The sequence below is a fragment of the Carica papaya genome, chromosome 9 (genome assembly GCF_054855325.1).
Source record: "Carica papaya isolate Zhongbai chromosome 9, ASM5485532v1, whole genome shotgun sequence".
Lineage (NCBI taxonomy): Eukaryota > Viridiplantae > Streptophyta > Magnoliopsida > Brassicales > Caricaceae > Carica > Carica papaya.
The window spans coordinates 32,383,124-32,527,302 of NC_142317.1; the positions used below are offsets into that span (position 1 = coordinate 32,383,124).

Here is a 144,179-nt window from a genome sequence, read left to right on the forward strand (position 1 = left end):
TTGATTTGGGTCATCCGATCGCGCGCACGCGGATCGCCCACGTGGCCCGTTCCGTGTCAGCATTCCTTGCCACGTGGCATGTCTTGGTTGGGCGGGACTGCTGATTGGATTGCTGACGTAGCACAACTTTTTTAAATTGTATTTTGACCCCCGGTTTCCGATTTTCTTTTCAAAAACATCCCCATAATCTAAATTTTCACCCCTTTTTCTCAAAATCAATTTCAATTAAATTTAGAAAATAATTTTACCTTATTTTATCACTATTATTATTTTTATTTTCATTAAATTAAATTAAATTAAATTAAATTGAATTAAAATCTTATAAATTAAATATATAAAAAATTAAACTAAAATTCAAATATGAAAATAAAAATAATAATTTGGGTGTTACATAGTACAACATCATTTTGGTTGCAAAGTATGAATAGTGATAAAAGATTTTAGTTAGAATTAGAGTAGTAAAATTAAGTTCATAATGTATATAATAACTTGACTGTAATCGCTCCAATTTTCATTTCCAGCTCGCTGCTTGTTGAGTTGAGTTTCGTTTTAGCTTTGGTTAGTTTCTTTGATCTGTTTCTTGTCCCCTTTTGTTTTGTATATTTTGTTGCTGTTCTTATCGTAAAGTATACAAACCAAACTGAACAAAAGACTGTGCATGCAGCAAAGGAAACAATGTCTGAGAATATTTTGCATGGTTGTTAGCATGCAACTGTGAATTTTTGCAGGTATTCACACAACGTTGTAGTTTAAATTATTATCAATTAGAGAGCAAACAAAGAGACAGCATAAAGAATCAGCTTTGTGGTTTATTGATTTTCTCAACAATTTTTTTAGCTTTTAGAAACTTCAACTACTAAAACCCTAAAAACAAACACATTCTCATGCGAAATAATTTTATTACGTTCATAATATATTTGTTTATGAAATATAATGTAGAATATCTATAAAAATTTAATATAACATTTTAAATGCATACAAACGTTGTAACTCTAAATCTATTCAAGATTGTTAAAAGTGAATAAATTTCGGATGAACCCAAAACATGTTTTTGGTTCCATTAGAAAGCTTGTTCGAAGAGTTACAAAACTTGCAGATTTTAAGTGAATGAATATGTGCTACAAAAGAGTCTTGATTCATCAAAGATACCAGATGAGGATAAGGTAAGGAGTATTGTTCTATGACTATGAGTTAATCCATATGGGTAAGTATTAGCAAATTCATACTCTATTCTTCCATAATTTTCATATTAGCCTATTGTATTGTTCTAGAGTCTCCTGATGGTTTCAGTTATGATTGTAAGAGTGACCCAAAAAAGTCTTTCCAAGTTCCCATCAAACCCTTCGGGGGTAAACTAGGATTGGATTCAGAGAACCCAGAAATTGAACCAGAAACTGAAGATCAGAAGGTTCCCGTGAAGTGGGGTTGACGTTGTCCTGAGAAGCATGTTATGATTATTGGATTAGTAGCAGCTTTTCTTGGGATTTGAAGCAATTAATTAAAAAACAAGGGATAGAAAGTGGAAACAATGTACGTTTTACGTACAGGCTGGATCACAAGTCAGATGATGTACTACAAGTTTGAATCATCTTCATATATATATATATATATATATATATATAACCACTGCATGCATCTATCTCTCTCTAATTCCTATCATCTGGTGATAACATATAAAATTCTTCAGTATAGATGCTGGCAAAAGATCCCAAGAACCCCATGATTCAGAAGTACCAATTTTCTATAACGATCACATGAAGTTTGGCTTTCTTTCACGAGAGTTTATAACAAGCTAAAATTTTAAATTACATAACTGAAAATATATTTGTTTTACAGAGTAACTTGAATAAAACTCAATTTTATAAATTTTTAATAGGAGAAAAGATTTGTACATGCATTGCGTTAGTACATATTGTAATTCAGAAGGAGTTCCAGATCTTATATAAAATTTAGCTAAATTTACAAAACCTAATTCAAAGAAAATAGATGAAAATTAGTTTCCAACACATTGATCTGGTAATCTCGTTGTGAGTTTCCTTACTATGATTCAGTGTCAGGTGGCTGCCTTGTAAATTATAGCTCAAATCTGATCAAATTTCACATTAATGGGCCAACAATTTCCGACAAAAAAAGCCTAGATGTTCAAGTATCAGAGTCGTTTCATGGTAAATTACAGCGTCAACATTTGATTAAAGAGAATGTAGTAGATCAAACTTATAAGCAGGTCAGTAAACTTAAGACAGTTAAAACTTGAGGAAAGCGTAGTCCCGATCAATGTTTCGAGATTGTTGTGTTAAAGCAAAATTGGGATACACATCGATAAAATAATTATATTTATAAGTTAGTTAATAGAATATATATAACATTCAAAATTGATAAAATAATTCTATTTACGATTTAGTTAATAGTATAAATATAACAATCAAAATTTTGTGCAATAGGCACTAGATATGAAGAAAATCCATACACTAACAGGGAAGAAAAAAGTCTATCAAGAGCTCTAGTATAGATATTGCACATAGAACATTGTTGGCATAGGTGAAAACTGTTTACCAATCGATGCATTCTATTTGCACGATCCAACCCGTCGTTGGCATAATAAATATCTTTTACCAACGAGTTTTGTCATTTATATAGATCCAAATATCTATACTGACGATATCATATACAAGATTTCTTATTGTTATTCATAGGTCATTTCCACTACAAGGGAGATAAACAAATTATGATTAGTAATTTTTTATAGTCAATTTTTTGTTTATTCCTTCTATACTTCTTATATACTAGATTTGTAATATTTGTCATGCATTGAACATTATTTTAGAAGATCTTTATTATTATATAAAAGTAGTACGAATATTATTTTATATAAATAAAAAATTATGCATAATTAAAAAGTTCTTTAATTAAAATATTAAAGAATTATTACTTTTAAATCTAATGAAATCAGCTCAACACTTTTTCGTTTGAAATGGATTAGAAAAATTTAGTGCATATAATAATCAAATAACTCGAACATGTATAATTATGTCATTTGTTGAGCTAATTTCGTTAATAAATCAAGTTTTAGTGTCATTATTTACAATAAACTAATATATTTATTAAAAAAGTGTCATCAAAGATTGTCATTCCTAAAGGAAAGAGTTTTTTTATGGGATAAATGAATTAAGCAAGAAAATTTTATGGGAGAAGTTGATAAGAGTGAGGTTAGAACCCCAGAACGATAGCAAATACTTTATAATAATATTAGGAGATATGATTTCATTATTTGACCATAATTTATAGTAGTACAACACAATATAATCTTTTTTATTTTCAGCTTCTCATAATAATCCACCAGCAATAGTTTAGGAAGATTATTAACCTACTCGTAAAATGAAACTCATGAAATTACATTGATCTAAATGGTAAGCAACATTATTGAGGAAGTCCGTAGACTATAATATCGATGCTTTAAATCGTCTATCTGATGTATTAGTATAATTCACATAATTTAACCCAAATCGTACTGTAAATTCATGAACAAATTTATAGTTATCTAACAATGATCGTGCAAAATATCCTGAAACATTACCTTCCTCACTGTACAAATACAAATAAATGAATAAAATCATATTTATTATATAATAAACTTAATTTAAATGTTGTATATATGTGGAAAAACATATTTTTGTGCCTTAGAGAGAGTTTTTATTTATGTTTCTTAGAGTAATTAAAGAGACTTATTCAATAGCTTTTTTAAGGGCTGAAAGATGGGTTTGGTAATAATAAATTCGTCTCATATCAATTAAAATTTTATTAAATGATATTGTGTTACTATTAGCGTATCCTGAAATTAAGAAAGTCTTGTTTATTATTTACTTAAAAGAATACTCATATATTCATGAATACAAATGTATCAATTAAGTGTTAAAGAAGTAAACTATACTATTTTCTGTAATATACGTGAGAGGATTGTTGTTCTTGTTTCTCAAATAAGTCAAAAAATCATAAAATTTTGTTGCATTGTAGTAAAATAATATTAACTGCAAAGTTTCAATTTGAAGTTAAATCATTGTCAAAATAGTATTAATGTGGAAGTTAACCAATTGTCAAAATAGTGTTAATGTACATATATATGTGTGTGTCGTCTATACCACACACGTATTCAATTAGTTTAATTAATATATTATTATATTTTTTACATTTACCAATTGGAACATCGTCACAAACATCTATAACAAGAAGATTTATACAAAGTTCAGTTAATACATGATTGCACCATCATGAATACCTCATATCAAATTTTAACTCTTAAAAAACTTAAATTTTTACAAGTTTTAATAAACTATATATATATATATATAAAAGGTCATAATGTTATTGTTATTTATACTTATAGTTTCAAATCAGTCATCTGTTAAAATACTTGGTTTAGTGGGATTAGATGAACCCGTATTAAATATATATAGTAGAAAATAATAATTTAGACTAAGAAAGTCAATTGATCCTTTAAGGAGTTTAGATTCCCATAGTTTAAATTGTGGTAATCTTTTACCAACTAACTCCATAGATATTGGGTAGTCACCAAACATTATTGGATCCAAAAATCTACCAAATATTAGGAAGAGAAAAATTAGGATTACTATCCATCTTCTAGTAATATTATATCATGAACATACATATACACATAGAAGTTTAATTTATTTCTAGCATCCTTTGGCATATACATTACTTCTTTCTGCTAATCTGATCATGGCCTAATTACTTTAGGAGGATGTTAATAGAAATTAAAAAATAAGTTTAATTAATTACCATCCAAGCTTGAAATCTTAAGTACGTTGAACAGCATCAATATCAACAGATGTGTTCCTCAATGGATAATACCAATTAGCTACTAATGTGATGCCTATATTTTCTCTTTGAGTTTTCTGCAACGTTATTATTTTTTTGTTTAAAAAATTAATAAGTTATACAGAAATATCATAGCACACATTATAAATCTATGTCAATCATCAATAAATACACAATAACTATCGCTCTTTTTACCAACCTGCTGGTATCCATGGGGGTTCATAGGGATGTTCCCACTACACGTGAACCTTTTCATTCAACATTTTTAATCACGAGATGTCCTTATACACCGTCCGGTATGAGCGCCAATTTACCAAATCTCAATACTTTATCCAGTATGAGGGTGAAGCGGGTCGTCCCCATACCCCGTCCGGTATGAACGTCATATTATCAAGTCTCCATATCTCATCCGGTATGAGACAACGTTCATGGTAGGATTTTCTATGTACTCGGTCCATCCACCATCTCCTAGGATATCCAGTAAGATTGTCATTTCATCTATTCATTTTATCACACAATTTTTACCGTTTAATCTTCATTTTTTCTGATTCAGCAGTAAATACATAGAATAAACTATACATGCATTCAAAGCCATAAAATCAATTAATAAGATACCATCATGCATATAAATTGTAAAAATAATCAACAAACAACAGTAGATAATTTCTGAATCTGGCTCCATTAGCAATCCATAATTAATTATGCACATTTCCTAAATTCACACAAAATATCATATTATCATTTATTTAGACTTCAATTCTATGATAAGGAATAGAATGAGGGATCCTTAATCAATTTGATGCCTAAAAAACTAAACTGTTCGACTGCGCCTACGGACAATTCTCGGATTCCCTAAATTTTTCTTCGGGAATTAAAATGTGCTAATAGTACCTACAAGTGTCTCAAACAAACCTAAAATCAGTCCCGGGGCCCACTTGGCAAATTTTAGAAATTCGGCACGGCGGCTCCGCCGTGCTCCGGTGACAGCGACGCCGCCCGCAGCGGCGGTCCACCTCGGGTCGGCTGTTTTTGGCCGTTTTCGACCGAATTTGGCCAATTCTGCATCGATCCCTGCGAGAAAACACGTTAAAGGGCCTCAGTTAGCCAGAAAAATATAAAAAACTGAAACTCACCGACGGCGAGGCTCTCCGGTGCGATGGCTCCTCCGGTTCACGTTGCGGTTGGGTGTTTTGCTCCGGTCAACTATTTTTTACGGTCGAAAAAAACTCCGGTGCGGCGGCAGGTGGCGACGGAGTCCTTCCCGGCGACCGGGTTTTCTTCTCCGACGAGGGGTTCTGGCGGCTAGGGTTAGGATTTGGTGTGAATGGGAGTTACTTATATCCATCCACTTTTGATCTAGATCGTCCATCGCGTTTGATCTGGATCGTCCGATCGTGATTAAATAGAGAGTAAATATGGACCGTTCATCGCGATCCAATCTGGAACGTCCATCGCGATCTAATCTGGACCGTCCGATCGTGTTCAAATCTGGCCATCCAATCGCATTTGGGGAAAGAACGCATCTGGGCCGTCCGTGCATACGAAAACGAATCTAGGCTGTTCAATCACGGGCACGTGGATCACCCGCATGGCACCGCGCCAGCGTTCGCTGCCACACGACGCATCCTAATTGATTGGAGCTACTAACCGGGCGTCTCACGTGGCAGAACTTATCTAAATTATATTTTGACCTCTATTTTTCAATTTTTCTTTTAAAAATACCCCAAGAACCAAAATTTTCACTCTTTTTCCCCAAAATTATTTTCAATTTAATTCTCCATCAATTTTACTTCATTTTTATTCTAAATTAAAATTAAAAAATTGAAAAAATTTAAGAATTTACATTTATAATTAAACTCTAAATTAAAAAAAAATTAATTTAGGGTGTTACAACTCTCCCTCCCTTAAAAGAAATTTTGTCCCTCAAATTTGTCTCTCCGACTCTCAATCAAACAGGTAGGGATATTGAACTCTAAAATCTAATTCTAGCTCACATATAGCATCTCTCGTTGTGTGATTCTGCCATATGACTTTTACAAAGAAAATTTCTCAGTTGCGGAGTAATCTGCTCTTTCAATCCACAATGCCGACTGATATTTTCTCGTATGACAGATCCTCCTAGAGTGGAAGAGGCTTATGGGCCAAGACATGAGAGGAGTTCAGGTTGTACTTGCGTAGCATGGACACATAAAATACATTATAGACCTTAGAAAGTTCTGGAGGCAGTGCTAGTGTGTAGGCAGTGGTACCAATTCTGTCTAAGATTTTAAATGGTCCAATAAATTAGGGGTTCAGTTTTCTCCTCTTGTCGAACCTACTGATTTCCTTGAAATGAGTGACATTAAGGAACATCCAATCGCCTTTCTCAAATTCCAAATCCCCCCTCCTGGTGTCCGCATAACTCTTCTGCCTGTTTTGAGCCATCTAGATGTTCTTCCTGATCTTAACTATTTTGGATGTAGTCTCATCTACCATATCTGGGCCGAACAGGTTTGTATCACCCACTTCTTTCCAACAAATCGGTGATCTGCATGGCACCTATAACGCCTCATACAGAGCCATGTCAATACTCGCTTGGTAGCTATTGTTGTAGACGAACTCTATCAAGGGTAGATGGTCATCCCAATGGCCCCCGAAGTCAAGGACACAAGCTCGGAGCATATTCTCAAGTGTACAGATTGTCCTTTCTGATTCTCCATTGGTCTGAGGGTGGAATATAGTACAAAGGGACAGTTTCGTTCTTATGGCTTGCTGAAAGCTATACCAAAATCGAGAAGTGAACCTGAGGTCCTTATCGGACACTACTATCACTGGTACTTCATGTAATCTGACTATTTTTTGGATATACATTCTTGCTAATTTGTCAAAGGGATCGGTCATCCTGATGGCCAAAAAGTGGAAAGACTTGGTGAGTCAGTCAAAAATTACCCAGATGGCATCATGTATTGAGCATACCTTAGGTAATCCTGTCACAAAGTCCATGGTGATATGTTTCCACTTCCACTCCGAGATTGGTAATGGCTGAAATAGACCACCTGTGCGTTGATGCTCTGCCTTGACCTGCTGACATACCAAACACTTAGAAACAAAGTCAGCTATATCTATTTTCATCTCGTTCCACCAAAATTGGGGTCGCATACTTTGGTAAATTTTAGTGCTTCTGGGATGCATAGCGAACTTTGAGCTGTGGGTCTTTGTCATAATGTCCCTCTTTAACTCACTGTCACGTGGAACACACACTCTGTCCTGTAATCTGAGCAATCCATTGGCAGAGACTCGAAATTCTTAGTTAACTCCCTGTTCTGCATATTTCTTGAGGGCTACTACGGTGGAATTGGCGGACTGAGCTCCCCTTATTCTCTGGATTAACTCGGGCTGAATAGTCAGGTGGTCTAAACATGTGACTCAACTCAGATCCTGAAGCTATACCTGTTGTGCGGCCCCTACCTGCCTACATTATGAAACCATCAAATGAGCTAATGTACCTATATTTTTCTTGTTGAGTGCGTCGGCTACCAAGTTGCCCTTGGTCGGATGATACAAGATGTCACAATCATAATCCTTGAGAAGTTCTATCCACCTTCTCTAATGCATGTTGAGTTCCTTTTGAGTGAATATGTGTTTCAAACTCTTGTGATCGGTATAGATCTGAAAGGTCTCTCCATACAAATAATGGCACTAAGTTTTCAAGGCGTGTATGATTTCAGTAAGCTCTAAGTCAATGGTGGGATAGTTTTTCTCATGACTCTTCAACTATCTGGACCCATAGGCAATGACATTTCCATGCTGCATCAAAACACAACCCAGATCTAGGTAGGAGGCATCACTTTAAATTGTATATCCACCAGATCTGCTCGGCAAGGCCAACACAGATGCAGTAATTAGTCGTCTTTTAGTTCTGAAAAACTTCTTTCATTTTTCTCATTCCACTCAAACTTAAGATTCTTTTTCATGAGCCGAGTCAGAGGAGCAGTTAGACTAGAAAATCATTTCAAAACCTGCAGTAATAACCTGTCATTCTCAGAAAACTACGGATCTCCTTAACTGATGTTAATTTTTCCCAACCGAGCACTACTTCAACCTTTTTGGGGTTCACTGACACTCCATCTCAACACGGCTCATGCGGTAAGGAGCAACCGAAATGGATTGGGTGTATGGCTGAAGGTCTATGGTGAATTCGACTTCTCTGTCCACTTGTAGTTAGGGTAATTCATCCAAAATACATCTGGAAAGTCTCGGACTACCAGAATCTCTTGAATACAAATCTCTTTCTTAGGTTTACCTAGTTAGAGAAAACAGAAGGGGTAAAGTACTCGATAATAAAAAAATTTGTCGTGAGAGAATAAATGTTAAATAATTTTATTAATTTATAAATGGCTCATCATTAGGAGGATTGAATACAACTTTCTTGCTAAAACAATCTACGGTAGCGTGATACGCCACTAGCCAGTTCATTCCTAGAATTACATCAAAGTCTCCCGTGTCTAATTCTATTAGCTCTACACTCAATTTCCTATCTACTATATTTATGACACAGACTTGTATACAACTTCTCCCAATAGTGTTATACTCCCAACAATAGACACAAACAACACAGAAACAAGTTTATCAGGTAATACATTAAATTTTGATGGAATAATAGGTGAAATAAATAAATGTGATACACCAATATCAATCAAAACATGAGCAAGATGGTTACAGATAGTGTACATAACATGCACTACGTCTGGGTTGGCTTTTGCATCCTGCTGGGTGAGATTGTAAGCTCTGCCCTGGATATGAGGTTTGGACTGGTTCTGGTTCTTTGGGCACTCCCTCGCATAATGTTGGGCACTTTCACATATACGACAGGTGATGTTGAGGTGATAGCAGGGTCGGTCTCCATGATCCCTCCCACAATACTGACAGATTTTACCATGTCCTGCCACAGGAGCCTGGATCATCGGCCTGGGCCTCTTGTTCTATTGAATAGACGCATTAGGTGCTGGTCTACGGAGTGGAGCTGAGGGTCTAAAGTTCCCTGCTACCTGAGAGAAGGTGCAGAAGCTCATCTCCACTAGTTGTGCCTTGGCCAGAACAGCCGAATAAGTCCTGAGCTCCAACACAAACAACTGTTGTTTGATCTCTGGTCGAAGACCCACTCGAACCTTCTAGCCTTCATCCAACAATGTCTCAAGAGAATATCGGCCCAACTCTAGAAACTTACGAGCATATTCTGACACAGTCATATTTTCCTGTACCAACTGTACAAATTTAATCTCCTTCAAATGTCGAAGATGTTCTAGAAGGTACTCTGCATCAAAGACCGTCCGGAACTGTTCCCAAGTAACTAGGACAGACATGGTGGTCTGTTTGAGTTTCCACCAATGGTCTGCTTCTCCCACTAGTATATAGGTGGTAAGGATGACTTTCTGCCCGAGAGTCACTTCTAGGGTCTTGAAGGCCTTCTCTGTCTCTGCTAACCAATACTCGGTATCTTCTAAAGAGGATCCCCCCTGCAAAAGTATATGGGTTTAATCTATTATACCTCTCTATATAGCATGGGTCCATCATGGGAGGAGCTGGGTCCTGTGGAAGAGGGACTGGGTCATGCTGAGGATGGACTGGGTGGCCTTGCGGTGGTACTTGTTGATACGGTAGGGGCACCGAATTGTACTATGGTGGTGCCGGGTGGTATTGTGGCTGGTACACTGGATCAAACTGTGGTGGTGCCAGGTGGTACTGTGGAGGAGCAAGGTCGCACCGGGGTGGCTCGAGATCCTCTCGTTGCAGGGGTGGCTCAACTTGTGGTAGTGGGAGAGGGTCAGGTAGCTCCCTCCTTTCCTCCCGGCCCTGCTGGGCAGCAATGAGTCTCTCTAACATCTCAAATATCCAGTCAATATCTTCTCTAAGTGAACCATCCTAGGCTGCTCGGTTTTGTGGGGATCTTCCTCTCCTCATCTATCTGCACCTGTATTTCACAAGGAACGGTTGAGTGATAATCCATTATTTTGGTTCTCCCTAGGGATTTTGTGTAAGGAATGGGTCCGAGGAACACGGCTCTGATACAAACTATAACAATCCCAAAAATATCCAAATGAAATAAAAGATAATTAAAGTGCAGAAGCGTAATAAATATTCAAGATTTATATTCTTTACACAAATAACTTAAAGTACCAAACAGCGTTACGAAATTCACTCTTTTGAAAGAAACACAAGAATAAGGAAATAAATAGTAAAGAAATCTAGCATCTACTCACAATCCTTCTGCGGATCGGGTTCTAGAACCTAGTCATCTTGATCTGAAATGGTTAAATAAGGGATGAGCTACACTAGCCCAGTAAGGATATCACACTATATCACCGACACAAAATTAAAGATTTATATAAAATCAAAACACTAATGGAGCACTTAATTTAAACCAATACATTTATTAAAAATAAAACCATTTACTGTTTATTTACCGTAGTGGGATTCATAAAAACAATCTATACAGATAATAATATTATACAGATCATGATTCCATGTATAATCAACAATCATAGCACACATTATAAATCTATGTTCATCATCAATAAATACACAATAATTATCGCTATTTTTACCAGTCTGCTGGTATCCATAGGGATTTATAGGGATGTCCCTACTACACATGAACCCTTTTATTTAACATTCTCAATCACGAGCCGTCCCCATACCCCGTCCAGTATGAGAGTGAAGTGGGTCGTCCCCATACCCCATCCGGTATGAGCGCCATATCATCAAGTCTCTATACCCCGTCCGGTATGAGACAACGTTCACGGTAAGGTTTCTTATGTACCCGGTTTGTCCACCATCTCTCAGGATATCCAGTAAGGATGTTGTTTCATCTATTCATTTCCTCACACAATTTTTACCGTTTAACCTTCATTTTTTCTAATTCAGCAATAAACAAATAAAATAAACCATACATGCATTTAAAGCCATAAAATCAATTAATAAGATACCATCATACATATAAACTGTAAAAAAATCAACAAACAACAGTAGATAATTTTCGGTTCTGGCTCCATTAGCAATCCGTAATTAATTATGTACATTTTCTAAATTCACACAAAATATCGTATTATTATTTATTTAAATTTCAATTCTATGATAGAGAATAGGGTGAGGGATCCTTACTGGACTAGTATAGTTCATCCCTTATTCAACCATTTTAGATCAAGAGGATCAGGTTCCAAAGACCGATCCGCATGAGGATTGCGAGTAGATGCTAAATTTTTTTATTTTTCGGTTATTTCCTTATCATTGTGTTTCTTTCAAAAGAGTAAATTATGTAACGTTGTTTGGTACTTTAAGTTATTTGTGTAAGGAATGTAAACCTTGAACATTTATTACGCTTCTGCACTTTAATTATCTTTTATTTCCTTTCGATATTTCTGGGGTTGTTATAGAGCTTGCCTATATGAGATACACTGCACACAAATTTTCACAACATGACATATTCCTTTTGCACTCATGACATATTCTAAAAAAATGATGTGATCAATGCAAAATGTATATTTCTTCATGTTAGCATATATTTAAAATTTGCGCAATGTGTCAAACACTTGCCTCAAATGCATGACATGCTTATCAATAGATTTGCTATACACAAGAATATCATCGAAGTAGACAACCACAAACTTTCCAATAAATTCATGTAAAACATGGTTCATTAAATGCATGAAAGTACTTGGCGCATTAGTTAAGCCAAATGGTATAACCAATCATTCATATAACCCTTGTTTTATTTTAAAAGCAGTTTTCCATTTATCTCCTGGTTTCATTCTTATTTGGTGATAACCACTTTTAAGATCAATTTTAGAAAATACATAACCACCATGTAACTCATCTAACATATCATCAAGTTGAGGTATTGGGTATCAATATTTTACCGTAATTTTGTTAACGGCTCTACAATCAACACACATACGCCAACTACCATCTTTTTTGGGTACTAATAAGACAAGCACTGAGCATGGGCTTAAACTTTCTTGAATGTGCCCCTTCTATAAGAGCTCCTCCACTTGCTTTTGAAGCTCTTTAGTCTCTTCGGGATTGTTCCTATAGGCTGGTCTATTTGGTATGGCAGCCTCGAGATGAAGTCAATTTTATGCTCAATTCCTCTCAAAGGTGGTAAACCTTGAGGTAGATCATCGGGAAAGACATTACTAAATTCCTGCAAAACTTCAACCACAACACTTAGTAAAGAAGGGTCAAGTTCGTTAGTTGAGAAATAAGCTTCCTTGTACATGAGTACAATCATTGGCTTGTTAGAAAATAAAGCTTTTCTCACATCTCTCATTTTAGCATAAAAACTCATTTTCTTTCCCTCATTCTTTTCTATGGTCGAATGCACCTCCCTTTCTTTTTCCTTTTGAGCTTTATTTTTCAACTCTAATTTTCTCTCACTCTCTTTTCGTTTCTCTTTTTCTTTTTCTTTTCTTTTTCTCTCGGCGCCTCTTTGTGTGAATTCATCATGGGATTTTTCAAGTTGCATTTGGTCTTCAAAAATGTGTTTAAGGATTAGAGGAAGAAGAGTATATGTTTTGCCCTTTTTTTCTACCATGTACCTATTGAGATACCCATCATGCATCACTCTCCTATCCCATTGCCATGGTCTACCCAACAAAATATGACTAGGTTGCATAGGAACTACATCACATGTCATCTCATCACTATATTTCCCAATAGTAAAAGGCACCCTCACTTGCTTATTAACTCTCACCTCCCCACTATTGTTAAGCCATTGCAGTTTATAAGGTTTAGGATGTTTTGTAGTTTTCAAACTCAGTTTATCAACAAACAAGGTACTAGCCATATTTATACAACTACCCCTATCAATAATCATGCTACATAATTTTTCATTCACTAGACATCTATAATGAAAAATGTTCTCTCTTTGCAACTTAACCCCCTCACCATCATTCCTTACTTGCGTATTTAAAGCACGCCTAGAAACCAACAATCTACCTTCCATAGGCATTTCTCCATCACTACAATCCTCCAAATGAGGCATTTCATCATCCACAACACTCTCATCATCCATTTCAACACCATCACCACACATCACCATTACCCTTTTATTTAGGCATTGAGATGCAATATGACCCAAACACAAGCATCTAAAACACTTGATATCTCTATTCCTAGGAGTTTAAGAGTTAGAAATACCTTTGTTTTTATTATCATTAGCATCTTTTGGCTTGGTTTTGTCATCTCTTTTGAATTGGACAGCCTTGTTATCTCTCCTCCAATTCGACCTCCAATTAGAATTTTGGGCCGAATAAGTGTTGGCTTCCCTTGTGTTCCCCTTTTGCTTTAATTGTCTTTCAATATTTATAGTCATGTGCAACATATCATCAATCTCCACATAATATTGAAGCTCTACAATGTTGGCTATGTCTTTGTTAAGGCCATTTAAGAACCTTGTCATAGTAACTTCCCTATCCTCTTCAATATTAGCCCTTATCATGGCTATCTTCATCTCTTTGTAGTAGTCTTCTACACTCTTGTTCCCTTGTATAAGGTCTTACAATTTTTGATGTAAGTCCCTATAGTAGTGAGTAGAAACAAAGTGCATTCTCATGATAGCCTTCATTTCGGTCCAAGTGGAAATAGGTCTCTCTCCATTTCTCCTTTTACTTGTGATGAGTTGATCCCACCATACAATGGCATACTCTCTAAACTCCACGGCCGCAAGCTTTATCTTTTTCTCTTCCGAATAATTATGGCACTCAAAAATAAGCTACACCTTACGCTCTCATTCAAGATAAGTATTCGGATCATTCTTGCCTAGAAACGATGGAATTTTCATTTTGATGCTCCCAATGTTTTTATCAAGATCATTTCGACCCCTACCATAATTTCGACCTTCATTGACCAAAGTAGCTTGGTCATCAAATTCTTCCTCCACTTTCTCATCAAAAGGTGGTGTTGGAAGTTTTCTTACCCTTGGATTGGTTTGGGAAGCTTCCCCTCTCATGGAATTTAACTCACTTTTCTTAAGTTCTAATTTATGTTGCCAATAGCTAGTTGAATCCTCTCAAATTGTTGTTGCATTGCTTTGAGGATAAATTCTTGATCTTTTGATGTTCTTTCACTCCCTTGTGGCTCCATCTTCAAATCTGAAATTTTAATAACAAACAAAATATATTACAACCTCACAAATCACTCCCTCACGTGTTTACTCTCGTAGCATGGGCACTCTGTTTTACTCAATTTTGGCTTTTACCCTCTTTTGAGCTTACACTCTCTTGTTTTTTTACCACTCAAGCAATCTTTTATAACTTTATACAAAAAGGACAATTCAAACAACAATTAATTATCACTATGCACTCAATTTTAATTAGAGATAATAAAGAATTCCTAAAGAAACAAGATACACGAATTCAACTCTAGAAGCAAACTAGAACAATCTAAGCAATGAAGACCACACACTTGATATAGAAATAAGTGTATAATGGTTTTTATGTTAATTAGGCAACAACGAATCAATATTATTACCTCAAAATCTAATAAGAAGTAAATTAGCAGAAATATTAAATGAAAACTAAATATGCAAGAAAAAAATGGTTAATCTAAAATTTAATGCACGAAACTTGTAATTCTCTAATAGAACCAAAAGTTATCACCCAAAACACTCAAATTAAGTGAAACAAATAGTTTTAGATGAAAACAAACTCAATTGATGTGAGTTGTTTCCAAACAGCCCCAAAAATTACACAAACAATCTCAACTAAATAAACAGCCTTGAAACGAATTTTTCTTTTAAATTTAAAATGTATTTGAATGTTATATGAGATAAATAAAAGGGAAATAACAGCAGGTGTTTCAATTACACAAGGTAGAATTGGTTGAAGTGTGTTTTGCAAAATTAAGAAAATTAGACTAATCTGATTTTTTTTTTTTTTTTTGCGCTGAATGCAAAGTTGTCTCTTTTTTTTTAAGAAAAAAAATAATAAAAATAAAGACAATAAAATAAGGACAAAATAATTTACTTGGTGAACCTGGCTCTGATATCAAATGATGCGGAACTCTAAGACCCTTACTTAAACCTTAGAACTCTTCAACCAGTTTAGAACAGAATTTAGATCACAAGTAAAAAGGAATCAAATTTGTTCGATCAACCAAATAGTAGAAGTTAAATAGAACCCAAGAAAAATAAATGATATCTCTTGAACCCAATCCAAACAAGCACCAAGAAAAATTGAAATAGAAAATCAAAATTGAAATACAGGTAATAACAATTGTATTCCAAATCAACACCTTGTGCATAAAGTGAAAAGAAAGCCAAAACACTCTTAAGTCAATTCTAAAATATTTGATTACAACTCTTGATGTCCACAAAGAAAAGTTTCTTTGGTATTTATAGCCAAAGAAATTAATGATAAGTTACAACACAATAACTACAATTGTAACTCCCACAATAACTAGGCTAATAATGTAATAATTACAATTGTAACTCCAACAATAACTATGTTAATTATAGGTATGTAATTGTTATGTAACTCCTTGTAACTCCAATCTTTTTAACCAACACCACTAATTGTTTGTGACACCATATATTTATGGGCTTATTCTTGTAATAACACTAAGACAAGACTTAAGCTCAAATGAGTTATACTTGACTATATAGGCTTACTTAACTTAAACTAAAATAAAACAATCCAAAATACTTAAAAACAACTCAACTAATTCAGCCTATACACAAGACTTATTCACCCATTACCATTAAGACTCAAACAAACCCAAATTATCTCAAATCATTTAAACTCAATTAAAGTTACGAATTTAGGCTGTTCAAAAAGCTCATATTTGAACTTTCCACAATTGGCCAACCCATCATCCACATGTTTTTGAGTAAAAACTTAGAGAAACTCTGTAAGCTTTTTTGCCTTTGATCTTGTTACTGGTCCGCTTAAACATTCTAGGTTGGAACTCTATTTATGTTCATGTTATTTGAAATTTGCTCCAAGTCACCTTTTGATGCTCTTTGAATATCTTGAGTGTTTTTAGTCTTATGTGCATCACAGTTATTCTCTCATATTATTAATTTTAACCATCACGAGCATACACATCCTTCTTCACTTGTTGGTCTCTAAGTTATTTTTTTAGTTTGTTCTCTTCCTTAACTTTGCATCAAATTAGTCCTATACTTCCAAAAAAAGTTCAAATCAGTCTCTTTCTATCAATAATCTCTGGCATTGTTAATGATTATATCATGTGTCATTAAGGTTGACACATGACATCTTTTTATTATGCATTTTTTACCATCGAATGTTATATGTCGTTTGACATATCATCTAATATTAAAAACTTATTATTTTTTATTGTTCTGAATTAATTTAAAATAAAGAAAATCGAACTACTCCGAACACTTCAAATATTTAAATCCCCAATCTCCCCCAGCTATTACCTTCTTTTTCTTATTCCTCTCATTCCCCCTTCCCCTCCCCCCATAAGCATTCTCATTACAAGTTTCCTTATTATGACCAGGTGACAAGTGGTGACTGTGTAAATTTTAGCTCTAATCTAGTCAGAGTCCATATTATTGGGCCAACCAGTTTCGGCGAGGAAAACCCAAATGTTCGAGTATTGGAGTCGTTTCATGGCGAAACTTAAACCGTCAACATTTGGTTAAAGAGATTGTGGTATATCAAACTATAACCAAGTTGGTGAACGTAATGCATGTAAACTTGAGAAAAGCATAGTTCATACCAATGTTTTGAGGTTTTTATATTGTAGCAAAATAAGGGTATATATCAATAAAGAAAAGCGATTTGGCCTAATTTAAAAATTGTAGCATCAGCTTCATTATTTGAGGTATAACATCAAATTCAAATGTCTCATTTGATAGTAGAAATGATTATATAAGGACATCCATGGTCACGATGGTGATTATTTCCACCTTATGGATTCCACTCGTTTTCAAGGAATTCTTGATCTTACATACAACAAGTATGAGATTAGATCTCAATTTCAGCCCAGAAACTTTGAAGATTTTGTTGCTGACAAGTGGGTATCAAATCTCGGTCTCTATATAGTGACAGAAAACATTAGTATAAATTCAATTAAAACAATAAATTTGACTCGTGTAACTTTTAACAATTTAATTAGTTATATTGATCGTATAAGACAAGATTGGGAGAAAGAATAGAAAAATGGTTGCAACCAGGGGAAGATCGAGAATTTAAGAATTTAAAATGTTTGAACCAGTTTTTTTTATATATATATACTAATTTAAACCAGCAAAATAAGTTTGTCATTTCATATGACAAATGCCATCTAAAGTGAAAAGTTATTTATTACGAAGATGCCCATGTATCAAGTTCAATAATATTGGCACAATTTTTAATGTTGTCAGAGGCAACTAATAGAGAGAGATTTATTCAAATATTTTCTAATTGTACAAGGACTAATTTGACATGAAATCAAAATAGGGACCAGATCGTACAAAAAAAACAGTACGAGGATCAAATTATATTTAGGCTCGAACTTAAACTTGGTAACATTAGTGGAAACAAGTGAGTTAATAAATTAAGAAGAAACTAGATCGGAGTACTGATATGTTTAAAGCACAGCTAGTTGCCAAATTTTTAAATCGATTCCTTCTAGTATGCTACTCTCACCAATCTTGTAAAGCATAGCTTTCTTGTAAACAAGATATGTCAATTCTTGCATGCTTTCACTAGTGATTATTCAGTTGCAGAAAAAAGTGCTAATATACATTAAAGATACATCTGTCTCTTGGATTATCTTTATAATATGTCCTAATTTTTACCCGTATTCTTATTTTTTATTTTAAAAGTTAGAAGTATTATTATTATTATTATTATTATGTGAGTTAAAAAAGAATGAAAAGATAGGAATAGAAGGAAAATTCAAGAATATAATATAACAAATATATTTAATATAATTATATTAATTATATATTTTAACAAATAAAAAATGGTAGTGTGTGTGGAGAAACAAGATAAAATAATAACATCATTAATCAACATTCCAATTGACATCACAAAAATAATTAATCACATACTCAATTTTATTATTTTATTATTTTAAAAAAAATTAAAACAAAATATATTGAATATAATCACATTAATTATATATTTGAACAAAGAAAATGGAGGAGAAAAAACATGTTTGATAGCAGCAGGAGGCATGAATCTATTTGACTATCAATACGACATCGTTTGGTGATCCAGACACTGTAAAAATAAACCAAGAGAAAAACCATATAAACCAAGTCATGGAAGAAGCGATTGAAAAAAGAAAAGAAATATTTAGGGTTTGGTTGAAACCAGAGGCTGTGGTCTATACTGATACCGCTTAGCGACGATCAAGTAGACACAGAAATTAACCAGACTCAAAATGGAAAGCAGCAAGAAGAAGAGATTCAAATGGTTCTTGTTGATATTATTGCCGGCTAACCATCCTCCAGATCTGGTAATGTTCTTGGTAGCAGCGTTGACTACCTGAACAAGTATGGTGCTGAGGAAATAACCAACCGCCATGGATGTCCATAGGAAGCAAGTGGAAATAGACTTGAGTGGTTTAGGTGCTTCTGAGTAGAAAAATTCAAGAAGACCCACGTAGGTAAACATGTCTGCTATCCCAAAAACAAAGTACTGAATGGATAACCAGAACGTTGAAATGGGAAGTGGTTGGAGAACTGGTTTAGCATCCAGCATGTCGTAATGTCGTGCAACAGATTTTCTTTTAACTTCGATTAGAGCTGCAATAGCCATGGATATGGCGGAGAGAAGGAGGCCAACGCCTATTCGTTGGAGGTGAGTGATGCCGGTGGGGATTCCGGTGAGTTTTCGGAGGAAGGGAACGATGATTTGGTCGTAAAAAGGGATGATGATGATGAGGAATCCGACGGGGATGATGGGGAGAGAAGCTGGTGGAATGTGGAAGGAAGCAATGGATGTGTCCATGGTTAGACCTTGTTGGATTGAGAAAGTTTGAAGTTGAGCCAGACAAAGTGTCATGATGATGGTGCAACAGAAGATTGGGAGCATGCTTAGTATGATCTTTGCGTTTTCTACTTGAGTAACTCTGCAGAGTTTCCATGGATTGATTTGAGAGCTTGAATCTTTCTCAATCTGCTCATTACCTGATTCCTTTCTGATAATGGCTGCTTTGTCCAAGAACCTGCATGTCATCACATACATATATATGTAAAGAGAAAACTCTACTAAGAATGTAATTTTCAAATTAAAAATAATGATTTATAAATTAACGAGACTTTTTATTTTATAAAGAATTAATGTTATAGATATGTTTTTTTGTTTTTGTTTTTTTTATGGGGTTATAATTTCTAAATTATTTTTTAATGTGATTATAATTTATGAATTAGAGTTAATTGTGATTTATGTATTTAGAATTTTAAGTTGTGTTTGTATCTATATATACTAATATACTTAGAATATTTTTTTGCAGTAATCACAAATAAAAACTTTATAATTTCTCTATCAGTCTCTCTCTATTCTTAAGATTTTTCCAACATCTTGAACAATTATAAAGCATTGTAAGCAAGAGTATTTACTAAATTATTATAATATTTTGGTATCCATTTATGTAAGAAAATTAAGAAAACATAGTCCCAAAATGAAAAACATATATTATTGGATGTTGGGTAATTAGAATAATCTACATATATAGATATATATATATATATGTATATATAAACCTGAGAACATCTCTATGAGGCAGAAATTCTGTGTCCAGAGCAGCTTCCTTGTCCTGATCAATCTCATAAAACTCCAGAGGATCGTCAGGAAGTTTAAGATTCCTGTTACGTATGGCTGCAACATATACCTGTAAGTTCATGTAAAATAAAAAACCCATTTTAACAATATAAAATCATGCTTATATATACAGAAAAAAAAAAAAACATAACTACATTGCAAATTAACCTGAATGATTTCAGTGAGAGCACTAGATCCTGTAACAGGTTGGATTCTGTACATAGGCCATCCAGTGAAAAAGATTATGATAGCCAAGAAAATACCAACAGTTGATAGACTAAATCCCCAGTCCCATCCTTTATTATCTTGAACCCAAACAAAAAGTGTTAAGCTCACTGCACCACCTATGCACAGAGCTAGCAACAGCAAGTTGAAGAAGGTTGACATCTGCTTAGTCTCGGCCGGATCTTTCTCGTCGAACTGATCCGCACCATGGGTCGGTAAAGCAGCTTTGATTCCTCCAGCACCAAAAGCAAGCAAGTATAAGCCGATGAAGAGAAGTGCAGAATTACCACCTTCAACTTTCTTACAAGTTTGGTTGTATATATCACATGTTGGAGGTCTTAGCTTGGGGTAATGAGCTTGCACTGTTAGTAATCCCAGTCCCTTCAAAATTCACGAGAATAAATCATTGTTTAGTTGAATAATTGATATATCTTTTCTTTAAAAGAAATTATGAATTTGAATCAAATTATGTTCTTATATATGTTCTTGTTTAAAAATTATTTCTACTGTATTACAATTAATGAATGATGCATAAGTTAACCAATAAATATATGCATACCAAGAGCTCTAGAAGTGCAGAGATAATTACAGCCTTAAATCTGCCAATATAAGTGTCTGCAAGTACAGCCACCAAAATTGAAAGGATGTAGCCGGTACCCATATAATTGGTTAGCTCATTAGCTGCATCAGCTAGTTCAAAATGCATCACCCCAGTGAAGTATGTCACTAGATTGACCGCTAATGATAGAGTAGCCATGCTCTCAAACCCAAAAGTGGCTGCAACCAAATAACCGATTCGAGAGTTAGTCATGTTATTCAAACTCGAGAATTATTGGTACAATAACTTTTTGATTCCAATCACTTGTTTCGAACACGTAAATTGGTGGCAGATTCGATTTGAGTTTTTGTATAAGTTCATATGCTTTATTAGTTCTATTGCACTTACATACTAATAATAATACAATTTTTTAATAATAATATATATAACATATAAAACAAATAATTTATAACTCGTAACTCATAATTTTATTAAAAAATATTGAGTTCTTATATAAAGTTCAAGAATTATATTCATTTCAATGGATATACATATAGAATTAGAGTGTAACACAAGTAACAAACCTAATATGAGCAAAGATGATGTAGTTCCTCCATGCTTATACTTGATAGCTCTTCTTCCTTTCCAATCCTCCTTTCCTTCAACAAACTCCTTATCCTCCTGCAATCAAATTGGAAAGCAAATTAAATTACATAGAAATGAACATTTTGTAAGCTAGATTAGGTTTTGATTTTTATACGACGAAATTCCAAAACTTTTCTCGTAAATTTTCTGATTCTAGCATTAGCACGAGCATAACAAAACCACTAAAGAGTACTTACCATATTTACCGTTTACTGCTGGTATTCAAATTAAAAACAAGTGTCTCTATATATAACAAAAATCAAAGGCTCTTGGGATTATGACCACCCCAATAATTTTGATAATGTCATTACAAGCACTGGTATAATTATATGATCTTGTCTATATCACTAAACTATTTATGAGTAAGCTACAAATAGAAGTAAACAACAATATGGAAAAGGAAAATAAAGACTGCAGATATCAGAAATAGGAAAGTAATGATATTATTATTGGTAAGAAAATTAGAGAAGTAAGGAAGATAAAGAATCTGAGATTATTACAAAAAGAATCCCAGAGGTTTTGTCGCAGCTCCAATGGAAACTTCCCTCTGCCACTTTCTTCAATCACTTATCCATGCAATCTCAGCACCTGAATTAATTTAGTATTTCTGGTAACGTCAAATAATAATTCATTCATTAAATAACACTTTGTAATCCGGCTCATATATATATATACATATATATATATATGAATAGATATACACATCTGGTGATTGATATTGTGACTGTTAAACCAAAGCGTCATGTTGTCTCTATTCCTGACTTTGTCAACCAGGCCATATGCAATTTTCAATATCTATTTCACTGCCATGCATGATATTCTTTTTAGAAATGGAAAATTTAGTACTAATGAATTTACTTTACATCAATATAATTTGACATATACAAAATATTATGAATATAATATTTGAAACTGAATGATCAATCATCTACTGTTTTATTGGAAAAAAAAAAAAAGTGATTTAAAATTAATTTTCAGTTAAAACTTTAGAAGAAAAAATAAAATAATGTTTGGTAAAACTTGTTTTACAAGTGACTTTCTGCATAAATTATGGCATTTATTTAATTAATTAATTTATAAAATTAACAATAAATATTGAAATAACAAAAAGTTACATTTATAATAAAATATTAATTACTAAATTTATCTAAAAGCATTGTTTTTTAAAAAAATTATTTTTATTTATTTATTTTATTCAATATAACTATTAATTTTATAGTATTATTATTTAATTTTAAATAAATATTATTTCAATAATATGCTAATTTTTTTTAATATATTATTAATTAAGTAAGATATTTCAATTGAAAATATTATTTATTTTCTTACAACATAATTCATTTCTTAAATTTATCTATTTTATTATAATTTTTTTTTATTTCATCTTCATAAGAACCAAATATAGCACTTAATCTAAGGGTAAAAAATGGGTCCAAACAGGTACTAAGAAAATTTACCAAGAAAGTTTAATTGCCATTTTTCAAACTCTATATATGTAAACATATATATATATATATATATCACACCAATAATAATATAACCTAATTTAATAACTAAAATTTTGGGGCATATATCCTCTAGGTTCTGATTCTCCCCCAAGTTCTTGTCCCAATCTTTGTATTAATTTGTTTGTTTGATTTTCCAATTGACAAGTGAAGACTTGTTCAATTGTTTGGGTTAGTGGGTAGGACATGTTTTTTAATTCCCAGTTGTTTCAACATACGTAAATATATTACTCTTGGCACTACCATAATATTTAATAAGCAAATGAAAGGAAAAACAAAAAAAAAAATAAATCCTGGCCGTCTATTAATCGGCCCGAACACGTGTCGAGATCTCATTCAATGTTAACCAATCACTTCCTCTTCTATCTTCTTCGTTCAATGAATATAAAGATTTTCTCTACTAACTATTTAACTCTCACGTAAGATTGATTATTTGTTCGTACGTACATTTTTACTTTGTATGTAAATCATATATCTTTACATACGTAATGAATGAATCAATCAACCGAAAAAAATATTTTGAATATATTATAATTATCTCGTTCAAATTTTTATACATATCTCTCTCTCGATATCTATCTTTTCTCTCGAATTTTCTATCTTCTTCTCTTGGTATTCTCACTCTTATCTTTTTCAAATCCCTCTATTTCTCCTCTTACTTTCGTATACATATTATCTTCTTAAATCAGAATCATGTATCCAGGTCCTGCCATATATAAATTATTTGAAATTAGATTCTTAAATAAGCTTTTTAAAGACACAACTTCAAGTGACCTAGACAGAACAAATAGAAAAGCGATTAACAGGAAGCAGATTTCACTATTGACGACTGGAAATAATATTTCTTAAAAAGAAGTAAAAGAAGAGTCCAATAATCCATATTAGCACACTGTGTTTCCTACGTTAATATAACCAGACCATAGATATTTAGAATACAACCTCATGGTAGAGGGCAGTAGCCAGCCAAGATCTCTTCAGACCATCAGCAATTATGTAAATTATTAAACCTCAGAAATGCTTTTGATTGGCCACTTTCCAACTCACTACAACACCCTGAAAAACCAGGAGGAGATGAGGATTAGTAGCTGTTTTGCCATATCTGTTGGGTCTGCTTGGATGCTTGGCCCTGGGCACCACCACCGATGGACCCATCTCTAGGGTTTTGCTGCTGATGATCCAGTGACATTCCCGTCTGAGACTGGTAGAAGTTTGGGTATCCAAGTGCCCCAAAATGCTGCGAAGGCTGTTGACCTTGCCGGAATCCACCAGGCTGTTGACTCTGCCCCTGGAAGTTGTAATACGTGCTTGCTGGAACAGCAGACATTGTTCTAGAACCAGGGCCATGAACCCACATTGCTGAGTTTTCGTTCTGAAAACATGAAAACGTTCATCAAGCCTCAAAAAAGAGTTATCAAATAAATAGGAACATAATGTCTATGGTGCACTACCAAATAGCCTGCAAATTTGTTCAGTCAGCTGAACATGCTAACACATGTATCTGCGTGTTTATAAAATGTTGTCACGCTTTCTCTGTTTAAAATTGATATTACTTGTGGCTGACACACTTAATTCATGTTATAGGATTTAACGCGAGGGACTGACTAAGGTTTTCCACCTTAATTCCAAACCTACATCAAACCAAACCCAACCCAACCTGCTCATATATGAGTTAACTCATTCCAACCTGTTAATATTTTATTTAATTTAAATGAATTAATACTATAATAATTACACAATTATAGGTAGTTACTAGAAATGAAATGCCAACCATGAAATCAATCAATAAATTATTGACATTACTATTCGTCCTCTATTGAGAAATAACTACAGAGAAGTTGCTATTATCGAATGATCTGTTTCTTACATTTCATGTACCTCAGGGTAAAGCTTTAATCACGTCCAAACCAGTTAGGCATTTTTATCTATTTAGATATGATTTTTACCTCAATTGTTTTATTGACCCATTTATGACCTAAATCCATTTACAAGATATCACAATTAATTAAATTGCTGCTAAAACCTGCAACAGTTACTTTATTTGCATTAAGCTCAACAGTGGTTGGTAGGGCAATTACCTGCTGAAGCGACACCAAGTGACTGCTGTCCTTGTAGTGGGAACTTAAGACATCATCATAGCTGATGGTAGTGCCTGCAGGAGCAGTTGGTGGATTCAGAGGAAAGTTTCCTCCAGGAATGCTGCTTGAACTTCCAAATCCGTAGCCAGAGGCAATGGCTGCAGACTGAGGCAAACTGCTAACAGAAACACTGTTTTTGTACTGTGGGAGCACAGCTGCTAGAGACTGATGGTATGTGCTGTTACCAGCAAATGCTTGCTGAAAAGCTGAGGGCATGTACGTGTAACTCTGAGGCAAGAATGGATAGCCAATCATGTTGGCAAAATGTCCTAGTGGAAGTGTAGGTTGAGAATAGGCGTGCATGGCAAGATGTTGTGGAAGAGCAGGTCCTGTAGCAACACTGGCAGCAGGCAATGTCTGTGGAGTTGGCAGAGGTGTAGAAATGCCTCCAGCTCTCAGTGCCTGCACATATAAAATGTTAATTCCATAAAATAAGGAAGTGAATCTGGTAGAAATAGATAAGGTTAGACTGAAAACAGTTTTTTATTTCATTTCCAATCTAAGGGAAATGATTTTCTAATTCCTTCTTGGCAAGTAAGAATCACAAAATCCATCTACAAGTAAGTTGAAGTAGGGAGAAACTGGATAAACAGGGAATCCAACATGAAGATTATGATCTAGTTCCAAATCAAGAACATTAAAACATCAAAGAATATGTGCGACACAAACTGAACCAAACAAAATCTAGGAACACTTTAAAAATGAATACACTAAATTTTTTGGGATAAAAGAAGAAAATACACACCTTCCTGCAGCTACGCCAAGACTAGGAAACAGAAACAAGAGAAAAAGAAGAACAAAAACAAAGGAAAATTAAAGCAAGATTGCATCCTAGTCCCTTCGCAAAATAGTTAGAGCACCCACTGCATCAACATCCCCCCTTCCCAAGAAAAAGAACGAAAAAGAAGAGAAATACCATGAAGAGAAAGACAGCAACAAAAGGGATTCTAATTGGTCTTTGAAAAACTTGAGCACTTTTTTAACACCACAAAACCTACAAACAAAAAAAATAGCCCCAAAACAACATTTCCTTATCCTCATCCCTACAAGATCGTAGAGGAAGAAATAAAGATTTAAAGGAATTGAGGACAAACCCAACTCACTAAAAAGGTTTCAATAAAGCCTGTCCCATTCTACAAATTCAAATAGAAGTCCTCTGCAAAATAAGAGAGAAGAAAAATGGAACCAAACAAGAATCACAATCAATTCAATTGCACAGAAGATTCAGTAAAAAGATTACAACACTATTATAGACTTCTAACAAAATCTTTCTGGGAATACTTTATATGGCACAACTACAATGTATACATTTAAGGTTTAGATACAGAAAAAATGCCACAACAATGAATAGCAACTTAGGGTCCACTTTTTGTGCAAGTCAGTCAAAATCTTTTTGAAAGATAAAGTGTAAACTATAATATTAATAACAGCGCCAAGGAGGAGTCACACCATGTACAAAGAATTTATATATCTATCAATGTGTCAATCCTCTCTATCATATGAGGGTGACACAATATCGAAACTAAGGATCTGAAACCATCTGTTCCTAAGTAAATCAAAACCATTCACATCATCGACCCCATCAAAATTCTTTTTGTTCCTCTCTTTCCAAACTGCCTAAAAAATAGTCGGGCAGTATTAAGTCCACTTGTTTCCTCCTCCTGATGCCTTTCCATGCCCAAATTCCATCTCATCCGATTCTACCATCACCCAGCTTATGTCTAAAAGCCCAAAAACTATGGTTCAAAGGCTGTACACCACCGGACAGTAAAGCAATGCACGTTTGCAAGTCTTCTCTATCCTCTTGCAAAGATAACATGGATTCACCAAAATCGTATTCTGTCTTCTCAGTTTGTCAATTTTCAAAATGCACTCCTTCCAATCTCCCACGCAGACAATGATACACGAGGTAAACCTGTTGCCTTCCAAATTTGTCTCAACAGAAATCTGGTACCATTGACTTCGTGTTTGAATAACTGCTTATAGAAAGTCTTAACTGTGAAAGACTCATTCTTAGTAAGGCACCACCGAGGCTTGTCATTGCTTTCGTCCAAAATCACAAGAGAGAAAGTGCTTAACAATCTCTCATATACATCAATCTCCCAGTCACTCAAATTTCTCAATACAAAAATCTGTTCCTTCATCCACTACCCCCCCACCCACACGAAAGAGTCATAGATTTTTACATCCTTCTACTGGGCTATGGCAAAACCCTGAGGATATTGGTCCCTGAGGGTACCACCTTCCAGCCACTAATCCTCCCGTAGTCTAACTCAGTCTTTGCCAACCTTCTACCCGATGCACTCCTGAAACTTATCTCCACCTACACCAATCTTTTTCCACATGCTTTTCCCATGAGATCTCGTCCCCACTTTGGTGAACCACAATCTCTCATCAGTGCCAAATTTAGCTGCTATTGTCATTCTCCAAACCACTCCTTCCTCTTTCATAAACCTCCACAACTACTTAGGAATGAGATCCATAAAAAGAATAATAGCCAAAATCTCCTCGTTGTTAGGGGCCAAAGAATGTCGAGTAATATCATCATGTGGGGCCTCGTTTCTCATGGAGTTTAAACCAACAAGAGTATGTTGCCTAGTCAATATGAGCAATGTCACTGCTTGCTACTAAATCAGAAGATCCATCACTAGAAAACTCAACTTCATCAACAGAAATAACAATCTTATTGACAATATTTTCCACTATCTCAATTACCTCATTTGTGCGAATACTTTCAATATCGTTAGTTAATTTTTGATCACTAGGTTGCAGCACTTCCATAAGATTTTGCTTAGTAACCAAATCATTTCACTCTTCCATTCGTTTGTTATTCTTCACGCTCTATTGAAGTTTGAGATATATTAGGTTCTTGTGTAACTAAAGATCCAAGAGTTTCTCTATATTGTCTTCATCTTCATTTCATACATATCAATCTTATCTTTTAAATCCTAGATAACTATTTTTTTTATCCTTCAACATTTATAAGAATAAGAACTGTCATGGTCCTCTTGTGATTTCTTGCTTCTTACGAGGGAAACACTTGTTTTCACTATTTTTTATATCGGGAAATAATTTTATATTTCTATTTGACAAAACATATCCATAGTTCACAAAAGTTTGCTACTTTACAGAATTCCCATTAATTTTAATTTTCTCTATATTGATCAAGCATTTCGTATAAAGCATATGATAAATCATCATTTGTAACTGAACCATCTACTTGATAGAATGTAACTAAAAGAACTTCCCTCTTGTTTAAATCTATTCGACGCTCCTCTGACATAAAACAAACTTTGTCTGATATCAACTAGCAAAAATGAATAACGAACAAAATTTGAGCCAACTAAACTTAAAAAGCGAAAGAACACGTCCAAAAGAAAAAACTCAATGATCATTTTTAGAGTACCTAAAATAGGTCTGGAGGTGGCTGAGCCAAGCAAGGTGAATTGACTCAGGTCAAACCAGTTTGAACAGGTCAAAATTATGCTTCAGAACACCAAAAGTCCCGTGCATTGGCCAGCCGTGAGAATCATGCGTTGGCTTCCAGTAAGCCTCTGGAGACAATCTTCTGACAGAGGACTCAGCTGGATGCACTGATCTTGGATAGGAGTAGACGTTACTCACCAAGGCTGGGAAAGATTGGCTTTGATAAAGTAGTGCCAAGGGCAACTTTAAGTGGAGAGGTGTGGTTCTCGGCATTGGGAGGCACCGCAGGACCCCTCTAAAGTGAACAAAAGCGGCAGTGTTGGCCACCTCCTACGGGGCTGGAAACCACGTTGGCCAACATTTGTCCTCTCTCTATTATTGCTCTTGGCAACTATGTTAGTATTTTAGGGTTTTCTTTATTTTTTTGGGAGCCAAGAGGTTGGGTTGAGGAAACTCGGGACCGCATGATATGTCAATTTTACTCTAATACCAACTGATGCAGGCCAAAGAGAGCTTAAAACAAAACTTATAGAAAATTTATTAAGAATCAAACTTGGAGATCTTGAATCTCAATATTCTAATCAATATACCAGTATTTGAATAATAATCATCAGTACTCTAACTAATACTTAACTAGGTACCTTATTTATATGCACCAAATACATCAGAAATAAAAATCTAGAAACTTAGTAAATAGGAACATAAGTTAAATATGAAGGAATTAGGGAAACAGGAAATTTAGGAATTAGGAAAATAGATCTTATTTTTCTTTACTGCAAAACTATTCAAAACTTGGAAAAGGAAATTAAATTTTCCTATTTCTTTTAGTTAACTTCCCAAAATGTTTATGTTCCTTTATTGATTCTGCTTTATATTTCCTATTATTGAAATATGAACATTTTCAGCGCTCTCTATTCTACATCAGACCGCACCCTCCTAGTCCCCAGTGCTTGCTCAAGTTAAGCTAAACGTCTTGAGGGAGAAGCAGTATGAAGGTTCCAAAAAGTATAGATTATTGTTCTTCCTTCTATCATAAATGTTATCCTTGGGTTCAGCCCATAACCTGATATTTTAATTGTCAACTTTTCCAGTTATATTTTCATGATAGGTGACAAACAAAAATACACAGATTATACCATTCCATTTTGTAATTTTCCTGGAACGAATATACTACTGGTTAAGAAAAGAAAAGAAGCAGCAATAAACAAGAGACAATTGTGTCAGTTTCACCCTAGTCAGTAAGCTAAAGCAAGGGATCACCTCTGACATGGAAATGGTTGGACCACTAATTGACGAAGCAGCGGAGTTGTACTTTGTGGGCAACGTTTGTGTCACAGGAAAGGGTGAATATTGAAGATCAGGCTCCCTCACATTCTGAGTCGACACAAGCAACGTGCTTGTTAAAGAATTTGTATACCCTGGCTGCACTTGGAACATGTAAATTTATAAGTAAAATTAGTTCATTCACAAAGGATAAATAGCAAATAATACTGATAAATAGAATCTATAACTCAAGTATATAAATACAAATGAAATAGACATATAACTGTGTCTTGCAAGGATAAAATATGCCTTCCACAATATATGACAGTTTTCCATCAACATTGCACTGAATGTTTACCACATCTATTGTGCTCATTCCTTTAGAATTGTCAGGATTTTGTAAGAATCAAAACTTTGTAGGGATATGCCTTTGACAAGGAATTTAAAAAGATGACCATGTTGCTGGTTATGTTTGGAAACCTGCAGATCGAAACCAACCAGGGAGTGCTAAACCTTCAGCTGAGTTGTTGAAAAAGGATAGTGCTTTCACTGTGGAGTCTTCCTATTTATCACCCTGCCACTCCCAATCAGTGTTAAAAAGTTTTCTTGGAAAAGAATTTGCAAGTAATGTTGACACCAAGGCAAACCTGCTAATAAATAGTTTGATCTCAGCTTGAGCTCAATTTGACCCAGCTTTTAATTAAATTTGAGCTCGTTTATAGGAATCTGTTACAAGTTCTAATAAGTCAAGGGTGGGTGAAGAAGAAACAGTCAAGTGGCTCCTTTTAGGAAAAGTTTACAAGTGTTTTACGCATAGGAAAAAGAGTGATCAAGTCAAATAGGAAAAAGAGTGATCAAGTCAAAAGGGTTAAAAACAATCAAGAGGCTTCTCTGTAATAACTCTAATCTCTTTTTTTATTTTGTTCTCGTTTTATGTCATTCTTAGTTTACTTTATGTCTAATAGTTTATTTCAGTTTCATTTCCCATTTATTTAACGGTAGGAAAACAGCTTAGTTGGCATTTAACTCTTTAATTGACAATAAAAAGATCCTTCTAGACATGATAAAAGGAAAATTTGTTCAACAAAGTTTGGGCTTTTTTCTAAACTCTGAGACCTTAGGATCCTCTTTTAGGAGACCTGAATTTTCTGTCACAATACAGAAAGAAAGAAGAAAAGTTACTAAAAAAACTTTAATCTCAATTAAAGTATCCCGTTTCTAGACCCACAACCTGATCCTTAAGGAGGGAAACTAACTGAGTGTCATTATTTCAGCAAAGGCAAGGCCATAAGTATTCAACCCGAAAACTTGAAGATATTTTTGATTAAATTTATTTTACAATGTAATTATTTTTTTATAGATAAATGTAATTTTAACATTTATAATGAAAATTTATTTTATAATGAAAATTAATATTTTACAAATTTAATTTACATATGTTTATTTATATATTATAGTATACAGACTTTAATATTTAAATATTAAATATACATAAATATGTAAAAGCATATTAATACACTTTCTTCTATTTAAATCATTTTTTAAAATAAAAGTATGAAATTGTATTGAAGTAAAGGTGCCAAGAGGGAACCGCCCATTTACAAAAAATTTACAAATCAATTAAACAATCGACTATAGAGCTGAGATTATCAAAACATTCAATGTTATGTTCTAAAATAGTGGACCGAAGTAATATAATATATAAACTTAAATCATATAATATAAAAACTTTAATTAATTTTGTGAAAAGATACCTGAATTTCTATTTTTTAATAATTCAAACCCGAGCTTACTCAAGCTCCGGACCAAGCTTGGATTGGCTCAGTTTTATTTAATTGGGCCAAACTCGAACCTTTACAAAAATAAAAATTCCAGTCTTAAGAAAAGCTCAGATTTCACTTCAAGCCAAATTTGAACTCTGTTGTGAAACATTAAGTGTCAAGCAAAATTTGAACTTTGAAGTATTTCCCCGAATTGAGTTTAAATTGTTATCATTGATTTTGCCTAAGGTTCTTTTTAAAAAAATCCTAACAAGAAAACCTCATATCAATTTCTTTTAAAGGAAAAGAGGATGATATTCACAAAGCATCAGCTCATCTAGGATAAGGTACCAAAGGAGAGGAGTGTTTCTTTGTTTTGACAAAAACAATATAGAGAAAATGAATATAGTAAATGGAGGATTACATATCCTCCCAGGCAAAAGGAAAAGAAATAAAAAAAAAGGAGAAAGACCAGCAACTCTCGAAAAAGTACAGCGGGTAATCACACTCTCATCACTCATTAGCAAAGAAAATAGCCAATTTTCATGATACCTCTTTTTATCATATTCTCAACAGGGAGGAAACTGTCATACATAACTTCCAAAGGGGGAAAAGAAAAGGCCACCCGAACAGAAACCACTCTTTTCCATATTTGCTTCTGGGAACTCGACAAAATGACTTTATGTCCAAAGTTGGAGACAAAAAGAACTTAGTGAGAAACTGTTCTTTAGAGAACTTCCATTCTGGCCCGCCTCCAACATTTGAACCACTTCAGAAGAAGAAAAGGAGGCCATCAAAGAGATCAACTCCTCCACTCCCCAGTCATTCAAATTTCGACTCACAAAAGGATGTTCCACTTAAAAATACCATTGTGCTCCACAAAACATTCACTCACCTGGGCACCTCTTGAACCTGGCAATACTCAATATGCTGATATTGGGACTTCAATGATAACCACATCACACATCCTCCCAATAACTAAAAGAAATGCATATCCCACCCTGAAACACATACAGTCAATCATATCACCCCACCCTTCATAAATCTAACTCCAGCGGCTAGAACCATACAGCATCTTTAATGAATTTGATATCCAACCACCATGAGGGAGACCATATTTAGCACGGATAAGCTTCCACCAGAATATACCCCCAAGAAATCAAGAATCTCTAAAGCCACTTGGTTGGTAAGGCTTTGTTAAGGCGTTGCAAAGGTCTAATGCACATCCCTCTATAGACAAATGGCTGATTAACATAATTCAAATGAACCAAATGATATCTCTTTTGCACTTCAAAATCTCTCCCTAATGATATGCATCGGATGGCAAACTAGAAAGGGTGCTTTTAATGAGGTGAGCCTCCCCCCCACCAAACAGATATCTCCTCTTCCAGCCAAAACTCTTTTCCATTTTGGTAACTATAGGATCCTACACTCTCTTTATCTTTGAACTTAATTCTCAGAGGCAGACCTATCTACTCGATGATGAAAGAAGCAACACTAAACCCCAATATTTGGGCTAGATCCTCCACAGCTACAATGTCCCACAAGGCAACCATTTCCAATTTCACAATATTGATCCTCAAACTCAAAACTTACATCTTTACCAATAGGGATTTTCTATTTTCCATATAATCAGCCTCTTTTCGATCACATATATATATATATATATATATATATATCAGCCTCCTGACAAATTTTCCTTTGGGGTGGCAAAAGCTAACTGCATCAATGATTTACTAATATATGTTTTTGGTGCTTCATTTCTAGCTGAATGGTGGGTATGGATAATCTCCAAATGAATAGCAAAAAAAAAAAAAAGATAGCTACCAAGAAGGACAACTTGGACATCATTATAATTAAGAGAAAGAATAGAAGAGCTTTGAGGGGCATTTGCTCTCTTTGTACGACTACAGACTTGTAACTCCAATCCCCAAGGCATTATAAGAACATGAAAACAATTTTAAATTTTTATTTTCCATAAATACGCCTTTATAGATAAAAACGTGTTGGTGTGAGTATAATGGTAGTCAAGTATAAACAAACTGCAGTTTCTAGAAAACACCAAAAACTTGTTATCACTCTCAAACTCATCATAGTTCTATTTTATTTGCCAAATGTTGTTTTCTATTTCTTACTACCATATGTATTTGTATGCATGAACATATATGATATAGAAAATAAACGCAAAATATTTATTTTCATGAAGCAAAGAGTGCTTAAATACTTTGTTCAAAAGTCATCCGCTCTCTACTTCGACAGACCTCACATTTCTACGTCAGGAACATGGCTGTGTAACAGCAGCTGGGAAGCAGGCTTTGGTTCAGTTCTTGAGCAGTTTTAGGGCAGGATGAGGTAGAAAAAGGGAGATCAGTAGAGGGAGAAGAGATAGTAAAAAGAAGAGAGCTGTGAGGACAGAAGAAGAATAATGTTAGGAAGATAAGAAAATTTTACCGATATTTTCTTCGTGATTCTTCTACAAATACGGGTACTGTATATTTGTATCCTTCAATAAATACACCTGGAATTCTGTTTGTCTTTGTACAGGGCATTCTTTTTACAGCTGAATTAATAACAGAACCCTAGCACTCCCAGGTCCTGACAACCTAATAGATATTATGGAAAATAACCCCCTTGTTCATTTTCCTTCAGAGAAGGGAGGCAACCCCTTGGTGGCTTGTCAATGTCAGTTGTTTTTTCTTTTCAAAAAATAAAAAAACGTGCCTCTAAAAATAATCCCACGTTTTACCAGCATAATGCTTCAAAGAAAAAAAAAAGGCCCAAACACACAAAATTTTACCAAGGAAAACTTTTCCCTAAACATATTTAGCTTTTATCATTAGTTTCCAAATCCAAAATAATAAGTTTCACATACCAAAAGAAATACTTGGAAAGTTAGTGACATTACCATTACACTTGAAAATGGAGCAAGATTCTGCATTTGAGAACTTGTTTGTGGAGGAACAAAAGCAGCATTCATTTGTTGGCTGTTTTCATAAGTATAACCGGGTGCAGATGAGGGAAATGGATACTGATTTCCATGAGCAGTTTCAGGAGTTTCCTGTTTCAACACTTCTGCCTGAGAATCGGAAGGAGAATCGTAATTCCCAGCATTTGCATTGGCTATATGCACCATATTTCCTTCTTGAGCATTTCTGAGATGCTCATCCTCATAATACTCCGGATTCCTGCATGGATGTAGATTCTTCTTACATAGTTATAGTGATTATGAAGACCCACTTATAAGAAAAAGAAAGATCTAACCTATTGCTTACCTTGTATCCGAGTGTCCTACTGATGAAACATCTGGAGCTTCAGATCTATCTTCCAAGTCATTGTTCAAAGGCCTAGAGACAAAAGGTCCAGAAAAGACAGAACCAATACCAGATCCAAAACTCCCAAAGCTTAAATGTGAGCAATCAGGAGTATGGACTTGCAGATGATTTGGGATTATGACACCAGGCCTATCCTCTTCAGAGTGTGCTCCTTGTTCGTCATTCTGTATGCTTAATTGCCGCAAATTTGCAGTAATAGAAGATGCACCATCTTCAGCTGAAACAAAACATGAATTAAATGTAAGTCGCCAGAAACAATATTCAACATAAAACAAAATAGCATGAACCAGGAAAAGGTTATGAAATAAAATTACGCATCACCAAGATGAACAACACAAGACACCAGCAAAAAAGGAAGTTAGCTGTTATTCAAATTCTCTATTCAAGGGATCTCATTACAAATAGCATAGAACATCAAACAAAGCTCCTTGCATAGAATTTACATACAAACTTCAATATTAAAATCAACCACAATTAACAACCATACTGAACGATTATACTACCATACCAATTCTCCGAAATTAAGGCCAGCATTCACAACCCTTCCCACCTAAAAGCTTTCTATGGATTTAAGAAACATTACATTAAGACAACCCCCAAAAGATCAAAAGAACATGCAACATTCAAATTGACTGAAGATTAAACCAACAAAACTCACCTTCCTTATTCTCAAAAGAATGAGTTTGGTAGGAACTCATGCTGTTATACAAGTTATTCTCAAAAAGTGATGAACCTCCAGAAGCATCCTCCTGTACATTTCTATTGGACACAGAAGCAGACCCTGCACAGTTAGCACCAAGAGTTTCGATTGAATTATCTTCTGCTTCCTCGACCTCATTCAAATACGGTTTAAGATGTTGATTAGTTCCATCCGTGGGCAAGTTAGATGCATCAGCATATAATTCGGAGTCTGCTGGTGCCTCTAGCACAGATGAGAAATTAGCAGCCGCTGGGTTCTCAATTGAGGGCCACTCTTCATTAGATGGAACATGCTGCCTCAAAGAAAGTTCAGACTCATTACCTATTTCTGACACATTTAAGGTATGACCTTGGGATGAATGCAAATCATGATGCGGTGCAACAGAAGGAGGTGCAACAGCAGCTTGGCAATTATTAACATTGTGATGAGGTGAGTTACTAACAGCAGAAGCCTTGCTGTTCGGCCTACCCATCTTAACAATATCAGCCATAGATACTTGACCAGGGGATCCAAACCAAGCAGATTGAAGACCAGATGTTGGCTGTGATGAGGAAGAAATTCCATCAGCTAATCCAACTAAAGACATTTTATTTTCTGTAGCCACGGATTCACTGCAAAAGATGTGACAAGTACATAAGTAACAAGTAACCTGTAATACAAAGATCACCATTGGTGAACATATCAGGGCAAGGCAAGCCATAAAAAATCTACTTCACACTTTTTATCTCAGAAAAAATAGCCATCAAAAATCAACTTACAAGGCAAGATAAATGCAAGGCTAAAGAAAATAAAAGGCTAAAGAGACTTTTGTGTTTATCGAATATCATATTTACATTTTTTAAAAAATAAAAACATAATATTTACATTAAAATGCATTAGATTTCCAAGCCCCCATCTCTGAGTCCTTCATAGCATTTCTTTTCTTTTGATAAGGAATCATGTAGGATGGCATAAGATACGAATATCATCTCCTTGGGTATTTCCAAGAACCACAATCTAAGCAATTAAGAGCTCATAGTTAACCACAACTCAAAAGCCATAGATTTCAAGGAATCTCAAACTGCATATGCAAAGATTCTGACACAATGATCAAGTCAATACTGATTTGAAAGAAAATACAACACCAATAATGCCTGTGGTTTGAGTTTATTTTATTCTCGTTCAATTCCTAGATCTTAGTTATTTGATTAGCTCTTTAATTATTTGATATATAAAATATAGTAGTAATTTACATATTTACTACATAATTGAACCAATTATATTCATATTTTTACTTCCACAATGATAGATCTGTATTTCCATTATCAAGGAATAACAAACGGAAACTAACTTGAATTGAATATAAAATTGATTTATAATTTACGCATATTTTTGTTCAAATTTTTATCTCCTTTTATCTATTCTCAATCTTATTTCATACATTTTAAGTTTAAAACTCAATATAAAAGGTCTCTAGCATGATAAAATTCAAACTAACTGTAATACAGATGAAAGCATTAGTAAATACAGTGACATCATCATGATAGCACTAATCATTTAGTACCCCACCTTGGTTAGGAAAAGAATAAGATCCCAAACTTTCTTCCATATAAGTCGAGAACTCACAAGATACACTCAATTCTCAGAGTATAGGTCTATTTCAAAAAAAAAATTCTCAGAGTATAGGTCAAATTATATCTCAGGAAGTAAGACAGTTCTTCATAGAAGGGAAAACCCTTTCTTTGAGTTAACAGCTCATAATAGTCTTTACACACAAAAATCAAAACAGTCATAATAGGTTCAGACACATATTAAAGAAAAGCATGTTTTTATACTATATCTTCTTTCAAAGCATTTTTGTTGAGCAGCAAAAGGACCAAGTAACCAAAATATTCCCTTGATGTTGCTGAGACCACACTTATTGAGGACTTAAAAGTAACTTCTATGTTTAAGATGGACGCTCTCCACATAAGCCAAAAAACCAACCACAGTACAATGTAGGTAAAGATGATTATGTGTATACATTTGTTTGAATTTGCACCTAAAATTCTCAATAAATAAAAAATAAAAAAAAAAGAAAATAAATCTGCATCAAGAAAATTAGAATAATATATCTTTGGAAGCCTTGGAAAAAATTAACCTGTGCAATGGAGGAGGCCAGTTTGGATGATTCATTGTGACACCAGAAATAGAAGATGATGAGCCTGGAAAACCATGTGCTCCATTTTCCTTCTTGGATGCAGGTCTACCATGCAAGAGACCAGGCTCTGAACCAAAATTACAGTAATACGAAAGCAGGCGTCAATGAAAAGGCCAAAACAAATTCAAACTAAATAATACTGGTCTAGGTACATTTCCACATTACAGGATGTTCATACCATTCGAGGTAAACTGAGTAACACCACCACGTCCAGCATACCGGTCAGAACCACCCCTACCTCCACGGCTCAAAGTGTTACTAGCAACACGTGACCTGGGATCCGCTGTATCCCTATTCTGAAGAAACAGTAGAAAAAAAATTACCATTTGACAATATCATAAACAGTTAAACAAGTCAAAGAAAGCACCACAGAGTGCAAGGATAACAAGCACATCAATCATAAACTAAGATAAATAAATGGCAGAAATAGTTTAAATAGTATCAACATCCTAGCTATGCCTTTTGCTTCCGGCAGCAAGAAATTTAAGATAAATAATCATTTAAGACTACAAATGCGAAATCCAAAACTTAAAATAATGCAAACAACATAGTTAGCATATCTCCACATGCACTCACCTCTTTTTTCTTGTCTCGTTTGCTTTTCACCTCATGAAAAGGATCTATACAAGAAATAAGCCTCATGTTAGAAACGAATTTTAATAGGAATGTTTTTCCCTGTGTGTGTATGGGCAAAACCTACGTAACACCCCACAACTTCCCAACACATTGTACAAAAGATTCTGAGTTGAATAAAATTTAGCACTATCAATTCTAGCAAATGAAATGAAACATACTGTACCTGGAACCAAAACCTCAAATAGTAAGAGAAACTGAAATGAGAATGAATTGTCTTTTACCAAGACAGTCACTAGCACACGCCACTAGCAAACAATCAACAAAATACACAAAGTAAAAGACAATAACAAATAAACATTCCAGATTAAAAATTTTAATTACATAACAAAAATCAAAAACAAGATCCTATTGAACATCGGCAAGCTCAAAATTGATGATATGTAAAGGAAACATTGGATACAACCACATTTAATAACACACAAGAAAATATTAAATCATTTTTATTCCAGAGAAAGACTTCTACATTCCAAAAAGAAAAACAAAAAGGTAGGCTTCTTACCACTTTAGATATTACACTACTAATTGCCAGAGAGCTCCAACCTTAGATGTTACAGTGAGGGGAAATCAAGCACCATGTAATCTTATTTCATTTCTGGGTTATCAGCCAAATAAAACATCATATACAGCAAATTCCTTTCTAACCTAAAGCATAGCAAGGATTCACTTTTTATGGGAACCACACAAGAACTTGCTTTAGTGATATAAAAAAAGTTGAATGATGGCAAGCCTAGAGAATGTAATGCATGCATTTATATCTAAAAACTTGTGCAAACATGTGAAATTGTATACAACACAGCTTTCAGCATATCTGAGACGCCTCACCTCCATCTTCATGACAAAATTAAGTATTCTCATAGGGCAGGGTTGCATTTTCAGTTGGTCTAACATAATCAACCTCAAACAACACTGAAAATGAGTTGCTTTCCCACAAGGCCCCTAGTTTATGGCTTCGCACAATTTCCATTCAATTTTAAGTTTAACATCAAACAATAAGTGTGAAGTTTCATTAAAAACTCTCAAAAAACAGAAATAAGAATTCTGACTATAACAGTTGAAGAAACGCCATTTGCAAGGATAAACATAAAGAACAACGAGAACGAACAACTGAGACTTTCCCTTCATTTGGGCAGACACAGGCTGAAGCAAATATACTTAAGTGACAAAAACGAAGAGGATAGAAAGAAAATACAATACTACTTTAAGTAACATTATCAATCACCATAACGTGGCCAAAAACAAAAAAAAGCCTACCACATAACCACTTCAACGAAAAAAAAAATCAACCATTTTCTCTTAAATGAAGGAGAAAATCTGAAATTTTGAGAATTCAGGTTCATAGAATACCAGATTATTAAACAACTTTGAAAGCCTAATGAAATACCGAGTCAGTGCACACTTCCTTATTTCAGGATAAAAACATAAAAGTCATCCATTAGTCACCTGAAGTTTCTTTTTTTTAACTTCTCTGAAAAGGAAAGAAAACTTCGTCTTCCTTCAGTTTCCCTCCATTTTCCAAGCAACCAAACAGAACGTATAGCAAAAAGAAAAAAAATATAGTAACCTGATTTTAGTAGAATATGAAGAGGACAAGGAAACAAAAAACCTTGAGAAAGAAGGCGATTGACGGCCTCGTTAGGGTCCATGTTACACTCTTTGAGCATAGCATAGATCTCAGGCTCAGGACAGTTCACAATCTCCTTCAAGCTCTGTACCATCTTCCTTGACCCCGGCGGAATCCCGGAAATTCCACCGCTACCTTTCCCTATTCCATTATTTCCCCCACCTCCTCCTCCCTTCCCGCTCATTTTCCTTCCGCCTCCTCTCTCCTTCCCACTCCCTTCCTCTCTTCCCTCCCTCTCTCTACAACAAAACTGAAAAGACACCAATCACTCAGATCTGACCAGAAATAAGTCTTTTATGTCGGCCGCGTCTCTCAACCCCGTACACGCCGCGATGAGCAGTATAACAAGGAGTAGAAAGGAGGAACTATCTGCAAAACGCTCTCTCTCTCTCTCTCTCTCTCTCTCTCTCCCCTTTACGACAATCGACCCCGAAAACCCTCTTTCTTTCTCTGTGTGCATATGCGAGTGTCTCTGCAAATTTTTTATTGTTTTCTGCTTTTCTGATGAATTTTAATATTTAAATATATGAATTAAAATATAAAAAATTATATGTTTTATGAGTTAGAAATAAATGTTATTTAAAAATTAAATAAATAAATAAATTTAATTTTAATAAATTATAGCTTCATATCCACAAAGTGCAAGTCCCAGGATATTGAGAAAACTATAATACATTATATATTTTGCAAGTTTGAAACAAATACAATAAATTCTATTTTTAAAATGAGTAAATATGATGTTATAAGTACGTATGATTAAATAATTTGACGTGATTTATAATAAATAAATAATAAATAATCTCTCAGTTACTTTTATTGAACTATTTTAATCAATTTTAATAGGTAATAAAATTTAATATTGTATTAATATTTATTAAATGTAATATTACAAATCGAAGTACAGCTAAAACGGAAAAAGAGAGTTTGTCGATTTCATTTAAAAAAATTGAGAGAGAAAGCAAAAGTAAATGATAGCAAAATTAAGCATGAGGATCTAATAGAACAAATATTAAGAGAGAAAGTAAATGGAAGATTTGATGTGTACAAAAAAGTAAATAAACGAATAAACTTCTAAGTAGGTCGTTCTAATTTGATAGCTTAAGAATTAAGTTTCATTTATAAAAAAAAAAAAAAAGTTTGTTTTGAAACGATTTGTTTCTGAAAATTATTATTGATTATTTTGATTCTAAAAATACTAAAATCAATGTTTTATACAATTATCAAAAGATTACAATATTTTAGAAATGAATTTATCAAAATAGTAATTTGTATAATGACATAACGTGATATATGTTGATCACATAATCTCTTATTAATTATGAATCTCTACACTGGTTTAACGTATTATATGATATTGTGCATCACATATTATGACATATTAACACGTGATCGAGCACGTGAAATAATTTTAGGGATTGCATAATGCCTCACATGAAGAACATTTATAATATAGTACATTGTGTATTGCAATTAGCCAAGAGATTTGTCAAATATGCGTTATAATTGTAAATATTGTAATACATTGTATAGATTCTTTTCACATACATTTTTAAACAAATGTGAATGCACGATATGATGTATTGCATCATATAATAAGTGTTATAATTGAAATGTTAAAAAATACATCGTTTTGAACTAATTGATATATATGACATATATATAAAGTCTAAACACTATTTTCCTTCACGCATTTAGAGATCTTATATTCTTTATATTTCAACAACTTTTTGATGGAATTAATTTAAGAAAGCAAACAAAAACTTTTATATTTTTCTTCAGCTATTTTTAAATATCTAAGTATTTTTCTCCATGCATATGAGCTCTAATAGATAGATTTTCTAAGATAATTTTTTAAAATTTTTAATGATCAAAATACGATTACAAACAAGAGTATGAATTGACTTTTATAATATTTTGACTAATTTTTACTTCAAATTAAAACTATTACAATAAGTGCATAAGTAGAGTAATTCAATAAATAATAAATGATATATGAAATAAATTGAATGATACTCAATCTCTTAAGTAAATATCGTTAGTCGTGATAAGATTAATTAATATTATACGCTTTCAACAACTATAGATACTAAAATAATTAACTCAAGATTATCACATAAGCAAATATTAATTAAGAAATTGTATTGGAATACATGCATTTATTTTAGTGAAACGACAACTATTTAATTTATACTAATACTGTTTTAAATGAACTTTTTAAAAAAATATTTTTAGTAAATTTAAAAGAATTGAGTAAAGTTTGAAAATCTCTTAAATATAGAAAAAAAAAACAGAACTATATGTTATATTTCGAAATTATATAGATACATTTAAAAGAGAATAAATTAAAAATGTACGTATCTAGATATAGTATGATTTAATGTAAGTAGGTGATTTCACTTTTTCCCTTTATGATTCTTTTGAAAAATATGAAAAAATCCAATTTAAAGTTTTTAAATTTTTTACCTGAGGTTCTCTATTTTTAAAACTTTATAAAAATTAGATAAATTTTTAAATATTTTTTTAGAAAATTGATTTATGTTATAAAATATAAAATATATATTTAAGTCAATTTTCATAAATGTTTATGTAAAAAAATATATTAAAAAAGAAAATTACAAAAAAAATTGAATAAAATTTTATTTAAAAATAATTAAAGCAGTATAACCACGGTAAGAAATCATATGAATAGTACAATACTCACTCTAAAAAATATATGAGAATGTGAGGATCACATATAAATAATATGTGCTATGCATATATACATTTTTATATATTATGTACACATTTAATACTCAAAATTTATTTTTATATATGTAGGTATATATATATCTATATATATAGGTATACATCTAGTTTTTTTTTTTATAATCCAATGTACTTATTGTTAGCTAACCATCTAAATAAATTGATATGTGTCCAATGTTAAGAATAATAAAATTATATTTGATAAAAGTTCATTTAATTTATTTTCACTCTCAAATACGATATATAAATAATTTAAGAGAACGTTTTCTATTTACATAATGAGTAAAACTTAAGAAAATATTTTAATTTTTATAAATTTAAAATAATTAAAAAATAACATGCATATATAAATGAAGAACTTATATTTATAATCCATATGTGTATGGCGCACCCGACCATCCATTCATTTCTTTAGACAAATTTTCGAGAACACTTCGATCATTTCTTTTGTTTTTCGAAACAAATTTTAGCTTCTTTTTAATTTTGTCGTTAAAAACCAAACAACGTAAATAATTTGAAACAATGTTGAAAGTTCGGAAAATAATTTATAATAAAGAATTTATTTGAGACTAAATTATAGCATTAATAAAATTTAGGGGGCTGATTTGGATTATTTATTTATTTATTTTTTTCAAAAATTATTCTAATAGCTTAAATGATTTGAAATTTATTTTATTTTATATATTAGTTTATTCTATTCAATAAATATTAATTTCAAATTCTTATTATTTAATTAAATAATCATTTAATTAATTATTAATAAATATAAAGTTTTTAATAATAAATTAATATTATATTTTTGATACCCAGCCCTGTTTCTTCAGCCCTAAACCCACTAAGCGTGAAACCCAAATCCATTCGACCCATTCTTCTTCCAGCTCAACCCAATTTCTCTTTGAAACCCTAGAAACACTGACGCTTCCTCTCCCGCTTCCTCTTCCTCACTCTCGTTCAGGAATCCAAGCTACACGGAGCTTCAACTGCTCTTTTTCTCGGAGTGATTTTTTCTGTCTGAATATTGCCTCGTTTCTCTCTCAACACGTATTGAGAGAGAATCTGGTAGAGAAGGTTGAAAACATGGCGGATGTAATGTTGATGAATGAGATAGAGGCGACAGCAGCGCGGCTGGGAATCAATCTCGCCCATGTGGATTGCGATTCAATCCGTCTTCCCCCTGGTGATGACTTCGGCATCGTTAGGTAAATTTTTAAGCATTTTTGTTGGTTGCCTAGAAAAACTAAGAAAGGGCCCTGGTCTCCATTTGCCAGTTCCTTATATTTTTCAATTTAATTATTTATTTATTTTTAGTTTTGGTTTGTATACTGTTTTGTAGAATAAGAACATGTTGAATTAGTAGTTACTGATAAGTATAGGAAATAAGGAAAAGGGGGTAATTATGCCCTCCGTCTGTTTGGTTGTCAGTGGGGAAAAAAAGAAAAATTGTGAACATAAAGAGTATTTTTAACCATCTTTGTGTAGCAAAGCCGAAGCACAACGGTTATTAGTTGAAACAATATAGCATGTCTCTGGTGGTCTGCTTGATGTTTAGTTTTTTCTTTTTCGTTATTTTCATTTTGAAAAGAAAGTACTAATTTTTCAATGCAAAACTGGAAGTTATGGATAGGTTAATTTCTTGTTTTGCTGGGATTTGTATATGTACTTCTGTTGACAATACCTTTGTTGCATAATTTATTATGATAGAGAAAGTACCTGTTTCTTTTTTGTTTGCTTTCATGGAAGTTGAAGCAGCAAAACCAGTTAACTGTGGTAAACTTTGACACCCGGATATGCAATCTAAGGGAAAAACATGTCACCTTCAATTTCTAATTTTTCCTTAACCATTCGGATCTGTGTGTTCTGATTATAGTTTCAACTCTCTGGTGTTCTTTTATTTTGATGTTTTTCTTCTGTTTTGTAGTGATGACGAGGATGTTTACCAAGATGAGCAGCTGGAGTTTGAATCTGGGTTTGGAAACATTATTGTTGTTGATAATCTTCCAGTTGTTCCGAAGGAAAAGTTTGAGAAGCTTGAAGGTGTTATTCGTAAAATTTATAGTCAGATTGGCCTCATTAAAGACGATGGCCTTTGGATGCCTGTTGATCCCGAAACTCAGAAAACTTTGGGTTACTGTTTCATTGAGTATAATACTCCTCAGGTTTCTCTCACGTCCCCCTCCTAGACAGTAAAAGCATAGATCAATTATTTTACCATCAAGCAGGACATGGTGTGCCATATAACCTAGATTTTTTTTTTGATATCACTGGACAGTTGTCATTGGTTCCTGTTCATGTGTGAGCTATTACTCTCTATGGTTGTGCTTCCTGTTTTCTATTTCAAGGCACTAGTTATTGATGCCTGGCGGTTTTATGACTTGATAACTCAGAAATTATGTACTTCTTATGGAAGATTTGATTCATTTTTGGTTGTTATGTAGGAAGCTGAACTCGCGAGGGAGAAGACAAATGGCTACAAATTGGACAGATCACATATTTTTGCTGTTAACATGTTTGATGATTTTGACAAGTTCATGAAAGTTCCGGATGAGTGGGCTCCCCCTGAAATTAGACCATATACTCCTGGGGTATTTACTTACTAGGTTCAGTTTGTATTTTTTGTCTTCTATTTCCTGTTTCTATCTGTTGTTTCAGCGAGTATGATAATATAAGCTTCCATGAATTAGTAATTTATTTTGGTTATTTATTTTTAAAATGCTGCTTCCATCCATCTTGACGTGCTGCTAAAGCACATTTGATTTGACATTATTGTGACTTCTAGGCCTATTTGATTACACATATTTCTTCTTTCAAATTTTCTTATTTCTGCCAAATGCTTTTCCAAAACATGCCCATTGTTTCCTGGTAAGAGAGTCAAGCTAGCAAGGACAACTGTTAGGGTTGAATAATTAGTCTTTTGCGTTATAGTCAAATGATTGCACTTTAATGGGACAGTCATGACTCATTTGGTTCAAATTTTTTCTCTCTGATAATGTAGCTAGCAACAATTGTTTATCCTGGTCCAGGCATCAAATTTTGTTTTCTACTTCTTTTAGGCATTTTTTGTGTGTGTTTGTATGTAGTTTTATCATCTGTTGAAGCTATTGTTATTTTTTTTAACATCAGTTTGCAATTTGTTATATCTCATTTCTTGCATGTACTTGTTGCGTAAACTACTTGATTAGTTGATTATTAACTGTGGATTATTATTTTTTTTTAATTCTATGGAGTAGAGAATTGTATATAACTTTCCTATCTACTTGAAGAAATTTTTTTCTTTGAGCTCTGAGCTTGTTGTTCCCCACTTGATTGCTATTACAGGAAAATCTGCAAAAGTGGTTGACTGATGAAAAGGCTCGAGACCAGTTTGTGATTCGTTCTGGTTCAGATACTGAGGTTCTATGGAATGATGCAAGACATTTGAAGCCTGAGCCTGTTTACAAGCGTTCTGTGAGTTTACCACTTTCACCAGTGTGCTTTTGATAAGCTGATTTTTTATTTGCAATGATTCTTTCTTTGCAATTATTATCTATACAATGCTGCTGTCATGATCGGTGGTGATGTTTTGCTCGTTTTTATAGTACTGGACAGAGAGCTTTGTGCAGTGGTCCCCTCTAGGGACCTATTTGGCAACAGTTCATAGACAAGGTGCTGCTGTTTGGGGTGGTGCTACGACCTTCAATCGCTTGATGCGATATGCTCATCCTCAGGTGAGATTAATTTTCTGGTTCATAGTCAACTCTTTTCAACTTTGTTTATGGCTTTTTGCTTCAGTTCTAATGATACCAAATACAGGTTAAACTCATTGATTTTTCTCCTGGTGAGAAATACTTGGTGACCTACAGCAGCCATGAACCAAGTAATCCTCGAGATGCAAATGTACGCAGTTTTGTCCTTAAATTGCATTTGAATATTTATGTCAATTGTTCTATTGAATCAATTCCTAACGTGGGGCTTAATTTTCAGAAAGTTGTCATTAATATCTTTGATGTGAGAACTGGAAAAGTGATGAGAGATTTTCGTGGAAGTGCTGATGAGTTTGCCATTGGAGGAGCTGGAGGTGTTGCAGGCGTGTCTTGGCCTGTTTTCAGGTATTTAGCCTTGCAAGTGTCCGAGCTGCTTTCATCTTTTTTCTCCATATTCTCCTGATGATTGGTTGGTGACTTATTTATTTTTCCTTAGATGGGGTGGTGGGAAAGAGGACAAGTATTTTGCGAAAATTGGAAAAAACATGATCTCAGTCTATGACACTGAGACCTTTGGCCTTATTGAAAAGAAATCTTTGAAGGTTGAAAATGTTATGGATTTTAGCTGGTCGCCAACTGATCCCATTTTTGCACTTTTTGTACCCGAACTTGGTGGTGGTAACCAGCCTGCAAGGGTAAGTACTCATAATTTATGGTGAGGCCTTTTATATATTTTATTTCTCTTTTAATAAGCCCGGTTAACATATTCATACATCTTGCAGGTGAGTCTTGTTCAAGTCCCTGGCAAAGAGGAACTAAGGCAGAAAAATCTTTTTAGTGTTAGCGATTGCAAAATGTATTGGCAGAGCAATGGAGAATATCTTGCTGTGAAGGTGGATCGCTATACAAAAACAAAGAAGAGTACATACACAGGATTTGAACTTTTCCGGATTAAAGAAAGGGACATACCGATTGAAGTGTTGGAGCTTGACAATAAGAATGATAAGATAATTGCTTTTGCTTGGGAGCCCAAGGGTCACAGATTTGCTGTTATTCATGGTGATAGTCCAAGGCCTGATGTAAGTTTCTACACTATGCGAAGTGGTAACAATATGGTTCGGGTCTCGAAACTCACTACCCTAAAAGGCAAACAAGCAAATGCTCTCTTCTGGTCACCTGCTGGTCGTTTCATAATCCTGGCAGGATTGAAGGGCTTCAATGGCCAGCTGGAATTTTATAACGTTGATGAGCTGGAGACAATGGCAACTGCCGAACATTTTATGGCAACAGATATCGAATGGGATCCGACTGGCAGGTAACTTGAGTGATCTTTTTCCTGATTGCTTTTTGTATATTCTCTCATGCTTCTGGTCATGCGCTTTGTGTTTGCATATGTAGGTATGTAGCAACTTCAGTGACATCAGTTCATGAAATGGAAAATGGTTTCAACATTTGGTCCTTCAATGGCAAACTACTGTACAGGATACTGAAGGATCATTTCTTCCAGGTAACTTGAAGTAGTCTGATAATTGTGTTAGCTGATGTTGATAGTTTTGAGGTCAGTTGAATATGGGTTAACAGTACTAAGTTTCATACTCATAACTAACTAGACTTAAATATTTACGTCTGTTTTGCAATAGTTTCTGTGGCGGCCTAGGCCTCCATCTTTCTTGAGTGCAGAGAAAGAAGAAGAGATTGCGAAGAACTTGAAGAAATATAGTAAGAAGTATGAGGCAGAGGATCAGGATGTGTCGTTGCTTTTGAGCGAGCAGGATCATGAGAAGAGGAGATTGTTGAAGGAAGAATGGGACAAGTGGGTGAACGAGTGGAAACGGTTGCACGAAGAAGAAAAGCTAGAGAGGCAGAAATTGAGGGATGGAGAAGCGAGCGATGAAGAAGAGGAGTACGAAGCAAAAGAAATCGAGGTTGAGGAATTATTGGATGTCTCTGAGGAGATCCTTTCTTTCGAGTAGGGAAGAGTGAGTTTCGAGGAATTTCATTACCCAGGAAACATTTGTTCAGTCTGATAACTTAGTATTTTGTTTGTAGGAAGCTTAATCTTTTTACATGTCCCATCTTAAAGTTAATAACTCTGATCGTGGTGGATCAAATGTTCAATTTTGTAATGGTTGTATTCTTTCTCTTTTCTTTCTTCTTTTCAATTACAATTCTAGATTCAACATCCAAAACATTTTTGGAGCTTTCTTTATTGGCTTATACAATATTAGGTTATGCTTGTAAAAAAATTCAAATTTTATGAAATTTATATTTCATTAGACTATGAAAGTTTTATCAATTTATTTTACATTTATATTAATTCAGGAAGGGGAATAAAAATATTGATTAAGAAAGCTGCTCCATAGTTGGAAAGTTTAGCCATTACAAAGTAATCTTGTTCTTAATCAATCCACAAACTCACTCTGTCCAGTAACATTTTGTCTAAAGGATCTCTCATTCTCTTTCACCCAATTATCCCACACCATAACAAAGAACAAAAGATCTTTACCACTCTTCCCATCTTACTCACTCCAGAGAATATATATATATATATATATATATATATATATGAAAATCTGAAAGTAAACTCTCCAATTCCAAAAACTCTTATAAACTCTGAAAACCTGCAAGTATGAAAATCACAATGGGGGAAGTATCTTTAACATGACATTTACAACTGTTTGGTTCTTGTCAATCACTGGCCTAAAGAGTCCAAGTATTTTATCAGAGGCAAAAGCATTAGCTGTTTACATTTGATTTCCAAATGATGCCAGGGGGAAGACTAAAACAAGAACAATTAATCAGACTAATCATACAAAGTAATGACACAAGTACATAACTAGTGGATCAACAGTGTTGAGATCAAGAGATAGTGGCATAAATCATATGGCAAATCGTAGTTCGACTAGTTATAGAACTTTGGATTCTCTCTCGAGACTTCACTTATAAACGTTACAGTTTCAATAATGTTAGAAATACTTATTTGCGTTACTGTTATCTGCATAACTAAAAAATGCAGTAGGAAGTAAACTTTATATATACATCAAAAGAAATACTAAACACGAAAACTAGTTCATCCATTTGCAACACAAACACACACATAGTCATAACTGCAGCACCAAAGCCCGTTAGATCACTGTTGCTGCTACATAAACTTACAATCCAGACCAGACCACACAAGCTAGCTGTGAAAAGAAACACACAAACAAAGAGGCCCTGGAAAAATTAGCAATTAATATCGAAGACAATAAACAACAAAACAATTATATAAAGAGAGTTATCACCAATCAGGACTCCATCCATGGGGATTCCCTCAATTCATCCCCAAGAAAATTTTTTCATTCCACAAATTGTTGCTATGTACATTAGATGCCTAGAAGAACAATCCATAAAGGAAAATAGAAGCAGAGAAGCACAGAATGAAAATTTTCAAATCAGCAAAATGTTCATCTCATTACATTGAATTTTTCAGAGAGGCTCAAGGAGCCATATTCATTTACATCAAATTTCAACAGGACTCAAACGGTGCTACTCACCTATTACGTCAAATTTCTTTCCAATGAAGCAATACAGGATATTACTTCTTTTCCAAAGGTCTAAACAAATCAATATACAGCATTACATTCAGATAATTGATGTATCAAAGACTCTTCCCTAAGCGCAGCCCTCTTTCTTATTTCACTCATCTCAAGCTTAAGTTGATTGCTTGCCATCTCCTCACTTTTCATCTTGATCAGCTCAGCAGGTTTGATATCTCCACAAAGAACCTTTCTCCTCAAGTCTGGATTTTTTGCATCCCTCAGGTTGAACAGAATGGACCTGTACTTCATCTTTTGATTACCAAGGCAAGTACCCATCTGAGTAAACATCTCAGACTCCAACATTGCAGCAACCTCAACAGGATCCCTCGAACACATATTCTTTCCAATCTTTCCCCTCGATTCTGATGCTACCTTTGAGAAGGCTTCTTCAAGCATGGCCCTGACTTTTTTTCTTGATGCATCTTCCTCTTTCTGAGATGAAGGCTGAACAGGAGTTTGCAATGGCATCTTGAGGCGAATGATGAGCCCTTTGTTCGAAGCTTTGGTGGACTCTTCCATCTTCAAAGGTGAGGGTTGAAGAGGAGACAACTTTGAAACATTGTCAGAACTCAGTTGAGCAGTAGGCGCAGGCCGCAACTTGATGCGAATGACACCGGGCCGCGTCGAACGTTTTGAGAGTTCGATCTCTCTCTTCTTCCACACATCGATAAGCCGAGAAGCTGCAGAGCAGATCTTTCGGCTCTTGTGCTTGCAGAGATTTAGAAGCTTCTTGTAGATTTTGTGGGTGTTGATGATTTCAGCGTTGAAGGGACAGGTTTCAAGCTTCTTCAAACAATCAACACATCTGGAAATGTCAGATGAACCGCGAAGAATACCCTTTATGTTTGCAGAATCAGCGGCTTTCTTGGCAGCTGCAAGAATTTCCAATGTTTCATCCATCTTGAAATCTATCTCGCAGGCAATAGAGAATCTGAAGAAGGAAAGGTTTCAACGGTTTGTTTGGAAGAGAGAAACGCAGAAAGAAAACAGAGACTGAATCTCTCCTCTTCTTATCACAAAAGCAAGGAAAGGGAAGCGATTTGCAGAAGAATGAAAACAACAGAAGGAAACCCAGAGAATGTCTTCTATTTCGAAACAAGAAGGGAGACAAACTGTAAATCCCTTCTATCGATTTGGAACAGAGAAGGCCTAAAAGAAAACACAGAGGTTGAATCTCTCTCTTTCTTACCACAGAAGCGATTTGCAGAAGAATGAAAAATATGGAAGGAAACCCAGAGAGTCTCTTCTTCTTATTCTTGAAAACAAGAATGGAAACAAACAGTGAATGTCTTGTTTGGATTTCCGCTTCTTATCCTTCTTTTTTCTTAGAAACAGAGACTCATCTTCTCCTCGTCGGATCAGGAAAACAGAGTTTAAATTTTGAAGTGAATTTCCTATTATGCCCTCAACTTACCGTTGATTGTGTTGCAATCTCGGGTCGGGTCTTAGCTGCTGCACCCTCGCGCCATTTACAGAGAATAAATATATTACATTAAGCATTTCCCCATGTCCATGCCTAGACCCAGGCCCAGGACCATGTCCAGACCGAGACAAAGGCCCAAACTATGATCCAAGCCTAGACACAGACCCAGACGCAGGCCCAGACCCAGACCCAGGGCCATACTTGTCTTCCATTTACTAACTTATACATACATATATATATATATATATGTATATATTCCTCTTAAGCTGAAAAAATAATCAATGTTAGAATAAATTAAATATGTAAAAATCTAAATCATGTTTTAAATGAAAATTTTAATTTATTTTTGTTAACCCAATTTTTTTATTTTCGCAATTTAAGAGGGATATGAATTAAATTATCTGAATTTTTAATATTTAGGGTAAAATTAAATTATTATTTACTTACTCTTAAATATAGGGTTTAGCGTGCGTGGGTTACATTGTGGGATGATGCGAAGGATTCTTATTCAAGATTTGCTCTTTAAACATTTTACTATCAATTTATTTGTCTTCTCAGATTGATGAAATGGATTCGAAAAAATTCTATTCATTAATCAAATTATTTGTTTCAATAATATAGTTCATTTGAATTGTAAAACATATATATAAGCTAGAATTTTCGTACTGTTAGCTTGTGACATTTTTTAAATTTTATCTCATTTATAAAATAACTCTACTCTAAAATTTGAACTAACTCGAAGAAAATTTTAAATTTGTAAAAGAATTCAACAAAATTCTTAATCTGTTATAACTCTAACTTAAAGTATCGACTAAAATAACTCAGCTTTGAGTTCTATACCATTTTACCTATAGAGCTCGCAGCAAATTTATATTTGAGAAAATTCATATCAAATTTTGTGCTTTGTCCAATAATTTTATGATACAATCTCTTAACATGTTAACCTATCATCTATTCACACCACTGTACCTAAGAGGTTAAGAAATTGTCCCACGAACTTCTTTTGTGACACACATATTCTTCTTCTCTTATGGATTTAGATCTAGAAAATTATCTAATATATATCATCATGTCCATCAAGAGACAAAAATTCTAACAAACTATACCATTTTTTTAGGTTATCTGCAATTTTTGTTTAAACCTATAAATATTATTCATCTATAATTTTAAGGTCGAATTTAGAGTTACACTAAGAGCTCGTGAAGAAACAACAACGTCAAATACTTGGCTTACACACCCTATTTCATTTTGGTGCCTTAGGCTCATCCAAAACACCTACTAAGGCTTTAGTAAAGCCAAGGCTCCTTCATTCAGCCCAAAGTAAAAATCAGCCACCAGTGTGGCTAATTTAAAATTGAAGTGTTTAATGTAACGGCCCCGGAAATTTAAATGAAATATATGTATAAAAAATGTCAAATGCGGAAGTGTAATAAAAATTTTGATTAACATCCTTTACACAATCACCAAAATGTATTCAAAACATGAAAAAACAAACTAACTAAAAGAGATACTCGAGATAAGAACTATAAATATAACTATGGAGTCTTTAGGCGTCCCCTTCGCCGTCTTCCTGCAGAACGGGCTCGGGAACAATGTCTTCCTGATCTGAAATGGTTAAATAAGGAATGAGCTACACCAGCCCAGTAAAGACATCACACTATCTCACCGCCACGGAAGTAAAGGTGGGTAGAAAACAAAAATGAGCAATGGAGCATAATTTATAACGAACTCGTTTATTAATATAAAAATCTTTACTGTTCACTTACCTTGGTGAGATCCATGAAAACGACATATGAAAGCAATAACATTATCATCATCATGAAATCATATAAACTGTATAAGATAACACTTACCACACCTTTGCATTTCAATCATTAAACAACAGATTTTTCTCTTTTACCAGCCTACTAGTATCCACGGGGATCCATAAGGGGTCCCCGCTACTCGTGAGCAATTAGCATTACAACCTGATTCCAGGGCCGTCCCCATACCCCGTCCGGTATGGGCGCCAAAACCATGAACCTCAATACCCCATCCGGTATGAGGGTGAAACGGGCTATCCCCATACCCCGTCCGGTATAGGCGCCAAAACACATAAGGTCTCCCTACTCCGTCCGGTATGAGAGACCACGTTCCCGGTAGGGTTCTCTATGGACCTGGTCCGTCCACCATCTCCCAGGATATCTAGTCAAGCTGTTCACATTTTTCACTTATCAATTCACATAACCTTTTTGCCTTTTTCCTTAATCTCAATCATCCAATCATACACGACATGTAAACCAGTAATTGACACCAAACAAAATAACACAGTATCGGGTTCACCATAATACAAACCATAATAAAAAAAACCATGATTCATGCATACGAGATCACAACATAATTACATCAAACATCATGCTGCATTTAATACTGAAAATTAGACCAAACAATAACAGACCAATACTATATCAGACTCGGGCTCCATTGACAACCTTAATCAATTATACATCTATAAAGTCACACAGTACAGTTTAATTATTTATTTAGCTTTAATACCGTGATAGGAAATAAGGTGAGGGGTCCTTACCTGTTTTGGGGTCTGAATTTGATTCTACAGTGTGCCTACAGGCTGTCCCTAATTTTCTTGAATTTTTTCTGAAAAACTGAAACGCATTACCGGTACCTGCACGTGTCCCAAAAAATCCCAAATCAGACCTAAGGCCCCTTTCGGCCAATATCAGAATTTCGGCACGGTGGCTCCGCCGTGCTCCGGCGACAGCGCCGCCGCAAACAGTGGCGATTCGCCTCGGGTTGGCCATTTTCGGCCGAATTCAGCCACACTTGCATCGGTCCCTGAGATAAAACAACCCTAAGGCCCTCGGTGGACCAAAAAATCACGAAAAACCGAGACTTATCGGCGGCGGCTCCTCCGGCGTGAGTCGTGTTTTGATGTTTGGCTCCAATCAACCTATAAAGAAAAGAACGGTGATCACAGTAGTATAAAATTTGCATCGAACGGAGGCCGGGAAGGGCCTCATCGGAGGCAAAAACAGAGGAGGGGCGCGGCGGCGCCGCTGGGCTTCGGCTAGGTTTTTCGGCCGTTTGGCCGGTGATTTGCCTATAGGCGGATTCAACATCGAAAAACGAGCCAGGGGGAGAAAATTTACCTCAATCGACGGTCGGAAACTTCTCCGGTGCTGCGGCGGGTGGCGGCGGCCAGCTCCTCCGGCGTCTGGTTCTTCTTCTCTGGCGAAGCACTGACGGCTAGGGTTTTTGTGGTCAGGTGTGGGTGGGGTTATTTATACCATTTGCCTTTTAATCTCAACCGTCCATCAAGATTAAATCTGAACCGTTCGATCGCGATTTAATTGGGATTAAATCTGGACCGTCCATCGCGATGCAATCTGGGCCGTCCGTGCCTGATTAAATCTTGGCCATCCGTGCGCGTGAATCTGGGCCGTTCGTGCGCACGTTTGATCTAGGCCGTCCGTGCGCGCGGGAACGGATCTGGGCTGTCCGATAGCGCACACGTGGATCGCCTACGTGGCCCGTCCCCTGGTCAGCGTTTCCTTACCACGCAGCGTGTCCTAGTTGGCCGGGGCTGCTGACCGGGCCGCTGACATGGCTGCTGACATGGGTGCTGACGTGACACAACTTTTCTAAATTGTATTTTGACCCCTGGTTTCCGATTTTCTTTTCAAAACCACCCCTAGAATCCAAATTTTCACCAATTTTTCTTAAAATCAATTTCAATTAAATCCAAATAATATTTTTACCCAATTTTATCATTATTATTATTTTTATTTTCATGAAATTAAATTAAATTAAATCAAATTAAATTAATTAAAAATCTAAAAAACTCAAATAATTAAAAAATAAAAATAATAACACTTAGGTGTTACAACTCTCCCTCCCTTAAGAAATTTGGTCCCCCAAATTTGCCTCCTACTCTTGGACGAACAAATGGGGATATTGGGCTCTAAATTCTTATTCTAGCTCCCAAGTAGCTTCCCTGGGCGTGTGGTTCTGAACGTGCCTTGGGTAATCCCGTCACGAAGTCCATGGTGATGTGTTCCCACTTCCACTCCGGGATCGGTAAAGGCTGAAGTAGCCCACCTGGGCGCTGATGCTCTACTTCGACCTGCTGACATACCAAATATTTTGATACAAAGTCAGCTATGTCTCTCTTCATCCCATTCCACCAAAACCGGGGTCGCATGCTTTGGTACATTTTAGTGCTTCCGAGATGCATGACAAACTTCAAGCTGTGGGACTCTGTCATGATGTCTCTCTGTAACTCGCTGTCGTCTGGAACACACTCTGTCTTGGAACCGGAGTAACCCATCGACAGATACTCGAAATTCTGGGCTTGTTCCCTGTTCTGTATCGATCTTGCAGGCTACTAGGGCAGGGTCGACTGACTGAGCTTCTCTTATTCTCTGGATTAACTCAGGCTGGACTGTCAGGCAGCCCAAACATGTGACTCTCCTCAGGTCCTGAAGTCGAACTTGTTGTGTGGCCCCAATTTGCCTGCATTCTGAAACCATCAAATGGGCTAAGATACCTGCACTTTTCCTGCTGAGAGCATATGCTACCACGTTGCCCTTACCCGGATGGTATAAGATATCACAATTATAGTCTTTAAGGAGTTCCATCCACCTTCTCTGACGCATGTTGAGATACTTCTGAGTGAATATGTGTTTCAAACTCTTATGATCGGTATAGATCTGAAAGGTTTCTCCGTATAAGTAGTGGCGCAAGGTTTTCAAGACGTGTATGATTGCGGTAAGCTCCAAGTCATGGGTGGGATAATTCTTCTCATGATTCTTTAACTGTCTGGACCCATATATTATGACCTTCCCATGCTGCATCAGGACACAACCCAGGCCTAGATAGGAGGTATCACTATAAATTGTATACCCCCCCGATCCACTCGGTAAAGCCACCACGGGTGCAGTAGTCAGCCGCTTCTTTAATTTTGAAAAACTTCTTTCGCAGTCCTCATTCCACTCAAACTTGACATTCTTCTTTGTGAGTCGGGTTAGAGGAGCTCCTAGACTAGAGAATCCTTCAACGAACCTGCGGTAATAACCTTCCATCCCCAGGAAGCTCCAGATTTCCTTAACTGATGTCAACTTCTCCCAGCCAAGTACCGCTTCAACCTTTTCAGGATTTACTGATACTTCTTCCTTCGATATGATGTGTCCTAGGAAGGCGGTCTGCTCAAGCCAGAATCTACACTTACTCAACTTTGCATATAACTTCTTTTTTCTGAGGACCTGCAAAACTTGGGCAAGATGGTGAGCATGTTCTTCTCCCAGCCAAGTACCGCTTCAACCTTTTCAGGATTTACTGATACTTCTTCCTTCGATATGATGTGTCCTAGGAAGGTGGTCTGCTCAAGCCAGAATCTACACTTACTCAACTTTGCATATAACTTTTTTTTTCTGAGGACCTGCAAAACTTGGGCAAGATGGTGAGCATGTTCTTCTCTGCTTTTTGAGTAGACTAAGATATCATCGATGAAACACAATAACAAATTGATCCAAGAATTCTCTGAAGACCCTGTTCATCAGATCCATAAAGATTGCCGGGGCGTTGGTTAGCTCAAATGGCATGACCAGAAACTCATAGTGTCCGTACCTGGTTCGAAAGGCCGTCTTGGGGATGTCTTCTGTTCTTATCTTGTAACTGTGCCAGAAAGATATGAAGCTACCATTACCACCTTGGAAAATACAAAGGAATTGTCCAAGATCACTTTGACAGAGCTGCTAAATGCCTTGCGAGCTCAAGATCAGAGGAGGCTAATGAGGCAAGAAAGTGTTGTCGAAGGAGCTCTGCCAGCCAAGCACCTGGTGGCTGAAAAAACCAAGAAAAATACTGACAAAAAAACACAAGCGACATCTTCTGAAGATTCTGCAAACAACCAGAATCGCAGCAATGGTAGAAATTCGAAAAAGAACTACCCACCTTGTCAACACTGCGGTAAAATAGGTCATCCACCTTTCAAATGTGGGAGAAGGCCAGATGCCAAATGTAGCAAATGTGGTCAGGATGGACATGAAGTTGTGATTTGCAATAATAAATTCCAGAACCAAGATGAAGTTGCTCAAGTTGCTGATGACGAAGAAGATAGGATGTTTGTGGCGACATATTTTTCAACCAAAAGTTCTTCAGAAGGTTGGCTGATTGACAGTAGTTGTACAAACTACATGACTTTTGATAACACTCTCTTCAAAGATTTAAGGCCCTAAAAAATCAAGAAGATCAGAATAGGTAACGGAGGCTATCTACCTGCAAAAGGGATTGGAACTGTTGCAACTACAACCAGCTCAGGTACAAAAATAATTTCTGATGTCCTTTACATATCTGAAATTGATCAAAATCTATTGAGTGTTGGTCAGTTGTTAGAGAAAGGATTTAAGGTATCCTTTGAAGATTTCCATTGCCTTATTTTTTATGCATCTGGGAAAGAAATTTTAAGGGTTAAAATGAGAGGTAAAAGCTTCTCATATGAACCTATGGAGGTGCAGATAGCTTATTTCACCAAAGCCAGCAGCACAGAAATTTGGCATAAGAGGCTTGGCCATTGTCATCTTCAAAGCATATTAAGATTGCAGAAAAGTGACTTGACAAGAGGACTACTGGAGCTTGACAATTATTTGCCAGATTGTACTGCCTGCCAATTTGGTAAATAGAACAGGTTGCCATTTTCAAAATCAACTTGGAGAGCTTCCAAAAAATTACAACTTATTCATACGGATGCTGCTGGACCTCAAAAAACACCATCGTTACAAGGTAGTCTTTACTACATTCTTTTCATTGATGATTTCACAAGAATGTGTTGGATCTTTTTCTTGAAATTCAAATCAGAAGTTGTCAGTGTATTTTTGAAGTTCAAGAAAATGGTAGAAAATCAAAGTGGCTGTAAGATTCAAGTGTTGAGGTCATATAATGGAAAGGAATATGCTTCAGCAGAGTTTAATTTATTTTACGAAAAAGATGGCATTGAACATCAGCTTACTGTCCCATACACTCCAGAACAGAATGGAATTAGTGAAAGAAGGAACAGATTGGTAATGGAGATGGCCAGATGTATGTTGCATGAGAAAGAGTTACCAAAAAAGTTTTGGGCAGAGGCAGCCAATACAGCAGTTTTTTTGCAAAATCGACTTCCAACCAAAGCTTTGGAAGATAAAACTCCGTTTGAAGCTTGGTATGGGTATAAGTCTTCATTAAATTTTCTTAAAGTATTTGGCTGTGTATGTTTTTCACGTGCCACAGGTAAAACGTGACAAGCTTGACCAAAAAGAAATTTCAGGCATCTTTATGGGTTATAGTTCAGTTTCTAAAGCTTACAAGGCGTATCATCCCCAAACAGAAAAAATGACAATCAGTAGGGATGCACACTTTAAAGAGGATGAACAACGGGATTGGAAAAATTTGTAGAAGCAAAATAGTTATTTAAAAGAACCAGGAAGTGTTGTTACTAAAGAGAACCTAGCAGATCATGGCAAGAAGAACTGGAAGATGATCTTCTACTTAGAGGTACAAGGTCAATTTCAGACATCTATGCAAGATGTAATGTGGCAATTTGTGATCCTGGTGATCCTGAAGAAGCATCACAGGATTCAAAGTGGAAGAAAGCAATGGAGGAGGAGCTGTTTATGATTACAAAAAATAAAACTTGGGAGTTGGTTAAGAGACCTGAAGGAAGAAAGGTCATTGGCATCAAGTGGGTGTTCAGAACAAAGCTGAATACAGACAGCTCTATCAACAAACATAAGGCCAGACTCGTCGTTAAAAGGTATACTCAAATATACGGTGTTGATTATTCTGATACCTTTGCTCCTGTGGCAAAGTTAGATACAATCAGGTTGCTGCTTGCATTATCAGCACAAATGGGATGAAAAGTATTTCAGCTGGATGTCAAATCAGCCTTTCTAAATGGCTTCTTGTCGGAGGAGATATATGTAGAGCAGCCTGAAGGATTTGTGAAGCAAGGTGAAGAAGACAAGGTCTACCTGCTTAAAAAGGCTCTTTATGGTTTGAAACAAGCACCAAGAGCTTGGTATAGCAGGATAGATGTGCACTTGATAGGTTTTGGTTTTGTTAAAAACTTATCTGAGGCCACTCTTTATGTGAAACATAAAGATAATGACACACTCATTGTGTCCTTATATGTTGATGATCTTCTGGTGACAGGAAATAATACAAAACTGGATGAAGAATTCAAAAAGGAAATGATGCAGACTTTTGAAATGACAGATCTTGGTCTCATGACCTATTTTCTTGGAATGATGATCAGACAAGGAGAAAATAAAGTGTTCATTGGTAAAAAAAAAATATGTAAAGGAAATTCTAAAGAAGTTTAAGATGAAAGAATGCAAGGCAGTAAGCACACCAATGAATCAAAAGGAGAAACTAAGTAATGAAGATGGAGCTGATAAAGTTGAGGAAGGTTATTACAGGAGTTTGATTGGATGTCTGATGTACCTCACTGCAACAAGGCCTGACATTCTATTTGTTGTAAGTCTTTTATCACGATTTATGCATTGCCCTAGTAAAATGCATTTAATTGCACCAAAAAGAATATTAAGGTATGTCAAGGTACTGTTGATAATGGAGTTAAGTTTAAAAGATGTAAAAATTTCAAGTTGTGTGATTTTTCGGATAGTGATTGGGCTGGATCAGTTGATGATATGAAAAACACTTCAGAATATTGTTTCAATCTAGGCTCAAGGGTTTTCTCATGGTGTTTCAAGAAGCAGGAGATTATAACATAATCTACTGCAGAAGCTGAATTTATAGCAGCAACAGCCGCTGCAAATGAAGTTTTATGGTTAAAAAAAATCTTGTGTGATTTAAACATAAAGCAGAAAGAAAGCACTAAAATTTTTGTTGACAACCAAGCAGCCATTGCAATCTCAAACAATCCAGTGTTTCATGGGAAAACCAAGCATTTCAACATCAAGCTCTATTTTTTGAGGGAGGTGCATCAAAATGGAGAAGTGACACTAATTTACTGTAGGTTGGAGATCAACTAGCAGACTTGTTCACAAAGCCTCTTCCCATAAGCAAGTTCGAGCTTCTAAGGCAAAGAATTGGTGTTTGCAGTTCCAAAAGGAAGGAGGAGTGTCAAAACGTGTTTTTGAACTGCACGTGATTTTTTTTTTTGTTGGACTCAGTCAATAAGGCAGACCTAGTCTTTAGAATGTTGATAATATGGTTCCTGGTTTGTAACTTTATCCTAGGAACACGTTTTTATCCTCTATTTTTGCTATTTAAATGTACTACTGCTGATCAAATGAATAGTTTTTCATCAACATAAAGTTTAAGCTCTGCATCTTCTTCTTCCTTTGTTTCTGTCAACTTCAAATAAAACAACAACTACTAGTTTTTCTCCAATGGTCTAAACAACTTTAAAGTCGAGTTTAGAGTTACGCTAAGGAGCTCATAATGTCAAATACTTAGCCTACACACTCTCTTTTATTTTGGTGCCAGAGGCTCATCCAAAACCCCTACAAAGGCTTTAGCAAAGCCAAGGTGTCCTCCATTAAGCCCGAAGCAGAAATCTACCTCCAGTCAAGCAACATTAGTTATTTCTCTCAATTTTTGTGACTGTGTGATCCAAACTTTCCAAAAGGGATTAAATTTAAGGGATCAAAAGGGATTACTCACACCAACATTGATTCTTGCTGGTGGAGCTGCAAATCATGAATATAATCAGACATGCCTAAAATATTTCTCCCAAATGCCCTCATAATTTCTTGAAGAACTATATCTTGCTTTCTCATCTTTAACAATATTACATAATTACTCTCAAGACTCCATCAAAGACAATAAACAACTAACGACCATAAAATTCCTCTGCAGAGTCACCACCAATCAAGACTCCATCAAAGACAATAAACAACTAACAACCATAAAATTCCTCTGCAGAGTCATCGCCAATCAAGACTCCATCCATGGGGATTCTCTCAATTCATCCCCTTGAAAAATTCTTCATTCCACAAATTGTTCCTATGTACATTAGATGCCTAGAAGAACAATCCATAAAGGAAAATAGAAGCAGAGAAGCACAAAATGAAAAATTTCAAATCAGCAAAATGTTCATCTCATTACATTGAATTTTTCATAGAGGCTCAAAGAGCCATATTCACTTACATCAAATTTTAACAGGACTCTAACAGTGGTACTCACCTATTACATCAAATTTCTTTCCAACGAAGCAATACAGGATATTACTTCCTTTCCAATGGTCTAAACAAATCAATATACAGCATTACATTCAGCTAATTGACGTATCAAAGACTCTTCCCTAAGTGCAGCCCTGTTTCTTATCTCACTCATCTCAAGCTTAAGTTGATTGCTTGCCATCTCCTCACTTTTCATCTTGATCAGCTCAGCAGGTTTGATATCTCCACAAAGAACCTTTCTCCTCAAGTCTGGATTTTTTGCATCCCTCAGGTTGAACAGAACGGACCTGTACTTCGTCTTTTGATTTCCAAGGCAAGTACCCATCTGAGCAAACATCTCAGACTCAACCATTGCAGCAACCTCAACAGGATCCCCAAAACGCATATTCTTTCCAATCTTTCCCCTGGATTCTGATGCTACCTTTGAGAAGGCTTCCTCAAGCATGGCCCTGACTTTTTTTCTTGATGCATCTTCCACTTTCTGAGATGAAGGTTGAACAGGAGTTTGCAATGGCATCTTGAGGCGAATGATGAGCCCTTTGTTCGAAGCTTTGGTGGACTCTTCCATCTTCAGAGATGAGGGTTGAAGAGGGGACAAGTTTGAAACATTTTCAGAACTAGGATGAGGAGGAGGCGCTGGACGCAACTTGATGCGAATGATACCTGGCCGCGTCAAACGTTTTGAGACTTCGATTTCTCTCTTCGTCCACACATCGATAAGCCGGGAAGATGCAGAGCAGATCTTTCGGCTCTTGTGCTTGCAGAGATTTTGCAGCTTCTTGTAGATGTTGTGGGTTTTGATGAGTTCAGTGTTGGAGGGACAAGTTTCAAGCTCCTTCAAACAATCAACACATCTGGAAATATCAGATGAACCCCGAAGAATACCCTTTATGTTTGCAGAATCGGCGGCTTTCTTGGCAGCTGCAAGAATCTCCAATGTTTCATCCATCTTGAAATCTTTCTCGCAGGCAATAGAGAATCTGAAGAAGGAAAGGTTTCAACGGTTTGTTTGGAAGAGAGAAACGCAGAAAGAAAACAGAGACTGAATCTCTCCTCTTCTTATCACAGAAGCAAGGAAAGGGAAGCGATTTGCAGAAGAATGAAAACAACCGAAGGAAACCCAGAGAATGTCTTCTATTTCGAAACAAGAACGGAGACAAACTGTAAATCCCTTCTATCGATTTGGAACAGAGAAGGCCTAAAAGAAAACACAGAGATTGAATCTCTTTTTTTCTTACCACAGAAGCAATTTGCAGAAGAATGAAAACAATGGAAGGAAATCCAGAGAGTCTCTGCTTCTTAATCTTGAAAACAAGAATGGAAAAAAACAGTTAATGTCTTCTTTGGATTTCCGCTTCTTATCCTTCTTCTTTCTTAGAAACAGAGACTCATCTTCTCCTCGTCGGATCAGGAAAACAGAGTTTAAATTTTGAAGTGAATTTCCTATTATGCCCTCAACTTACCGTTGATTGTGTTGCAATCTCGGGTCGGGTCTTAGCTGTTGCCAAATTTTTTTGGCAATATAAAGATGGCAAAATGAAAACATATAAGAATAAATTAATCAAAATATGGGATGATCACGAAGAAAGTATTATTTACGTGCTCTCAACTGTAGGATTTGGGGTTACGGGGGTTATATTTCATCCATCATTCTCATATGGATCCCAAAAAACTTGAGTTCTATACCATTTTATCTTTAGAGCCTGCAGCAGATTTATATTCAAGAAAATGCATATCAGATTTTATTTTAACCAAATCTGTCATCTTCTGTGTTACACATATTCTTCTTCTCTTATGGATTTAAACCCAGAAAATTATCCAATATATATCATCATGTTCATCAAGAGGCAAAAATCCTAACAATCTGCATTATTTTTCAGGTTATCTGCAATTTGTATCTAAACCCACAAATGTTATTCATCTACAATTTTAAAGTCGAGTTTAGAGTTACACTAACGAGCTCATGAAGAAACAACAATGTCAGATACTTGGCCTACACACACTCTTTCATTTTAGTGTCATAGGTTCATCCAAAACACCTACTAAGGCTTTATCAAAGATAAGGTCTCCTCCATTCAGCCCAAAGCAGAAATCAGCCATCAGTGTGGCTGATTTAAATTGGAAGTATTTAAAGTGTTCAAGAGATTTATTGCGATAGTTTAAAGTTAGTATTAAGAGAAGATTAAGATGTAAGATCCGATTACAGCACCAGGTACACCAACAACAGTTTCAACAACTTTTATGAGCAGTATGGGGTTCAACATCATCTCAAATTTTCTTATTCCCCTTAACAAAATGGTGTAAGTGAAAGAAAAGTAAAATAATTACTGAGATTGCTATGTGTCTCACGTTTGGAAAAAAAAAATATTGTCAAAAGGTTTTTGGTGGGAGGCTGTGAATGTGGTTGTTTATTTGCAAAGCAGGTCACCAGAAAAGCTTTGAGAGACAAGACACTTTATGAGGCTTGGCATGGAACTATACTAACAGTGGAGCACTTGAAAATATTCGGAAACATTTACTACATCAACATTCTAGAGACCATGGGAGATAAGCTAGAAGAGAAGACAAGAGTTGGCATCATGTCAGGTGGTAGCAATGTTGCCAAGGGATATAGAATTTTCTATCTTCAATTCAAAAAAGTGATTGTTGCATGAAATGTCAAAGTGGACGAAAATTCACACTGGAATTGGGATAAAACTAAGGTGGAGGTCTCAAGAAATCAGTTTGTGGCTAGGGATGATGAAGAAACTTCCTTTAAACCTGCTGAAGAAGAGATAGCAGATTCTGATGATGATTCTGATCCAGATTTTGCTGTGAAAGGAATTAAAAGCTTGCAAAAATTCATGAGGTGCAATGCTGTTTCAATGACCTAATGGTTGGTTATTGTACTTGACATGAACTATGGCAGGCATCATGTGCGCAGCTAGTTTACTCTCAAGCAATCTCTGGGTGGATTACATTTCAAGGCTGGGAAGAGGTTGTTGAGGTATATAGGAGGATCCCTTGACTATAAAATTTATTATGAAAGAAATCTTGAAGTAAATTGATGGGTTCACTAATAGTGATTAGGGAGGTTCTGTCGATGACATGAACAGCATTTATGGGTGTGGATAAGCTAGAACTCAAAGAAACAAGAATAGAGGCACAATCTACAGCAAGGGCGGAGTATGTGGCTGCAGCTAGCGTAGTGAATTAGACCATCTGGCTCAGGAAGTACTTAATAACCTTGATCAGAAGCAAAATGAACCTACAGCCATGTTTTGTAACAACACATCAGCTGTGTCTATTACCAAGAATCCTGCATTTCAAAAAAAGATCAAACACATCAAGATTAAATATCATTGTGGGAGAAAAGTAGAGGACGAAGAAGCTTGTTTGCAGCATTGCAAGTCTGAAGAGAAACTGGCTGCTGCCTTACCAAACCACTTCCCAAGCACTTTGAAGCCGCAAGAAAATGATTGGCATTGCTAGCAAAGTTAGTGTTGGAGGGTTAACAATTTGTTTTTAAGTTGCAGAAAGCTTGGGTTAGTGTATAACCTTGTTTTTCTTAATTGACCCATATGACCTACAAGAACAAACACAACCAGCTTACAAAATAGCATAAACAAGAAAATTATACATCAAAGTGAAAAAAAAAAATTGATACAGAAGCAAAATGCCGAATTTCATTAACGAGATCGATAAGCAATCAGCTTCATAAGTCAAAAACAAAAGGCAAGGAAAGTAGAAGTTACCTCAGGATTTTAATAACCTCGGTGTGAGCTTCCAAAATCTATGAATGGAAAAAGGAGAAACACTAAATACAAGCTTAATCCAATTAACTAAGAAGATTTAATTCTTTGTCAAGAAATGTGAAACCAGGCCACCATGATTGTATAAATGAGTTGCAAAGACATACACACAGCTATAACACCTGCATCAGGTTTTAGCAGCACCAAGACAAGCACAAACAGGAAAAACAGGCACATACACATTAAATCCTACAGGCACATATACATTTTATCACAGGCACCCAGAGAAGCAAAAGCCTTAGCTGTGTTCAACAAGCAGAACATAATAAAGAGAGAAAATATAATACTATGTTAAAGAGGTCCATAAAGAAAAAACTCAGAGGTTAATCTTTGATCCAGAATGTTTTGTCGCACTGACGAGACCGTGAATAAACAACAAAATGTTGAATGCTTGGCCTATACAACCTCATTCATACTGGTGCCATATGCTCATTAAAAACATCTACTTAACCAAAAAAAAATCTAATCTTTGATAATCTAATTTAAGTCATCATGACTATGTACACGAGAATGTCCCAAAAATTTATATATTAAAAAAGATTTAAATATTTATAGGAAAACCATGATAGCCAGTTCGAAAGCACGATCACAGCTAAACACATGGATTAAATTTTAGCAAGAGAAGCACAAATAGAAAGCTTTCATCTTAAACAATTTTATTAGTTCTCTAACTTATGATAATGTTCTAGTCTGTTCTCCTAAATTCCAATCAAATGGAAGAATATTGCATTTGATTTACAAGTTCGTTTTTGGTTTGAGCTCTAATTTAATTTGATACCTTGTCTAGATTTGTTTACGTAAAAGAATTAAAATATACCAGCAATTAAGCAAGAACAAGAACAATTAATCAGGCTAGTCATACAAAGCAATGGCACAAGTTGCTACTAGTGGATTGGCCATGTTGAAATCAAGAGATAGTGCATCTTGAAATCTTTCTCAAAGGCAATAGAGAATCTGAAGAAGGAAAGGTTTCAACGGTTTGTTTGGAAGAGAGAAAGGCTGAAAGAAAACAGAGACTGAGATCTCTCCTCTTCTTATCACAGGAGCAAGGAAAGGGAAGCGATTTGCAGAAGAATGAAAACAATGGAAGGAAACCCAGAGAATGTCTTCTATTTCGAAACAAGAACGGAGACAAACTGGTAAATCCCTTCTATCGATTTGGAACAGAGAAGGCCTAAAAGAAAACACAGAGGTTGAATCTCTCTTTTTCTTACCACAGAAGCGATTTGCAGAAGAATGAAAACAATGGAAGGAAATCCAGAGAGTCTCTTCTTCTTAATCTTGAAAACAAGAATGGAAACAAACAGTGAATGTCTTGTTTGGATTTCCGCTTCTTATCCTTCTTCTTTCTTAGAAACAGAGACTCATCTTCTCCTCGTCGGATCAGGAAAACAGAGTTTAAATTTTGAAGTGAATTTCCTATTATGCCCTCAACTTACCGTTATTTTACTTGTGTTGCCCGCCGCGCCATTGACAGAGAATAAATATATCACATTAAGATTTTCCATATGTCCAGGCTCAGGCGTCCATGTCTAGACCGAGACCAAGGCCCAAACTATCATCCAAGCCTAGACACAGACACAGACCCAGGGCCATACTTGTCCTTCCACTTACTAACTTATACATATATATATATATATGTATATATTCCTCTTAAGCTGAAAAAAGAATCAGTGCTGCTAGAATAAATTAAATATGACAAAATACAAATTATGTTTGAGATGAAAATTTTAATTAATTAAAACTTATTATTATTAATCCAAATCTTTTTCGCAATTTAAGATGGCAAAATGAAAACATATAAAAATAAATCAATCAAATAAACGAAATTAAATAATACCTTGTAATAGTTTGAAATTTTTTTTAATTCTCTATTGGATGATTACGAAGAAAGTATTATTTACGTGCTCTCAACTATAGGGTTTGACGTACAAGGGTTACATTATAGGATAACGATAATGCAACAGGTTATCGTCTAAGATTTGCTCTATATATCTTACTAGTTAACACGTTATATTTAAGATGCGAGATAGTCATACTTAAATCATTAAATATTATATTATTTAACTAGACCAATACTTATAAATAAGTTAATCAAACTCTTTCGTTTTCGTTTGGATTAAATAGTTTAATATGCATAAAAAATTAAATCACAGATCATTTATTCATTATCCATAGATAATAAGGTGGTTAGGTTTATGGGATTTAATAGAGATATCATCATCTCTTGCACTATCAATTTATTTGCCTAGTAGTTTGAAACTGATGTATAAATTCATCTATTAATTTTTTAAAAATAAATATAATATAAAAGATAGTATCATTTAGAGCAAGCAACATACTTATTTAGTTTTACAGATTTATAAATATGCATCTCAATTGATGTCATGAACCACTAATTAGAAATGATTAGTTCTTCTTGATCTTTTCGAGTAAATTAGTAATCATCAAGTCCTGCTTTCATGAAATCTTGTTTCTTTTCTTTGCGATCTTTAGAAGTTACGCCAACAATCATGTTATTCACTCTCATTGCTCGTAGTTTCATTGTTGCCAATGAAGTAATAAGAAATATAAGGTATATTTTAAGGACAGTATTTATTAAATCTAAATTCTATAGAAAATGGTTATATATACAATTATGAAGTCTTTATATAAACCGTAATATTTAGTATATTTGACACAATTATTGTTTTAATTATATATATATTTTTTGTTCAAAGAGTAAAACAACAAAATATAAATATTTATATTTTTTCATTATCATTTAATCTTAAGAGTAAAATTAATGCACCAATTATAATTTGCTTATGCATATATTTTTAGTTAAATTCGAGTAATTACATTATATAAAAGCACAGAATTTTTTGGTGGTTGAATTCCATTTTACTAAATAGTAATATTATAAAGAATGTGATGTTTATTCAATATATGTATATAAATAAAATATGAGATATTGCACATAATATATATAAATTATTAAAGATAAAAATAAGAAAATACCGTAGGTCCATTCATGATATACATCTTATTATATTTGAAAACAAGATCGAAAGAAGCCCCTGAAAGAAAAAGATTAATAGCTTCCTATTCGTTCTTCGCTACAAAGGATTTTACACCTGCTTTGCGAAGAAGTGAGGTATGCATCATGTGAATCATAATATCATTTTCAATAGTTAGTGCTATTATATTCTTAGCATCGTTTAAATTAGGAGCTACATCAACTTTTTTATTTTCAAAAAATTAGGAGCTATTGACAAAATCTATGTTTCGATACTCAACTCTCCTGCAAACACAAGCAAAAAAAGATCTCATATTAGTAGACAACCAAAATTAAAATACAATCAGTGTTTATGCTGCATTGTTTATTAGTATATAAAACATTATGTAAGAAACATCAACTGAATATTTTTATTGATTAGAAGCATATCAATAATTATTAAAAAATGTATTGAGAACTTAAAACTAGTACTGAAATACAGTATAGTTTAAAGTACCTCACCACTAATTCTTCAATGAGTTTAAGAACGAATTTTGGTACTAACAATATCTACAACCTCAATAGTTGTCTTTAAATAATGAATGAAAGCAAGAATATTAAGTATTTGATTTAGAAAGAAAGCTATGAAGATTGCCAAATGTTCGTGAAATAGCATTTACCGACAAATGTGAAAATTATTTTTTTTCTTAATGACATTTCGAAGTAGATAAACATATTAACAATCAACTTCATATATATAACTAGTAAAAATTAAGATATTTCCCAAAAATCAGCCCAAAAAACTTCATTGAAATAAAAAAGAAACACTTTTATTGTAGAAAAAAAAAAACCAACAAAGCACAAAAAAGTTAAACTGTGATTATATATAAAATAGATTTGTTAATAAAATAGAACATAAATTTATTTTATTTTTCTTTTATATTTGTTAACATAAATTTACTGTTTATTATTTTTTTGTTGAAGTAAAATAATATATTTTATTCTGAAAGAAAAAAATTGATATTCTTTTTCTTTGAAAAATTGAAGTAGTATAAATTATATTTAATTATTCTCTTAATTTTTTAATTATAAAACAAAATTATTAATTATTTAATTTTATATTATTAGTAAATAACGCCGTACTATGAACCATTAAATATTTTGTTAATGTAATTAATTATTTATAATTAATATTATTAGTATTTTTTTATAAGTTAAACAAAATGACCGAAATACTTCTAATCAATATATTTATCGTATTACTTAAATAATCGGTATGTCTCTTCCTCTACAAGAAGTCATAGCTTTGAGTCGGATTATATTTACATATATGTTCTAATTTAAATTTTATTTATGTTGCAGTTAATTATTTATATGAATTAATTTATAAATATAGGAATGTACTAAAAAAAAGTATTCATATAATTATAAAGTTAATGAAATTATTAAATAATACACATATATCCATTACTATTTTAATTTAATTTAGTTTTTTCATATATTTATTTCTACCTTACTACTTTTGTTTTTTCTGTAACATAATTAATCTTAGTTTTTCCTTCCTTTAATTTTCTTCAGACTATTCATTATATATCAATGGTTATATATAAATTACTAATATAAATTATTAGTTATATAATATTAAATTATTGATTAAAAATAAAAATAAAACTTAATACTGTCTAATTTTGTGACCAATAAATACTCTTAAAAATTTAAGTTTTATAAAATATTAATATAATACAAATTAAGAATTAACTTTAATTAATTTATATTAGTGAAGTTTTTGAATTTTTGAATAATTCAAATACATTGATATAATGCCAAAACTAGAGATTGAGGAAACTTTAATACCTCGAGATATTTTTCTTCTTTTAGATTTTACAGTAAATAAAATTTTAGAAAAAAATGATTCATATAATATAACCTAATCGTTGATATATAAATAAAAAACTTTCTATATATATATATATAAGATATCTCAATTCCTAGTTCGCTTAATTTTACTCAGAATATTCGTTATATATAAATGGTTATATATTATTTATCCAATATCAAATTACGAATATAAATTACTATTGATATAATATTAAATTATTGATTAAAAACAAATATAAACCTTAACTTTGTCTAATTTTAAAACCAATAAATACTCTTAAAAACTTAAGTTTTATAAAATATTAATATAATACAAATTAAGAATTAACTCTAATTAATTTATATCGGTCAAGTTTTTGAAGTTTTGAATAATTCAAATACATTGAGATATTTGCCAAAACTAAAGATTGAGGAGACATTTAAATATTATTTTTTTATATATTTTATATTTAAGATTTTACAGTAAATGAAATTCTAACAAAAAAAGAAGATTCATGAACTATAACCTAACCATTGATATATACATACAAAACTTTCCATATATATACATGTAACATTCCTTGTTATATATATATATATGCATATGTTAATCCATTGAGTAGTCAAAGATGACATTAGCTCATAAGTCTTGGATAGAAGACATAACAGTTTCTCTCCTGCTAAAATGTCCAGCCAAAAGTTTGATCAGATTCAAATGCGTTTGCAAGTCATGGTCGACTCTGATACATAATCCAGAGGCCATTGGCAAAAGCATTCTCTTCAACGCCAAAAACAAGAACACCAACAGTACCACCTCCCAACTCCTCATCAGTCGTATCAACAAGAACCCTAACCCTGATGACACAGAGGAGCCTGCTGTGTTTTCTCTCTGTTCTTATAACAACCTTCACGAAATGTCTACAAACCAATACCTCCCTTCCATCAACTCACCTGATCATGGGTCAGCGACAATTAACGTGGTGGGTTCATGTAACGGGATAGTATGTTTACATGATCATTATAGGGATGATTTTTTCCTATGGAATCCTGCTACTGGCGAGTTAAAAATCCTTCCACCACCCCAATTTCAATATTTTAATCGCGAGAGGAGAAACGTCATTGCTGATGTAATTCTTTCTGGGTTTGAATACCTTGCAGAGAGGAAAGATTACAAGGTGATAAAACTCATAAGAATTCCTACAGAAGAATATTATATAGAACTTTACAACCTAGAAGAAGATTATTGGAAGAGAATCGATATTCAAGGAACGGGTATAGTTGATTTTTTAAAAAATTCAAGCATGGTGGTGAACGGAACCTTATCTTGGTTTACAATAAATTGTGCCAATAATGAAGGAAGAATCACTACATTTGATATAGGAAAGGAGGTTTTTATGAACACAAGGCTTCCTGGTAATAGCAATAGATTTTTTACGTTTATGTGGTTCTACCCATTAGGTGAATGTTTAACGATTTGTGTTAGTCAATGGTACAGTCGAAGAATGGAGGACGGTTGGTGGTTTGATGTATGGGTTTTACATGAAATTGGTGTAGAAGAGTCTTGGAGTAAATTGTATAGAATTGATCCCAATCCTGGGTTGTATTGGTGTTGGTATCCATTGGGTTTTTGGAAGGATGGCAAGGTGTTTCTTGATAATGGCAAGGGAGAGATGGTCTTATATGACATAGACACCAAACAAGTCACTGACCTCGGAATTGAAGGAGTATATAGAACCTTACAGATTGTTGTTTATGAAGAAAGTAAGGAAAAGATTATGAAAGAGTCTTCCCATTGATATTTCTCTGTTTAATTTCTCTTCTAAACCAACTTTTCTCTATGAAGTAGTGGGTTCAAATCGAGCTTTGTATTTTATATTTTGCTCTCTTCTAAATCTTTTACTCTCTTCTAAACCATCTTTTGGATAGATGGTTTGTATTTTACATTGTTTTTATAAAGTTATGGGTTCAAGTCGAGTTTTGTTATGTGTGTTCTTAATAAGAGATCATAAAATTATTAGTTATATTATTATTAATGTACTGGCTCTGGCTAGTTATTGAAATGCACGATTTCTCTTTTAACATGTAGTTATTGATATTGTTAGAATTAATCATTTCAACAAAGCTATCATGTTTGAGTAGTGAAAAATAATTATCTTAAAAAATGACTTATTAGTAATTAATTATTGATTAGCTCTATCCAAGATGCGAAGTAATCCTAGTAAAATTAGTAAGTAATATATTGTTTAAATATATCAATATCTTATAAATAAATCAATTCTGTTCTTTCGTTTTTATTTGAATGAAATTGTTCAATATGTGCAAAAAATAAAACCGCAGATCGTTAATTCAATTATCCGTAGATAATAAGGTGGTTAGGTTCACATGATTCATGTATGAAGTTGAGATAGTTATCGTCTTTTACACTATCAATTTATTTGCCTTCATAGATGGATGAAATGTATCCTAAAAAATTTTATTGGTTAATAAAATTATTTGTTTCAATAATATAGTTCATTTGAATTGCAAAACATATATATAAGTTGGAATTTTCATATTGTTACTATACAATGTTTTCAAAAATTTATCTCATTCATAATGTAACTCTACCCTAAAATTTTAATTAATTCAAAGAAAACTGTAAATTTCGAAATGAAATGAACAAAATTTAATTCGTTTCAAAACTAACTTAAGGTATCAGCTAAAATAATTCAGTCTTGAATTCTATACCAATTTGCCTTTAGAGCCTGCAATAGATTTACATTTGAGGAACTTCAATCATATGCATGTTCATGAAGAGACGAACGTTCATAATTTTGAAAACTAATGGCAAATTCTTTACGAGAGTCTGTACCATTTTTCAGGTTATCTGTAATTCATGTGTAATGACACAAATATTATTCATCTTCAATTTTAAGTTCGAGTTTAGAGTTACAGTATCGAGCTCATAAAGAAACAACAATGTCAAATATTTAGCTTACATACCCTCTTTTATTTTAGTACAATAGGCTAATCGAAAACACTGACTAAGGCTTTAACAAAGCGAAGGTCTCCTCCGTTCAGCCCAAAGCAGAATTCAGCCACCAGTCAAGCAATGTTAGTTATTTCTCTAAATCTTTGTAGCCTTGTGATCCGAACTTTCCAAATGTCTTGAACAAGCTTAATCTAATTAACCAAGAAAATTTAATACTTTGTTAATTTTCACCAAAGCTAAATACTAAGGCCTATCATAAAGCAAAACATGCTCTACAATATATCCTAGTGGGTACGAATTATTTTCGCTTGAAATGAAAAATATAAGTTTTTCTTTACATTAGAATCATGCTTATGCTAATGTGGGTATAATATATGATGCCAATTTATGGTACAAGAGATTTGAGCACTGCAATGTGCAATTTTTTAAGAGTTTAAATAAAAAATTTTTGTAGAAAACGTGCCTTTTTTAGTGACTTACCCAGAGTCTGTAATGTATGTGAAATTGGGAAGCGAAGTGATTGGAGCTGATCGATACATATATGTGTCCTGTTACGAGTAATTCCTCTTTACTTGAAAATAAATACTTCTATTTTTGTTGATAACTTTTCAAAGGTTTCATTGTATACCTCTTAAAGCTTAAAATTGAAGTGTTTAAATTGTTTAAGAGATTTAGTACGATAGCTGAAAGTTAGTATGAAGAGAAAATTAAGATATAAGATCCGATAATAGCACTAGGTATACCAACAACAGCTTCAACAACTTTTATGAGCAGTACGGGATTCAACATCAGCTCAAATTTTCTTATTCCCCATAACAAAATTATACGAGTGAAAGAAAAGTAAAATAATTACGGAGATGGCTATGTGACTCATGTTTGGAAAACAAAATATTGCCGAAGGGTTTTTGGTGGGAGGCTGTGAATGTGGTTGTTTCTTTGCAAAACAGATCATGTTATGAGGCTTGGCATGGAACTAAACCAACGGTGGAGCACTTGAAAATACTCGGAAGCATCTACTGCGTCCACATTCTAGAGACCAGGGAGATAAGCTAGAAGAGAAGACAAGAATTGGCATCATTTTAAATAGAAGCAAAATTACAAGGGATTGTTGGTAAATGTCAAAGTAGGTGAGAAATCACACTGGAAATGGGATAAAACTCAGGTGGAGGTCTCAAGAAATTGGTTTGTTGTTAGGGATAATGAAGAAACTTCCTTTGAACCTGCTAAAGAAAGGATACCAGATTTTGTTGTGAGAGGAACTAGACGCTTGCAAGATATTTACAGAAGGTGCAATGTTGTTTCAATGACCTAATGGTTGGTTATTATACTTGACATCCACTAGGCCAAACATCACTAATGCAGCTAGTTTACTCTCAAGACTCACACAATCTCTAGGTGAACTACATTTCAAGGCCGGGAGAAGATTGTTGAGGTATATAAGAGGATTCCTTTACTATAAAATTTATTATGAACCTGAAGTTAAATCGAAGGGGTTCACTAATAGTGATTAGGGAGGTTCCGTGGATGACATGAACAGCACTTAGGAGCATGTTTTTCACCTTGGATCATGTATGATAAGCTAGAACTCAACGAAACAAGAATAGTGGCACTATCTACAGCAAAGGCAGAGTATGTGGCTGCAGCAAGTGTAGTGAATTAGACCATCTGGCTTAAGAAGGTACTTAATAACCTTGATCAGCTGTGTCTATTACCAAGAATTCTGCGTTTCATGGCAAGACCAAATACATCAAGATTAAATGTTACTTTGTGAGGAAAGTAGAGGAGGAAGAAGTCCATTTGCAGCATTGCAAGTTCGAAGAGCAGCTGGCTAATGTCCTAACCAAATCACATCCCAAGCACAGGTTTAAAGCTTTTAGAAAGATGATCGGCATTGTTAATGAAGTTAGTATTGAAGGGTTTGCAATTCGGCTGTCGACCAAAGAAGTTTTATTTTATCCAAGTTTATGTGTTATAATCTTGTTTTGCTATGTCAAGAAAATATTCTCAGCAGAAATGAAGACTGAGTTAAGGATATTATCATTTGAATACATATATGTAATGAAAGCTAACTCCCACTCGCTACAAACTTCGAAAGCCATATATCATAAACACAAGCAAGAATTAAATAGAAGATATAAAACATAAGATTCGAAATGTTAGAAATTAAATAAACTAAAGGAACCAATTGACAACTGCTTAGCTGATATATAACTTAGTGACTAGTGTGGGAAATAAGCTGTAGCTTATTGCAAATCATTTCAAATTTTAACTATTCTTATTCAATAAGATTCAATTTAATAAGTTTACCACTAGAAGATTATAAATATTTCAGACATCTCTACTATTATGTAAGCAAACATAAATCCAAGATTAATCACAATTTTACACACTAGAAACTTGAGAATCAAATTCTAACTCACCCATTACATGATCATAACTACTCTGTCTCTTCTGCACTTTAAAATGGAATGACTTTATATTAACTATCTAGACCTCTCTCTTTGTGTATATACCCTTAGGAAGTCATCATTTTCCTATCAAAATCCACAATAAACTAATTATATTAAGAATACATGTAAAACTGGATTTGAACCTAACCGTTAGAAGTTTCATTTCAAGTTTTTTATATAAAGTTTGATCAAAAGTAGATTCACCAAATTCAAAAAGTTGGAAATGCAGAGGAGAACCAGAAAAGCTTCCTTGATTGTTCAAACCCTTAAATAATGTTGTTGATCCCTATAAAAGCCTTGCAAGTGTAGAGAATTTAACAAAATTTCTTAACTTGTCATAAGCATAACCTATGATATCCGCTAAATAACCCTCGAGTTCTAGGCCATTCGATGTTTGAAGACTGCAGAAGACTTATGTAAGGGAATTCAATTATATTCAAGTCAGACTTTGTTTTAACCAAACCCTCAGAAATCCTCTCTGCCATACTTTTCTTCTTGTCGAAGAAATTTGATGACACGAGAATATATCTCCTCCATTCTCTGCATCAATATGTTAGTATATCAACATCTCTCCTTCATCTTTTCGGCTAATACATCTATTCTTTGTTTTTCTCAATTTACTTTCATTTAGTGTTGGACAATGCGTACAAATTATGTGAATCACAGATCCCTAATAGTACTAAGTGAAGTTTGGTAGAATTTAGTTGTGTGATGTTTACTATCACCATGGTGACAGTAAAAATCCAAAAGGTAAGTGAACAAAAAATTGAAAGTTGCGATTCACCAAGGTCTATTCTCTCCAAATTCAGAGAAATTGAAAACTCAAACCCTCTGTGAACGTCAAATACATAAATGTTATAAGTGAAAGAAGAGTAAAATAATAACAGAGATGACTATATGTCTCATGTTTGGAAAAAAGTATTGCCAAAAATTTTTTGGTGGGAGGCTGTAAATGTGGTTGTTTACTTGCAAAACAGGTTGCCAACAAAAAGTTTGAGAGAGAAGACACGTTATGAGGCTTGGCATGGAACTAAACCAACAGTGGAGCACTTGAAAATGCGTGGAAGCCTTTGCCATGTCCACATTCTAGAGATCAATGAAGATAAGCTGGAAGAGAAGACAAGAGTTGGCATCATGTTAGGTGGCAGCAACATTGCCGAGGGTATAGAATTTTTTATCTTCAATCCAAAAATGTGATTGTTTCAAGAAATATCAAAGTGGATGAAAAATCACACTGGAATTGGGATAAAACTAAGGTGGAGGTTTCAAGAAATCAGTTTGTTGTTAGGGATAATGAAGAAACTTCCTTTGAACCTGCTGAAGAAGAGATATCAGATCTGATGATAATTCTGGTCCAGATTTTGCTGTGAAAGGAATTAAAAGCTTGCAAGAATTCATGAGGTGCAATGTTGTTTCAATGACCTAATGGTTGGTATGTACTTGACATCAACTATGCCAGACATCATGTGTGCAGCTAGTTTATTCTCAAGATCTCTGGGTTGATTACATTTCAAGGCTGGGAAGAGGTTGTTGAGGTATATAGGAGGATCCCTTGACTATAAAATTTATTGTGAAAGAAATCCTGAAGTAAATTGATGGGGTTCACTAATAGTGATTAGGGAGATTCTGGGGATGACATGAACAGCATTTATGGGCGTGGATAAGCTAGAACTTAAAGAAACAAGAATAGATACACAATCTACAGCAAGGGCGGAGTATGTGGCTGCAGCTAGCGTAGTGAATTAGACCATCTGACTCAGGAAGGTACTTAATAACCTTGATCAGCAGCAAAATGAACCTACATGTTTTGTAACAACACATCAGCTGTGTCTATTACCAAGAGTCCTGCATTTCAGGAAAAGATCAAACACATCAAGATTAAATATCATTGTGGGAGAAAAGTAGAGGAGGAAGAAGCTTGTTTGCAGCATTGCAAGTCTGAAGAGCAACTGGCTGCTGCCTTACCAAACCACTTCCCAAGCACTTTGAAGCCTCAAGAAAATGATTTGCATTGTTAGCAAAGTCAGTGTCGGAGGGTTAACAATTTGTTTTTAAGTTGTGGAAAGCTTGTGTTAGTGTATAACCTTGTTTTTCTTAACTGATCCATATTACCTAGAAGAGCAAACACAACCAACTTACCAAATAGCATAAACAAGAAAATTCGACATCAAAATGAAAAAAAAAAATGATATAGAAGCAAAATCTGGAATTTTAATAACCAGATCATTAAGCAAACAGCTTCATAAGTCAAACACATAAAGCAAGGAAAGTAGAAGTTACCTCAGAATTTTAATAACCTCAGTGTGAGCTTCGAAATTCTATGAATGGAAAAAGTAGAAACACTAACTACAACTCTTCTAAAATACTAAATACAAGTTTAATCTAATTAACCAAGAAGATTTAATGCTTTGTCAAGAAAAGTGAAACCAGGCCACCATGATTGTATAAATGAGTTGCAAAGACATACACACAGCTATAACACCTGCATCAGGTTTTGGCAGCACCAAGACAAGCACAAACAGGAAAAACAGGCACATACACATTTAAATCCTACAGGCACAGTTACATTTTAGCAGAGGCACCCAGCCAAGCAAAAGGCTTAGCTGTGTTCAACAAGCAGGACATAATGTTTTGTCGCACTGACAAGATCGTGAATAAACAACAAAATGTTGAATGCTTGGCCTATACAACCTCATTCATGCTGGTGCCATATGCTCATTAAAAACATCTACTAAGGCTTTAACAAACCCAAGGTTTCCCTCCAGGTAAGCCCAAAGCAGAATTTAGTCACTAGTTGAGCGATGCGAGTTATTCCTATCACTTTTTGTGAATGTACAATTCAAGCTTTTCAAACTAATTAACCAAGAAAAAAATCTAATTTTTGACAATCTAAATTAAGCCATCACGACTATGTACACGAAAACGTCCTAAAAATTTATATATTAGAAAAAATTTAAGTATTTATAGGAAAACTATGATAGCCAGTTCGAAAGCATGATCACAGCTTAACACTTGGATCAGATTTTAGCAAGATAAGCACAAATAGAAAGCTTTCACCTTAAACAATTTTATTAGTTCTCTAACTTATGATAATATCCTAGTCTATTCTCTTAAACTCCAATCAAGTGGAAGAATATTGCATTTGATTTACAAGTTAGTTTTTAGTTTGAGCTCTAATTTAATTTAATACCTTATCTAGATTTTTTTACATAAATGAATTAAAATATGCCAGCAATTAAGTTACAACAAAGACAATTAATCAGGCTAGTCGTACAAAGCAATGGCACAAATAGGGAACTAGTGGATCGGCAATGCTGAAATCAAGAGATAGTGGAATAGATCATATGACAAATTTTAGTTCGACTAGTTATAGAGTTTTGGATTTCTCTCTTGGGATTCCCCTTATAAATGGTACAGTTTCAATAATGTCATAAACACTTGCCTGGGTTACTGTTATCTGCATAACGAAAAATTCCAGTAAGAAGTAAACTTTATGTATACATAAAGGAGATATTAAACACCAAATTAGTACACCCATTTGCATACAAACACACAATAGTCCTAATTGGAGCACCTATGCCAGTTAGATCACTGTTGCTGCTGCAGAAGTCTAAGGAGAAAAACACACTCATAATCATAATTCCCTCATTTCATCCCCTAAAAGAATTCTTCATTCCAGAAATTGTTGCTGTGTAGACAGATGCCTAGAAGAACAATCCATAAAGGAAAATAGAAGCGGAGAAACACAAAATGAAAAATTTCAAATCAGTTAAATCTTCATACCCTTTCATTGAATTTTTCAAAGAGGCTCAAAGAACCATATTCACTATTGCATTAAATTTCTAAGCAAAAAAGTAAAGGCAGAGCACGTGGCTGCAGCAAGCGTAGTGAATTAGACCATCTGGCTTAGGAAGGTGCATAATGACCTCGATCAGAAGCAAAATGACCCTGCAGCTGCATTTTGTAACAGCTCACAGTCAAAACCACGCCACAGAAGCTAGCTGCAAAATGAAAACACACAAGCACAAATAATATACTGGCAGAAACACATTAAAAAAGTTAGCTATTAGATATCCACAAAAAGCTTTTCATTAGTCTTTGCAATGATATACCAATTTTTGGGTCCATGTCTTTCCACGATTGTTGGACACAGATGCAATAAGAAGTAAGCTCTCAAATCTCAACAACTGAAAACCTGCAAGTACAAAACCAATTCAACCTATCGAATAAACAACTAAACAAGACGAAAAGAAGTAAACAAACCAATTGGCCACTTCTCAGCTGATATATAAGGTCATGACTAGTGTGGTCAATAAGCTGCAGTGTTTTTCAAATCATTTCAAACTTTAACAAGCAAATCATTTCAAATTTTGACGATTTTTATTCAATAAGATTCAATCTAACAAGTTTACCACTAAAAGAATATAAAAAATTCTAAGAGCACATCTCAAATCTATTTCATAATCTTTCGATATACATGAATCTCAACTATATCTTACAACATATATGTATATATATATATAAATATATATGCAGATACATTTACCGTAAACACACATGAAATTACAATAAATCATAAAGGCCTATATTAAACAAAAGAAGCATAAATGAAAATTGCAGAGAAAGAAACAGAGATATCCAGGCATCTCTACTACCATGTAAGAAAACATAAATCCAAGATTAACATAATTTAACCCACTACAAGATCATAACTACTTTCTATCTTCTGGGGATTAAAATAGAAGGATTTTTTCTCTACTATCTAGAACTCTAACTCTGTGTATATACCCTAAGTCATCCTTTTCCCATCAAAATTCACAATAAACTAATTATATTAAGTCTACATGCAAAACTGGGTTTGAACCTAACTGTTAAAAGTTTCATTTCAACTTCTTCTTATAAGGTCTGATCAAGATTAGATTCACCAAATTCAGAAAGTTGGAAATGCAGAGGAGAACCAGAAAAGGTCCTTTGACTGTTCCAACTCTTAGATAATGCTCTCGATCCCTATAAAAGCACTTTGTTAGGAGAGTTTGACAGACAACTAAGCTTAAAATTTGTAAGAGAACTTAAAAAAATTTCCGAACTTGTTATAAACATAACCTACAGCATCCACTAAATAAGCCTCGAGTTCTAGACCATTCTATGTTTGAGCAGTGCTCAAATCTAATGTACCATAAATTGGCATCATCTATTATACCCACATTAGCATAAGCATGATTCTAATGTAAAGAAAAACTTATATTTTTCATGTCAAGTGAAAATAGTTCGTACCCACTAGGATATATTGTAGAGCATGTTTTGCTTTATGATACGCCTTAGTATTTAGCTTTGGTGAAAATTAACAAAGTATTAAATTTTCTTGATTAATTAGATTAAGCTTGTTCAAGACATTTGGAAAGTTCGGATCACAAGGCTACAAAGATTTAGAGAAATAATTAACATTGCTTGACTGGTGGCTGAATTTTGCTTTGGGCTGAACGGAGGAGACCTTCGCTTTGTTAAAGCCTTAGTCGGTGTTTTCGATGAGCCTATTGTACTAAAACGAAAGAGGGTATGTAAGCCAAATATTTGACATTATTGTTTCTTTATGAGCTCGATACTGTAACTCTAAACTCGAGCTTAAAATTGTAGATGAATAATATTTGTATCATTACACATGAATTACAGATAACCTGAAAAATGGAACAGACTGTCGTAAAGAATTTGCCATTAGTTTTCAAAATTATGAACGTTCGTCTCTTGATGAACATGCATATGATTGAAGTTCCTCAAATGTAAATCTATTGCTGGCTCTAAAGGCAAATTGGTATAGAATTCAAGACTGAGTTATTTTAGCGGATACCTTAAGTTAGTTTTGAAACGAATTAAATTTTGTTCATTTCATTTCCAAATTTACAGTTTTCTTTGAATTAATTAAAATTTTAGAGTAGAGTTACATTATAAATGAGATAAATTTTTGAAAATATTGTATAGTAACAATATGAAAATTCCAACTTATATATATGTTTTGCAATTCAAATGAACTATATTATTGAAAAAAATAATTTTATTAACAAATAAAATTTTTTAGGATCCATTTCATCCATCTATGAAGGCAAATAAATTGATAGTGTAAAAGATGATAACTATCTCAACTTCATACATGAATCCTGTGAATCTAACCACCTTATTATCTACGGATAATTGAATTAACAATCTGCAGTTTTATTTTTTGCACATATTGAACAATTTTATTCAAACAAAAACAAAAGAACAGAATCGATTTATTTTGTAAGATATTGATCTATTTAAACAATATATTACTTACTAATTTTACTAGGATTACTTCGCATCTTGGATAGAACTAATCAATAATTAACTACTAATAAATCATTTTTAAGATAATTATTTTTTACTACTCAAACATGATAGCTTTGTTGAGATGATTAATTCTAACAATATCAATAACTACATGTTAAAAGAGAAATCGTGCATTTCAATAACTAGCCAAAGCCAGTACATTAATAATAATATAACTAATAATTTTACGATCTCTTATTAAGAACACACATAACAAAACTCGATTTGAACCCATAACTTTATAAAAACAATGTAAAATACAAACCATCTATCCAAAAGATGGTTTAGAAGAGAGTAAAAGATTTAGAAGTGTAGCGCCCGGGAAATTGAAAAGGAAGAGAAAAAAAAAAAGGGGGCCATGTCAGCAGCCACGTCAGCAGACCCAGTCAGCAGTCCCGGCCAACCGGAACCTGCCACGTGGCAAGACCACGTCGATCCGAGACGGGCCACGTTGGCGATCCGCGTATGCGCGATCGGACGGCCCAGATCAAACGTGCGATCGGACGGCCCAGATACAATCGCACGGACGGCCCAGATTCAATCAAAAAACGGACGGCCCAGATTAAATCAAAATGGACGGCTGAGATCAAAAGGCAAAAGGGTATAAATAAAACCCCCACACCAGACCACAAAACCCTAGCCGCCTGCCCTCGCTGGAGAAGACGAACCAGAAGCTGGCCGCCGCACCGGAGGGATTTCCGACCGCCGATCGAGGTAAATTTCATACCCCCGACTCGTTTTTCCATGCTGATTTCCCCTGTGGCCAAATCTGAGCCAAAATCCCGGCCAAACGGCCAGAAAACACGGCCGAAGCCCAGCGGCGTTGCCGCGCTCCTCCTCGGTTTTTTGCCTCCGATGAGGCCCTTCCCGGCCTTCGTTTAATGCAATTTTTATATCACCGTGATCACCATTCTTTTCTCTACAGGTTGATCAGAGCCGAATCACCAAAACACGAACTTCACCGGAGAGCCGCCGCACCCGAGAGCACTGCCGCCGGTAAGCTTCGGTTTTCCGTAATTTTTTGGCCCCCCGAGGGCCCTAGAGTTGTTTAATCGCAAGTATCAATGCAAGTGTGGCCGAATTCGGCCGGAAACGGTCGAAAACGGCCAAACCGAGGCGAATCACCGCCGCAAGCGGCGGCGCCGTCGCCGGAGCACGGCGGAGCCGCCCTGCCGGAAATGCGATATTGGCCGAAAGGGGCCCTGGGCCTAATTTGGGATTTTTTGGAACACGTGCAGGTACCAGTAGTGCGTTTCAGTTCCCCGGGAAAAATTCAGGGAAAATTAGGGACAGCCTGTAGGCACACTGTGATGCCGTGTTCGGACCCCGAAACGTGTAAGGACCCCTCACCCTATTTCCTATCACGGTATTAAAGTTCAATAAATGATAAAACGGTATTTCATGAATCAATAGATGTGTGAAATTGCTTAAGGTCGCTAATGGAGCCCGAGTCTAGTGTGTTTGTCGGTTAATTGTTATTTGGCCTATTTTACAGTTTTAAATGCAGTATGAGGTTTGATGTTTTCATTTTATAGTGTCGTGTGCATATTTTACTGTTTTATTGATTATGGATTGAATGACCGGGATATTGATGCTGTATGTTGTCTGTTTGGCATAAATTATTGTTTTGCTTGTTTGTATGTGGATTGATGATGCTGACTGAGGGAAAAGAGAATGATAGATTATGTAAATGGGTAATTGTATAATGTGGTCAGCCTGACTAGATATCCTGGGAGATGGTGGACGGACCGGGTTCGTAGGGAACCCTACCGGGATTGTGGTCTCCCATACCGGACGGGGTATGGAGATCTTATTTGTTTTGACGCCCATACCGGACGGAGTATGGGGACGGTCCTGGAAAAATGATTTCAAGTGTTAAGGGTTAACGGGTAGCGGGATCCCTATGGATCCCCATGGATACTAGTGGGCTGGTAAATGAGGAAAATATGTTGTGTAACGATTGAATTACGAAAGGCTTGATAAGTATTATGTTATACAGTTTATATATGATTTCATGATGATGATGATGTTATTGCTTTCGTACACTGTTTTATGAATTCTATTGAGGTAAGTGAATGGTAAAGGTTTTATTATTGATAAAAGGATTTGTTGTAAATTATGCTCCATTGGTCTTTTTGTGTTTTCTACCCACCTTTACCTCCGTGACGGTGAGATATCGTGATGTCTTTACTGGGTTAGTGTAGCTCATTCCTTATTTAATCATTTCAGATCAAGAGGACATCGTTCCCGAGCCGGTTTCGCAGGAGGACGACGAAGGGGACGCCTAAAGACTCCATAGTCATATTCGTAGCTTTTACTTTCAAGTTTCTCCTTTAGGTAGTTTGATTTTTTATATTTTGTGAGCACATTTTTGGTTTTAGTGTAAGGGATGTTATTCAAATTTTAACTTTGCTTCCACATTTGATATTTTTAATATACATTTCATTTTAAATTTCCGGGGCCGTTATAAGAAGAGAGCAAAATATAAAATACTAAGCTCGATTTGAACCCACTACTTCATAGAGAAAAGTTGGTTTAGAAGAGAAATTAAACAGAGAAATATCAATGGGAAGACTCTTTCATAATCTTTTCCTTACTCTCTTCATAAACAACAATCTGTAAGGTTCTATATACTCCTTCAATTCCGAGGTCAGTGACTTGTTTGGTGTCTATGTCATATAAGACCATCTCTCCCTTGCCATTATCAAGAAACACCTTGCCATCCTTCCAAAAACCCAATGGATACCAACACCAATACAACCCAGGATTGGGATCAATTCTATACAATTTACTCCAAGACTCTTCTACACCAATTTCATGTAAAACCCATACGTCAAACCACCAACCGTCCTCCATCCTTCGACTGTACCATTGACTAACACAAATCGTTAAACATTCACCTAATGGGTAAAACCACATAAACGTAAAAAATCTATTGCTATTACCAGGAAGCCTTGTGTTCATAAAAACCTCCTTGCCTATATCAAATGTAGTGATTCTTCCTTCATTGTTGGCACAATTTATTGTAAACCAAGATAAGGTTCCGTTCACCACCATGCTTGAATTTTTGAAAAAATCAACTATATCCGTTCCTTGAATATCGATTCTCTTCCAAGAATCTTCTTCTAGGTTGTAAAGTTCTATATAATATTCTTCTGTAGGAATTCTTATGAGTTTTATCACCTTGTAATCTTTACTCTCTGCAAGGTATTCAAACCCAGAAAGAATTACATCAGCAATGACGTTTCTCCTCTCGCGATTAAAATATTGAAATTGGGGTGGTGGGAGGATTTTTAACTCGCCAGTAGCAGGATTCCATAGGAAAAAATCATCCCTATAATGATCATGTAAACATACTATCCCGTTACATGAACCCACCACGTTGACTGTCGCTGACCCGTGATCAGGTGAGTTGATGGAAGGGAGGTATTGGGTTGTAGACATTTCGTGAAGGCTGTTATAAGAACAGAGAGAAAACACAGCAGGCTCCTCTGTGTCATAAGGGTTAGGGTTCTTGTTGATATGACTGATGAGGAGTTGGGAGGTGGTACTGTTGGTATTCTTGTTTTTGGCGTTGAAGAGAATGCTTTTGCCAATGGCCTCTGGATTATGTATCAGAGTCGATCATGACTTGCAAACGCATTTGAATCTGATCAAACTTTTAGCTGGACATTTTAGCAGGAGAGAAACTGTTATGTCTTCTATCCAAGACTTATGAGCTAATGTCATCTTTTCCTACTCAATGGATTAACATATGCATATATGTATATATATATAACAAGGAATGTTACATGTATATATATGGAAAGTTTTGTATGTACATATCAATGGTTAGGTTATAGTGCATGAATCTTTTTTTTTTTTTAGAATTTCATTTACTGTAAAATCTTATGTAACGGTCCCGGAAATTTAAAATGAAATATGTGTATTAAAAAGGTCAAATGCGGAAGCGAAATAAAAATTTTGATTAAACATCCCTTACACTAAAACCAAAAACGTGCTCAAAGTATAAAAGAACAAACTAACTAAAAGGGAAACTCGAAAATAAAAGCTATAAATATAACTACGGAGTCTTCAGGCATCCCCTTCGCCGTCTTCCTGCGGAACGGGCTCGGGAACAATGTCTTCATGATCTAAAATGATTAAATAAGGAATGAGCTACACCAGCCCAGTAAAGACATCACACTATCTCACCGTCACGGAGGTAAAGGTGGGTAGAAAACACAAAAAGACCAATGAAGCATAATTTACAACAAATTTTTTTATCAATAATAAAATCCTTTACTATCCACTTACCTCAGTGAAATTCATAAAACAATATACGAAAGCAGTAACATTATCATTATCATGAAATCATATGAGCTGTATAACATAATACTTATCACACCTTTGCAATTCAATCATTACACAACATATTCTTCCTCATTTATCAGCCTACTAGTATCCGTGGGGATCCATAGGGGTCCCGCTACTCGTGAACCCTTAACACTTGTAATCAGATTCCAGGGCTGTCCCCATACCCCGTCCGGTATGGGCGCCAAAACTATAAACCTCAATACCCCGTCCGATATGGGCGCCAAAACACATAAGGTCTCCATACCCCGTCCGGTATGAGAGACCACAATCCCGGTAGGGTTCCCTACGGACCCGGTCCGTCCACCATCTCCCAGGATATCTAGTCAGGCTGACCACATTATACAATTATCAATTTATATAACCTTTCATTCCCCTTTTCCTCAGTCAGCATCATCAATTCACACACAAACAAGCAAACCAGTAATTTATGCCAAACAAGACGACATACAACATCGGGTTCTCAGTCATTCAACCTATAATCAATAAAACAGTGATATATGCACACGAAACTATGAAATAAAAATATCAGACCTCATACTGCATTTAAAGCCGTAAAATAGGCCAAACAACAGCTAACAGACAAACACACCAGACTCGGGCTTCATTAGCGACCTTAAACAATTTCACACATCTGTTGATTCATGAAATACTGTTTTATCATTTATTGAACTTTAATACCGTGATAGGAAATAGGGTGAGGGGTCTTTACTTATTTCGGGGTCCGAATACGGCTCTACAGTACGCCTGCAGGCTGTCCCTAATTTTTCCTGAATTTTTCCCGGGGAACTGAAACACACTACTGGTACCTGCACGTGTCCCAAAAAATCCCAAATTAGACCCAGGGCCCCTTTCGGCCAATATCGCAATTCCGTCAAGCGGTGGCGATTCGCCTCGAGTTGGCCGTTTTCGGCCGTTTTCGGTCGAATTCGGCCACACTTGCATCGGTCCTTGTGATAAAATAACCCTAGGGCCCTCGGGGGGCCAAAAAATTACGAAAAACCGAAGCTTACCGGCGGCGATGCTCTCGGGTGCGGCGGCTCTCCGGCGAGGTTCGTGTTTTGGTGATTTGGCTCCGATCAACCTGTAGAGAAAAGAATGGTGATCACGGTGATATAAAAATTGTATCAAACGGAGGCCAGGAAGGGCCTCATCGGAGGCAAAAACTGAGGAGGGGCATGGCGGCGCCGCTGGGTTTCGACCGTATTTTTCGGCCGTTTGGCCGGAATTTTGGCTCCGATTTGGCCACAGGGGAACTCAGCGTGGAAAAACGAACCGGTGGTATGAAATTTACCTCGATCGGCGGTCGAAAAACTCCTCGGTGCGGCGGCGGGTGGCGGCGGCCGGCTCCTCTGGCGTCTGGTTCGTCTTCTCCGGCGAGGGCAGGCGGCTAGGGTTTTTGTGGTCAGGTGTGGGGGTTCTATTTATACCCTTTTGCCTTTTGATCACAGCCGTCCATTTTGATTAAATCTGGGCCGTCCGTGCGCGATTGAATCTGGGCCGTTTGTGCGCTTGCATCTGGGCTGTCCGTGCGCGCGGGGACGCATCTGGGCCGTCCGATCGCGCGCACGCGGATCGCCCACGTGGCCCGTTCCCGGGTCGACGTGGTCTTGCCACGCAGCAGATCCTGGTTGGCCAGGGCTGCTGACTGGACCGCTGACATGGCTGCTGACGTGGCGCTGACGGGGCACAATTTTTCTAAATTGTATTTTGACCCCTGATTTTCAATTTTCTTTTCAAAAATACCCCCAGAATCCTAATTTTCACTCTTTTTTTCCAAAATCAATTTCAATTAAATCCAGATAATATTTTTACCCAATTTTATATTTATTTTATTTTATTAGGTTTATTTTAATTTAATTCAATAAAAATAAAATAAAATAAATAACTGTAACAGCCCCGAAAATTCAGAATGAAATGTGTATTAAAAATATCAAATGCGGAAGCGAAGTCAAAATTTGAATAACATCCCTTACACTAAAACCAAAAACGTGCTCACAAAATATAAAAGATCAAACTACCTAAAGGAGAAACTTGAAAGTAAAAGCTACGAATATGACTATGGAGTCTTTAGGCGTCCCCTTCGTCGTCCTCCTGCAGAACCGACTCGGGAACGATGTCCTCTTGATCTGAAATGATTAAATAAGGAATGAGCTACACTAACCCAGTAAAGAGATCACGATATCTCACCGTCACGGAGGTAAAGGTGGGTAGAAAACACAAAAAGACCAATGGAGCATAATTTACAACAAATCCTTTTATTAATAATAAAACCTTTACCATTCACTTACCTCGGTGAAATTCATAAAACAATATACGAAAGCAATAACATCATCATCATCATGAAACTATATATATAAACTGTATAACATAATACCTATCAAGCCTTTCGTAATTCAATCGTTACACAATATATTTTCCTCATTTACCAGCCCACTAGTATCCATGGAGATCCATAGGGGTCCCGCTACCCGTTAACCCTTAACACTTGAAATCATATTCCAGGGCCGTCCCCATACCCCGTCCGGTATGGGCGCCAAACCATAGACCTCATTACTCCGTCCGGTATGAGGGTGAAACGAGCCGTCCCCATACCCCATCCGGTATGGGCGCCAAAACACATAAGATCTCCATACCCCGTTCGGTATGGGAGACCACAATCCTGGTAGGGTTCCCTACGGACCCGGTCCGTCCACCATCTCCCAGGATATCTAGTCAGACTAAACACATTATACAATTTCCATTTACATAATCTTTCATTCTCCTTTTCCCTGTCAGCATTATCAATCACATACAAACAAGCAAAACGATAATTTATGCCAAACAGACAACATACAGCATCAATATCCCGGTCATTCAATCCATAATCAATAAAACAGTAAAATATGCACACGACACTATAAAATGAAAACATCGAACCTCATGCTGCATTTAAAACTGTAAAACAGGCCAAATAACAGTTAACCGACAAACACACTAGACTCGGGCTCCATTAGCGACCTTAAGCAATTTCACACATTCGTTGATTCATGAAATACCGTTTTATCATTTATTGAACTTTAAAACCGTGATAGGAAATAAGGTGAGGGGTCCTTACTCGTTTCGGGGTCCGAACACGGCTTCACAGTACGCTTGCAGGCTGTCCCTAATTTTCCCTGAATTTTTTATCGGGGAACTGAAACGCACTACTGGTACCTGCACGTGTTCCAAAAAAATCCCAAATTAGGCCCAGGGCCCCTTTCGGCCAATATCGCAACTCCGGCACGGCGGCTCCGCCGTGCTCCGGCAACGGCGCCGCCGCTTGCAGCGGTGGTTTGCCTCGGGTTGGCCGTTTTCGGCCGTTTCCGGCCGAATTCAGCCACACTCTCATTGGTTCCTGCGATAAAACAAACCTACGGCCCTCGGGGGGCCGAAAATTTACGGAAAACCGAAGCTTACCGGCGGCGGTGCTCTCGGGTGCGGCGGCTCTCCGGTGAAGTTCGTGTTTTGGTGATTCAGCTCTGATCAACCTATAGAGAAAAGAATGGTGATCACGGTGATATAAAAATTGTATTAAACGGAGGCCGGGAAGGGCCTCATCGGAGGCAAAAACCGAGAAGGGGCGCGGCGGCGCCGCTGGCTTTCGACCGTGTTTTTCAGCCGTTTGGCCGGGATTTTGGCTCCGATTTGGCCACTGGAGAAATCAGCGTGGAAAAACGAGTCGGGGGTATGAAATTTACCTCGATCAGCGGTCGCAAATCCCTCCGGTGCGGCGGCGGGTGGCGGCGGCCGGCTTCTGGTTCGTCTTCTCCGGCGAGGGCAGGCGGCTAGGGTTTGGGGTCTGGTGTGGGGGTCTTATTTATACCATTTTGCCTTTTGATCTCAGCCGTCCATTTTGTTTTAATCTGGGCCGTCCGTTTTTGATTAAATCTGGGCCGTCCTTGCGATTAAATCTGGGCCGTCCGTGCGCGCGATTGATCTGGGCCGTCCGATCGCGTGCACACGGATCGCCAACGTGGCCCGTCCCCGGTCGACGTGGTTTTGCCACGTGGCAGGTCCTGGTTGGCCAGGACTGCTGACTGAGTCTGCTGACGCGGCTGCTGACGTGGCACGCGCGTTTTTTTTTTTCCTTCAATTTCTCCAATTTCCCCGGGCGCTACAACAAATAAATTAATAAAAATAATAATAATAATAAATTAAAATTTATTGGGCGTTACATCTTAAATATAAAATATATAAAAATAATATTTAAATGTCTCCTCAATCTCTAGGTTTGTCAAATATCTCAATGTATTTGAATTATTCAAAACTTCAAAAACTTGACCGATATAAATTAATTAGAGTTAATTCTTAATTTGTATTATATTAATATTTTATAAAACTTAAGTTTTTAAAAGTATTTATTGGTTTCAAAATTAGACAAAGTTAAGGTTTATATGTGTTTTTAATCAATAATTTAATATTATATCAGTAGTAATTTATATTCGTAATTTGGTATTGGATAGATAATATATAACCATTTATATATAACGAATATTCTGAGTAAAATTAAGCGAACTAAAAATTGAGATATCTTATATATATATAGAATGTTTTTTATGTATATACCAACGATTAGTTTATATTATATGAATAATTTTTTTCTAAAATTTTATTTACTGTAAAATCTAAAAGAAGAAAAATATCTTGAGGTATTAAAGTTTCCTCAATCTCTAGTTTTGACAAATATCTCAATGTATTTGGATTATTCAAAAATTCAAAAACTTGACTAATATAAATTAATTAAAGTTAATTCTTAATTTGTATTATATTAATATTTTATAAAACTTAAATTTTTAAGAGTATTTATTGGTCACAAAATTAGACAATATTAAGTTTTATTTTTATTTTTAATCAATAATTTAATATTATATCACTAATAATTTATATTAGTAATTTATATATAACCGTTGATATATAATGAATAGTCTGAAGAAAATTAAAGGAAGGAAAAACTAAGATTAATTATGTTATAGAAAAAACAAAAGTAGTAAGGTAGAAATAAATATATGAAAAAACTAAATTAAATTAAAATAGTCATGGATATATGTGTATTATTTAATAATTTTATTAATTTTTAATTATATGAATACTTTTTTTAGTACATTCCTATATTTATAAATTAATTCATATAAATAATTAACTGCAACATAAATAAAATTTAAATTAGAACATATATGTAAATATAATCCGACTCAAAGCTCTGACTTCTCGTAGAGGAAGAGACATACCGATTATTTAACTAATGCGATAAATATATTGATTAGAAGTATTTCGATCATTTTGTTTAACTTGTAAAAAAATACTAATAATATTAATTATAAATAATTAATTACATTAACAAAATATTTAATGGTTCATAGTACGGCCTTATTTACTAATGATATAAAAGTAAATAATTAATAATTTTGTTTTATAATTAAAAACTTAGAAGAATAATTAAATATAATTTATACTACTACAATTTTTCAAAGAAAAAGAATATCAATTTTTTTCTTTTAGAATAAAATATATTATTTTGCTTCAAAAAAAATAATAAACAATAAATTTATGTTAACAAGTATAAAAGAAAAATAAAATAAATTTAAGTTTTATTTTATTAACAAATCTATTTTATACATAATCACAGTTTAACTTTTTTGTGCTTTGTTGTTTTTTTTTTCTACAATAAGAGTGTTTCTTTTTTATTTCAATGAAGTTTTTTGGGCTGATTTTTGGAAAATATCTTAATTTTTACTAGTTATATATATGATGTTGATTGTTAATATGTTTATCTACTTCGAAATGTCATTAGAAAAAAAGATAATTTTCACATTTGTCGGTAAATGCTATTTCACGAACATTTGGCAATCTTCATAGCTTTCTTTCTAAATCAAATACTTAATATTCTTGCTTTCATTCATCATTTAAAGACAAATATTGAGGTTGTAGATATTGTCAGTACCAAAATTCGTTCTTAAACTCATAGAAGAATTAGTAGTAAGGTACTTTAAACTATATTGTATTTTGGTACTAGTTTTAAGTTCTCATTACATTTTTTAATAATTATTGATATGCTTCTAATCAATAAAAATATTCAGTTGATGTTTCTTACATAATGTTATATATACTAATAAACAATACAGCAGAAACACTGATTGTATTTTAATTTTGGTTGTCTACTAATATGAGATCTTTTTTTGCTTGTGTTTGCAGGAGAGTTGAGTATTGAAACATGGATTTTGTCAATAGCTCCTAATTTGTTGAAAATAAAAAAGTTGATTTAGCTCCTAATTTAAACGATGCTAAGAATATAACAGCACTAACTATTGAAAATAATATTATGATTCACATGATGCATACCTCAGTTCTTCGCAAGTCAGGTGTAAAATCTTTTGTAGCTAAGAACGAATGGGAAGTTATTAATCTTTTTCTTTCAAGTGCTTCTTTCGATCTTGTTTTCAAATATAATAAGATGTATATCATGAATGAACCTACAGTATTTTTTTATTTTTATCTTTAATAATTTATATATATTATGTGCAATATCTCATATTTTATTTATATACATATATTGAATAAGCATCAACTACCAAAAAATTCTATGCTTTTATATAATGTAATTACTTGAATTTAACTAAAAATATATGCGTAAGCAAATTATAATTGGTGCATTAATTTTACTCTTAAGATTAAATGATAACGAAAAAATATAAATATTTATATTTTTTTGTTTTACTCTTTGAACAAAAAATATATATAATTAAAACAATAATTGTGTCAAATATACTAAATATTACGGTTAGTAAAACTATCTTTTATGTTATATTTATTTTTTTTTTAAATTTAATAAATGAACTTATACATCAGTTTTAAACTACTAGGCAAAGACATTGATAGTGCAAAAGATGATGATACCTCTATTGAATCTCATAAACCTAATTACCTTATTGTCTATGGAAAATAAATAAATAATCTGTGATTTAATTTTTTATGTATATTAAACTACTTAATCCAAACGAAAACGAAAGAGTTTGATTAACTTATTTATAAGTATTGGTCTATTTAAATAATATAATATTTAATAATTTAAGTATGACTACCTTGCATCTTAAATATAACGTGTTAACTAGTAAGATATATAGAACAAATTTCAGACGACAATCCGTTGCATCATCGTTATCCCATAATGTAACCCTTGTACGCCAAACCCTATAGTTGAATCCCATAATGTAACCATTGTACGCCAAACCCTATAGTTGAGAGCACGTAAATAATACTTTCTTCGTAATCATCCAATAGAAAAAAAAAAAAATTTCAAACTATTATAAACAAGGTATTATTTAATTTCGTTTATTTGATTGATTTATTTTTATATGTTTTCATTTTGCCATCTTAAATTGCGAAAAAGATTTGGGTTAATAATAATAATTTTTAATTAATTAAAATTTTCATCTCAAACATAATTTGTATTTTGTCATATTTAATTTATTCTAGCAGCACTGATTCTTTTTTCAGCTTAAGAGGAATATATACATATATATATATATATGTATAAGTTAGTAAGTGGATGGACAAGTATGGCCCTGGGTCTGGGTCTGTGTCTAGGCTTGGATGATAGTTTGAGCCTTGGTCTCGGTCTAGACATGGGCCTGAGCCTGGACATATGGAGAATCTTAATGTGATATTTATTCTCTGTCAATGGCGCGGCGAGCAACAGCTAGGACCCGACCCGAGATTCCAACACAAGAAAAGTAACGGTAAGTTGAGGGCAGAATAGGAAATTCACTTCAAAATTTAAACTCTGTTTTCCTGATCCGACGAGGAGAAGATGAGTCTCTGTTTCTAAGAAAGAAGAAGGATAAGAAGCGGAAATCCAAACAAAACATTCACTGTTTGTTTCCATTCTTGTTTTCAAGATTAAGAAGAAGAGACTCTCTGGGTTTCCTTCCATTTTTTCCATTCTTCTGCAAATCGCTTCTGTGGTAAGAAAAAGAGAGATTCAACCTCTGTGTTTTCTTTTAGGCCTTCTCTGTTCCAAATCGAGAGAAGGGATTTACAGTTTGTCTCCCTTCTTGTTTCGAAATAGAAGAAATTCTCTGGGTTTCCTTCCGTTGTTTTCATTCTTCTGCAAATCGCTTCCCTTTCCTTGCTTCTGTGATAAGAAGAAGAGAGATCTCAGTCTCTGTTTTCTTTCTGCGTTTCTCTCTTCCAAACAAACCGTTGAAACCTTTCCTTCTTCAGATTCTCTATTGCCTGCGAGAAAGATTTCAAGATGGATGAAACATTGGAGATTCTTGCAGCTGCCAAGAAAGCCGCTGATTCTGCAAACATAAAGGGTATTCTTCGCGGTTCATCTGACATTTCCAGATGTGTTGATTGTTTGAAGAAGCTTGAAACCTGTCCCTTCAACGCTGAAATCATCAACACCCACAACATCTACAAGAAGCTGCAAAATCTCTGTAAGCACAAGAGCAGAAAGATCTGCTCTGCAGCTTCCCGGCTTATCGATGTGTGGAAGAAGAGAGAGATCGAGGTCTCAAAACGTTTGATGCGGCCTGGTATCATTCGCATCAAGTTGCGTCCAGCGCCTCCTCCTCATCCTAGTTCTGACAATGTTTCAAACTCGCCCCCTCTTCAACCCTCATCTCTGAAGATGGAAGAGTCAACCAAAGCTTCGAACAAAGGGCTCATCATTCGCCTCAAGATGCCATTGCAAACTCCTGTTCAACCTTCGTCTCAGAAAGTGGAAGATGCACCAAGGAAAAAAGTCAGGGCCATGCTTGAAGAAGCCTTCTCAAAGGTAGCATCAGAATCCAGGGGAAAGATTGAAAAGAATATGTGTTTGGGGGATCCTGTTGAGGTTGCTGCAATGGTTGAGTCTGAGATGTTTGCTCAGATGGGTACTTGCCTTGGTAATCAAAAGATGAAGTACAGGTCCATTCTGTTCAACCTGAGGGATGTAAAAAATCCAGACTTGAGGAGAAAGGTTCTTTGTGGAGATATCAAACCTGCTGAGCTGATCAAGATGAAAAGTGAGGAGATGGCAAGCAATCAACTTAAGCTTGAGATGAGTGAGATAAGAAACAGGGCTGCACTTAGGGAAGAGTCTTTGATACATCAATTATCTGAATGTAATGCTGTATATTGATTAGTTTAGACCATTGGAAAAGAAGTAATATCCTGTACTGCTTCGTTAGAAAGAAATTTGATGTAATAGGTGAGTGCCACTGTTAGAGTCCTGTTGAAATTTGATGTAAATGAATATGGCTCTTTGAGTCTCTTTGAAAAATTCAATGTAATGAGATGAACATTTTGCTGATTTGAAATTTTTCATTTTGTGCTTCTCTGTTTCTATTTTCCTTTATGGATTGTTCTTCTAAGCATCTAATGTACATAGCAACAATTTGTGGAATGAAAAAATTTTCTTGGGGATGAATTGAGGGAATCCCCATGGATGGAGTCTTGATTGGTGGTGACTCTGCAGAGGAATTTTATAGTTGTTAGTTGTTTATTGTCTTCGATGGAGTCTTGAGAGTAATTATGTAATATTTTTAAAGATGAGAAAGCAAGATATAGTTGTTCAAGAAATTATGAAAGCATTTGGCAGAAATATTTAAGGCATGTTTGATGATATTCATGATTTGCAGCTCCACCAGCAAGAATCAATGTTGGTCCCTTAAATTTATATACAGTCATCACTCACATTTTTACCTTCTTCATGACAATGAAAAATCCTTTTAAATGTTTCTTTCATTATTATTTTTAATGTGTACATGCCAGTTTTCTCTTTGTGCTTAAGGAGGACACCTTTCCTTTGTAGGTGTTTTGGATGATCCTCTGGCCCCAAAATAAAAGAGTGTGTAGGCCAAGTATTTGATTATACATATATATATATATATTTTTGCTGATTATCTTTTGGATTCAAATGGTTATGGAGGTGTTTTCTCTTGCAAAATTTAGTTTTGAGTTCCTTCTTATTTTTAAAAGAGAAAATATAATACCGATCTTCTGAGTTTCAATAACTTTTGTTTCATGTCTTATTTTTTGTAGGTTGCATATGAAGTGTTGAATTCTGCAAATCTTTTTTAAGTATTTATTATGATGATATTTATTTTACATGAATATGATTGAATTTCTGAATACAAGTCTGCTGCAGCCTTCAATCATAGAATGGTCTAGAACTCGAGGCTTATTTAGTGGATACTGTAGGTTATGTTTATAACAAATTCGGAAATTTTTTTAAGTTCTCTTACAAATTTTATGCTTAGTTGTTTGTCAAACTCTCTTAACAAAGTGCTTTTATAGGGATCAAGAGCATTATCTAAGAGTTGTGAGGGTTTGGTTAAAATAATTCACTACACTTTTTGCAGCCACATACTCTGCCTTAAGCTTTAGATTGAGCCACTATACTTGTTTCTTCGAGTTCTAGCTTATCATGCATGATCCAAGGTGAAAAATATGCTCGTAAGTGCTGTGATGGAAAAAGATAAAAGCAAAAAAAAACCAGAGCAGAAAAAGCAAACGTAGCAGAACCTGTAAACCTTTTCTTCTGATTCCAGTCTGTGTAAAACAAGCAAAAAGAGCCTCTATATATAGGCTTACATAAAACAAACAGAGCTAAAAAAATCGTCATCAAATCTCACAACTAATCCCACTACTCTGTTACCTATTTGCAACTGTAAAAGAAACTTGCTTAAATTTAGGAAACTAACAGATAAGAGAAAGACTCATTCAAACTTTAAATTACATTTCAACACTCCCCCTTGATTCAAAGTTACTAACTCCCATAATTTTTCTGAAATTCTCATGCTTTTCCAATGGAAGCGCCTTTGTCAGTATATCAGCAACTTGTTCCTTTGTATTATAAGATTTTAACATGATTTCTTCACTTGTAACAAGCCTCCGAATGAAGTGATAAGGAACGTCAATATGTTTTGTTCTGCTGTGATAAGCTTGATTCTTCGTCATTGCAATAGCTGACATGCTATCACAAAAGATCTCTGTTGCTCCAGCTTGCTTCTGATCAAAATCGGCAAGAAGTCTCCTTAGCCAAACTGCTTGACTGGCTGATACTGTTGCTGCAATATATTCAGCCTCTGATGATGATAATGCTACCACCTCCTACTTCTTTAAACTCCATGAAATTGCTCCTGATCCAAGATTGAACAGAAATCCAGACGTACTTTTTCTATCATTGATACAACCTGCATGATCACTATCAGTGAAACCTGTTAGTTTAAAAGTTGATACCTTGGAGTACCAAATTCCCAACTCTGCAGTTCTTGCTATATATCTTAAAATTCTCTTTGCAACTCCAAGATGCAGCTTGCTTGGATTATGCATAAATCTGGACACAACTCCAACAGAGAAAGCAATATCCGGTTTAGTATGAGACAAATAATTCAAGCCTCCAACAATACTTCTGAAATATGTTGCATTCACACTTCCAGCACCATCATCTTGACTTAATTTTTCATTTATATTTATGGGTGTGACTTCTTTTTTGCAGTTTAGCATATTGAACTTCTTCAAAAGATCCATTGCATATTTTCTTTGTGAAATAAAGATTCCATCCACAACTTGCATTACTTCAATACCAAGAAAATAATGTAACAAGTTTAAGTCTGTCATTTCAAATTTTTTCATCATGCAGGCCTTAAACTCAGCAATTATAAACTCACTAGAACCCATATAAATCATATTATCAACATAGAGACATACTACCAGAAATTCATCTTTATCATATTACCAGAAATTCATCTTTACCATTTTTCTTTAAATAAAACGTACGCTCATTTTCACTTCTTTCAAATCCATTCTCCTGAAAATAAGAATCAATTTTGAAATACCATGCCCGTGGTGCTTGCTTTAAGCCATAAAGCGCCTTTTTTAACTTGTAAACTTTATCTTCATTACCATTTGCTACAAAACCTTCAGGCTGTGAGACGTACACTTTTTCCAAATCACCATTTAAAAAAACAGATTTAGCATCAAATTAGTATACTGGCCAATTTAATTGAGCAGCTAAGGCTAGAAAAATTCTCACCGTTTCAAAGCGTGCAACAGGAGAAAAGGTTTCATAAAAGTCAATACCTTGTTGTTGAGAATAGCCTTTTACAACCAGCCTCGCCTTGTGTTTTTGGATGCTCCCCTCTGCATGATACTTAGTTCTGAACACCCATTTGAGCCCAATAGCATTCTTTCCTTTCGGTAAGTCAAGCAAATCCCAGGTTTGATTTTTCTTAATAGCTGACAGCTCATTTTCCATAGCTTTATACCATTCCTTGCTTTTTACAGTTTCTTCAAAGTGAATAGGATCTGAGACGAGCAGAGCAAAAGTACAAGAATTATAAATTTCTTACAAGGATCTACATTTCTTTGGAGGAGTTTCACTTGATGAACTTGAAGATGATGATTCATTGCTTGTAGGAACAAATGAATTGCTACTTCCAGGAGTGCCGGAGCTAGAAATTGTTGGTGTTGAATTCAGCGACGATGCAACATTATCTTTTAACACTTGAACATGCTGCTCTTTGTTTTCTTCATTCCAAATCCATTTTGCATCTTCATTAAAAACTACATCTCTATTAATTGTGATCTTGCCACTAGTGGGGTTATCGAGCTTAAATGCTTTGGATTGTGAGCAATAACCAACAAAAATGTACTTTTCAGATTTTTCATCAAATTTTCTAGAATGGGTTTTAACCAAAAACTTTTAAGTGGCTTATCGTTGGTTTTCTACCTGTCTAAGCCTCAACAGGTGTTTGATTACGAATAGTTTTTGTAGGAGACAAATTGAGAATATACACCGCTGTTGCAACAGCTTCTGCCCAAAAATAAATAGGAAGACCTTTTGCTTGCATCATACTTCTGGCTATCTCCACTACTGTTTTGTTCTTTCTTTCAGCTATACTGTTTTGTTGTGGTGTGTATGGCGCTGCAAGCTCCCTGCGAATTCCATTTTCCTCACAAAAAGTATTAAAATCAGTTGAAACAAATTCACCTCCTCTATCTGTTCGCAATGTCTTTATTAAAAGATCTTTGTTTTTTCTATAAGTGCTTTAAACTTCTTAAATCTGTCAAAAGCTTCAGACTTGCTTTCTAAAAAATAAACCCAACTCATGTGGCTATAATCGTCTATAAACAGTAGAAAATATCGACTACCACCAAGAGATTTTGTATTCATAGGCCCACACAAGTCTGCATGCACTAACTCAAGGCAATTAAAGGCTCTCCAGGCCTTTCCTATGGGAAAAGACTTTTTACTTTGTTTTCCATAAACACAACCTTTACAAAAACTAAGATTCTCAAGTTTTGGCAATCCAAAAAACCATTTCCTTTTGACTCAACAATTTTAATCCATTAATATTTAAGTGTCCATACCGTAAATGGCACAATCGAGTCTCACTATCACCACTAGCAACCATAGTACAATTCTCGATCATTGAAACTTCTAGCGGAAACATTTTATTTTTAGCCATCGGAACTTTAGCGGTGATTTGCTCAGATTTCTTATCTCTAATAGTGCAACAATTAGTGTCAAACAGAATTGAGTATCCACTAATCATTAATTGCCCAATGTTAAGCAGATTATGAGATAAATCAGGAACAAGCATCACATCTTGTAAAATCTTAGCATTCCCTTGACTAGTTTTAATGCTTATGATACCTTTGCCTTCAACTCAAATCTTCTTGCTGTCTCCTAGCGTCACATCTATTTTATCGGACTCATCAGGTTCCTTAAATAATAATTTTGTTCCACACATATAGTTAAAACAACCGCTGTCCAAAAACCAAACATTGTTAGACTGTTCTCTCTCACAAAAAAGAGCCATGAACAACTTTCTTTCTTCATCTGGTTCCTCTGCAAAACTTGCTTGGTTGTTCTCATCTTTTTGTTTTTTCCAACAATAAGCCTCTCTATGACCTGGTTTATTACCGTAGTAACATTTAAAGATCTTCCTTTGCCTCTCTTCATTAGATACTCTTCTACCTGCACCTTTTCCTCGGCCTCTTTCATGAAAGCCACCTCTGCCACTGCCACTGCCACTGCCACATCCAGCAGCATTTTCATGCATCTCCCCCTTCACCTGAAAGGCTTTTTCTTCATTCTTTTCATATGACCTGAGCAATCTGTCTTCATGAGCCTGTAAGGAATTCATTAGCTCATCAAATGAATAATTTGTGAATCATGGGCTTCCTCAATAGCTGCAACAATATGTTCAAATTTAGGAGTAAGACTCCTTAATATTTTAGCAACAACCGTTTCTTTAGAAATCACTTCACCATACGACTTTATTTGATTAACTAGAGAAGAAACTCTAGACAAATAAACTTGAACAGATTCATCATTTTTTATAGACAGAGTTTCAAATTCACGACGGTATGTTTGCAAATTTACTGTGATTACCTTCGAGGAGCCTTGGAACTCCTTCTTCAAAATTTACCAGGCCTCCAAAGATGTTGCTGCTGTTGCAATTCTTTGAGAAAATTGTTTCATGGACAGCTTGTTGAATTAGGAATAAAGCTTTGGCATCCTTCTTTTTGGTTTCTTCCAATCTTTCTTCTGCCTCTTCATCTGGGTCTTCTAAATCCATGAAACCATATTCGACCAAATTCTAAAGATCCTGAGACTTTAAAAGAGTCTTCATCTTAATACTCCAAAACTCATCCTTTTCACCTGTGAAAATCAGTATGAGCGGTTGTGAGGATGATAAAAAAACGTTTGCTGCCATTCTCTGCACTTTCTCTAGTGTTTCCCTACACTCCCCAAAACCTTTTACTCAATTGCCCAAAGGACCAGAGCCTGGCTCTGATACCAGATTTGATGGAAAACGATAAAAGCAAAAAAAAACCAGAGCAGGAAAAGCAAACATAGCAGAACCTGTAAACATTTTCTTCTGATTCCAGTCTGTGTAAAACAAGCAAAAAAAGCTCTATGCCACTATTTCTTTATTTTGACATTGTTGATCCACTAGTTATGTACTTATGCCATTGCTTTGTAAGACTAGCCTGGTTAATTGTTTTTGTTGTAACTTAATCGGTGATATTTTTTAATTTCTTCACGCAAGCAAATGTAAACAAGGTATCAGATTAAATTATAATAGATTAAGATATTATTATAAGTCAAGAGAACTAAGAGAATTGTTTAAGATAAAAACTTTAGGAGATAGTTCTTAACGAATTATGAGGTCATATGATTTGTAGCTCCACCAGCTAGAACAGTTGATTTGTGTGAGTGTTTTTTTTTCAAGTCTCTTAAATTAATACATGTTCATCACTCACATATTTACCTCTTTGATGACAAGGAAACATGCTTTCTAAGATTAGTGTCTCTTTTATGTGTATGTGTGAGCTTTCTATTTGTGGTTCTCCTAGTGCAGCCATTGCTCAAATTTGATCCAGGTGCTGTAGCTGTGTGCGGGTTTTCGAACTGACTATCATGGTTTTTCTCTAAATACTCAAATTTTTTTTAAGACAAATTTTTGGGATGGTCTCGTGTACATAGTCGTGATGACTTAATTTGGATTTTCATATATTATATTTTTTCTTGATTAATTATATTAAGTTAGTTAAAGACATTTGGAAACTTTGAATCATACATCCACAAAAATTCATAGGAGAAGAAGAATTTGTATAACACGTTAAAAGGAATCATCTATATAGAAAAGAACTTTTTTTAATAGAAATCATGTATTTCAATAATTAGGCAGCGCCAATACATTAATAATAATATAACTAATAGTATTACAATCTTTTATTAAGAACACACATATAACAAAACTCGACTCGAACCTACTACTGCATAAAGAAATGTAAAGTACAAACCATTTTACCAAAAGTTAGTTTAGAAGAAAAATTAAATAGAGAAATATCAATCGGAAGAGTCTTTGATAATCTTATCCATACTCTCTTCGTAAGCAACAATCTGTAAGGTTCTATATACTCCTTCAATTTCGAGGTCAATGACTTGTTGGATATCTATGTCATATAAGACCATCTCTCCCTTGCCATTATCAAGAAACACCTTGTCATCCTTCCAAAAACCCATTGGATAGCAACACCAATACAACCCAGGAATGGGATCAATTTTATACAATTTACTCCAAGACTCCTCTACACCAATTTGATGTAAAACCCACACGTCAAACCACCAACCGTGCTCCATCCTTCGGCTATACCATTAACTAACACAAACCGTTAAACATTCACCTAATTGGTAGAACCACATGAATGTAAAAAACTTATTAGTATTACAAGGCAGCCTTGTGTTCACAAAAACCTCCTTGCCCACATCAAATGTAGTGATTCTTCCTTCATTGTTGGCAAAATTTACAGTAAACCAAGACAAGGTTTCGTTCACCCCCATGCTTAAATTTTTGAAAAAATCAACTACACCCGTTCCTTGAACATCAATTCTCTTCCAAGAATCTTCTTCTATGCTGTAAAGTTCTATACAACAAGCTCTTGTCGGAATTCTCATGAGTTTTATCACCTTGTAATCCTCACTCTCTGTAAGATATTCAAACCCAGAAAGAATTACATCAACAACGACATTTCTTCTCTCGCGATTAAAATGCTGAAATTGGGGTTCTATAGGAGAAATTTTTTCCCATAATGATCATATAAACATACAATCCTGTTACATGAACCCACCATGTTGACTGTCGTTGACCTACAATCAGGTGAGTTGATGGAAGGGAGGTATTGGGTTGTAGACATTTCATGAAGATTGCTATAAGAATAGAGAGAAAACATAGCAGACTCCTCCGTATCATTAGGGTTATGGTTCTTGTTTATACGACTGATGAGGAGTTGGGAGGTGATACTGTTGGTGTTCTTGTTGTTGGTGATGAGGAGAATGCTTTTTGTAACGCCCAAACATGGGTATTTTTGTAATTTTCTTATTAATTATTTTTATTAAATTTTTTTAAAAAAAAAGCGCCACGTCAGCAGGCCCAGTCAGCAGTCCTGGCCAACCAGGACCTGCCACGTGGCAAGACCACGTCGACCCGGGGACGGGCCACGTTGGCGATCCGCGTACGCGCGATTGGACGGCCAAGATCAAGCGTGCGCACGGACGGCCCAGATGCAATCGCACAGACGACCCAGATTCAATAAAAAACGACGGCCCAGATTAAATCAAAATGGACCGCTGAGATCAAAAGGCAAAAGGGTATAAATAGAACCCCCACACCTGACCACAAAAACCCTAGCCGCCTGCCCTCGCCGGAGAAGACGAACCAGACGCCGGAGAAGCCGGCTGCCGCCACCCGCCGCCGCACCGGGGAGATTTCCGACCGCCGATCGAGGTAAATTTCATACTCCCGACTCATTTTTCCACGCTGATTTCCCCTGTAGCCAAATCGGAGCCAAAATCCCGGCCAAACGGCCGAAAAACACGGCCGAAACCCAGCGGCACCGCCGCGCCCCTCCTCGGTTTTTGCCTCCGATGAGGCCCTTCCCGGCCTCCGTTTGATGCAATTTTTATATCATCGTGATCACCATTCTTTTCTCTATAGGTTGATCGGAGCCGAATCACCAAAACACGAACCTCACCGGAGAGTCGCCGCACCCGAGAGCACCGCCGCCGGCAAGCTTCGGTTTTCTGTAATTTTTTGGCCCCCCGAGGGCCCTAGGGTTGTTTTATCGCAGGGACCGATGCAAGTGTGGCCGAATCGCCGCCGCAAGCGGCGGCGCCATCACCGGAGCACGGCGGAGCCGCCGTGCCGGAATTGCGATATTGGCCAAAAAGGGGCCCTGGGCCTAATTTGGGATTTTTTGGAACACGTGCAGGTATCGGTAGTGCGTTTCAGTTCCCCGAAAAAAATTCAGAAAAAATTAGGGACAGCCTGTAGGCGCACTGTGAAGCCGTGTTCGGACCCCGAAACGAGTAAGGACCCCTTACCCTATTTCCTATCACGGTATTAAAGTTCAATAATGATAAAACGGTATTTGTTAAATCAACGAATGTGTGAAATTGTTTAAGGTCGCTAATGGAGCCCGAGTTTAATGTGTTTGTCGGTTAACTGTTATTTGGCCTGTTTTACAGTTTTAAATGCAGTATGAGGTTTGATGTTTTCATTTCATAGTTTCGTGTGCATATTTTACTGTTTTATTGATTATGGGTTGAATGATTGAGAAACCGATGCTGTATGTTGTCTTGTTTGGCATAAATTACTGTTTTGCTTGTTTGTATGTGAATTGATGATGCTGACTGAGGAAAAGGAGAATGAAAGATTATGTAGATTGATAATTGTATAATGTGGTCAGCCTGACTAGATATCCTTGGAGATGGTGGACGGACCGGGTTCGTAGGGAACCCTACCGGGATTGTGGTCTCTCATACCGGACGGGGTACGAGGACCTTATGTGTTTTGGCGCCCATACCGGACGGGGTATGGGGACGGCCCGTTTCACCCTCATATCGGACGGGGTATTGAGGTTTATAGTTTTGGCGCCCATACCAGACGGGGTATGGGGACGGCCCTGGAATCTGATTACAAGTGTTAAGGGTTAACGGGTAGCGGGATCCCTATGGATCCCCATGGATACTAGTAGGCTGGTAAATGAGGAAAAATATGTTGTGTAATGATTGAATTACAAAATGCGTGATAAGTATTATGTTATACAGTTTATATGATTTCATGATGATGATAATGTTATTGCTTTCGTATATTGTTTTATGAATTTCACCGAGGTAAGTGGATAGTAAAGGTTTTATTATTAATAAAAGGATTTGTTGTAAATCATGCTCCATTGGTCTTCTTGTGTTTTCTACCCACCTTTACCTCCGTGACGGTGAGATATCATGATGTCTTTTCTGGGCTAGTGTAGCTCATTCCTTATTTAATCATTTTAGATCAGGAAGACATTGTTCCCGAGCCCGTTCCGCAGGAAGACGACGAAGGGGACGCCTAAAGATTCCATAGTCATATTCATAGCTTTTACTTTCGAATTTCTCTTTTAGTTAGTTTGATCTTTTATATTTTGAGCACGTTTTTGGTTTTAGTGTAAGGGATGTTAATCGAAATTTTTGACTTCGCTTCCGCATTTGACATTTTTAATACACATATTTCATTTTAAATTTTCGGGGCCGTTACACTTTTGCCAATGGCCTCTGGATTGTGTATCAGAGTCGAACATGACTTGCAAACGCATTTGAATCTCATCAAACTCTTGGCTGGACATTTTAGCAGGAGAGAAACTATTATGTCTTATATCCAAGACTTATGAGCTAATGTCATCTTTGACTACTCACTGTATTAACATATGCATACGTATATATACATATATATAACAGGGGATATTACACGTACATATATGAAAAGTTTTCTATGTATATATCAACGGTTAGGTTATAGTGCATGAATATTCTATTTTTTAAAATTTCATTTACTGTAAAATCTTACACAGAAAAGATATCTTGATGTAAAGACAATATTTAAATGTCTCCTCAATCTCTAGTTTTGGCAAATATCTCAATGTATTTGGATTATTCAAAAATTCAAAAACTTGACCAATACAAATTAATTAGAGATAATTCTTAATTTGTATTATATTAATATTTTATAAAACTTAAGTTTTTAAAAATATTTATTGGTCTCAAAATTAGACAAGATTAATCTTTATATTTGTTCTTAATCAATAATTTAATATCATATCAGTAGTAATTTATATTCGTAATTTGATATTGGATAGATAATATATAATCATTTATATATAATTAATATTCTGAGTAAAATTAAACGAACTAAAAATCGAGATATCTTATATATATATATGGAAGGTTTTGTATGTATATATCAACGGTTAGGTTATATTATATGAATCATTCTTTTTTTAGAATTTCATTTACTGTAAAATCTAAAAGAAGAAAAATATCTCGAAATATTTAAATGTCTCCTCAATCTCTAGTTTTAGCAAATATCTTAATGTATTTAAATTATTTAAAAATTTAAAAACTTGACCAATACAAATTAATTAAAGTCAATTCTTAATTTATATTACATTAATATTTTATAAAACTTAAATTTTTAAGAGTATTTATTGGTCTTAAAATTAGACAAGGTTATGCTTTATATTTATTCTTAATCAATAATTTAATATTATATCAGTAGCAATTTATATTCGTAATTTTGTATTGGATAGATAATATATAACCATTTATATATAATGAATATTCTAAATCAAGTTAGACGAATTAAAAATTGAGATATCTTATATATATATATATAGAAGGTTTTGTATGTATAAAAAATTTAAATTTTAAAAATAAAGATATATTACCCCCATAAGCCAAACCCTACAGTTGAGAGTTTGTAAATATTACTTACTTCATAATCATCCAACAAAAAAAATATATATATATATAATAAATATTTCAAACTATTATAAACAAAAGAAAGATAAGAAAAGATTTAAAATTAAAAAGGGTAATTATTAGATGTTAAGTGATGATACAAATGACTTGATAAATTTTAATAAATGATTATTAGATATTATGTGATGATGATACAAGTTGACATATTACTTAGAGTTTGCAGGCTCTAAAAACATAAATTTACGGTTCAGTTAAATATCATTTGTAACAATGATTAATATACATCTACTATTAGAGAAATATTATTTTTAATTTTACTTTTGAAAATTTTCAGGTCTTGTAAAATATGCAGAGTAAACTTCTTCGGTGCATATTGTCCAAGAAAAATTCGTTATATAACTGAATTAAATATCTTTTAAACTAAAATTTACACAAAAAATAACTTAAAATAACGAAAATCTCAAATTGTTTCATTTACAAAGTGCATTTAGTTGCAAATTACAATTTAATTTCGTTTATTTAATTAATTTTTTCTTATATATTTTCACTATATTATTGAAACAAATAATTTTATTTATAAATAAAATTTTTTGGAATCTTTTTCATCCGTACGAGAAAGCGAACAAATTGATAGTGAAAAAGAAGATGAGCACCTCCACTTCATACATCAATCCCATGAACCTATCCACTTTATTATCTATGTATAATTTAATTAATAATATATTTTTGATACATATTGAATGATTTAATGTAAACAAAAATGAAAGAATTGAATTAAATTATTTGTAATATATTGGTCTATTTAAATAATATAGTATTTACTAATTTGAATAGAATTACTACGAACACTAAACCTTATATTTGAGAGTCGGTAAATAATATTTTCATTTTACCCTAAATATTGCCATCCCTCTTAAATTGCGAAAAAGATTTGGGTTAATAATAATAATTTTTAATTAATTAAATTTAATTTATTCTACAATTGATTCTTTTTTCAGCTTAAGAGGAATATATACATATATATATATATGTATAAGTTAATAAGTGGAAGGACAAGTATGGCCCTGGGTCTCGGTCTGTGTCTAGGCTTGGATGATAGTTTGGGCCTTGGTCTCCGTCTAGACATTGGCCTGGGCCTGGACGTATGGAAAATCTTAATGTGATATATTTATTCTCTGTCAATGGCGCGGAGGGCAACAGCTAGGAACCGACCCGAGATTCCAACACAAGTAAAGTAACGGTAAGTTGAGGGCATAATAAGAAATTCACTTTAAAATTTAAACTCTGTTTTCCTGATCCGACGAGGAGAAGATGAGTCTCTGTTTCTAAGAAAGAAGAAGGATAAGAAGCGGAAATCCAAAGAAGACATTCACTGTTTGTTTCCATTCTTGTTTTCAAGAATAGGAAGAAGAGACTCTCTGGGTTCCCTTCCATTGTTTTCATTCTTCTGCAAATCGCTTCTGTGGTAAGAAAAAGAGAGATTCAACCTCTGTGTTTTCTTTTAGGCCTTCTCTGTTCCAAATCGATAGAAGGGATTTACAGTTTGTCTCCGTTCTTGTTTCGAAATAGAAGACATTCTCTGTCTTTCCTTCCATTTTTTTCATTCTTCTGTAAATCGCTTCCCTTTCTTTGCTTCTGTGATAAGAAAAAGAGAGATCTCAATCTCTGTTCTCTTTCAGCCTTTCTCTCTTCCAAACAAACCGTTGAAACCTTTCCTTCTTCAGATTCTCTATTGCCTGCAAGAAAGATTTCAAGATGGATGAAACATTGGAGATTCTTGCAGCTGCCAAGAAAACCGCTGATTCTGCAAACATAAAGGGTATTCTTCGCGGTAAATCTGACATTTCCAGATGTGTTGATTGTTTGAAGAAGCTTGAAACCTGTCCCTTCAATGCTGAAATCATCAACACCCACAACATCTACAAGACGCTTCAAAATCTCTGCAAGCACAAGAGCAGAAAGATCTGCTCTGCAGCTTCCCGGCTTATCAATGTGTGAAAGAAGAGAGAGATCGAGGTCTCAAAAAGGTTGACGCGGCCAGGTATCATTCGCATCAAGTTGCGCCCTGCACCTCCTGCTCAGCCTAGTTCTCACAATGTTTCAAACTCGCCCCCTCTTCAACCCTCATCTCTGAAGATGGAAGAGTCAACCAAAGCTTCGAACAAAGGGCTCATCATTCGCCTCAAGATGCCATTGCAAACTCCTGTTCAACCTTCATCTCAGAAAGTGGAAGATGCACCAAGAAAAAAAGTCAGGGCCATGCTTGAAGAAGCCTTCTCAAAGGTAGCATCAGAATCTAGGGGAAAGATTGGAAAGAATATGTGTTTGAGGGATCCTGTTGAGGTTGCTGCAATGTTGGAGTCTGAGATGTTTACTCAGATGGGTACTTGCCTTGGTAATCAAAAGATGAAGTACAGGTCCATTCTGTTTAACCTGAGGGATGCAAAAAATCCAGACTTGAGGAGAAAGGTTCTTTGTGGAGATATCAAACCTGCTGAGCTGATCAAGATGAAAAGTGAGGAGATGGCAAGCAATCAACTTAAGCTTGAGATGAGTGAGATAAGAAACAGGGCTGCACTTAGGGAAGAGTCTTTGATATGTCAATTAGCTGAATGTAATGCTGTATATTGATTTGTTTAGACCATTGGAAAGGAAGTAATATCCTGTATTGCTTCGTTGGAAAGAAATTTGATGTAATAGGTGAGTGCCACTCTTAGAGTCCTGTTGAAATTTGATGTAAGTGAATATGGCTCTTTGAGCCTCTATGAAAAATTAAATGTAATGAGATGAACATTTTGCTGATTCGAAATTTTTCATTTTGTGCTTCTCTGCTTCTGTTTTCCTTTATGGATTGTTCTTCTAGGCATCTAATGTACATAGCAACAATTTGGGATTTTTTGGGATTTTTTGGAAAACGTACAGGTACCAGTAGTGCGTTTCAGTTCCCCGGAAAAAATTCAGGAAAAATTAGGGACAGCCTGTAGGCGCACTGTGAAGCCGTGTTCGGACCCCGAAACGTGTAAGGACCCCTCACCCTATTTTCTATCACGGTTTTAAAGCTCAATAAATGATAAAACGGTATTTCATGAATCAACGAATGTGTGAAATTACTTAAGGTCGTTAATGGAGCCCGAGTCTAGTGTGTTTGTCGGTTAACTGTTATTTGGCCTGTTTTACAGTTTTAAATGCAGTATGAGGTTTGATGTTTTCATTTTATAGTTTCGTGTGTATATTGTACTGTTTTATTGATTATGAATTGAATGACTGGGATATTGATGCTGTATATTGTCTGTTTGGCATAAATTACTGTTTTGTTTGTTTGTATGTGGATTCATGATGCTGACTGAGGGAAAAGAGAATGATAAATTATGTAAATGGGTAATTGTATAATGTGGTCAGCCTGACTAGATATCCTGGGAGATGGTGGACGGACTGGGTCCGTAGGGAACCCTACCGGGATTGTGGTCTCCCATACCGGACGGGGTATGGAGATCTTATGTATTTTGGCGCCCATACCGGACGGGGTATGGGGACGGCCTGTTTCACCCTCATACTGGACGGGGTAATGAGGTCTATAGTTTTGGCGCCCATACCGGACGGGGTATGGGGACGGCCCTGGAAAAATGATTTCAAGTGTTAAGTGTTAACGGGTAGCGGGACCCCTATGGATCCCCATGGATACTAGTGGGCTGGTAAATAAGGAAAATATGTTGTGTAACGATTGAATTACGAAAAGCTTGATAAGTATTATGTTATGCAGTTTATATATATGATTTCATGATGATGATGATGTTATTGCTTTCGTATATTGTTTTATGAATTTCACCGAGGTAAGTGAATGGTAAAGGTTTTATTATTAACAAAAGGATTTGTTGTAAATTATGCTCCATTGGTCTTTTTGTATTTTCTACCCACCTTTACCTCCGTGACGGTGAGATATCGTGATGTCTTTACTAGGCTAGTGTAGCTCATTCCTTATTTAATCATTTCAGATCAAGAGGACATCGTTCCCGTGCCGGTTCCGCAGGAGGACGACGAAGGGGACGCCTAAAGACTCCATAGTCATATTCGTAGCTTTTACTTTCAAGTTTCTCCTTTAGGTAGTTTGATCTTTTATATTTTGTGAGCACGTTTTTGGTTTTAGTGTAAGGGATGTTATTCAAATTTTGACTTCGCTTCCGCATTTGATATTTTTAATATACATTTCATTTTAAAATTTCTGGGGCCGTTACAGTTGGTATCAGAGCTGCATTTCCTCGGACCCATCCCTTACACAATAGTGCCTTAGAGAAATACTCACCGATATATCGTTACTCAATCATTCCTTGTGAATGCAGGTATACGGGAATGAGGAGAGGAAGGCCCCCACTAAACCGAGCGGCCCCAGATAATTCACTTCGGGAGGATTTAGATAGACTATTCGAGATGGTGGAGGCTCTCGCAGCTGCCCAGCGAAGGCAAAAGGAGAGAAGAGAGTTACCGGGACCTCCTCCGCTAGCGCAGGTTGAGCCCCCGCTACAGCAGGCTGATCCCGAGCCACCCCGGCAGGAGCCTGTTCCTCCACAGTACCACCCGGCACCACAGCCACGGTACGACCCGGTACCACAGCCACAGTACCAACAAGTGCCGCCACAGCACATTCCAGTGCCCCCACCACATCAGCAGGCGCCACCATAGGGTCCCCCAGTTCACCCTCAGCCGGCCCCAGTCCCTCTACCTCGGGACCCCGCTCCTTCCTTGATCGACCCCGGCTTCATGGAGAGGTACAGAAGACTGAATCCTTCTACTTTTTCAGGGGGATCCTCTTCCGAAGAGGCCCAATACTGGCTGGCAGAGACTGAGAGAGCTTTCGAGACCTTGGGAGTAGTTCCTGAGCAGAGGGCTGCCATTGCCTCCTACATGCTGGTAGGGGAAGCAGTACGCTGGTGGGAGCTCAAGCGGGCCACCCTGCCTGCACCAGTTACTTGGGAGCAGTTCCTAGCGGCCTTCCATGCGAAGTATCTCCCTAAACACATCCAACATCTAAAGGAAATAGAATTTGCTCAATTGGTCCAGGGAAATATGACAGTGTCGGAGTATGCCCGTAAGTTCCTGGAGCTAGGCCGACATGCCCCGGAGACATTGTTGGATGAGGGCCGAAAGGCTAGGAAATTCCAGTGGGGTCTCCGCCCAGAGATCAGACAGCACTTACTGGTGATGGAGCTCGAGACATATTCGGCAGTCCTAGCAAAGGCGCAGATCATAGAAAGGAGCTTCGACACCTGCCCTCAGCTAGCGGGAAGTTCCCGACCCTCAGCCCCGCTCCGCAGGCCAGCGCCTACCATGCCTGTCCAACCCAGTAAGAGGCCCAGACCCACCGTCCAGGCCCCTCCTCAGGCTACGGGGGCAGCACGTGGGAAGATCTGCCAGTATTGCGGCAGGGATCATGGGGACCGACCCTGCTACCGCCTCAACAACATCTGTCGCATATGCGGCAGTGCCCAGCATTATGCAAGGGAGTGCCCTAGGAACCAGAATCAAGGGAGGCCTCCAATCCAGGCCAGAGTTTACAACCTTACCCAGAAGGATGCCGACGCAGACCCGGACGTGGTACATGGTATGTATACTATCTCTGGCCACATTGATCATGTTTTGTTTGATACTGGTGCATCACATTCTTTTATTTCACATGTTCTTGCTTCCAAAATTTGTGCATCACCTGATAGACTTGATTCATTATTGCTTGCATCTACCGCTGGGGGGGAGACATTGCTAGGAGAGGTTGTCTACAAGGCATGTGCCGTGGAGATAGCAGATAGGAAATTGAGGGTAGACCTGATAGGGTTAGACATAGGGAATTTTGATGTAATCATAGGAATGGATTGGCTAGCGGCGTATCATGCCACCATAGACTGCTTTAACAAAAAGATTGTATTTAATCCTCCCAACGAGGAGCCATTTACAAGTTAATAAAATTATTCGGTACTGATTTCCCCTAATGGCAAATTCTTTTTTTTTCTTAATTCTCAGTGCCTTAATCTTGTATTTTCTCTAACTAGGTAAACCCAAGAAAGAAGTTTGTATCCAAGAGATTCCAGTAGTCCGAGACTTTCCAGACGTATTTCCGGATGAACTGCCCGGTCTACCAGGAGACAGAGAGGTCGAGTTCACCATAGACTTACAGCCAGGAACCCAGCCCATCTCGGTAGCTCCTTACCGAATGAGCCGCATCGAGATGGAAGAACTAAGAAAACAGATCACTGAGCTACAAAACAGTGGCTTCATTAAACACAGCATTTCCCCATGGGGTGCCAGGGTTACTTTTGCAAAGAAAGGGGATGGAACGTTGAGACTGTGCATTGATTACAGAAGGATAAACAAGGTAACAATTAAGAACAAGTACCCTCTTCCTCGGATTGATGACCTTTTCGATCAGTTGCAGGGTGCACAGGTCTTTTCTAAAATAGATCTACGATCAGGTTACCATCAGGTAAAAGTGAGAGCAGAAGACATCCCCAAGATGACATTCCGAACTAGGTACGGACACTATGAGTTCCTGGTTATGCCGTTTGGGCTAACCAACGCCCCGGCCATCTTTATGGATCTAATGAACAGGATCTTCAGAGAATTCTTGGATCAATTTATCATCGTGTTCATTGATAATATCTTAGTCTACTCAAAAAGTAGGGAAGAACATGCTCATCATCTTGCCCAAGTCCTACAGGTACTCAGGGAAAAGAAGTTGTATGCGAAGTTGAGCAAGTGTGGATTTTGGCTCGAGCAAACCGCCTTCCTAGGGCATGTTATATCGAAGGAAGGGGTGTCGGTGAACCCCGAAAAGGTTGAAGCGGTACTTGGTTGGGAAAGGCTGACAACAGTTAAGGAAATTCGCAGTTTCCTAGGGATGGCAGGTTATTACCGCCGGTTTGTCGAAGAGTTCTCTAGTCTAGCAGCTCCTCTAACCCGACTCACAAAGAAGAATGCAAAGTTTGAATGGAACGAGAACTGTGAAAGGAGTTTTTCAGAGTTGAAGAAGCGACTGACTACCGCACCAGTGCTGCCTCTACCGAGTGGATCAGGAGGGTACACAGTTTATAGTGATGCCTCCAATCTGGGCCTGGGTTGTGTCCTAATGCAGCATGGAAAGGTTATAACATATGGGTCTAGACAGCTAAAGAATCATGAAAAGAACTATCCTACCCATGACTTGCAGCTTGCCGCAATCATACACGCCTTAAAAACCTGGCGCCATTATTTGTATGGAGAGACCTTTCAGATCTACACCGATCATAAGAGTTTGAAGCACATCTTCACTCAGAAGGATCTCAACATGCGTCAGAGAAGGTGGATGGAACTCCTCAAGGACTATGATTGTGACATCCTATACCATCCAGGTAAGGGCAACGTAGTGGTCGATGCCCTTAGCAGGAAAAGTGCAGGCACCCTAGCCCATCTGATGGTTTCAGAGTGTAGGTCCATTGGGGCTACACAGCAGGTTCGCCTGTGAGATCTGGAGAGAGTCACATGTTTGGGCTACCTAGCAGTCCAACCCGAGTTAATCCAAAGAATAAAGGAAGCCCAGTCAGTCGACCCCACCCTAGTAACCCGCAAGAAGGATGCAGAACAGGGAGTGAGCTCAGAATTTCAGATCTCTGCCGACGGATTGATTCGTTTCAAGGACAGAGTGTGTGTCCCAGACGACAGTGAGTTAAAAAGAGACATCATGACAGAGTCCTATAGTTCAAGGTTCGCAATGCATCCAGGAAGTACGAAAATGTACCAAACTATGCGACCTCGGTTCTGGTGGAATGGGATGAAGAGAGATATAGCCGACTTTGTATCTAAGTGCTTGGTATGTCAGCAGGTCAAAGCATAACATCAACGCCCGGGCGGGTTACTTCAGCCTTTACCGATTCCAGAGTGGAAGTGGGAACACATCACCATGGACTTCGTATCGGGACTACCCAAGGCACGATCGGGACATGATGCTATATGGGTAATTGTTGACCGACTCACTAAGTCTTCCCACTTCCTGGCCATCAGAATGACTGATCCTTTGGACAAGTTGGCAAGAATGTATGTCCGGGAGGTAGTCAGACTGCATGGAGTTCCAGTAACAGTAGTATCCGACAGGGATCCCAGATTCACTTCTCGGTTTTGGAATAGTTTCCAGCAAGCTATGGAAACAAAACTGTCTCTTAGTACTGCTTTCCACCCCCAAACCGATGGACAATCAGAGAGGACAATTCGTACGCTGGAGGATATCCTCCGAGCTTGTGTCCTTGACTCCGGGGGCCATTGGGACGACCACCTACCCCTGATAGAGTTTGTTTACAACAACAGTTACCAAGCAAGCATCGGCATGGCCCCATACGAAGCGCTATACGGGCGTCCGTGCAGGTCACCGATCTGTTGGGAGGAAGTGGGCGATAGAAGATTGTTTGGCCCGGATTTGGTAGAAGAAACCACATCCAAGATAGTTAAGATCAAGAAGAACATCCAGACAGCTCAGAGTAGGCAGAAGAGTTATGCTGATACCTTGAGGAGAGACCTGGCCTTTGAGAAAGGCGACCAGGTGTTTCTTAAAGTCACCCCCTTTAAGGGAATTAGTAGGTTCGGCAGGAGGGGAAAATTAAACCCCAGATATATTGGACCCTTTGAAATCTTAGACAAGATTGGTACCACTGCCTACAGACTTGCACTGCCTCCTGAGCTCTCTCGGGTTCATAATGTGTTTCACGTATCTATGCTACGTAAGTACAATCCGGACCCTTCTCATGTCTTGGCTCATGAACCGCTTCCATTCCGAGAGGACTTGTCTTATGAAGAAGTACCGGTCGGTATCACGGACCGAGAGAGCAGAATACTCCGCAACCGGGAAATATCATTTGTAAAAGTCGTGTGGCAGAACCACACGCCCAAGGAGGCTACTTGGGAACTGGAATCAGAATTTAGGGCCCAGTATCCCCATCTGTTCGATCAAGAGCAACGAGGCAAATTTGGGGAGCAAATTTCTTTAAGGGGGGGAGAGTTGTAGCGCCCGGAAAATTGAAGAAGAAGAGAAAAAAAAAAAACGTGCGCGCCACGTCAACAGCCACGTCAGCAGTCCTGGCCAACCAGGACCTGCCACGTGGCAAAACCACATCGACCGGGGACGGGCCACGTTGGCGATCCGCCTGCACAAGATCGGGCGGCCCAGATCAATCGCGCGCACGGACGGCCCAGATTTAATCGCACGGACGGCCCAGATTTAATCAAAAACGGACGGCCCAGATTAAATCAAAATGGACGGTTAAGATCAAAAGGCAAAAGGGTATAAATAGAACCCCCACACCAGACCACAAAACCCTAGCCGCCTGCCCTCGCCGGAGAAGACGAACCAGAGCCGGCCGCCGCCACCCGCCGCCGCACCGGGGAGATTTCGGATCGCCGATAGAGGTAAATTTCATACCCCCGACTTTTTTTTCCACGCTAATTTCCCCAGTGGCCAAATCGGAGCCAAAATCCCGGCCAAACGGCCGAAAAACACGGCCGAAAGCCAGCGGCGCCGCCGCATCCCTCGGTTTTTGCCTCCGATGAGGCCCTTCTCGGCCTCCGTTTAATGCAATTTTTATATAACCGTGATCACCATTCTTTTCTCTACAGGTTGATCGGAGTCGAATTACCAAAACACGAACTTCACCGGAGAGCCGCCGCACCCGAGAGCACCGCCGCAGGTAAGCTTCGATTTTCCATTATTTTTTGGCCCCTCGAGGGCCTTAGAGTTGTTTAATCGCAAGGATCGATGCAAGTGTGGCCGAAAACAGCCAACCCGAGGTGAATCGCCGCCGCCAGCGGCGGTGCCGTCGCCGGAGCACGGCAGAGCCGCCGTGCCGGAGTTGCGATATTGGCCGAAAGGGGCCCTGTGCCTAATTTGGGATTTTTTGGAACACGTGCAGGTACCAGTAGTGCGTTTCAGTTCTCCGAGAAAAATTCTGGGAAAATTAGGCCGGCCAGCTTACCGGTCAACCTGTAGAGAAAAGAATGGTGATCACGGTGATATAAAAATTGCATCAAACGGAGGCCGGGAAGGGCCTCATCGGAGGCAAAAACCGAGAAGGGACGCGGCGGCGCCGCTGGGCTTCGGCCGTGTATTCCGGCTGTTTGGCAGGGATTTTGGCTCCGATTTGGCCACAGGAGGAATCAGCGTGGAAAAACGAGTCGGGGGTACGAAATTTACCTCGATCGGCGGTCAGAAATTCCTCCGGTGCGGCGGCGGGTGGCGGCGGCCGGCTTTTGGTTCGTCTTCTCCGACGAGCGGCAGGCGGCTAGGGTTTGTGGTTTGGTATGGGGGTTCTATTTATAACCCTTTGCCTTTTGATCTCAGCCGTCCATTTTGTTTTAATCTGGGCTGTCCGTGCGTTTAAATCTGGGCCGTCCGATCGCGCCTACGCGGATCGCCAACGTGGCCCTTTTTGGAACGACGGGGTCTTGCCACGTGGCAGGTCCCGGTTGGCCGGGACTGCTGACCGGGCCTGCTGACGTGGCTGCCGACGTGGCTTTTTTTTTTTTTTTTTTTTTGGCCCCTTTCCGGGCACTACAACTCTCCCCCCCATAAAGAAATTTGGTCCCCAAATTTGCCTCATTACTCTTGATCAAACAGATGGGGATATTGGGCCCTAAATTCTGATTTCAGTTCCCAAGTCGCCTCCCTGGGTGTGTGGTTCTGCCACATGACTTTTACAAATGATATTTCCCAGTTGCTGAGTATTCTGCTTTCTCGGTCCGTGATACTGACCGGTACTTCTTCATAAGACAAGTCCTCTCGGAGTGGAAGCGGTTCATGAGCCAAGACATGATAAGGGTTCGGATTGTACTTACGTAGCATAGATACATGAAACACATTATGAACCCGGGAGAGCTCAGGAGGCAGTGCAAGTCTGTAGGCAGTGGTACCAATCTTGTCTAAGATTTCAAAGGGTCCAATATATCTGGGGTTTAATTTTCCCCTCCTGCCGAACCTACTAATTCCCTTGAAGGGGGTGACTTTAAGAAACACCTAGTCGCCTTTCTCAAAGGCCAGGTCTCTCCTCCGGGTATCAGCATAACTCTTCTGCCTACTCTGAACTGTCTGGATGTTCTTCTTGATCTTAACTATCTTGGACGTGGTTTCTTCTACCAAATCTGGGCCAAACAATCTTCTATCGCCCACTTCTTCCCAACAGATCGGCGACCTGCACGGACGCCCGTATAGCGCCTCGTATGGGGCCATGCCGATGCTTGCTTGGTAACTGTTGTTGTAAGCAAACTCTATCAGGGGTAGGTGGTCGTCCCAATGGCCCCCGGAGTCAAGGACACAAGCTCAGAGCATATCCTCCAGCGTACGAATTGTCTTCTCTGATTGTCCATCGGTTTGGGGGTGGAAAGCAGTACTAAGAGACAGCTTTGTTCCCATAGCTTGCTGGAAACTATTCCAAAATCGAGAAGTGAATCTGGGATCCCTGTCGGATACTACTGTTACTGGAACTCCATGCAGTCTGACTACCTCCCGGATATACATTCTTGCCAACTTGTCCAAAGGATCAGTCATTCTGATGGCCAGAAAATGGGAAGACTTAGTGAGTGGGTCAACAATTACCCATATAGCATCATGTCCCGATCGTGCCTTGGGTAGTCCCGATACGAAGTCCATGGTGATATGTTCCCACTTCCACTCTAGAATCGGTAAAGGCTGAAGTAACCCGCCCGGGCGTTGATGTTCTGCTTTGACCTGCTGACATACCAAGCACTTAGATACAAAGTCGGCTATATCTCTCTTCATCCCATTCCACCAGAACCGAGGTCGCATAGTTTGGTACATTTTCGTACTTCCTGGATGCATGGCGAACCTTGAACTATGGGACTCTGTCATGATGTCTCTTCTTAACTCACTGTCGTCTGGGACACACACTCTGTCCTTGAAACGAATCAATCAATCGGCAGAGATCTAAAATTCTGAGCTCACTCCCTGTTCTGCACTCTTCTTGTGGGTTACTAGGGCGGGGTCGACTGACTGGGCTTCCTTTATTCTTTGGATTAACTCGGGTTGGACTGCTAGGTGGCCCAAACATGTGACTCTCTTCAGGTCTCGCAGGCGAACCTGCTGTGTAGCCCCAATGGACCTACATTCTGAAACCATCAGATGGGCTAGGGTGCCTGCACTTTTCCTGCTGAGGGCATCGGCCACCACGTTGCCCTTACCTGGATGGTATAGGATGTCACAATCATAGTCCTTGAGGAGTTCCATTCACCTTCTCTGAAGCATGTTGAGATCCTTCTGGGTGAAGATATGCTTCAAACTCTTATGATCGGTGTAGATCTGAAAGGTCTCTCCATACAAATAATGGCGCCAGATTTTCAAGGCGTGTATGATGGCGGCAAGCTCCAAGTCATGGGTAGGATAGTTCTTCTCATGATTCTTTAGCTGTCTAGACCCATATGCTATAACCTTTCCATGCTGCATTAGGACACAACCCAGGCCCAGATAGGAGGCATCACTATAAACTGTGTACCCTCTTAATCCACTCGGTAGAGCCAGCACTGGTGCAGTAGTCAGTCGCTTCTTCAACTCTGAAAAACTTCTCTCGCAGTTCTCATTCCATTCAAACCTTGCATTCTTCTTTGTGAGTCGGGTTAGAGGAGCTGCTAGACTAGAGAACCCTTCGACAAACCGGCGGTAATAACCTGCCATCCCTAGGAAACTGCGAATTTCCTTAACTGTTGTCAGCCTTTCCCAACCAAGTACCGCTTCAACCTTTTCGGGGTTCACCGACACCCCTTCCTTCGATATAACATGTCCTAGGAAGGCGGTTTGTTCGAGCCAAAATCCACACTTGCTCAACTTCGCATACAACTTCTTTTCCCTGAGTACCTGTAGGACTTGGGCAAGATGATGAGCATGTTCTTCCCTACTTTTTGAGTAGACTAAGGTATCATCGATGAACACGATGACAAATTGATCCAAGAATTCTCTGAAGATTCTGTTAATTAGATCCATAAAGATGGCCGGGGCGTTGGTTAGCCCAAACGGCATAACCAAGAACTCATAGTGTCCGTACCTGGTTCGGAATGCCGTCTTGGGGATGTCTTCTGCTCTCACTTTTACCTGATGGTAACCTGATCGTAGATCTATTTTAGAAAAGACCTGTGCACCCTGCAACTAATCGAAAAGGTCATCAATCCGGGGAAGAGGGTACTTGTTCTTAATTGTTACCTTGTTTATCCTTCTATAATCAATGCACAGTCTCAACGTTCCATCCCCTTTCTTTGCAAAAGTAACCCCGGCACCCCATGGGGAAATGCTGTGTCTAATGAAGCCACTGTTTTGTAGCTCAGTGATTTGTTTCCTTAGCTCTTCCATCTCGATGCAGCTCATTCGGTAAGGAGCTACCGAGATGGGCTGGGTTCCTGGCTGTAAGTCTATGGTGAACTCGACCTCTCTGTCCCCTGGTAGACCGGGTAGTTCATCCGAAAATACGTCTGGAAAGTCTCGGACTACTGGAATCTCTTGGATACAAACTTCTTTCTTGGGTTTACCTAGTTAGAGAAAATACAATATTAAGGCACTGGGAATTAAGAAGAAAAGAATTTGCCATTAAGGAAAATCCGTACCGAATAATTTTATTAACTTGTAAATGGCTCCTCGTTGGGAGGATTAAATACAATCTTTTTGTTAAAGTAGTCTATGGTGGCGTGATACGCCGCTAGCCAATCCATTCCTAGGATTACATCAAAATCCCCTGTGTCTAACCCTATCAGGTCTACCCTCAATTTCCTATCTGCTATCTCCACGGCACATGCCCTGTAGACAACCTCTCCTAGCAATGTCTCCCCCCCAGCGGTAGATACAAGCAATAATGAATCAAGTCTATCAGGTGATACACAAATTTTAGAAGCAAGAACATGTGAAATATAAGAATGTGATGCACCAGTATCAAACAAAATATGAGCAATGTGGCCAGAGATAGTATACATACCATGTACCACGTCCGGGTCTGCGTCGGCATCCTTCTGGGTAAGGTTGTAAACTCTGCCCTGGATTGAAGGCCTCCCTTGATTCTGGTTCCTAGGGCACTCCCTCGCATAGTGTTGGGCACTGCCGCATATGCGACAGGTGTTGTTGAGGCGGTAGTAGGGTCGGTCCCCATGATCCCTGCCGCAGTACTGGCAGATTTTCCCACGTGCTGCTCCCATAGCCTGAGGAGGGGCCTGGACGGCAGGTATGGGCCTCTTACTGGGTTGGACAGGCATGGTAGGCGCTGGCCTGCGGAGCGGGGCTGAGGGTCGGGAACTTCTCGCTAGCTGAGGGCGGGTGTCGAAGCTCCTTTCTATGATCTGCGCCTTTGCCAGGACTGCCGAATATGTCTCGAGCTCCATCACCAATAAGTGCTGTCTGATCGCCGGGCGGAGACCCCACTGGAATTTCCTGGCCTTTCGGCCCTCATCCAACAATGTCTCCGGGGCATGTCGGCCCAGCTCCAGGAACTTGCAGGCATACTCCGACACTGTCATATTACCCTGGACCAATTGAGCAAATTCCATTTCCTTTAAATGTTGGATGTGTTTAGGGATATACTCCGCATGGAAGGCCGCTAGGAACTGCTCCCGAGTAACTGGTACAGGCAGGGTGGCCCGCTTGAGCTCCCACCAGCGTACTGCTTCCCCTACCAGCATATAGGAGGCAATGGCAGCCCTCTGCTCAGGAACTACTCCTAAGGTCTCAAAAGCTCTCTCAGTCTCTGCCAGCCAGTATTGGGCCTCTTCGAAAGAGGATCCCCCTGAAAAAGTAGAAGGGTTCAGTCTCCTGTACCTCTCTATGAAGCCGGGGTCGATCAAGGAGGTAGCGGGGTCCCGAGGTAGAGGGACTGGGGCCGGCTGAGGGTGAACTGGGGGACCCTGTGGTGGCACCTGCTGATGTGGTGGGGGCACTGGAATGTGCTGTGGCGGCACCTGTTGGTACTGTAGCTGTGGTACCGGATCGTACCGCGGCTGTGGTGCCGGGTGGTATCGTGGAGGAACAGGCTCCTGCCGGGGTGGCTCGGGATCAGCCTGCTGTAGCGGGGGCTCAACCTACGCTAGCGGAGGAGGTCCCGGTAACTCCCTTCTCTCCTCTTGCCTTCGCTAGGCAGCTGCGAGAGCCTCCACCATCTCGAATAGTCTATCTAAATCCTCTCGAAGTGAATTATCTGGGGCCGCTCGGTTTAGTGGGGGCCTTCCTCTCCTCATTCCTGTGTACCTGCATTCACAAGGAATGATTGAGTAACAATATATCGGTGAGTATTTCTCTAAGGCACATTAGTATAAGGGATGGGTCCGAGGAAATGCGGTTCTGATACCAACTGTAACAGCCCCAAAAATTTATAATGGAATGTATATTAAAAATATCAAATGCGGAAGTGAAGTCAAAATTTGAATAACATCCCTTACACCAAAACCAAAAACATGCTCACAAAATATAAAAGATCAAACTACCTAAGGGAGAAAACTTGAAAGTAAAAACTACGAATGTGACTATTGAGTCTTTAGGCGTCCCCTTCGTCGTCCTCCTGCGGAACCGGCTCGGGAACGATGTCCTCTTGATCTGAAATGATTAAATAAGGAATGAGCTACACTAGCCCAGTAAAGACATCACGATATCTCACCGTCACGGAGGTAAAGGTGGGTAGAAAACACAAAAAGACCAATGGAGCATAATTTACAACAAATCCTTTTATCGATAATAAAACCTTTACCATTCACTTACCTCGGTGAAATTCATAAAACAATATACGAAAGCAATTACATCATCATCATCATGAAAACATATATATGAACTGTATAACATAATACCTATCACACTTTTCGTAATTCAATCGTTAACAACATATTTTCCTAATTCACCAGCCCACTAGTATCCATGGGGATCCATAGGGGTCCCGCTACCCGTTAATCCTTAACACTTGAAATCATATTCCAGGGCCGTCCCCATACCCCGTCCGGTATGGGCGCCAAACCATAGACCTCATTACCCCGTCCGGTATGAGGGTGAAACGGGCCGTCCCCATACCCCGTCCGGTATGGGCGCCAAAACACATAAGATCTCCATACCCCGTCCGGTATGGGAGACCACAATCCCGGTAGGGTTCCCTACGGACCCGGTCCGTCCACCATCTCCCAGGATATCTAGTCAGGCTGAACACATTATACAACTTCCATTCACATAATCTTTCATTCTCCTTTTTCCTCAGTCAGCATTATCAATCACATACAAACAAGCAAAACGATAATGTATGCCAAACAGACAACATACAGCATCAATATCCCAGTCATTCAATCCATAATCAATAAAACAGTAAAATATGCACACGAAACTATAAAATGAAACATCGAACCTCATGCTGCATTTAAAACTGTAAAACAGGCCAAATAACAGTTAACCGACAAACACACTAGACTCGGGCTCCATTAGCGACCTTAAGCAATTTCACACATTCGTTGATTCATAAAATACCGTTTTATCATTTATTGAACTTTAAAACCGTGATAGGAAATAGGGTGAGGGGTCCTTACACGTTTCGGGGTCCGAACACGGCTTCACAGTGCGCCTACAAGCTGTCCTTAATTTTCTCTGAATTTTTCTCGGAGAATTGAAACGCACTACTGGTACCTGCACGTGTTCCAAAAAATCCCAAATTAGGCCCAGGGCCCCTTTCGGCCAATATCGCAACTCCGGCACGGCGGCTCCGCCGTGCTCCGGCGACGGCACCGCCGCTGGCGGTGGCGATTCACCTCGGGTTGGCTGTTTTCGGCCACACTCGCATCGGTCCCTGCGAGAAAACAACCCTAGGGCCCTCGGGGGGCCAAAAAATCACGGAAAAACGGAGCTTACCGGCGGCGGCGCTCTCGAGTGCGGCGACTCTCCGGCGAGGTTCGTGTTTTGGTGATTCGGCTCCGGTCAACCTGTAGAGAAAAGAATGGTGATCACGGTGATATAAAAATTGCATCAAACGGAGGCTGGGAAGGGCCTCATCGGAGGCAAAAACCGAGAAGGGACGCGGCGGCGCCGCTGGGCTTCGGCCGTGTATTCCGGCCGTTTGGCCGGGATTTTGGCTTCGATTTGGCCACAGGAGGAATCAACGTGGAAAAACGAGTCGGGGGTACGAAATTTACCTCGATCAGCGGTCGGAAATTCCTTCGGTGCGGCGGCGGGTGGCGGCGGCCGGCTTCTTGTTCGTCTTCTCCGGCCAGCGGCAGGCAGCTAGGGTTTATGATCTGGTGTGGGGGTTCTATTTATAACCCTTTGCCTTTTGATCTCAGCCGTCTGTTTTTGATTAAATCTGGGCCGTCCGTGCGTTTAAATATGGGCCGTCCGATCGCGCCTACGCGGATCGCCAACGTGGCCCTTTTTGGAACAACGGGGTCTTGCCACGTGGCAGGTCCCAGTTGGCCGGGACTGCTGACCGGGCCTGCTGACGTGGCTGCCAACGTGGCTTTTTTTTTTTTTTTTTTTCGGCCCCTTTCCGGGCGCTACAGATATGCTTCTAATCAATAAAAATATTCAGTTGATGTTTCTTACATAATGTTTTATATACTAATAAACAATGCAGCAGAAACACTGATTGTATTTTAATTTTGGTTGTCTACTAATATGAGATCTTTTTTTGCTTGTGTTTGCAGGAGAGTTGAGTATCGAAACATAGATTTTGTCAATAGCTCCTAATTTTTTGAAAATAAAAAAGTTGATGTAGCTCCTAATTTAAACGATGCTAAGAATATAATAGCACTAACTATTGAAAATGATATTATGATTCACATGATGCGTACCTCACTTCTTCGTAAAGCAGGTGTAAAATCCTTTGTAGCGAAGAACGAATAGGAAGCTATTAATCTTTTTCTTTCAGGGGCTTCTTTCGATCTTGCTTTCAAATATAATAAGATGTATATCATGAATGAACCTACGGTATTTTCTTATTTTTATCTTTAATAATTTATATATATTATGTGCAATATCTCATATTTTATTTATATACATATATTGAATAAGCATCAACTACCAAAAAATTCTATGCTTTTATATAATATAATTACTTGAATTTAACTAAAAATATATGCGTAAGCAAATTATAATTGGTGCATTAATTTTACTCTTAAGATTAAATGATAACGAAAAAATATAAATATTTATATTTTTTTGTTTTACTCTTTGAACAAAAAATATATATAATTAAAACAATAATTGTGTTAAATATACTAAATATTACGGTTTATATAAAGACTTCATAATTATATATATAACCATTTTCTATAGAACTTAGATTTAATAAATACTGTCCTTAAAATATACTTGATATTTCTTATTACTTTATTGGCAACAATGAAGCTACGAGCAATGGGAGTGAATAACATGATTGTTGGCGTAACTTCTAACGATCGCAAAGAAAAGAAACAAGATTTCATGAAAGCAGGACTTGATGATTTCTATGTAAAGCCATTAACTTCAACTAAGATTACTAATTTACTCGAGAAGTTCAAGAAGAACTAATTATTTTTTATTGGTGGTTCATGACGTCAATTGATATATATATTTACAAATCTGTATAACTAAATAAGTATGTTACTTGCTCTAAGTAAAACTATCTATAAGTATTGGTCTATTTAAATAATATAATATTTAATAATTTAAGTATGACTACCTCGTATCTTAGATATAATATATTAATTAGTAATATCTACATAGCAAATCTTAGACGACAACCCGTTGCATCATCGTTATCCCATAATGTAACCCTCGTACACATAACCCTATAGTTGAGAGTACGTAATTAATACTTTCTTCGTAATCATCCAATAGAAAAAAAAAAGATTTCAAACTATTATAAACAAAAGAAAAATAAGAAAAGATCTAAAATTAAGAATGATAATTATTAGATGTTAAATGATGATACAAATGATTTAACAAACTTCAATAAATAATTATTAGATGCTATATAACGATGATACAAATTGATATATTACTTAAGTTTGTAGGCTCTAAAAATATAAATTTACAATTCAGATAAATGTAATAAGGACTTCATTTGTAACAATAATAATATAAATATATTATTAGAGAAATATTATTTTTTAAAAATTTCAGATCTTGTAAAAGATGCGGAATAAACTTCTTCGGTATAAATTATTGAAGAAAAAATCGTTAGTGAATTTTGTATCTCATAAATTAAATTTTACAAAAAAAAAAACTAACTAAAAATAATGAAAATCTCAAATTGTATTTTGTCATGTTTAAGTTATTCTAGCATTGATTCTTTTTTCAGCTTAAGAGAAATATATACATATATATATATATATATATATATATATATAAATGAGTAAGTGGAAGACAAGTATGGCCCTAGGTCTGGGTCTGGGCTTGGATCATAGTTTAGGCCTTGGTCTCGGTCTAGACATGGGCTTGGGCCTGGGCCTGGCCATGGACATGAAGAAATGCTTAATGTAATATATTTATTCCATGTAAATGGCGCGGGGTGCAACAGCTAAGACCCGACCCGAGATTGCAACACAATCAACGGTAAGTTGAGGGCATAATAGGAAATTCACTTCAAAATTTAAACTCTGTTTTCCTGATCCGACGAGGAGAAGATGAGTCTCTGTTTCTAAGAAAGAAGAAGGATAAGAAGCGGAAATCCAAAGAAGACATTAACTGTTTTTTTCCATTCTTGTTTTCAAGATTAAGAAGAAGAGACTCTCTGGATTTCCTTCCATTGTTTTCATTCTTCTGCAAATTGCTTCTGTGGTAAGAAAAAAAGAGATTCAACCTCTGTGTTTTCTTTTAGGCCTTCTCTGTTCCAAATCGATAGAAGGGATTTACAGTTTGTCTCCGTTCTTGTTTCGAAATAGAAGACATTCTCTGGGTTTCCTTCCGTTGTTTTCATTCTTCTGCAAATCGCTTCCCTTTCCTTGCTTCTGTGATAAGAAGAGGAGAGATTCAGTCTCTGTTTTCTTTCTGCGTTTCTCTCTTCCAAACAAACCGTTGAAACCTTTCCTTCTTCAGATTCTCTATTGCCTGCGAGAAAGATTTCAAGATGGATGAAACATTGGAGATTCTTGCAGCTGCCAAGAAAGCCGCTGATTCTGCAAACATAAAGGGTATTCTTCGCGGTTCATCTGACATTTCCAGATGTGTTGATTGTTTGAAGAAGCTTGAAACCTGTCCCTTCAACGCTGAAATCATCAACACCCACAACATCTACAAGAAGCTGCAAAATCTTTGCAAGCACAAGAGCAGAAAGATCTGCTCTGCAGCTTCCCGGCTTATCGATGTGTGGAAGAAGAGAGAGATCGAGGTCTCAAAAAGGTTGACGCGGCCAGGTATCATTCGCATCAAGTTGCGCCCTGCACCTCCTGCTCAGCCTAGTTCTCACAATGTTTCAAACTCGCCCCCTCTTCAATCCTCATCTCTGAAGATGGAAGAGTCCACCAAAGCTTCGAACAAAGGGCTCATCATTCGCCTCAAGATGCCATTGCAAACTCCTGTTCAACCTTCATCTAAGAAAGTGGAAGATGCACCAAGAAAAAAAGTCAGGGCCATGGTTGAGTCTGAGATGTTTGCTCAGATGGGTAGTTGTCTTGGAAATCAAAAGACGAAGTACAGGTCCATTCTGTTCAACCTGAGGGATGCAAAAAATCCAGACTTGAGGAGAAAGGTTCTTTGTGGAGATATCAAACCTGCTGAGCTGATCAAGATGAAAAGTGAGGAGATGGCAAGCAATCAACTTAAGCTTGAGATGAGTGAGATAAGAAACAGGGCTGCACTTAGGGAAGAGTCTTTGATATGTCAATTAGCTGAATGTAATGCTGTATATTGATTTGTTTAGACCATTGGAAAGGAAGTAATATCCTGTATTGCTTCGTTGGAAAGAAATTTGATGTAATAGGTGAGTACCACTCTTAGAGTCCTGTTGAAATTTGATGTAAATGAATATGGCTCTTTGAGCCTCTATGAAAAATTCAATGTAATGAGATGAACATTTTGCTGATTCGAAAATTTTCATTTTGTGCTTCTCTGCTTCTGTTTTCCTTTATGGATTGTTCTTCTAGGCATCTAATGTACATAGCAACAATTTTTGGAATGAGGAATTTTGATAGGGGTTGAATTGAGGGAATCCCCATGGATGGAGTCTTGATTGGTGGTGACTCTGCAGAGGAATTTTATACTTGTTGGTTGTTTATTGTCTTCGATGGAGTCTTGAGAGTAATTATGTAATATTTTTAAAGATGAGAAAGCAAGATATAGTTGTTAAAGAAATTATGAAAGCATTTGGCAGAAATATTTAAGGCATGTTTGATGATATTCATGATTTGCAGCTCCACCAGCAAGAATCAATGTTGGTCCCTTAAATTTATATACAGTCATCACTCACATTTTTACCTTCTTCATGACAATGAAAAATCCTTTTAAATGTTTCTTTCATTATTATTTTTAATGTGTACATGCCAGTTTTCTCTTTGTTCTTAAGGAGGCCACCTTGCCTTTGTAGGTGTTTTGGATGATCCTCTGGCCCCGAAATAAAAGAGTGTGTAGGCCAAGTATTTGATTATACATATATATATATATATATATATTTTTGCTGATTATCTTTTGGATTCAAATGGTTATGGAGGTGTTTTCCCTTGCAAAATTTAGTTTTGAGTTCCTTCTTATTTTTAAAAGAGATAATATAATGCCGATCTTCTGAGTTTTAATAGCTTTTTGTTTCATGTCTTATTTCTTCTAGGTTGCACATGAAGTGTTGAATTCTGCACATCTTTTTTAAGTATTTATTATGATGATATTTATTTTACATGAATATGATTGAATTTCTATATACAAGTCTGTTGCAGCCTTCAAACATAGAATGGTCTAGAACTCCGAGGCTTATTTAGTGGATACTATAGGTTATGATTAAAACAAATTCGGAAATTTTTTTAAGTTCTCTTACAAATTTTATGCTTAGTTGTTTGTCAAACTCTCTTAACAAAGTTCTTTTATAGGGATCAAGAGCATTATCTAAGAGTTGTGAGGATTTAGTTAAAAAATTCACTACACTTTTTGCAGCCACATACTCTGCCTTAAGCTTTAGATTGAGCCACTATACTTGTTTCTTCGAGTTCTAGCTTATCATGCATGATCCAAGGTGAAAAATATGCTCGTAAGTGCTGTGATGGAAAAAGATAAAAGCAAAAAAAAATCAGAGCAGGAAAAGCAAACATAGCAGAACCTGTAAACCTTTTCTTCTGATTCCAGTCTGTGTAAAACAAGCAAAAAGAGCCTCCATATATAGGCTTACATAAAACAAACAGAGCTAAAAAAATCGTCATCAAATCCCATAACTAATCCCACTACTCTGTTACCTATTTGCAACTGTAAAAGAAACTTGTTTAAATTTAGGAAACTAACAGATAAGAGAAAACTCATTCAAACTTTAAATTATATTTCAACACTCCCCCTTGATTCAAAGTTACTAACTCCCATAATTTTTCTGAAATTCTCATGCTTTTCCAATGGAAGCGCCTTTGTCAGTATATCAGCAACTTGTTCCTTTGTATTATAAGATTTTAACATGATTTCTTCACTTGTAACAAGCCTCCGAATGAAGTGATAATGAAAGTCAATATGTTTTGTTCTGCTGTGATAAGCTTGATTCTTCGTCATTGCAATAGCTGACATGCTATCACAAAAGATCTCTGTTGCTCCAGCTTGCTTCTGATCAAAATCAGCAAGAAGTCTCCTTAGCCAAACTGCTTGACTGGCTGATATTGTTGCTGCAATATATTCAGCCTCTGATGATGATAATGCTACCACCTCCTACTTCTTCAAACTCCATGAAATTGCTCCTGATCCAAGATTGAACAGAAATCCAGACGTACTTTTTCTATCATTGATACAACCTGCATGATCACTATCAGTGAAACATGTTAGTTTAAAAGTTGATACCTTGGAGTACCAAATTCCCAACTCTGCAGTTCTTGCTATATATCTTAAAATTTTCTTTGCAACTCCAAGATGCAGCTTTCTTGGATTATGCATAAATCTGGACACAACTCCAACAGAGAAAGCAATATCCGGTTTGTTATGAGACCAATAATTCAAGCCTCCAACAATACTCCTGAAATATGTTGCATTCACACTTCCAGCACCATCATCTTGACTTAATTTTTCATTTATATTTATGGGTGTGACTTCCTTTTTGCAGTTTAGCATATTGAACTTCTTCAAAAGATCCATTGCATATTTTCTTTGTGAAATAAAGATTCCATCCACAACTTGCATTACTTCAATACCAAGAAAATAATGTAACAAGTCTAAGTCTGTCATTTCAAATTTTTTCATCATGCAGACCTTAAACTCAGCAATTATAAACTCACTAGAACCCATAAAAATCATATCATCAACATAGAGATATACTACCAGAAATTCATCTTTACCATTTTTCTTTAAATAAAGCGTACCCTCATTTTCACTTCTTTCAAATCCATTCTCCTGAAAATAAGAATCAATTTTTAAATACCATGCCTGTGGTGCTTGCTTTAAGCTATAAAGCGCCTTTTTTAACTTGTACACTTTATCTTCATTACCATTTGCTATAAAACCTTCAGCCTGTGAGACGTACACTTCTCCCAATCACCATTTAAAAAAGCAGATTTAACATCAAATTGGTATACTGTCCAATTTAATTGAGCAGCTAAGGCTAGAAAAATTCTCACCGTTTCAAAGCGTGCAACAGGAGAAAAGGTTTCATAAAAGTCAATATCTTGTTGTTGAGAATAGCCTTTTACAACCAGCCTCGAATTGTGTTTTTGGATGCTCCCATCTGCATGATACTTAGTTCTGAACACCCATTTGAGCTCAATAGCATTCTTTCCTTTCGGTAAGTCAAGTATTTTACAGCTGACAGCTCATTTTCCATAGCTTTATACCATTCCTTGCTTTTTACAGTTTCTTCAAAGTGAATAGGATCTAAGACGAGCAGAGCAAAAGTACAAGAATTATAAATTTCTTGCAAGGATCTATATTTCCTTGGAGGAGTTTCACTTGATGAACTTGAAGATGATGATTCATTGCTTGTAGGAACAAATGAATTGCAACTTCCAGGAGTGCCGGAGCTGGAAATTGTTGGTGTTGAATTCAGCGAGGATGCAACACTATCTTTTAACACTTGAACATGCTGCTCTTTGTTTTCTTCATTCCAAATCCATTTTGCATCTTCATTAAAAACTACATCTCTGCTAATTGTGATCTTGCCACTTGTGGGGTTATAGAGCTTAAATGCTTTGGATTGTGAGCAGCAACCAACAAAAATGTACTTTTCAGATTTTTCATCAAATTTTCTAGAATGGGTTTTAACCAAAAACTTTTAAGTAGCTTATCGTTGGTTTTCTACCTGTCCAAGCCTCAACAGGTATTTGATTACGAATAGTTTTTGTAGGAGACAAATTGAGAATATACACCGCTGTTGCAACAGCTTCTACCCAAAAATAAATAGGAAGACCTCTTGCTTGCATCATACTTCTGGCCATCTCCACTACTGATTTGTTCTTTCTTTTAGCTATACCGTTTTGTTGTGGTGTGTATGGTGCTGCAAGCTCCCTGCGAATTCCATTTTCCTCACAAAAAGTATTAAAATCAGTTGAAACAAATTCACCTCCTCTATCTGTTCGCAATGTGTTTATTAAAAGATCTTTGTTTTTTTCTACAAGTGCTTTAAACTTCTTAAATCTGTCAAAAGCTTCAGACTTGCTTTCTAAAAAATAAACCCAACTCATGTGGCTATAATCGTCTGTTAACAGCAGAAAATATCGACTACCACCAAGAGATTTTGTATTCATAGACCCACACAAGTCTGCATGCACTAACTCAAGGCAATTAAAGGCTCTCCAGGCCTTTCCTATGGGAAAAGACTTTTTACTTTGTTTTCCATAAACACAACCTTCACAAAAACCAAGATTCTCAAGTTTTGGCAAACCAAAAACCATTTCCTATTGACTCAACAATTTTAACCCATTAATATTTAAGTTCCCATACCGTAAATGGCACAATCGAGTTTCACTATCACCACTAGCAACCATAGCACAATTCTCGATCATTGAAACTTCTAGCGGAAATATTTTATTTTTAACCATCAGAACTTTAGCGGTGATTTGCTCAGATTTCTTATCTCTAATAGTGCAACAATTAGTGTCAAACAGAATTGAGTATCCACTAATCATTAATTGCCCAATGTTAAGCAGATTATGAGATAAATCAGGAACAAGCATCACATCTTGTAAAATCTTAGCGTTCCCTTGACTAGTTTTAATGCTTATGATACATTTGCCTTCAAATGCAATATTCTTCCATTTGATTGGAGTTTAGGAGAACAGACTAGGATATTATCATAAGTTAGAGAACTAATAAAATTGTTTAAGATGAAAGCTTTCTATTGTGCTTCTCTTGCTAAAATCTGATCCATGTGTTTAGTTGTGATCGTGCTTTCGAACTGGCTATCATGGTTTTCCTATAAATACTTAAATCTTTTCTAATATATAAATTTGTGGGACATTCTCGTGTACATAGTCATGATGACTTAAATTAGATTCTCAAAGATGAGATTTTTTTTTTGGTTAATTAGATTAAATTTTTTGAAAACATTTGAAAAGCTCGAATTGTACATTCACAAAAATGAGAGGAATAATTCGCATTGCTCGACTAGTGACTAAATTCTGCTTTGAGTTTACCTGGAGGGAAACTTTGGGTTTGTTAAAGCCGTAGTAGATGTTTTTAATGAGCATATGGCACCAGCATGAATGAGGTTGTATAGGCCAAGCATTCAACATTTTGTTGTTTATTCACGGTAACCTCTGAGTTTTTTCTTTCTGGACCTCTTTAACATAGTATTATATTTTCTCTCTTTATTATGTTCTGCTTGTTGAACACAGGTAAGGCTTTTGCTTGTCTAGGTGCCTGTGATAAAATGTATATGTGCCTGTAGGATTTAATGTGTATGTGCCTGTTTTTCCTGTTTGTGCTTGTCTTGGTGCTGCTAAAACCTGATGCAGGTGTTATAGCTGTGTGTATGTCTTTGCAACTCATTTATACAATCATGGTGGCCTGGTTTCACATTTCTTGACAAAGCATTAAATCTTCTTGGTTAATTGGATTAAGCTTGTATTTAGTGTTTCTCCTTTTTCCATTCATAGATTTTGGAAGCTCACACCGAGGTTATTAAAATCCTGAGGTAACTTCTACTTTCCTTGCCTTTTGTTTTTGACTTATGAAGCTGATTGCTTATCGATCTCGTTAATGAAATTCGGAATTTTGCTTCTGTATCATTTTTTTTTTTCACTTTGATGTATAATTTTCTTGTTTATGCTATTTTGTAAGCTGGTTGTGTTTGCTCTTGTAGGTCATATGGGTCAGTTAAGAAAAACAAGGTTATACACTAACCAAAGCTTTCTGCAACTTAAAAACAAATTGTTAACCCTCCAACACTAACTTTGCTAGCAATGCCAATCATTTTCTTGCGGCTTCAAAGTGCTTGGGAAGTGGTTTGGTAAGGCAGCAGCCAGTTTCTCTTCAGACTTGCAATGCTGCAAACAAACTTCTTCCTCCTCTACTTTTCTCCCACAATGATATTTAATCTTGATGTGTTTGATCTTTTTATGAAATGCAGGATTCTTGGTAATAGACACAGCTGATGTGTTGTTACAAAACATGGCTGTAGGTTCATTTTGCTTCTGATCAAGGTTATTAAGTACTTCCTGAGCCAAATGGTCTAATTCACTACGCTAGCTGCAGCCACATACTCCGCCCTTGCTGTAGATTGTGCCTCTATTCTTGTTTCTTTGAGTTCTAGCTTATCCACACCCATAAATGCTGTTCATGTCATCGACAGAACCTCCCTAATCACTATTAGTGAACCCCATCAATTTACTTCAAGATTTCTTTCATAATAAATTTTATAGTCAAGGGATCCTCCTCTATACCTCAAAAACCTCTTCCCAGCCTTGAAATGTAATCCACCCAGAGATTGCTTGAGAGTAAACTAGCTGCGCACATGATGTCTGCCATAGTTCATGTCAAGTACAATAACCAACCATTAGGTCACTGAAACAACATTGCACCTCATGAATTTTTGCAAGCTTTTAATTCCTTTCACAGCAAAATCTGGGTCAGAATCATCATCAGAATCTGCTATCTCTTCTTCAGCAGGTTTAAAGGAAGTTTCTTCATCATCCCTAGCCACAAACTGATTTCTTGAGACCTCCACCTTAGTTTTATCCCAATTCCAGTGTGATTTTTCGTCCACTTTGACATTTCATGCAACAATCACTTTTTTAGATTGAAGATAGAAAATTCTATATCCCTTGGCAACATTACTACCACCTGACATGATGCCAACTCTTGTCTTCTCTTCTAGCTTATCTCCCATGGTCTCTAGAACGTTGATGTAGTAAATGTTTCCGAGGATTTTCAAGTGCTCCACTGTTAGTATAGTTCCATGCCAAGCCTCATAAAGTGTCTTGTCTCTCAAAGCTTTTCTGGTGACCCGCTTTGCAAATAAACAACCACATTCACAGCCTCCCACCAAAAACCTTTTGACAATATTTTTTTTTTCCAAACGTGAGACGCATAGCAATCTCCGTAATTATTTTACTTTTCTTTCACATACACCATTTTGTTAAGGGGAATAAGGAAATTTGAGATGATGTTGAATCCCATACTGGTCATAAAAGTTGTTGAAACGGTTGTTAGTGTACCTGGTACTGTAATCGGATCTTACATCTTAATCTTCTCTTCATACTAACTTTCGACTATCGTACTAAATCTCTTGAACATTTTAAATACTTCCAATTTAATTCAGCCACACTGATGGCTGATTTCTGTTTTGGGCTGAATGGAGGAGACCTTAGCTTTGCTAAAGCCTTAATAGGTGTTTTGGATGAACCTATGACACCAAAATGAAAGAGGGTGCGTAGGCCAAGTATCTGACATTGTTGTTTCTTCATGAGCTTGTTAGTGTAACTCTAAACTCGACCTTAAAACTGTAGATGAATAATATTTGTGGGTTTAGATACAAATTGCAGATAACCCGAAAAATAGTGCAGATTGTTAGGATTTTTGCCTCTTGATGAATATGATGATATATATTGAATAATTTTCTAGGTTTAAATTCATAAGAGAAGAAGAATATGTGTAACACAGAAGATGACAGGTTAATGTGTTGAGAAATTGTATCATAAAATTGTTGGACAAGCACAAAAGTATAGCATAAAGGATTTATGAGGATTTGGTTAAAACAAAATCTGATATGCATTTTCTTGAATATAAATCTGCTGCAGGCTCTAAAGATAAAATGGTATAGAACTCAAGATTGAGTTATTTTATTTTTAAAAATATTGTGTTATAACAATATGAAAATTCCAACTCATATATATGTTTTGGATCCATTTCATCCATATGAGATATAACCCCCGTACCCCAAATTCTACAGTTGAAAGCACGTAAATAATACTTTCTTCGTGATCATCCTATATTTTGATTAATTTATTTTTATATGTTTTCATTTTGCCACCTTTATATTGCCAAAAAGATTTGGGTTAATAATAATAATTTGTAATTAATTAAAATTTTCATTTAAAACATAATTTAGATTTTTACATTTTTAATTTATTCTACCATTGATTCTTTTTTCAGCTTAAGAGGAATATATACATATATATATATATATATGTATGTATAAGTTAGTAAGTGGAAGACAAGTCTGGCCCTGGGTCTGGGTTTGGGCCTCGGTCTGGGTCTAGACATGGACCTGGGCATGGACATGGGGAAAGGCTTAATGTCATATATTTATTCTCTGTAAATGGCGCGAGGTGCAACAGCTAAGACCCGACCCGAGATTGCAACACATGTAAAGTAACGGTAAGTTGAGGGCATAGTAGGAAATTCACTTCAAAATTTAAACTCTGTTTTCCTGATCCGACGAGGAAAAGAAGAGTCTCTGTTTCTGAGAAAGAAGACGGATCAGAAGCGGAAATCCAAAGAAGACATTAACTGCTTGTTTCCATTCTTGTTTTCAAGAATAAGAAGAAGAGACTCTCTGGGTTTCCTTCCATTGTTTTCATTCTTCTGCAAATCGCTTCCCTTTCCTTGCTTCCGTGATAAGAAAAAGAGAGATTCAATCTCTGTGTTTTCTTTTAGGCCTTCTCTGTTCCAAACCGAGAGAAGGGATTTACAGTTTGTCTCCGTTCTTCTTTCCAAATAGAAGATATTCTCTGGGTTTCCTTCCATTGTTTTCATTCTTCTGCAAATCGCCTCCCTTTCCTTGCTTCTGTGACAAGAAGAAGAGAGATCTCAGTCTCTGTTTTCTTTCAGCGTTTATCTCTTCCAAACAAACCGTTGAAACATTTCCTTCTTCAGATTCTCTATTGCCTGCGAGAAAGATTTCAAGATGGATGAAACACTGGAGATTCTTGCAGCTGCCAAGAAAGCCGCTGATTCTGCAAACATAAAGGGTATTCTTCGGGGTTCATCTGAGATTTCCAGATGTGTTGATTGTTTGAAGGAGCTTGAAACTTGTCCCTTCAACACTGAACTCATCAAAACCCACAACATCTACAAGAAGCTGCAAAATCTCTGCAAGCACAAGAGCCGAAAGATCTGCTCTGCATCTTCCCGGCTTATCGATATGTGGAAGAAGAGAGAAATCGAAGTCTCAAAACGTTTGACGCGGCCAGGTATCATTCGCATCAAGTTGCGTCCAGCGCCTCCTCCTCATCCTAGTTCTGAAAAATTTTCAAACTTGTCCCCTCTTCAACCCTCATCTCTGAAGATGGAAGAGTCGACCAAAGCTTCGAACAAAGGGCTCATCATTCGCCTCAAGATGCCATTGCAAACTCCTGTTCAACCTTCATCTCAGAAAGTGGAAGATGCATCAAGAAAAAAAGTCAGGGCCATGCTTGAGGAAGCCTTCTCAAAGGTAGCATCAGAATCCAGGGGAAAGATTGGAAAGAATATGTATTTTGGGGATCCTGTTGAGGTTGCTGCAATTGTTGAGTCTGAGATGTTTGCTCAGATGGGTAGTTGCCTTGGAAATCATAAGACGAAGTACAGGTCCATTCTGTTCAACCTGAGGGATGCAAAAAATCCAGACTTGAGGAGAAAGGTTCTTTGTGGAGATATTAAACCTGCTGAGCTGATCAAGATGAAAAGTGAGCAGATGGCAAGCAATCAACTTAAGCTTGAGATTAGTGAGATAAGAAAGAGGGCTGCACTTAGGGAAGAGTCTTTGATACGTCAATTAGCTGAATGTAATGCTGTATATTGATTTGTTTAGACCATTGGAAAGGAAGTAATATCCTGTATTGCTTCGTTGGAAAGAAATTTGATGTAATAGGTGAGTACCACTGTTAGAGTCCTGTTAAAATTTGATGTAAGTGAATATGGCTCTTTGAGCCTCTTTGAAAAATTCAATGTAATGAGATGAACATTTTGCTGATTTGAAATTTTTCATTTTGTGCTTCTCTGCTTCTATTTTCCTTTATGGATTGTTCTTCTAGGCATCTAATGTACATAGGAACAATTTGTGGAATGAAGAATTTTTCAAGGGGATGAATTGAGAGAATCCCCATGGATGGAGTCTTGATTGGCGATGACTCTGCAGAGGAATTTTATGGTTGTTAGTTGTTTATTGTCTTTGATGGAGTCTTGATTGGTGGTGACTCTGCAGAGGAATTTTATGGTTGTTAGTTGTTTATTGTCTTTGATGGAGTCTTGAGAGTAATTATGTAATATTGTTAAAGATGAGAAAGCAAGATATAGTTCTTCAAGAAATTACGAGGGCATTTGGGAGAAATATTTTAGGCATGTCTGATTATATTCATGATTTGCAGCTCCACCAGCAAGAATCAATGTTGGTGTGAGTAATCCCTTTTGATCCCTTAAATTTAATCCCTTTTGGAAAGTTTGGATCACACAGTCACAAAAATTGAGAGAAATAACTAATGTTGCTTGACTGGAGGTAGATTTCTGCTTCGGGCTTAATGGAGGACACCTTGGCTTTGCTAAAGCCTTTGTAGGGGTTTTGGATGAGCCTCTGGCACCAAAATAAAAGCGAGTGTGTAGGCTAAGTATTTGACATTATGAGCTCCTTAGCGTAACTCTAAACTCGACTTTAAAGTTGTTTAGACCATTGGAGAAAAACTAGTAGTTGTTGTTTTATTTGAAGTTGACAGAAACAAAGGAAGAAGAAGATGCAGAGCTTAAACTTTATGTTGATGAAAAACTATTCATTTGATCAGCAGTAGTACATTTAAATAGCAAAAATAGAGGATAAAAACGTGTTCCTAGGATAAAGTTACAAACCAGGAACCATATTATCAACATTCTAAAGACTAGGTCTGCCTTATTGACTGAGTCCAACAAAAAAAAAAAATCACGTGCAGTTCAAAAACACGTTTTAACACTCCTCCTTCCTTTTGGAACTGCAAACACCAATTCTTTGCCTTAGAAGCTCGAACTTGCTTATGGGAAGAGGCTTTGTGAACAAGTCTGCTAGTTGATCTCCAACCTACAGTAAATTAGTGTCACTTCTCCATTTTGATGCACCTCCCTCAAAAAATAGAGCTTGATGTTGAAATGCTTGGTTTTCCCATGAAACACTGGATTGTTTGAGATTGCAATGGCTGCTTGGTTGTCAACAAAAATTTTAGTGCTTTCTTTCTGCTTTATGTTTAAATCACACAAGATTTTTTTTAACCATAAAACTTCATTTGCAGCGGCTGTTGCTGCTATAAATTCAGCTTCTGCAGTAGATTATGTTATAATCTCCTGCTTCTTGAAACACCATGAGAAAACCCTTGAGCCTAGATTGAAACAATATTCTGAAGTGTTTTTCATATCATCAACTGATCCAGCCCAATCACTATCCGAAAAATCACACAACTTGAAATTTTTACATCTTTTAAACTTAACTCCATTATCAACAGTACCTTGACATACCTTAATATTCTTTTTGGTGCAATTAAATGCATTTTACTAGGGCAATGCATAAATCGTGATAAAAGACTTACAACAAATAGAATGTCAGGCCTTGTTGCAGTGAGGTACATCAGACATCCAATCAAACTCCTGTAATAACCTTCCTCAACTTTATCAGCTCCATCTTCATTACTTAGTTTCTCCTTTTGATTCATTGGTGTGCTTACTGCCTTGCATTCTTTCATCTTAAACTTCTTTAGAATTTCCTTTACATATTTTTTTTTTACCAATGAACACTTTATTTTCTCCTTGTCTGATCATCATTCCAAGAAAATAGGTCATGAGACCAAGATCTGTCATTTCAAAAGTCTGCATCATTTCCTTTTTGAATTCTTCATCCAGTTTTGTATTATTTCCTGTCACCAGAAGATCATCAACATATAAGGACACAATGAGTGTGTCATTATCTTTATGTTTCACATAAAGAGTGGCCTCAGATAAGTTTTTAACAAAACCAAATCTTATCAAGTGCGCATCTATCCTCCTATACCAAGCTCTTGGTGCTTGTTTCAAACCATAAAGAGCCTTTTTAAGCAGGTAGACCTTGTCTTCTTCACCTTGTTTCACAAATCCTTCAAGCTGCTCTACATATATCTCCTCCTGCAAGAAGCCATTTAAAAAGGCTGATTTGACATCCAGCTGAAATACTTTCCATCCCATTTGTGCTGATAATGCAAGCAGCAACCTGATTGTATCTAACCTTACCATAGGAGCAAAGGTGTCAGAATAATCAACACTATATATTTGAGTATACCTTTTAACGACGAGTCTGGCCTTATGTTTTTTGATAGAGCTGTCTGTATTTAGCTTTGTTCTGAACACCCATTTGACGCCAATGACCTTTCTTCCTTCAGGTCTCTTAACCAACTCTCAAGTTTTATTTTTTGTAATCATAAATAGCTCCTCCTCCATTGTTTTCTTCCACTTTGAATCCTGTGATGCTTCTTCAGGATCACCAGGTTCACAAATTGCCACATTACATCTTGCATAGATGTTTGAAATTGACCTTGTACCTCTAAGTGGAAGATCATCTTCCAGCTCTTCTTGCCATGAATCTGCTAGTTTCTCTTTAGTAACAACATTTTCTGGTTCTTTTGAATAACTATTTTTCTTCTGCAAATTTTTTCAATCTCATTGTTCATCGTTATTAAAGTGTGCATCCCTACTGATTGTCATTTTTCCTATTTGAGGATGATACACCTTGTAAGCTTTAGAAACTGAATTATAACCGACAAAGATGCCTGGAATTTCTTTTTGGTCAAGGTTGTCACGTTTTACCTGTGGCATGTGAACAAAACATACACAGCTAAATACTTTAAGAAAATTTAATGAAGACTTATATCCATACCAAGCTTCAAACGGAGTTTTATCTACCAAAGCTTTGGTTGGAAGTCGATTTTGCAAAAAAACTGTTGTATTGGCTGCCTCTGCCCAAAACATTTTTGGTAACTCTTTCTCATGCAACATACATTTGGCCATCTCCATTACCTTCTTTCGCTAACTCCATTTTGTTCCGGAGTGTATGGAACAGTAAGCTGATGTTCAATGCCAGCTTCTTCGCAAAATAAATTAAACTCTGTTGAAGTATATTCCTTTCCATTATCTGACCTCAACGCTTGAATTTTACAGCCACTTTGATTTTCTACCATTTTCTTGAACTTCAAAAATACACCAGCAACTTCTGATTTGAATTTCAAGAAAAAAATCCAACACACTTTTGTGAAATCATCAATGAAAAAAATGTAGTAAAGACTAACTTGTAACGATGGCATTTTTTGAGGTCCAGCAGCATCTGTATGAATAAGCTGTAATTTTTCGGAAGCTCTCCAAGTTTTTTTAAGACAAATTTTTGGGACGTTCTAGTGTACATAGTCGTAATGACTTAATTTGTATTGTCAAAGATTAAATTTTTTCTTGATTAATTATATTAAATTAGTTAAAGACATTTGGAAACTTTGAATCATACATCCACAAAAAGGGAAAAAATACCTCTCATTGCTTGACTGGTGCCTAAATTCTGCTTTGGGCTGAGCTGGAGGAAAACCTTGGGTTTGTTAAAGCCTTAGTAGAAGCTTTTAATGAGCATATGGCTCCAGAATAAATGAAGTTGCATATGCTAAGTATTCAACATTTTGTGATGCAATGAATATCCTTGTTGGCCTTATTTCCTCTTCTTTTGGCTTGGCTGTATAGTTGTTAAGCATGCTAAACATTCGAGCATCATTTGGAAATTAGAGATCAACCTGAGACCTTTTTTTTTTGGAACCTCGTTAGCATAGTATTAGATTTGCTCTCTCTTTTATGTTCTCCTTGTTCAACACAGCTAACGCATTTGCTCGTCTGAGCGGCTCTAATAAAAATAATTTGACCCTGTAGTATTTAATGTATATGTGCCTGCTTTTTCTGTTTGTTCTTGTATTTGTGCTGCTAAAACCTGATGCAGGTGTTATAGCTGTGTGTATGTTTTTGCAACTCATTTATACAATCACGATGGCCTGGTTTCACATTTCTTAACAAAGCATTAAATTTTATTAGTTAATTAGATTAAGCTTGTTCAATATATTTGGAAAGTTTGGATCATACAGCCATAAAAATTGAGAGAAATAACTAATGTTGCTTCACTGGCGGTTGATTTCTGCTTTGGGCTGAATGGAGGAGATCTTGGCTTTGCTAAAGCCTTAGTAGGTGTTTTGGATGAGCCTACGGCGCGAAATTGCAAGAGGGTGAGTAGGCCAAGTATTTGACATTGTTGTTTCTTCATGAGCTCATTATTGCAACTCCAAACTCGACCATAAAATTATAAATGAATAATATTTATGGGTTTAGACATAGATTGCAGACAACCTGAAAAATGGTACAGATAGTTGGGATTTTTGCCTCTTTATGAATATGATTATATATACTAGATAATTTTCTGGGTTTAAATCCATAAGAGAAGAAGAATATGTGTAACACAGAAGATGATAGTTTAATATGTTGAGAAATTGTATCATCAGTTTGTGATATTCAAATGAGGATTTTATGAAATATTAGGCTCCAATTACTTTGTCTGAGTTGTTGAAATATGAATTTTCAACTATTTTTAGATAAATGGGAAGAACTTCTTTTCCAGTGACCTGAACTAAAAATAAATAAATAAATAACAATAAGAGAAAATCTCATTTGCATTACGTCCAGGAACCAAAAAGAAACATTTGTAAATGTCCTTTGATCCACTTACTTTGTCAAACTCTTCAAAATCTTAATAAATAACAATAAGAGAAAATCTCAGCGTATGTGGATTTGATCCAACTTTGATTATTCATGATCTTAAAATGATACCAGTAAGTCTTGAGATAATCCAACCCTTTGTAGAGCTCAGTGTACGCCATCTTGCTCTTGCACTTGTTGTGTTTCTCTTCTGTTGTTCACAGATTTCTCCTCTGTATCCAAGGAAAACAAAAAGAAAATCAAACTAATAAGCCCTTTTAAGGCCGAAAAATATTATGTTTACCATCATTATCTCACACTTTTAACTGTTATTCACTTTTACCTCATCACTTTAAGCAACTTCAGAATTCATTGACTATAACATTTTTCTTTTTAAGTACAGGGTATCAAATTCTGCATATTTAGGTTCCAAGATTTATAACTTATATATATATATGTATATATATATGTAGTATGCTCATCGATGCATGCATTTGTCAGCATGTATATAAAACCTTAATGAGTAAAATGTAATATATCATATCAGGAATAACCAAAAATTAAAACACAAATCATGTTAAGAATTTCTTATAATCATTCTGTGTTCCTCACTAAATGAGTTGAAAGCTGATTAGTTACCAGAGGAAATGGTGCATGATATAGAAGCATCCTCATTTGAGTCCTCCACAGAAGCTCCTTTACCATGCTGTTGCTTGATAGCATTGTTTAGGTGTAAGAGAATCTCCATCTGTCTCTTCAAAGATTCTTCTCTATCCATAAACTCCTTCTCCTTGGTTTTATAAAACGGGTTCACTTTATTAAGTTGCATATCAAGACAAGCGAAAAACTCTTTAGGGGCATCAGTATCAGCAAACTTCTCGAGCAATTCAGTCTGTAAATAGTAGATTAACTTCCTATAAATTAACTTCTTACAATATATATATATACATATATATAATTTATAAATCTTGGAACCTGAATATGCAGCTTCAGGATGTTACTACCAATTTTTACTGCTGCTGTTTGTGTAATACCATTGCCTGATATTTTTTCTTTTCTGCTGATTATCTTTTGGATGTGTTTCTCTTGCAATTAGTTTTGAGTTTCTTCTAATTTTTAAAAGAGAAAATATAATGTGGATCTTGTGAGTTTTAATGGCTTTTCATTTCATGTTCATTTCTTGCAAGTTACACATGAAGTGCTGAACTCCGCATCTCCTTATTAAGTGTTTGTCATGATAATATTATTTTATGTATTTGACTTTCACAAAGGGTTTGAGTTTTCCATTTCTTTGTATTTGGAAGGAATAGAGTTTGTGTGAATTTAAGATTCACATAATTTGTGTGAATTACCCAACAAAGAAGAAATGTATGAGCCAAAAGTCTGAAGAAGAGATGTTGAAATACTAACATAGTAGGGTCAAAAGGAACTCACCAATGAAAAACGTTACAGAATGTGATTCTTTTCTTTGATGATGTTTAGGATATTTCATGGCTTTTCTCGGGTTGCTTCTGCAACTTGTTTGATGAATAGCTTCTCAACTTCATCTGCTAAATTATTACTTGTAATTTCATGTCCCTCAAGTAACAAAAAGTTTGCTACACTTTGTTCTTTGATAGATACTGAAATTTGGAGCCAATCTAGCGCCCAAACATTTCAGATACCAAATGGTTCATATTTTTTATTAATAATTGCACTGGAACAACCTATTTATTTTTCTTGAAAGGAAGAATCAGAGAT

General features: G+C 36.3%; 8 protein-coding genes, 2 long non-coding RNA genes and 1 pseudogene across 10 annotated transcripts; 4 read left to right on the forward strand and 7 right to left on the reverse strand.

Moving 5' to 3' along the window:
- Nucleotides 1-3,722: 3,722 nt before the first annotated feature.
- On the reverse strand, nt 3,723-7,815 carry LOC110819791 (beta-glucosidase 12-like; annotated as a pseudogene).
- An 11,121-nt stretch (nt 7,816-18,936) lies between these two features.
- On the reverse strand, nt 18,937-22,559 carry LOC148240264 (protein NRT1/ PTR FAMILY 4.5-like; the record flags this gene model as incomplete). Its single annotated transcript, XM_088212115.1, has 6 exons — nt 18,937-19,992; nt 20,531-20,658; nt 20,757-21,194; nt 21,373-21,590; nt 21,936-22,032; nt 22,497-22,559. Coding segments are annotated over 6 exons (1,818 nt in total), but the record flags the coding sequence as incomplete, so codon positions are not given.
- Nucleotides 22,560-24,300: 1,741 nt separating this feature from the next.
- Nucleotides 24,301-41,039, reverse strand: LOC110819790 (uncharacterized). The gene is made up of 10 exons (XM_088210691.1): nt 40,536-41,039; nt 38,873-38,916; nt 38,475-38,592; nt 38,237-38,363; nt 36,076-36,728; nt 35,358-35,634; nt 34,991-35,270; nt 30,323-30,484; nt 25,577-26,038; nt 24,301-24,870 (listed from the first exon to the last, which is right to left on the reverse strand). Exons 1-10 carry the CDS (start codon nt 40,735-40,737, stop codon nt 24,580-24,582), a joined length of 2,616 nt encoding a protein of 871 aa, XP_088066817.1. The 5' UTR covers nt 40,738-41,039; the 3' UTR covers nt 24,301-24,579.
- Nucleotides 41,040-44,170: 3,131 nt separating this feature from the next.
- On the forward strand, nt 44,171-49,167 carry LOC110819696 (eukaryotic translation initiation factor 3 subunit B-like). Its single transcript, XM_022048981.2, has 11 exons — nt 44,171-44,497; nt 45,217-45,454; nt 45,734-45,880; nt 46,614-46,742; nt 46,874-47,002; nt 47,088-47,171; nt 47,259-47,383; nt 47,475-47,673; nt 47,761-48,293; nt 48,377-48,485; nt 48,619-49,167. Exons 1-11 carry the CDS (start codon nt 44,376-44,378, stop codon nt 48,949-48,951), a joined length of 2,148 nt encoding a protein of 715 aa, XP_021904673.2. The 5' UTR covers nt 44,171-44,375; the 3' UTR covers nt 48,952-49,167.
- A 1,142-nt stretch (nt 49,168-50,309) lies between these two features.
- LOC110819789 (transcription elongation factor TFIIS-like) lies at nt 50,310-51,885 on the reverse strand. Its single transcript, XM_022049099.2, has one exon. It carries the CDS (start codon nt 51,454-51,456, stop codon nt 50,581-50,583), a length of 876 nt encoding a protein of 291 aa, XP_021904791.1. The 5' UTR covers nt 51,457-51,885; the 3' UTR covers nt 50,310-50,580.
- A 9,312-nt stretch (nt 51,886-61,197) lies between these two features.
- On the reverse strand, nt 61,198-67,386 carry LOC148240265 (transcription elongation factor TFIIS-like). Its single transcript, XM_088211915.1, has 4 exons — nt 67,163-67,386; nt 65,892-65,929; nt 63,768-65,722; nt 61,198-63,655 (listed from the first exon to the last, which is right to left on the reverse strand). The coding sequence occupies exon 4, from the start codon at nt 63,104-63,106 to the stop codon at nt 62,231-62,233; it is 876 nt and encodes a 291-aa protein (XP_088068041.1). The 5' UTR covers nt 63,107-63,655; nt 63,768-65,722; nt 65,892-65,929; nt 67,163-67,386; the 3' UTR covers nt 61,198-62,230.
- A 4,025-nt stretch (nt 67,387-71,411) lies between these two features.
- On the forward strand, nt 71,412-72,578 carry LOC110825727 (F-box/kelch-repeat protein At3g23880-like). Its single transcript, XM_088212116.1, has one exon. The coding sequence runs from the start codon at nt 71,412-71,414 to the stop codon at nt 72,576-72,578; it is 1,167 nt and encodes a 388-aa protein (XP_088068242.1).
- Nucleotides 72,579-76,432: 3,854 nt separating this feature from the next.
- Nucleotides 76,433-78,321, forward strand: LOC148240266 (uncharacterized). The gene is made up of 2 exons (XR_015816272.1): nt 76,433-76,755; nt 77,181-78,321. It is a non-coding gene; the product is annotated as an uncharacterized LOC148240266 (long non-coding RNA).
- Nucleotides 78,322-79,570: 1,249 nt separating this feature from the next.
- LOC148240267 (F-box/kelch-repeat protein At3g06240-like) lies at nt 79,571-85,989 on the reverse strand. Its single transcript, XM_088212117.1, has 5 exons — nt 85,143-85,989; nt 80,316-80,398; nt 80,130-80,157; nt 79,758-79,813; nt 79,571-79,660 (listed from the first exon to the last, which is right to left on the reverse strand). The coding sequence occupies exons 1-5, from the start codon at nt 85,987-85,989 to the stop codon at nt 79,571-79,573; spliced, it is 1,104 nt and encodes a 367-aa protein (XP_088068243.1).
- Nucleotides 85,990-94,689: 8,700 nt separating this feature from the next.
- LOC110823054 (transcription elongation factor TFIIS-like) lies at nt 94,690-96,316 on the forward strand. Its single transcript, XM_022053330.2, has one exon. The coding sequence runs from the start codon at nt 95,171-95,173 to the stop codon at nt 96,044-96,046; it is 876 nt and encodes a 291-aa protein (XP_021909022.2). The 5' UTR covers nt 94,690-95,170; the 3' UTR covers nt 96,047-96,316.
- A 1,106-nt stretch (nt 96,317-97,422) lies between these two features.
- On the reverse strand, nt 97,423-99,178 carry LOC148240268 (uncharacterized). The gene is made up of 2 exons (XR_015816274.1): nt 98,992-99,178; nt 97,423-98,113 (listed from the first exon to the last, which is right to left on the reverse strand). It is a non-coding gene; the product is annotated as an uncharacterized LOC148240268 (long non-coding RNA).
- Between the last annotated feature and the right edge of the window lie 45,001 nt (nt 99,179-144,179).

Excerpts from the sequence above, each read along its gene's own strand:
- LOC110819789 (XM_022049099.2), bottom strand. The coding sequence starts at position 51,456 with ATGGATGAAACATTGGAAATTCTTGCAGCTGCCAAGAAAGCCGCTGAT.
- LOC110823054 (XM_022053330.2), top strand. The coding sequence starts at position 95,171 with ATGGATGAAACATTGGAGATTCTTGCAGCTGCCAAGAAAGCCGCTGAT.
- LOC148240265 (XM_088211915.1), bottom strand. The coding sequence starts at position 63,106 with ATGGATGAAACATTGGAGATTCTTGCAGCTGCCAAGAAAGCCGCCGAT.
- LOC110819790 (XM_088210691.1), bottom strand. The coding sequence starts at position 40,737 with ATGAGCGGGAAGGGAGGAGGAGGTGGGGGAAATAATGGAATAGGGAAA. Across the intron at positions 38,364-38,474 it reads TACTCAGTTTACCTCGAATG|AGCCTGGTCTCTTGCATGGT; the intron begins GTATGAACATCC and ends ATTTTGGTTCAG. Across the intron at positions 36,729-38,236 it reads TGGCCTCCTCCATTGCACAG|TGAATCCGTGGCTACAGAAA; the intron begins GTTAATTTTTTC and ends CATCTTTTGCAG.
- LOC148240267 (XM_088212117.1), bottom strand. The coding sequence starts at position 85,989 with ATGTCTACAACCCAATACCTCCCTTCCATCAACTCACCTGATCACGGG. Across the intron at positions 80,399-85,142 it reads GATTGTTGTTTATGAAGAGA|GTTTTCAGTTGTTGAGATTT; the intron begins GTAAGGAAAAGA and ends TTGTACTTGCAG. Across the intron at positions 79,661-79,757 it reads GTGCTCCAATTAGGACTATT|ATAACAGTAACCCAGGCAAG; the intron begins GTGTGTTTGTAT and ends TTCGTTATGCAG.
- LOC110825727 (XM_088212116.1), top strand. The coding sequence starts at position 71,412 with ATGACATTAGCTCATAAGTCTTGGATAGAAGACATAACAGTTTCTCTC.
- LOC110819696 (XM_022048981.2), top strand. The coding sequence starts at position 44,376 with ATGGCGGATGTAATGTTGATGAATGAGATAGAGGCGACAGCAGCGCGG. Across the intron at positions 46,743-46,873 it reads AGCCTGTTTACAAGCGTTCT|TACTGGACAGAGAGCTTTGT; the intron begins GTGAGTTTACCA and ends TCGTTTTTATAG. Across the intron at positions 47,172-47,258 it reads GTAATCCTCGAGATGCAAAT|AAAGTTGTCATTAATATCTT; the intron begins GTACGCAGTTTT and ends CTTAATTTTCAG.